This window comes from Azolla caroliniana, unplaced genomic scaffold, assembly GCF_043228905.1.
Source record: "Azolla caroliniana isolate FFs.n. ecotype wild unplaced genomic scaffold, voAzoCaro1.0.p SCAF_6, whole genome shotgun sequence".
Lineage (NCBI taxonomy): Eukaryota > Viridiplantae > Streptophyta > Polypodiopsida > Salviniales > Salviniaceae > Azolla > Azolla caroliniana.
The window spans coordinates 3,227,370-3,371,548 of NW_028230441.1; the positions used below are offsets into that span (position 1 = coordinate 3,227,370).

The window sequence follows — 144,179 nt, forward strand, 5'->3', positions numbered from 1 at the left end:
AGCACGTTCATGGGATTCGTGAATCAGCTTGCGGCGATCAAGTTCCCGTTGGAGGATGCAATGCAAGCCATCATCCTGATGTGTACATTGCCGGAAAGCTGGGAGAACTTGGTGGTGACTCTCAGCACCTCCTGCACCGAAGATAACTTGTCCTTACAAACGGTAAAGACAAGTATTTTGAACGAAGAAGCGCGTCGGAGAGATAAAGAACCGGCCTCCGACCCGAAGGCGCTGCTTACCGAATCGGATCGGGGAAGACAATGGAACCGGAGTCCGCAAAGACGGGAGAAGTCGGGGACCCGGTCGCAGTCAAGAGGAAGGCCCACATGCTTCCACTGTGGGAAACCGGGGCACTTCCGAAAGAATTGTCGGCATTACCGAAAAGACAACGGAGCCGACGACACCGATTCGAAGAAGTCACCGGAGAGAAACGGTGCATACCGGGGAGCCACGGACCGGAGAGGTTCGGATCGGCGAGGGCAGGACCGGAAAGGAACGACGGCACTCGCGGCAAGTGAAGAAGAAATCATGCTCATCACCGAAGAAGGTGAACTAAACGTTGCCGGCGATGAGACGACCTGGGTGGTCGATTCCGGAGCATCGTTCCACCTGACCCCGGAGAGAAGATACTTCTCATCCTACACAGCCGGTGAGCATGGCTGTGTTCGGATGGGAAATGAAGGTACGTGCCGGATTGCCGGCATAGGAGACGTGTGGTTGACAACCCCGACCGGATGCAAAATGCTGCTGAAGGATGTCCGACACGTTCCGGAGGTTCGATTGAACCTGATTTCGGCCGGGAGGCTAGACGATGAAGGCTACACAGGTAGCATCCGGAACGGCGTGATGAAGTTCAGCAAGGGGAGCCTGATAGTGGCTCGGGCCCGGAAAGACAACACACTGTACCTGATGAATGCCCGGTTATGTCCGGAAGAGCTGAATGTGGCAGCCGACACTGCCGGTGAGCTGTGGCACAAGAGACTGTGCCACATGAGTGAGAAGGGGATGAAGAGGCTTGTAGAAGACAACCTCATTCCAGTGAAGCATGTGCACCTGGAGAAGTGCACCGATTGCCTGGCCGGTAAGCAGAACCGAGCCTCCTTCCACTCAAGGCCACCGACGAGACGTAGCGCACCATTGGAGTTGGTGCACACTGATGTGTGTCAGGTAGAAACGAAGTCACATGGCGGAGCCCAGTACTTCGTAACATTCATTGATGATTACAGTCGGAAGTTGTGGACGGCACCGTTGAAGACAAAGGACCAAGTGTTGTGCGTCTTCAAAGAACTTCACGCGAGAGTGGAAAGGGAATCCGGCAAGAAGCTGAAGGCGATACGAGCGGATAACGGAGGGGAATACCGGGGGCAGTTCCAGGAGTACTGTCGCTCGAAGGGAATCCGGCTCGAGTTTACTGTGCCGAAGTCGCCGGAACTGAACGGGCTGGCCGAGAGGATGAACCGGACCATAATGGAGAGGGTCCGGAGTATGCTGGCGCATGCGAAATTACCCAAGGGGTTTTGGGCTGAGGCAATGTCGACGGCGACATATGTGATAAATAGATCACCCTCAGTACCTTTGGACGGAGACACGCCGCAGAAAGTGTGGACCGGTAGGGAAGTATCCTACCGGCATCTGAAGGTGTTCGGGTGTCTCGCATACGTGCATGTGGCAAAGGACCGGAGAGGAAAGCTAGATCCAAAGACCCGGCCATGCATATTCCTCGGTTACGGCGACGACGAGTTCGGCTACCGAGTATGGGACCCGGTCGACAAGAAGATATTCAGGAGTCGAGATATCATCTTCATGGAGAACAAGACACTCGCCGACTGGGAGTCGGAGAAGAAGATGAAGAGCTCCAAGTCGACCGGTGAGGATCAACTCTACGAGGAGCAGTCCCGACCGGCAAGGGACCGGTTAGCACTCGAGGATCCGGCCGAAGACGGTGAAGAAACAGAACCGGCCGAAGAAGATGAAAATGATACCGGAACCGGCCCCGATCCCGAAATGGATTCGGATGAAGAAGAAGAATCGGAAGAACCAGTTACCGAAGCTCCCGAACGGAGATATCCTCTAAGAGAGAGGAGGGCCCCCCGGAGATTTCCGGATCCAGAGCACGTGCTGCTAACCGACGAGGGGGAGCCGGAGAGCTTTGAAGAAGCAAAGCACGACACCCAGAGCCGCAGGTGGTTGAGTGCCATGCAGGACGAGATGGATTCCCTGCATGAGAACCACACATATGAACTTGTGGAGTTGCCGAAAGGAAAGCGGGCACTTCGAAACAAGTGGGTGTTCAAGCTGAAACCGGGAGATGCCGGAAACCCCCCGAGATACAAAGCCAGGATCGTGGTGAAGGGGTTTCAGCAGAAGAAGGGCGTCGACTTCGACGAGATATTTGCCCCGGTAGTGAAGATGACCTCCATCCGGACGGTGCTGAGCATAGCGGCAAGCATGGACCTCGAGGTAGAACAGATGGACGTGAAGACGGCATTCCTTCACGGTGACCTCGATGAAGAGATCTACATGCAGCAACCGGAAGGATTCGAGAAGAAAGGGAAGGAGCACCTGGTATGCCGGTTGAAGAAGAGCCTTTACGGACTGAAGCAGGCTCCCCGGCAATGGTACCGGAAGTTCGACTCCTTCATGACCGACGAAGGGTATCTCAAAACGCAGTCCGACCACTGTGTGTTTGTGAAGAAGTTCGAAGGAGGAGACTTTCTAATACTCCTCCTGTACGTGGACGACATGTTGATCGTCGGACGGGACCAGGTCAAGATACGGATGCTGAAGAAGGCTCTTCACCGAACCTTCTCAATGAAGGACTTGGGTCCGGCGAGACAAATACTAGGGATGCACATCATCCGGGACCGGAGCAAGAAGCAGTTGTGGCTGTCACAGGAGAAGTACGTGACAAAGGTGCTTAAACGGTTCAACATGTCGGAAGCAAGACCGGTCGGATCGACCCTCCCGGCAAACTGCAAGCTGTCCAGCAAGCAAAGTCCCAAGACAAAGGCTGAAAAGGAGGATATGATGAAAGTGCCGTATGCCTCAGCCGTCGGGAGCTTGATGTACGCCATGGTGTGTACGAGACCGGACATCGGATATGCAGTCGGAGTGGTGAGCCGGTACATGAGCAATCCCGGCAAAGAGCATTGGAACGCGGCCAAGTGGATACTCCGATACCTGAAGGGCACGGCAAACGTGTGCCTCCGATTCGGCTCCGGTAAGCCCGAACTCGACGGCTTCACCGATTCGGATATGTCGGCTGATGCAGATACCAGCCGGTCCACATCAGGGTATGTGATGACGTATGCAGGGGGAGCTGTTTCATGGCAGTCGAGGCTGCAGAAGACGGTTGCGTTGTCAACCACGGAGGCGGAGTACATGGCGGCTGTTGAAGCCGGCAAGGAAATGATATGGATGAAGGACTTCATTAGAGAGCTCGGTATCCGACAGGAGGAGTACCGACTCTACTGTGACAGTCAGAGCGCAATCCACCTTGCGAAGAACGCGGCCTATCACTCCCGGACGAAGCACATCCAGCGAAGATATCACTGGATCCGGGAAAGGATAGAAGACAAGGAGTTCATGCTGACGAAGATCCACACGGACGAGAACGGGTCGGATATGCTGACCAAGGTGCTCACACCCGACAAGCTGGAAGCATGCCGGAAGAGGATAGGATTGGAGAGACATCCCATACCGAAGTGAAGGGGGAGTTTGTTGGGATTATGGTCCCTTTCGGATGGGATGGTCGGATGTCCGAAGATGAATACCGACAAGCCCGGTTTCGGTTTCGGAACCGGATGATGAAGACCCCGGTTTCGGAACCGGATGACGAATGTACCCGGAGAGAGATCCGGATGCGGGGACATATCTGCGAATATGTTTGCCAAGGGCCCTTGAGGCTATAGTTGTAAATAGCCCTAAAGTCATATGTGTATAAATATGACTTAGGGCAAACAGTTTTTGTCGTTGATATTCATCTTTCTGTTTTTCCACTCTAGAGGAGTGAAGAGAGAGCAGCCGTGAGAGAGAGATAGATCGCGAGAGAGAGAGGAAGAGGTCGACGCCTCTGTGTATTTCCGCCGCCTGTGGCGAGGACAGCGAGCTCAAGGTCGTCGCCTTGCAGCTCGCCATTGTATACTTCTCTGTATAGTGTTGGTTTGGAGTCTTGTACTCCCGTGGTTTTTCCCGTCTAGGGTTTTCCACGTTAATCCCTGTGTGTCCGCGTTTTGTTTCTCTTTGTGGTTCCTATTTTCTGCTCCATTGATTCGCGCTTGCTCGTTTGTGGCCGAGCGAAGAAGGTGAATCGAAGCATTGATTCCCAACAGTAACCACGTCATTGGAATGGCTACAAACATCGTCCAATTGCCCTCGTAGGTAGCTGATAAGCGCAAACCATATGTCCATGATCACTTCCTCAAGGGACTGCACCAGATCCTGAAAGACCTTTAGGCAACGCGCTTTCCATACATACCAGATACTACATTAGTATTAAGAAATGCCCTAATGCTATACATGAAATATATACATTTTGAGTCCCTTTCTATGTTCTAATAGCTATTTTATGATATTTTTTAATGTTGGGAATTTTTAAGGGAAACTATACAATATTACATGTTTGTAACGTAATTGTGTATGAATACTTTTCATATTAAATTTGATCAAAAGACTTTATGTCAATTGGATAAACTCTCAAAAGATCCAAGAGGAGGAATGTTTGATGGGCTAAATATCTATCTTCAATATTTTGATTTTCATATGGATGTTATTGTCAAGGAGAATAAAAACAATTGCCTTTGCCTTGAGCAAGGCCCTTATGGCTCGTCCATTCTAGGTTCAAAAAGTGACTTTGTAGTTTTGTTGGATTCTCTAGGTATAAACACGAACCACATTACCAACTCATAACTTTAAATTAGTTTCCCCCTCAAATGTGTTGTCAACTTGTAACTTGCGATGGTTGTCTTTGAGAGTATAGATCAACTTTAGTTTAGAATGACATCAAAGATTTAGGAATATTGTATGGTTTGGACACACATACTCGTATTCAATAGTAGTGTTGGCCGGTCAGAGAAGGCAAATGGGAAAGCAAGGTCGGATCGGATAAATATAGAAATAGGAATAGAATTATTAGGAGGGACGGATCCGGTAGTTGTAACCGATCCGGATCCGAACCGATTCGGTTTCGGTTAACGGTTGCCTATCGAGCACCGATTGTAATCTGGCCGGATGCCTATAAAAGGATCCGATGTTTTGTAATGAAGGGACGAAGAATTAATATAGTTTTGCTTATGCTTATTGATCTTGTCTTCGTCTGTGCTTAAGTGTAATTATCATACACGTGTATTAACATCCTATCCCTACCACCCCTTTGGAGAAGTGTCGGATAGACACCTGTGTTGCGGCTAGTCCAGCCATACATACAACACTATTTTGGCGACCACGATTCCTGCAGAGTGCAGAGGACAACCGGGGGATGGATGTCTAGACAAAATAACGACCACATCACCGAATGAGGGAGACGCCACGCCGAACGGCAGCGACGACGGGAAGCCCTGCAGCAAGCCGTCGACGAGATCCGGCGCGATCGGTCATTCTCCAAAACGCTTCGGCAAATCGCAGAAGAAGCACTGCAGTTCCAGGTTCTACAAGCTTCCGACGAAGGCAGTAGCATAACCAGCCTCCAAGAAGCGGAGGCACTACTACAGACTCTCGCCGGCGGCGACGGGGACGCAGCGGCATTTGCAACATTAGAGGCGGATTCGGATAGCGGGGAAAGCGTGGGATCCCGTTATAAAAGCACCCACGAGAACAACCCCTTTGAGTCGGATTACTCAGCAACATCGGAGCCAGAGGAGGAAATAACTCTGGAGTTCGGTGACCGGCAATCACCGAGGAGGGAGGAGCGGATATCAACACCACCCGCGGAGGAACCGCAGGAGCGGATACCAACACCACCCGCGGAGGAACCGCAGGAGCGGTTATCAACACCACCCGCGGAGGAACCGCAGGAGCGGATACCAACACCACCTGCGGAGGAACCGCAGGAGCGGATACCGACTTCGGAGGAATCAGCGCAGGAGAATCAGTGGGACGACACGATGCCGTATCCGTACCCAAAGTATCGGGATGAGCCCGACGGAGAGGCACATGTGTATGCATTCCTGCGAACATGGGAAGCCAACCACGTGTCCCAGAGATTGACGGAGCCCGAGGCCGACCGATCCAAAGTCGCCGAATTTGGCATGACATTAGAAGGACCGGCGGCCCGGTGGCACGCAAAGCACTTACCAGGCAGCTTCACCATGTTGTCGTGAAGAAAACCGCCCGCAAGAGGAATCGGAGAAGCAAGGCGTGGGAAACGGCTCTACACACACACGCGCGCCAAGAAGTACCTAAGGACGAAGTAGGTACATACGAGGATCCTGGGTGGGTAGATTCGGTTGGTATGCAGTTAATGCCAAACGGTCTCTTGAGGGGCTACAAAAAGGAAGAGGAAGAACGGAAAGAGATATCTCGCGCGGAGAGGACGAAGTGCTGCGGAACCGATTTGGAAGCTCCTCTCTCACTCCTGCTTTCTCTGTCTTCTGCTCCATCGCGTACCTGTGCAGGTTTCGAGGAGGCTCGCGCTGTTCCGAGGAACGCCCCGAGTGCGTCCTGCAGCACCTCCGACCTGTTTTCCCCTTTCCGTGCGTCGCGACATACAGGGGTCGGCATCTGTTCGCCGCCTTGTTCGTTTTCGTTAGTATCTATTTCGTGCCCCGCCGTGGGTTGTAACACTTTAGCCTGTTATTTTCTTGCATTCATAAGTAAAGATCTTTCGTGGTTGCGTCCATCTGTGTCGGCGTTCATTTGTGATCTCTGTTTGTTGGGCCGTGTCCCTGTGCAAACTTCGGTTCTGTGTAATCGGGTCTCCCTCTCCTTCTCCTCTCTCTCTCTTGCTCTTCGGTCCAAGACCCCCGTGGTCCCTCCTCCTTTCTGCACGCAGGGGCGTAGTAACCCCGACATCTTGGTGAACCCGACGTGAAAGAGGCGGCAGAAGAGCAGGAAATGAGGGGGTCGGATCTCGCAGAGGCCATGGCTTCGGCCGTGGATCGGATTGTAAACGCGCGCGAGAGCACCGGTGCCCTCGACAGAGCTATTGAGGCGGTCGTCGGCACGATCGGCAGGTTCGATGGGAAGGATGCCACGAAGTATTTGGCGTCCTACGGTGCAGAGATGCTGATGCGGGACATTCCGGAAGAAAGGCGTCTTGCCGGATTTCCCCGAGTGGCGATGCCGAGCATCCATGCGGAGGTGCTCGAGGTGCGGACGGAGAGCCGTACCTGGGAGGAGTTCGAAGGTCGGCTCCTAGAGAAATACGGGCTGGACGACGCGCTCCGGCTTTCGAAGCGAAGGTTCATGGAATGGGTGGAGTCCCCGGGGAAGGGAAGAAACGCGTCGGCGCTCCTCCGGGAGTTCGAGGAAAACTTTGCGCGCCTTTCGGCGCTTGACCGAACCATCCTGGACACGAGCCGGGTCTTGCTGTTTGTCAAGTCGGTCGACGAGCGGGATCGGGAGCAAGTGGGCTTCTTGCTGGAAACCGAAGACGGGCTCACTACCGACTGGGCGGCTGTCAGGAAGGTCTGTGGCCGTTTCGACAAACGGCGAGAATGGGCGGATAACGGGGCGACCGGGTCGGGCTCGGTCGCAGCAAGGAAGCTCGAACCAGCGCCACAGGTGCGCAAAGAAGAGACCCGGGAGTGGTTGGAAACCGGTTCGGCTTCGACCGGCGTAGTCAGAGGCTCAACCGGAGGAGCGGCGCTGGAGGAATTGACGAAGGCGATAAAGGACCTCCAAATCGCGCAGGCCCGAAGGGAAGGAGGCGAACCGGCTCGTGACCGACGGCCGGCGGCAGGAAACAGGTGCATGTGGTGCGATGAAGTCGGCCACATTCGGAAGGACTGCGGCGACTTCGCGGAGGCGCTGAGGAACAGGGTGGTGTACCTGTGGGAAGGACGGGTGCATGCCAGCGACACCCGAAGGGCCCTGAGCCGAAACGACGGAAAAGGCGGTATGAAAGGGGTGATGGAAGAGGCGGCGGCCCGACACGCGGAAACCGTCCACTACTCGGCGTCGGCCGGCATTCGAGTCGGGGGCGGCGAGGCCCGGAGGGAAAGCAAAGCCGGATTCTGGCCGACGGTGCTGGAAGGCCTTGCCAATACGAGGATGAAGAGGGAGGAATCAGACAGTGCGGAGAAACGGGTACGGGAGATGACCGGGTGGAGCGACCCGGTCGAGGAAAGGACGGGCTTCGTGGAAGCTGCTTGCCAGAACTACGAGGCTCTGGTAGAAGAGAAGCGGGTGGGGAGACCCGGGACGACCGGGCCCTCACAACGATACGAGACCCGGTCCGGGCCACGACGGGACGAAGCCGGCGGGGCCGGCACGCAAGATAAACCCCAGAAGGGCGGGTACCGTCTAGGGACGGAGATAGAAAGGACCACGGACTTACGAAAGGTCCTGGAGGAACGGATCCTCGACAGCAAGGTGGAGCTGTCGTTACGAGAGGTGCTGGGAATCGCCAAGAAGGAGTTCCATGACTCCATCGTGGACTTGGTGAAACGGAAGAGGCTGTCGACGGAGACAGAACCGGAAAGACCGGTAGAAGTGCGGACGACGCACCTAGACGACATGGCGCTGGGAGACGAGTGGGCGGAAAGCCACTATTCGAGACCACACTGGGCCCGAGCGACCACGGAAACCCCGGTGAAGATCGGCGATGTCCAGGAACCGGTGATAGCTTTGGTGGACCACGGATCGGAGATCAATTTGATGTCCATGGACTTCTATAAGAAGGGCAAATGGCCGATCAACACCAAGCACGGGTGGAAAATAAGGGCAGCAACGCGCGCCACCGAGGAACTGCACGGGGCCTGTCCGAATGTGCGGGTCAAGATTGGCGACGTCGAGATTGACCAACACTTCTTCGTGCAGGAGACGTCTTCGCACCCGGTCATTCTGGGAGAACCGTACATTACGGCGGCGCGGATGGAGACCAAAGTGCTGGACAATGGTTCGGCCTACGCGAGGGTCAAAAGCCAAGACGGGCGCCATTCGGTCCAGTTTCTGACGGTAAGGCCGAACCACGAACGTAACCGTGATTCCCTCGGTTCCGACAGCCGAGAGGATTTTTAGAGAGGGCTGCCAAGGCGTGGGGCCGCGACAGTCCGGACACCCCGGGAAAACCCCACACCTGTACGATAAAGCCGAAGAAACCTTGTACCATAGGTAGGGAATTTTTGTTCTCCGACAGCGGAGCGTGCACGACAGTCGACATCGGAGGCCGAGAGAAGAAGAAGGCGGAGGGGAGACTTCGAGCGTGCGGAGTTCTCGGCCCTGACGAGGAAATCAACGAAGCCGTGGAGGCGGTCTCATTCGACGACACCTTGGGAATGCTGGGAAAGGTAGTCGAAAAAGGCCTTAGCGAAGACCGGACGATACCGGTGTGTTCCGAGGAGATGTACGAAGTCATCGCGGACTTCGGTCGAGGGCTCGAGTCAGTTCGGACGGCCCACGTAAGCACCAAGTACAAGACTGTGGACCGGAAGGTAAGGCCAGTCGCGGCACCCTTACCGGAGGACAGCGCGTCGAGAATCAAAGGGGTTGCATCGGACCCTAGTCTACGAGATCCGGCCTGCATAGGACACACCTTCACCGACGAGACGCTCCGAGAGCTCAAAATCGGTGGGGGCGGGTTCCTACTGCCGGCGGAGGAAGACCGGTTTCGGAGAATGCTCGGAAGGCACGGGAAAGCCTTCGCATTCTCGCCGGAGGAAATCGGGTGCGTTGACCCGACGATCGTGGAGCCGATGGTGATATTCACGGTACCGCATGTACCATGGAATCTCAAGCCAATCCCGGTTCCGAGAGCTCACATCCCGAAGTTGATGGAGCTGCTGAGGCAGAAAGTTGATATGGGAATTCTCGAGCCGTCGAGCGCCCCATATTCGAATCGATGGTTTACCGTACCGAAGAAAAACGGTTCGTTGCGCTTCATCCAGGACCTGTAGCCGGTCAATCGAGTGACGATTCGGAACGCAGGGATCGGACCGACCATAGACGAGTTCGCGGAGGCCTTCGCCGGAAGGTCAATTTACTCGGTCGGGGATCTATACTCAGGGTACGACCAGTTCCAGCTAGCCGTGGAGAGCAGAGACATTACGACGATGCGAACTCCCCTTGGCCTAGTTCGGATGTGTACACTGCCGCAAGGAGGGACCAACTCGGTGGCCCACATGGTGAATGCGATGAACAAGGTTCTGAGGGACTGTATCCCGGACATCACCATGCCGTTTCTGGACGACATTCCGATCAAGGGATGCCCGGTGGAAGAAAAGGACGAGACGATCGGGCCGGACGGATGCCGGCGATTCGTGGTAACGCACATCGACGACTGCGAGAAGGTGCTACAAAGGCTAGAGGATGCAAGACTCACCTTCTCCGGGGAGAAGTCGGCCTTCGGGCAGTCAGAAATCATGGTGGTCGGACACCTGTGCGGACCATATGGCCGGAAACCGTCTCCGGCAAAGGTAGAAGCCATCTCCGCGATGAAGCCCGACTGCAGCTCTGTCACGGAAGTACGGAGATTCCTGGGGGCATGCGCGTTCTACCACATATGGATCCCGCATTACGCACACGTCGCTGAGCCACTGTACGGGTTGCTGAAAAAAGGGCGAAGGTTCGAATGGCTAGACGAGCACGCGGAATCGGTCCGGAAGCTGAAAGAGGCTCTTGCAGCGGCACCGGCACTTCGGAAGGCGGTATACGGGAAGGGCGCCCCGGTATTCATAACGGTGGATACCAGTCCGACCGGGATCGGATGGGTCGTGAACCAGGAAGACGAGGACGGCAGTCGGTTTCCGATCCGATTCGGCGCGAAAGTCCTCAGTGAACGGCAGCGAGGATACGCCCAGGTTAAACGCGAACTCTGGGGTATCGTTTCGGCGGTTAAGGCCGACAAAGACTACCTGATAGGGACAGAAGTGATCATCGAGACGGATTGCCTGCCGATTCTCGGTATGGTTTCCGGATGCGCGATTCCGGACCTGGTGATGCTCAGGTGGATAGCGTACATCAAGTCCCTGGACCCGGAAATACGACACATTTCCGGGAAAGACAACGCCATGGCCGACATGCTTTCAAGAGCGAGGTTCGACGACGAGGGCGGCATGGTTTCGGAAGACGAAGAAGTCGGCGTGGATTTCTTCGAGGCGGCATACATGACGACCGACGGGATGAGCACTCCGGCGCTTAACGAGTTCGACGCGAGCAAGTACGACGGGGAGTGGCTGCAGATCGGCGGGTTTTTGAAGACAATGACGCCCGATGCGTCATGGACGAAGGACCAGGCCGACCGGATCCGGAAGAAAGCATATCGATTCTTTCTCCGAGATGGGCATTTGTGGAAGCACCCGAAGAAGAGGAACGGCGTCCCGCTCCGGGTGGTGGCGATGAAGGAAGAACAGGAGGAGCTACTGGCGGCCTACCACGACAGCCCTTGGGCTGGACACCGTGGAACGTGGGCGACATTTGAGAAGCTGAAGGGGAAGTACTGGTGGCCGGGATTGTACCGGGACGTGCATCGGTTCGTGTCAACTTGCGAGAGTTGTCAGATGCACTCGATAGTCCGACACCGGGACGGGCTTCGCCCTACGTACCCTCCGACTATCCACTTCAAATGGATGGTAGATCTAGTTACGATGCCGATGGGGGTAGGACAGATGCGGTATCTGGTCCTAGCGCGGGAGGACCTGACGAACCAGGTGGAAGGCCGAGCCCTTCAGAATAAGACGACCGCGGCCGTATGTCGGTTCCTGATCGAGGACGTGATATGCCGGTACGGGTGCGTCGGGAAGATCGTGGCTGACCGAGGGGAGTTGGACACCGAGGAAGCCACGGAGCTGTTTGATCGGCTGGGAGTCAAGCTCTCGCTCACCACTGCGTACAACCCGGAGGCGAATGGAAAGGTGGAGCGCGGACACGGGCCGATCGTTAAAGCGCTGGTTCGGGCGTGCGGGGGCCAAATCGGTAACTGGCCGCGACTTCTACCTTATGCTTTGTGGGCCGACCGGACTACGCACAGTTCGGTAACCGGGTACATGCCGACAGAGCTCATGTTCGGCCAGAAGCCGATCATGCCGATGGAACGAACAATCTCCTCATGGGCAACGGTCGACTGGAGGGACGAGATGAGCCGGGAGGACTTGTTGGCAGCGCGTATACGACAACTCGAACGGAGACCGGAGGACGTGGAGACGGCTGCAGAAAGGATCCGAGTGGCGAGGATAAAGAACAAGGCCAGGTTCGACCGAACGCACCGACTCCGACCGACGAAGATCGAACAAGGTGACTGGGTGCTCGTCTACGACAGCAGCCTCGACAACCAGCACCGAGCAACGCGGAAGTTCGCGCGGAGATGGTTCGGGCCGTACACGGTACAGAGCGCCAACGACAACGGGACGTATCATCTGGCGGAACTCGACGGTACGAGAATAGCGATACCCGTGGCCGGGAAGAGGATCAAAGCTTTCAAGAAGCGGCACGACGACGAACCCGACCCGATTCTCCTGGACAGCAGCGACGACCGGTCCGAGGCCGAGGAAGGGCCGGCAGGCGAAGAGTAAAGGCGGGCCGGTTTTCTCCGTGCCAACTTAATTGGCGCATGCCGGTGGATGCGCGGTTAGGTGGGGGCGGATGTCGTGAAGAAAACCGCCCGCAAGAGGAATCGGAGAAGCAAGGCGTGGGAAACGGCTCTACACACACACGCGCGCCAAGAAGTACCTAAGGACGAAGTAGGTACATACGAGGATCCTGGGTGGGTAGATTCGGTTGGTATGCAGTTAATGCCAAACGGTCTCTTGAGGGGCTACAAAAAGGAAGAGGAAGAACGGAAAGAGATATCTCGCGCGGAGAGGACGAAGTGCTGCGGAACCGATTTGGAAGCTCCTCTCTCACTCCTGCTTTCTCTGTCTTCTGCTCCATCGCGTACCTGTGCAGGTTTCGAGGAGGCTCGCGCTGTTCCGAGGAACGCCCCGAGTGCGTCCTGCAGCACCTCCGACCTGTTTTCCCCTTTCCGTGCGTCGCGACATACAGGGGTCGGCATCTGTTCGCCGCCTTGTTCGTTTTCGTTAGTATCTATTTCGTGCCCCGCCGTGGGTTGTAACACTTTAGCCTGTTATTTTCTTGCATTCATAAGTAAAGATCTTTCGTGGTTGCGTCCATCTGTGTCGGCGTTCATTTGTGATCTCTGTTTGTTGGGCCGTGTCCCTGTGCAAACTTCGGTTCTGTGTAATCGGGTCTCCCTCTCCTTCTCCTCTCTCTCTCTTGCTCTTCGGTCCAAGACCCCCGTGGTCCCTCCTCCTTTCTGCACGCAGGGGCGTAGTAACCCCGACAACGTTCGAGGCATTGAAAACCCAGTTTTTACGCCTGTTTCATAGACGAGTGGAACAAAGGGAATTGGTCGGACAATTCTACACCACCCGGCAGGGAGAAAACGAGACGGTCCCACAATTTATCATTCGTTTCCAGACCTTGCACAGTCAATTAGCAAGAGCACCACCCGAAGAGGAGGCCAAAGCAGTCTTTTTGGCTGCGTTGAAAGAGCCACTTCGAGCGATGTGTGGAATCCTCGATTTCAGCACCAGCACAATGGACCAAGTCATTGATCGGGTCCTGGAAATGGACAAGACGAGCCCCTTCTTGCCGATGGGGGCGTTACACCAGGCGCTTCCGAAGGAGGAGGACCTCCGGTTCCGACAAGCCCTACAATGCACAACATGCCTAAATTCGGGGCACTCGACCGTCGACTGCACCCTGCGTGCACAGTGCATGATATGCAATTCTCGCGCCCACACAACGAACCGATGCGAGTATAACCTGTTAACTCGACAAGCGGCACCAGTCCGACACATAGAACCGCGCAATCGGGACCCGGAAGAGGATCGATTCCGGAGGGACGACCGCTACCGACGAGAACGCAGCGACAGATACCCCGATAGAAGACGCGACAGCTATGACCGAGAGGAGAACCGCAGGGATAGCTACCCCCGGGACCGGTACGACCGAGACGAATCCCCGGAATACGAGCGACGCAGAGAAGAAAGGCGGCCAGGGAACCGGAATTTCCGACGGAACCAAAGGCGTGGATTCTTCCGTAGAGAGGAGCGTCGGGAGGCAGCAAGGAATGACAAACCAGTAGCGGCACCGGAGAACCGACAAACCGAGGACAACCGCCGAGGATTGCCCCTTCCCCAAACAGGGGAAAAAGGAGAATCCAGCAACACGCACAGGGTGTACTGTTATTACTGCCGAAAAGAGGGGCATTACAGTAATCAATGCCCAAGCAAAACAACCGACAAGCAGCCGGCAGTCAACATGGTGACAGCCGAAGTACAGCAGGTTACCACGCGGTCGAAGGGGAAGGCCGCCGAATGGGAAGCCCAGGAAGCAATCAGAAAACAAGCGGCACAATGGATCAAAGAAGCCAACGAACAAGGTGCGGCGGAAGTAAGAGACCAGAATATGCCAAAGGATGAGGACATCGTACAGCCAGGAGAAAACCCGACATGGCAAGCATTACAAGATTGTCAGATCGTGCTGCCGTTGGCACGGTTACTGCAGTTGGTGCCGCGGTTTACAGCAGACTTACAAGCCGCCGTGAGCAAACCGACGCCGACGCCAGCACCGGCATTTTTCTCCAACCCGGAGGAAGGCCCAGCGGTGGTCGATACCAGTAGCCCAGCAATCACGACAATCGTCAAAGGAAAGGAGATTCCAGGAACAATTATTGACGGAGGCTCCGGGGTGAACGTCATCAGTCGACAGACATGCGACGACCTAGGCATCCAGGAGTGGGAACCATGCCCCTTCTGGTTACGCATGGCGGATACAAGCTCAGTCCGACCAACCGGTCTTATCCGGGACTTGGAAGTAACGATAGGAGGCCACGTATTCCGGATATCGGCCGTGGTACTAGAGCTGAATGTACAAGGCGCATATCCCCTACTGTTAGGACGACCATGGCTGCGAACGGCGCATATCAAGCAAAACTGGCAAAAGAATATGATCACGTTCCGACGAGGGAAAACAAAGGTACGGGTAGCCACGCAACCACGGGTGCTCACTAGCAAGGAGGCAACCCCTTTATATGCCGAAAGCATCAACATGTTGGAGGGCTTACCGGATGAGGAAGTTGATCGTTACCTCGAGGAACACCCACAGATCGTCCCACTTTTTGAGGTGGATATTACGGCAGCAGTAGAGCCGTACATCACAATGCCGGACGAGCCGGACAAAGCGGCGATCCGGGAACTACGCCAAGCACAGGAAGCCCTAGAAAGAGAAATGACGATATCCCAAAGGGTGAAAGCATCCCAGCTGGAAGAGGTGGACCTCGGCACAACCGAACAACCCCGACCGGTAAAAGTCGCGAAGGAATTGCCGAAGGAGGAAAAACAGGCAATGGTAGCACTGTTAACGGATTTCAAGGACGTGTTCGCATGGTCATACGAAGACATGCAAGGGCTGGACCCCCAGCTCTACCAGCACCAAATTCATCTAAGTACTGACGCGAAACCCATCGCTCAACGCCGGTACCGGATGAATCCAAACTATGCGGCAAAGGTGAAGGAGGAAATTGACAAGCTTCTCCGGGTCGGATTTATCCGACCAGTCAAGCAGGCAACCTGGCTGAGCCCGATAGTGGTGGTCCCGAAAAAGAACGGCAAAATCCGGGTATGTGTGGACTACAGGAAACTAAATGCCGCGACAGTGACCGACGCTTTTCCACTACCATTCACGGACGGAGTGCTAGATGCGGTGGCCGGCCACGAAGTTTACAGCTTCCTGGATGGATTCAGCGGCTACAACCAAATCCGAATGAACCCGGCCGACCAAGAGAAAACAACGTTCGTGACGGAATGGGGAGTGTTCGTCGCGGTCGTGATGATGTTCGGATTAAAGACAACCCCTGCAACATTTCAAAGGATAATTATGGAAATCTTCGGGGATTTTATTCCCGGTTTTATGCAGGTCTTCCTAGACGATTTCGCCGTCTACAGCCGACATGGAGAGCATCTCGATCACCTACGACTATGCTTAGAAAAGTGTCGCGAGTACCGATTAAGTCTGAACCCGGCTAAGTGCGTCTTTGGAGTCGCAAGCGGCAACTTGTTAGGGCACGTGGTGAGTCGGGAAGGAATCGCGGTAGATCCGGATAAAGTAAAAGCAATTCTCGACGCACCGGCACCGAATAACGCAAAGGCTTTAAGCCGATTCCTTGGTCAAATAAGGTGGCATAGTCGGATGATACGGCACCTTGCCGACTTTGCTACACCATTGCACGCTGCTGTACATAGAGTACCTTTCCAATGGACAGAAACGGAGGAGAAAGCCTACCAAGCGTTGAAGGTCATGCTGTCACAAGCTCCGGTGGTGCAGCCGCCGGACTGGAGTAAAAGCTTTCACGTCTTCGTCGACGCGTCGGACGTAGCAATCGGCAGCGTTTTGATGCAACTCACGGAACCGAAATGGTATCGGCCGGTGTACTACGCAAGCAGGAAACTCTCGAAAGCCGAACGGAACTACTCTACAACGGAACGAGAGGCATTAGGAATGGTGTACAGTGTCACAAAGTACAGGCACTATCTGCTCGGACGAAAGTTCTCCTTCCACGTTGACCACTCGGCACTACTCTACCTGGTCTCAAAGGCAGCCCTGACAGGAAAACTCGCACGATGGACGTTGCTATTACAGGAATTCGAATTCGACATTTTCCACCGACCCGGGGTGCAGCATGCGGTAGCAGACTACCTGAGCAGACTAGAATCCGGAGAATCAGGGGACGGCGTACAGGACGAATTTCCCGACGCCGAGCTGTTTAGGGTCACGACGGCACCGGCAACGGAGGCCACAGTAGTGGACGAAGACAAATGGTTAACCGAAATGCATCAGTTCCTAAGCACCGGAGTTCCCCCGGAAAACCTGGACCGAGACGAACGGAAAAGGATGGCAGTACGGAGCAGACATTTCTGCTTGGTAGGAGACACCCTCTATCACAAGGGAGCAGATGGCGTATGGAGGCGAGCAGTGCGGAGCGATGAAAAGGATCTGATCCTGAGGGAAGCCCACTGTGGAATTGCAGGCGGGCATTATGCCGGCGAAACAACAGCCCGGAAGATATGGCAGAGCGGACTATGGTGGCCGACTACCATGAGAGATGCCGTTAAGTATAGCAGGGAATGCGACCTGTGTCAACGACTGGGCCAACCCACGGAGCAGGCCCGGATGCCACATCACCCGGTCTTGCCATTAGAACCATTCCAAAAGTGGGGCTTGGACTTTGTCGGTCCATTCAAGCCACCGGCAATGCGGACCGGAAATCGGTATATAATAGTGGCTACCGACTACTGCACGAAATGGGTAGAAGCAAAGGCATTACGGGACAACACGGCGGCGTCCACGGCCAAATTTTTATACGAATGCATATGGTGTCGGTACGGATGCCCGATTGAGCTGATCAGTGACCAGGGAGGACATTTCCTCGGGCAGGTGGTGGAAAGTTTGACATCATTCTATGCGGTAGTACACAAACAAAGCACTCCCTACTACCCTCAAGCCAACGGATTAGCGGAATCAACGAATAAAACGCTACAGAACATCCTTAGAAAAATCGTCAATGAGAACCGGACCGACTGGGACACGAAGTTGCAGAGCGTGCTGTGGGCGTACCGAACGGCGTATAAGACTAGCATCCGGACGACCCCGTTCCGACTGGCATTCGGCTTGGAAGCAGTCATGCCAGTAGAATTCCAAATTCCTAGCTTAAGAATACAGGTTAAGGAGCGGTTAAGCGAGAAGGAATCCGAACGAATTCGGCTGGCGATGCTGTTGGAACTGGAAGAAAATCGAATAGCCAGCCTGCTACAGCTAGAACTAGAGCAAAGGAGGAGGAAAGCCTTTGTAGACCGACACCGGCGCGGTAACGAAAAGGAATTCGAAGTCGGGAAACCAGTATTGCTGTTCCAGACACGGATGGGGAACATGCCGGGGAAATTGCGATTTCGATGGACCGGACCATTCTGGATCACAAAGGAGTACAATGGGTCTTACCAGCTCGGGACGTTGTCAGGAGAAGTTGTGGGCAAATGGGCAAATGGGTTTCGCCTAAAACCGTATAAGGGGCACATGCCAGCTAACCCCTTCAAGCAAGACCCGGACATCCTGAATGGCGAGGAACCGACACAGATCCGGAGGACCGAGGAGCCGACACCGAGGCGGAACAACGAGGAACCGACAACAGTACGCACCGACCCGAACACATCGGGGGGAACCGAACAATGATGCGGCACATGGTGAAAGAAAGAAGAAAAAAAAAAAAAAAAAAAAAGAAAGAAAGAATGATGACGTGGTGCTACGGTTAGCAATTCAAGACAAGAAGAGATCAAGAAAAAAAAAAAAAAAAAAAAGAAGAAGAAAAAAAAAAAAAAAAAAAAAATCAAGGTAATGATGAAGGAAGTAGTTACAACCGTCACACGGGTGCACGAGCTATTTAAAGCACAGAACGTGGGGGGCCGATGTACAAGATTTAACACGCGCGGCAATCAAGGAGTCATAATGACAGACACGTAGGAGATTCGACACACGCGGCAGAGAAGCGCAAGCATGCGCAGGCGCCAAAAATAGGACATGCTATTCATGACAGAGCATGCGCAGGCGCCAAAAATAGGACATGCTATTCGAGGCAGAGGACGTGCAGACGCCAAAATTAAAGAGTGACATGCTAATTATGGCAGAAGATACGCACGCGCGAAAAACAGGAAAAGGCGGCTCAAGGGAAACGCCACTATATAAAGGAAGAACCGGAGAAGGGTTCACTTTTTACGAATTTTCCCACAAGCAAACGCCGGCTCAAGACAGCGAGATCCGACGCGCAGAACACCCACACCCCGACCTCAGACCACAGGCAGCAGCAGAGGAAGAAGAAGCGATGGCACTGTCGGAAGGAGCGCGCCAATGGCTGATGGAGAACGGATTAGGAGGGCTGCTGCGGGTCGCCGACGCTCCGCCACACAAGGAACTAGAGCAGGCGGCAACAACAGTGGACCTGGCAGAAGTCACCGAAGGAGCGGTACAAGCGCTCACCGGGATTGCGGAGGGCGGACTTCAGACAATAGAGCTACCCTCGAGCCAAATATTCTTCGAGTATTTCGGCGAATATTCCCTCAGCAGCAAGGCGTATCGCACACAGGGCGGAGAGAACCTGCTGTTCGGAGAGGTGGCCCGCGCCCTAATGGAGTATGGGTTCGTGAACCCTCGTCCGCCAGCCATAGCCAAATACCGAGCAACGATCGTCATCGCGACATACGAAGGCCTGCAGGTGGACTGGCTCCACTTCATTACCGAAGGACTGAAAGAGGCGATCAAGCACTTGGTGGAAGGGAAGAAGCCATGGGCTGGAATATCCCAATGTTTAACCGTGTTGGTCCCACCGGCGTCCCCCATCAAGCACAAGAAAAGAAGTCGGCAGGAGACTACGCCGAAGCCAACCATGAAGCGCCGACGAATCCTAGAGAAACACACTCCAGGATGGACACAGGAAGAAGAAGCGCCACGGGAAGAAGGACCATCCCGACAACCGCGGGAAGAAGGATCATCCCGACAGCCGCGGGAAGAAGGATCATCTCGACAACCGCGGGAAGAAGACTCCTCCCGACAGCAACGGGAGGAAGGCCCATCACGGCAGCCAAAGAAACAGCAACAGCAGACGGCCACGAAGAAGAAAGAGGCGGAAAAAGGCAAGGAGAAGCTGGCGAAGAAGACCAGCAAGAGGCAAACCGACACCGAACCAGTAACGCTCGAATCGGAACCGGTACCAGTAAAGGAACCGATAGTCGCACCGACGGAGGACGCTGAAACAGAGGAAGACTCATCCGAACCGATGTTAATACTACCACCCAGGCAAGGAAAGGAGAAACGGGCGACAAGACCGACCCCAACAGCGGACAGAACTCAGCAACGGGCGGAAGAACCAGTAACCGGAACAGAAGCGACACAGGATGAAGGTCCGTCTGCACCAAAGACGGCAGTACCGGAACCGACGGCGGCGGAGTTCGAAGAACAAAGAAAGGAACAAGCGCCGAAGCAAGAGAAGAGGCCGGAGAAACAGCCGGAAAAACAGCCGGAGCTAGGTACGCCTGCTCACACCGACGAAGGCAGAACAAAGGCACAATGGCTAAGGTGGTTGTCAGGGCAGTTGTCGGGAGTGGCAGACCAGATGGAGAAAGAGGAGGAGCAAAGGGAACAAGTGACTAGGACGACGACTAAGGATATGGTCTGTCATAACTAGACTCGAACCCATAACCTTTTGTTACACGGGTCGAGACTTTACCATTAGGTTATGAATTGTAATTTGAAGGATATTATTTTCATTTAGGTTTTATTGGGAAATTGATGTATATTCCAGATTTCTCTGGAACATTCTAGAAACTTCAGGAGTATTCCTGAAGACACTATAAAAGGAGGCGCAAGGCATTAGTTCGAACCAAATCGGTTCAACGCCAGTCTTAAGCCTTCTAACCACTGTTGTATATCTTCCTTCATATAATACATATATCTTTCGCATCATCATTCTCTCTCTCTCTCTCTCTCTCTCTCTCTCTATCTCTCTCTCACTCACTCATTCCTTCTCTCAAAGTTCGACACCTCTCATAGTACTAATCCTTCTCTGTCTTAGTACTATTCCCCGACAATAGTACTAATCCTTCTTTTAGTACTAATTCCTTCTCTGCCTTAATAGAGTTCCTGACAGTTTGAACCGATTTCTCGGTGCCTGTCTGGTCTTTTCTCTCCCTCTTCCTTCTGTCTCCCTCCTTTCCTATTAGTCTCTTATTTCCCTTTTCCTTCATCCCATGGCCACCGTTAGCGCTGAAGAGTATCAATCCGTTTTCTCGGAATTTCAATGCTTGAAAGAGAAGTTTCATGCTTTGGAACAAGAAAATCAACGCTTGTTGGGGGATCTTCAGCAAATTTCCTTAGAAAAGCAGCAAACGCAACAACAGCATGGGGAACTTGCGTTACGCGTGCAACAACTCGAAGCAACCATCGTAGCAATGCAACAACAAGGGCACGGAGCACAAGGGATTCATAAAGAACCCAAGATTGGCCTTCCCACGAAGTTCGATGGAACGCGATCACAGTTTAGAGGGTTTCTTAACCAGGTACGGTTAGTTATTCAAATGCATCCGTCCCGATATCCCACCGATGCATCACGAGTGGGTTTAGTAGGCACGTTGTTAAATGGCTCAGCATTAGCATGGTTCGCTCCGCTACTAGAAAAGGAATCTCCAGTACTAAATAATTTTGAAGAATTCATAAGTGAGTTTAAAGCATGTTTTGGAGATACTGACAGCATAAGGACTGCAATCAACAAAATCCGGCGATTACGCCAAGGTGACCGTCCAGCCTCCGCATATGCTGCAGATTTCCGCCTACTCGCCGCCGATATCCCCTGGGATGATCAAGCATTGATGGAGCAGTTCCGCTATGGTCTACGCAACGATGTCAAGGATTTACTCTTGACTTTCCCTGAAGAGCCAAAATCATTAACAGAAGCAATCAGTCGAGCGGTCAGATGTGACAACCGCCTCTTCGAGCGACGTTCGGAACGACAATTTCAGATGCCGAGGGCAAGATCCGAGCCTACCTATGCCTCAGTGGTAGCGAAACCTTTTCAAAGGGAGTCACATAATGCGCCTCCAGTAAGTACTCCAACTCCAATGGAAATTGACACTACACGTCGTCGTGGGCCGCTATCGGAGGAGGAAAAGCAACGACGCCGAACAAACCGATTATGCCTTTATTGCGGTGGACCAGGGCATATCGCGATAAACTGTCCCCATAGACCAAGAAGGCAGGTAAACCAAGTCGTTGTTAGTTCTGACTATACTAAACCCGAGTCTATTTCAGTAGGAATCTCTGATAGTCCTCATAGTCATAATAGTCCTAATAGTACTAATAGTCCGAATCTCGCAAACAAATTTGATGTCCTTAGCCAATTAGAAGAAGAGTTAAACGACTAAGTCCAGCCAAAATAGGAGCCGTTTGGTTGGACAGCCCTAGATCTGTGCAGCCCATTAGTGGTTCCATTCCCTCTAAGCAAGTTAGTGATGTGTTCGTAGCCCAAGTAGCAGTTAGTACTAAAAGTACCCCTCCAGTACATACCTTAGCCCTTCTAGATTCCGGAGCTAATTCTTGCTTCATGGATAGGAATTTTGCCCGAGCTCATCAGATATCTCTCAGAAAGCTCCCATGTCCAGCCTCAGTAGTAGTCATTGATGGTCGTCCCATTGCTTCTGGTAATATCATAGAAGAGTCGGAACCCGTTAATATTGTCCTAGATAACTTAACATGTGTAGTATCATTTAATATTATTAGTATTCCAGAACATCCCATAGTTTTAGGATTACCATGGTTCGAGTTACATAACCCAGACATAGATTGGAGGACAAGGGAAATCCGGTTGCGACAAACCCAAGGATCTACCCAGAAGGTTGCAACCATTTCGCTACGTCAGTTGCGTGAGGAAGGGCGCAAGGAGGAAATGTTTCTCTTCGCAATATCAGTACAACCCTCCAGCACCACCAAAGAGGAGTCCACCGTTCAACTTCCCGAGAAGTATCATCAGTATGCTGATGTGTTCGATAAAGTACAAGCCAACACACTTCCTCATCATCGGCCGTACGATTGCGCCATCGACTTACAACCGGGAAAAGAGCCGCCATGGGGGCCGATCTACAATTTGTCACCAACCGAGCTAGAAGTCCTTCGAGCCTATATAGAGGAGAATTTGGAGAACGGTTTCATTCGGCATTCGAAATCTCCAGCCGGCGCACCCATTTTCTTCGTCAAGAAAAAAGATGGCTCGCTTCGACTCGTTGTAGATTACCGTGGCTTGAATAAGGTCACAGTAAGAAATAGGTATGCTCTTCCCCTTATCTCAAGTCTTTTAGAACGGATCAACGGTGCCAGGTTCTTCACGAAGATCGACTTACGAGGAGCCTATAACCTCGTACGGATCCGACCAGGAGATGAATGGAAGACCGCGTTTCGCACCAGATATGGGCACTTCGAGTATACGGTCATGCCGTTCGGACTCACTAATGCGCCGGCAGTCTTCCAGCACATGGCGAATGATATATTTCGAGATCTCTTGGATGATTTTTTGATCATCTATTTGGATGATCTACTGGTTTATTCAAAGACCCAAGAAGAACATGATTCTCATGTACTATTAGTACTAAAACGACTTCGAGAACATGGTCTGTATGCAAAGTTAGAGAAATGTAGTTTCGGGTGCAACCAAGTGGAGTTTCTCGGCTATGTCATCTCCTCAGAAGGCATATCTATGGACCCAACCAAGGTCAAAACGGTGATAGAATGGCACACTCCGCGTTCGGTGCGGGATGTGCAATGCTTCCTAGGCTTTGCAAATTTTTACCGGAAGTTCATACAAAATTACTCAAAAATTGTGCTGCCTCTCACACAACTCACCAGGAAGGGACAATCATTCATTTGGTCTAAAGAGACGGACATGGCTTTCGAGAGTCTTAAGAAGGCGTTTACATCAGCTCCAATTTTAGGTCATGTGGATCCGGAAAAACCATTCATTATCGAAGCTGACGCATCGGATTTCGCATTGGGGAGCATTCTGTCACAACAAGGTAACGACGAGAAGCTACATCCTGTGGCTTTCCACTCCCGTAAGTTTGACGCCGCCGAAATCAACTACGAAATTCATGATAAAGAGCTATTAGCAATAGTTGATTCTTTTATGCAATGGAGGCATTTCCTGGAGGGATCTCCTCATCAGGTCACTGTATTCAGTGACCACAAGAACCTTGCCTACTTTCAAGATGCTCGTGTACTGAATCGACGTCAAGCTCGGTGGGCCCACTTCCTCACACGCTTCGACTTCAAAATTACATATCGTCCGGGGAAGCACCAAGGGAAGGCAGATGCATTATCACGGCGTTCGTATCTAACACCACGTCCCGGTGAGCCAGCTTTCGATAACCAGAAGCAAGTAATCTTGGGTCCAGCACGACTGCAAGCAGCACAGGTCTTTGACATGCCCGTGGATTCCGACATTACCAATACTATACGTGAGGACTTGAAGACTGACGCTTTCGCCCAAGCTATACTAGCACAAATTGACCCCTCTCGAGCGTCATGTTCACAATCACAATCACCAGGTACGGATTATCGGCAATTCAAATACTGTGATGGATTACTCTTCTTTAAAGAACTTTTGTATGTTCCTAATGGTTCTTGCCGCCTTCGAGTAGTACAAAACTGCCATGACACATATACAGCAGGACATTTTGGTAGTACTAAAACATTAGATTTAGTACAACGATCATTCTGGTGGCCCCGTATGCGACAATTTGTCGAAGATTTTGTTCGGACTTGCGATACATGCTGCAGAGCGAAAATGCCAAGACATCATCCATATGGTTTATTAGAACCATTACCAATTCCAAGCAAGCCATGGCAATCCATTGCTCTTGACTTCATTACAGATCTTCCAGTCTCTAAGGGATTCAGTGCGATTCTCACAGTGGTGGATCGATATACGAAGATGGCTCATTTCTTACCATGTACTAAAGAAATATCTAGTGAAGACACCGCCGAAATTGTCATGCGGGAAGTATGTCGGCATCATGGACTCCCTGATAATATCATCAGCGATCGTGGACCCCAGTTTGTGTCAAAATTCTGGAAGCACCTTTTTAAAATGCTGAAGGTCACTTGTAACCTCTCCTCCGGCTACCACCCACAAACCGACGGTCAAGCCGAACGAACAAATCAAACACTGGAGCAGTATCTGCGGTGCTTTCTCAACTATCATCAGAATGACTGGGCAGATATTCTTCAGTTCGCCGAATTTGCCTATAATAACGCTATCCACGCATCGACTAAAGTCACGCCATTCTACGCTTATACAGGATATCATCCCCGGTGGTGTGTCCTTGAAACCCCAGAAGTGTCCACAAATCCTTGCGCGGAGGATCGTTTGGAGCGGTTACGCAAGATACAAGCGGATTTATCTACTCAACTCCAGCAAGCTCAACAATCACACAAGGACTACGCAGATCGTCATCGACTTCCATCCAGTTTTAACATTGGAGATCGGGTGTGGCTGCTACGACGACACATCAAGACTACTCGCCCATGTGAGAAGTTGGATTATCGGCGATTAGGTCCTTTCCGTATTATCGGGAAGATTAATGATGTTGCTTTTCGTCTCGAGCTACCTCCGCAACTTCGGATACATCCGGTGTTTCATAGTTCTCTCCTCGAACCCTATCACGAGAGCACTATCCCAGGACGTACTATACAACCACCACCTCCTATCGAGCTCGAAGATGGACCTGAGTATGAGGTCGCTGCCATCCTCGATTCCAAGATTGTTCGCAACAAGCTCTACTATCTAGTCGATTGGCTAGGATATAGTCCCAGCGAGCGTACTTGGGAACCGATCGAGAATGTGACCAATGCTCGTGCTCTTCTAGAAGACTTCCATCGACGATATCCCGAGAAACCGGGTCCTCAATCCAAAACGACTCGTGGAACTCGTCGTTTTAAAGGGGGGATAGTGTCATAACTAGACTCGAACCCATAACCTTTTGTTACACGGGTCGAGACTTTACCATTAGGTTATGAATTGTAATTTGAAGGATATTATTTTCATTTAGGTTTTATTGGGAAATTGATGTATATTCCAGATTTCTCTGGAACATTCTAGAAACTTCAGGAGTATTCCTGAAGACACTATAAAAGGAGGCGCAAGGCATTAGTTCGAACCAAATCGGTTCAACGCCAGTCTTAAGCCTTCTAACCACTGTTGTATATCTTCCTTCATATAATACATATATCTTTCGCATCATCATTCTCTCTCTCTCTCTCTCTCTCTCTCTCTCTCTCTCTATCTCTCTCTCTCACTCACTCATTCCTTCTCTCAAAGTTCGACACCTCTCATAGTACTAATCCTTCTCTGTCTTAGTACTATTCCCCGACAATAGTACTAATCCTTCTTTTAGTACTAATTCCTTCTCTGCCTTAATAGAGTTCCTGACATGGTCATGCTCCGGGCACAATTACATGAGCTGCAAGAAGAGCTAGCACAGGCAAAAGAAGGCAACCGACAAGCGCAAGATGGCACCGAGCCGGTCGGGACATCAGAAAAGCAAGCCGAACCAGAAACGGAGAAAGCCTTGCAAACCGGCCCTGAGACCGAGAAGTTAATAGCAACTTTAAAAGAAGAATTACAGGCTCAGGAGGCATTGAGAGATAACGAAAGGGAGCAGCGGAAGTTGGTAGAAGACGACAGACGGCGAATGGAGGAAGGCCTTCGCCGAAGCAAAGCCACCAATGACCGACTACAAGAAGAAAACGGGAAGCTGCAAAAGGAAAAAGATAGGCTGCGGCGACGAATGGAGCAGGAAATCGAGCGGTTGCGAGAGGAACTCCGACAACAAAAGGACCGGGATGATCGGTTGCGAGATCAGGCGAACCGACGCCTAAAACAGAAGACGGAGGAATTCGACCGACTATGTAAGGATTATAAACAGGCCACGTCGGACATCAAGAATCAGGCAGCAACGTACGACCGACAGATAGAGAAGCTGAAAGAGCAGCTCAAGGAAAACCGCTTGGAATTGTCCAAAGCAAGGGAGGAAGTATCGGCGGAGAAGACCTTGACGTCGGAACAAAGAAAGGAGATGGAAGTACTTCGGCAGAAAGTAGGGGAGCTGACAAAGAGCAGGAACGAGGAAAAAGTGAAGTCGACTTTCGAAATCAACAAATGGCGGAGTACCTGTGACAAGCAAAAAGTCGACTCTGAAGCTCAAGCTCAGTTAATGGCCGACATCATCAAACGGATAAGGAAGGAAAAACAAGCAGCTTCGGAACAGGCTAAAGCAGGGGTTGGCCGAATTAAGTTCATCATGTCAAGTTGGAGTACCCGAGCTCAGGCCAGCATAAATGAAAGCACGGAGAAGCTCTGGAGGGAATGGGCACAACAGGCAGCTGAACTGCAGATACTCCGAGCTGATGCAGAAAATCGGAAGAAAACCGGAGATGGGTTCTATAAAATGGACGAAGAAAGTATCGTCAACATCCGGGAAGAACTGTCGGAGGATTTCTATGCTCTAGCAGAAGAGCATCTCAAGGAAATCCGAGGGTTAGTAGAGAGGTTGGATGACGGACAGCTCGAAACCCAACTAGAATTGGAAGGGTACGAGAAGGACCGACTGCGACAGGAAGCCGAGGGACACACAACGCCGATCTCCATCAGTGAGGGCGAGCGACCGGCTGAAGAGGACCCAACCGACAACGCACCCCGACAAGAATTACCCGAGGAAGAACTTCCGGAGCAAGAACAGGTTGATGCCGGGGATGATGCAGAGTGGAGACAGAGAAGTACTGAATCCGGGGAGGAAAGGACACAACCAGTGGAAACCGGAGAGAGCGATACCGGGAACGGAACGGAGGTAGAGCAGGACAGACCCGGACAGGATACAGAAGAAACACCGGTACCACCGGTACAAGCAGAGTCGGAGCAGCAAGATGCGAAAAGGCAGCCAATCCAATCGGAAGTCGGAGAGGGCACAGGCAAGACAACACTTGAAACCTCTGAGCGGAGTTTGCTGGATAATTTGGAGGAGGACTGAAGCCGGCTGTGGGTTCGAAGTGCAATGCACTTTCCCACGGGCGTGCCATGTGTTGGCCGGTCAGAGAAGGCAAATGGGAAAGCAAGGTCGGATCGGATAAATATAGAAATAGGAATAGAATTATTAGGAGGGACGGATCCGGTAGTTGTAACCGATCCGGATCCGAACCGATTCGGTTTCGGTTAACGGTTGCCTATCGAGCACCGATTGTAATCTGGCCGGATGCCTATAAAAGGATCCGATGTTTTGTAATGAAGGGACGAAGAATTAATATAGTTTTGCTTATGCTTATTGATCTTGTCTTCGTCTGTGCTTAAGTGTAATTATCATACGCGTGTATTAACATCCTATCCCTACCACCCCTTTGGAGAAGTGTCGGATAGACACCTGTGTTGCGGCTAGTCCAGCCATACATGCAACAAGTAGTAGTGTTGGGAGGGTAATAAGGAAGGAATAAACACCAACAAAACTTAAGTAATGGAACTCTTAATAAATTAAATGGAAGAGAATGATATTGTGAAATGCACATAAGGAGACTCCAAACCAACTTGCGTAGCTTCTTACTTCTTGCTCAATTTATAGTCGGTACATGTTCCTTTGGGCCACCCTTTCAACACACCCTTTTTAGGACGTTGTATCGACTATAAATTGAGCAAGAAGTAAGAAGCTAAGCAAGCTGGTTTGGAGTCTCTTTATGTGCATTTCACAATATCCTTATGAGTAGGAGTGAGCCTCATCCATGGGTAGAAATATACTAGTTTCCTCACAATTCCTGTACATACGACAACAAATTGACTCAAGTTTCCTCCTCTTCTCACGAGCTTATTCTTCGGCCCCCACACCATCATCACTTATCCTTATCAAAAACATAAAAACTGCTTCGTTAAGTCCACATCAACCATCTTGTTGATTACCACCAAATTCCTACACATAAATAATAAAACGCGTCTAAATTCCTTATCTCCTCATGAGAATATGCTTTAGCCTCCACACCATCATTACTCATCCTTTAAATCCAAAACATAAATTCTACTTCATTAAGTCCACATCAACCATCTCGCCGAATACCACTAAAATCTTGCACATACAACTATATCATGAGTCTTGTTTCTTCATCTCCTCATGAGAGTATGCTTTGCCCCCCACATCCTCATCACTCATCATTATCCAAAAACATACAATCCACTATATCATAAGCCTTCTCAAAATCTAAAAATAGAATAGCTAAATTGTATAAACAAAAAAATGCTATAAAAAAAACTTCTTTCTTGAATAAAACCCGTTTGTGAATTATGAATTAGTTGAGGTAAAAAAGGCTGCAATCTCCTTGCTATTGTTTTAGCTAAAATCTTGTGAATCATGAATTAAGTAATGTTATAGGCCTCCATTTTCGAATATCATGCAAAGGGCCTTCCCCCTTTGGAATCAAATATATTAGGCTCTTTGTCCATTCCTGAGACATATAACCCTGGTCATGAATTTGTTGGTATACAGAAGTCAAATCGTTATCAATAATATCCCAATACTCTATATACCATGAAACCCCCATCCCATCAATACTTGGACAAACATCCTTACCTAACGCCTTAGTTGCTAACAGAACTTCCAAAGGTTACAATCAAATGTGTGCTCTATTTTATTGAGAGCATAGGAACAAGCGATAGTAGAGCGTCGAGCGGCACCTGAGTCAATAGAGGGAGTTCCGGCATAACTTCCCTTGACCCACCTATCATCTCTCCTCATATTTTAGGTAAGGCCATCTCTCTCTCTCTCTCTCTCTCTCTCTCTCTCTCTCATTGTCAGATAATGCAAAAACCCTAATGTTGACAGAAGTACAACGACTGGAGGCGGTCTCGTTGGTGGTGCATATGGAAGGATTAAGGCCAAATAAGCTTGAGTTGCGTCATATCTTGTATGTGAATTTTCCGGAAGAAATAAATAATGTGGTAGACATACAAGTTATTGGCAAATGATGTTATCATTTGGAGTTTTCCGATCATTCATCTGTTGCCCGTTTCTTGGAGATCAAGCATACATCATTACAAGGTACGTAGATATCTTTTTACAAGTGGAATCATAATGTGATTGTAGACGAAATTATGTAGAACAAAGAGGCCAATATGATCTTTATTGCCATTTTTCCAGGATTGAAGAAAGAATGGCGTCAAGTGTTAACCCAAATAGGCTCTCTTCTAGGCACAATAATAGCTATTAAAAATGAGGCTTCACAAGATGAAGATCATATACGAGGAGCACCTTCAGTGAGGATTTGGCACCTAGGAATAGTGTATTACCATCTTCTGTTTTAGTGCCGAATCTCCAGGAACATAAGGAATCATTATCCAAAAGGATTATGTATCAAGGGCTTCCATATCAATGTTTTATATGCAGGCATTTTGGGCATTTAGGGAAGGATTTCCACGTAGATGCTATCGATCAGAGGAGGTCTTAAAATCGACATCTAAGGTGGGTAGATCCTACTGGACACCGGTTACAACTAAGCATTCTTTTACACAATCTAGATCTCCGGTAAATTTATGTTTTTGTTGGATTGCAATCTATATAATCTTTTGCATAGTGGGGAAGGTAGTGATAGTTCATTGCAGAATAATTTAAGGTGGTGAATAAAGTGATTGAAGTACAGATTCCAACATCCTCGAAACAAGATCAAGAAGTCTTGTCGATAAAAGAATTTAATCATACGGTCTCCCCTACAAGCCATCATAAGTTGGAGGTTATGTCTATTGGGCAGGTCAAATGTAATCAATTAGGGGATAAAGGAAAGCATATCATTCATTCCTTGCCCCACCCGATCTCTTAGGAGAAAGGGTGAAAGATTAATTGTTCCGGCGTCGAGAAGGATTGTGAAAACCAATTATCTTTAGTAATATATGAGGAAGATACATCAAAACAAAAATGTAGCAATATCCTTTTGGAAAAGAAAAGTCCTCAGAGTACTAATGATTTCTCCTTTTCAGCAATATCTTTGGTTACAGGGGATAATCCTACACTAGAAACGGCGATCCCAGTCCGTTCACACAAATATTCAGGTAACGATATGATGACAACTAGAAGACAATTACGTGTTGCTGATGAAGGAAAACATAGAGGTCTTGTTTTGGTGGAGAAAAGGATATTTTCATAATGCCTAGTTTATTTATGGATGTTATGAATATACTCTCATGGAATGTACAAGGATTAGGAGGTAGTCGGTTTCGACGAATGAGAGGGGCTTTTAGACAAGAATTGAAGAAACCCTACGTAGGCACAATAGATGTGCTCATGATTCAAGAGCATCATTTAGGGGAACAACATCTCTTAAGATATGGAAATCTTCTCCCTGGGAGGTGGCAACAGTTCTAGTTGTCGGCCTTTGTTCCAAACGATATTTAGGGGGGTTTATGTATTGTGGTTTCACATATTTGGGCCTCATGTGTAATTATGTCAGGATCGTTATATAATCTAATAAAAGAGCATAATACATTGTTTTTCAAATAGAAGAGATAAAGTGGGGTTTGCTTAATCTCTATGCCCCAAATTTGGAGGCAGCAAGGTCTCATTTTTGGAGTGGAATTTTATTAGACATACCCCAACAGATTGATCATTGGGCATTAGTTAGGGACTTTAATATGATAGAGGATGTGCAGGATAGGCAAGGCAGTAGTTTACGTACTATCTCGGGATCAGGACTTAGGGCGTGGGAAAGATTATGTATTGTCACTTCGGTTGGTTGATCTTTGGTCAGATCATTCCTTTAATAGATTACCAGAATCCTTATCTTTTTCAAGATCTGATAGACACTTGGCAAGGGTCAACCTTTATCGTTTGGATAGGTTTTATGGGGATGATTTTATGTGGACTAAAAACGGTCAATTAGGAATTATGCCTAGTTTTTATTTTTTTGATCACTCTCCTCTAAAATTAAAATTCTTTTTATCCTCGGAAAGAAGGACTCGTAGATTTGGAATTCCTAACTCCGTTTTTCTTAGAGAAGATTGTAAATATTGTGTTCAACCTATTTGGTCTCAACATCTTTATGATAAGGATGTTGTCTTAACTAATTTGGTACATGTCTTAAAGGAAATTCAGGAAGTATTCCAGCATAAGGAGAAATCGTTGTACCTTGATTATGATTCCAATATTGGAAGATATAAGCGAGTGTTGACAATGTTACAACATTTGTGGCAAAAGTGGCCGCAATCTGTAGATTTAGCCATGAGAGTTATTGATGTCCGGAAAGCGATTGCCGATTTACAATTGCAAAGGTCGGAGTTTTGGTATCATAAATCCTTTGCAAGATGGATTAGACATGCTGATATGGTTTGTAAACAATTTTTTCAACCTCATCGCATTAAATCTCATAAGCCTCAGCTGACGTTTTGATGGATCTTTTACATCGGATTTTGTAGAGATGAGGGAAATATACTATCTTTTTAAGTGCTAAACCTAAGGCTTATATGGGCTAGAGAGCTCCCCCCCGTAGTTGTAACCATTGCTTGCCTACCTTCCAAGCAATTATTTGTATCTAGTACATTGTCATATGGCTCATAAATGGGTTTTACATTCAAGAAAGAATCATCTAAGAGTAAAAACTCTAGTTCAACGTGACTAATTTTTCTTTATTCTAGACATGCCCTTATCTTATATCCATCACAATGTCCTATCGTATATTACATTCCCCCCTCATTGGACAACCTATAAAATGATGATTACTTCCTCTATAAACGATGCATGTGTGTTCCTCCTTAATTTGAGTTACATATTACCATCATTATAGAATGTTGTAATTTGTAAGTGGCATATGTTAGGGTATACATGGAGTATGTGGTGTAATCATGATTTCTTTATGAGGTGAGTATTTTCAAGGATATTCGTAATTATGTCCTAGTGCCAAATTGCCAAAGTGGAATGCTTTAAAGTTGGCGGGCGATTGATATCACTAGAAATTCTAACTATAAAGCTAGAAATCATATCCATGGGTTTTAACTTGATTGATGGCCCATTGAGGGGATGTAATAACAGATATGACATATGATGTTAAGTAGAGGAAATTAGAATAAGGGCATATTTAGAATGATGATAACTTGTCACTTTTAACTAGTGGTGTTTACCCTCGAGTGGTGTTTTTCCGAGTGTGAAACTCAATCATGGGCCACATGGAAGTATACTAGGAAGATGTAATTACTTTAAAGGTTGACAAGAAATGATTATAAGAGGTTTATGTCTCTAACCTATATAAGTCTTAAGTTTAGCTCTAGGTAGTGCTTGTGCTAGAGGTAACAAGAAGCGTCGTGTCCGTATCAATCTACTCATGGAATCATTGTAATCATTTCAGCAATTAATCATTTAATTGCTATCCAAACGTTCATTTAGGTCACCGTATCTTTATATAATTATGTGTAGGTTTAGTATATTTGCTTACTATTAAAACAATGTGAATGTTGTGATCTCTCCACGCTTGGGCTGATTTATGTGTTAAAGCCCCACCTATGTGTGTTTTGCTTTCATTGTTAGTTAGCTTCAGTGAATTGACTTTCTAGAGACCACATGACAACCAACATAATACATACCTAGACTTGACTCATTTTGGGTTGTTGTGAATCGCTTGATTAATGTGAACAAATTTATTCCTACAATAGCAACTATTCAACTTATGGAGATAACTAAGTTGTTCTCAACTTTATCCACATTGTGGATTTCCATCAATGCGTTGTGTTGGAAAACTCAAGACTAATATGTTTTAGCACAAGTGATAGTACCCAAACATTTGGATAAATTGAAAGAGCTGATAAAAAACTTGAGGTTTGCTTCATGCATAAGTTAAATAAAAGCAAAATAATTGGAATCTTATTGTTCTTTGTTGGAGTTTCCCCATAACTTATAAGAGTGTCAAACAAACACGATGTTATAACTTATAGTATACATAATAGAGCATTAAATCATTTTGTGACTATATGTATGGTTTTTGGTCATGCCCACATGAGACTACAGGAAAAAATGCAAAAACTCAAAAGTTCCTTTTCAAGACTTTTATGACATGCCAAAAGTACCCTATGTATTGTGAAGAGGGCACAACTTTGTGATAAGACATTTGTAGACAATAAACATGTCAGGGCAATTAAAAGTACATACGTTCTTGACCAAGGATGGTGACTCCTCACAAGAAATAGGCAAGCATAGATGAAATCTCGATTGTTGTGGTCCATTAGAAATGCCACAAATATTCTTGATGAGGAAGTTTTGGGTGATCTCATAGAATCTCCATGACACAATATGAGCTCCAAGCTATGTTGACTTTTGTAGATAAAAAGACATCTTTAGCTATTTTTCATCAAGCTTTGTTAGAATCACATATATTGTATGTAAGATGGTCATTCCCATGGGAGTATCTTACCTAGTTGCAGATATACTTTCTCTCCTTTGTGAAGGAAAAATGCGAATTTGAGGCATTAATGTTACAACACTTACATCACAATGTAGAAAACTAGCCTTACCCAACATGGAATTCAAGGGGATCATGGATATAATCACAATTACATCATGGTAAACATCAAATTTAAAGCAAATAGAGCAATGAGCCTAACATGCTATAGAATAGAAATTCATGGCTAGGAGGTAAATAACAAGTCATAAATATTTTCCCGTTGATCTCTAACATGCAGTATGATTGGGTTCCTAGGGATTCATTTGGAAATGAACTATGTTCTAGATTTTCTAAAATTATTTTTCATGGGTGTGTAATGAGTTTTTTTCATTGAAGTGAGGGGCCTTCAATCTACATTTGGTGGCTTGCAATTTCTTACCATTGACATATTTATACTTGTAGACTAATTTGTCCCATACAAAGTGCAATGTAGCACCACTATTTGTAAAAGCATCTACTCCTAAACAAGTATGAACAACTAAAATTTCACTATTGATGTTAGGCTACTCATAAGGTTAGTAGATACAATTAACCTTTTCCTCAAACCAATGTAGTCACATGGCTCATTTCCAAATTTTGATGATGACGTCTTTCTTTGAATTCCATGTCTTCCATTGTTTGGGAACACTCATCAAAACATCACAACTTACACATATAGCTTGTTAATGTGTTGATGTTGGTTTTTGTAGGCGGTCAAAACCAAGTCACATCTATCTCCACAAGTTCTTCAACTCATTCTTGGTTTCCTTGAGGCTCAATATTATGATTTCATGACAACATACTTATTAGGAAAGACTCAAGTTTTTTCTCTTATCATCTTTCAAATATACAATGATGATATTGCATTGCTCATTTGGAGTGTTTATCTTTGGTGTGGTTAATATTAGATCATTTACATAATCTCATAGACTCAATCAAGATTTATTAACAAAATGCTCATGGTGGTTAGGTTAAGACACTAAGGAGTATGTTGAAGGACAAAGAGAACCTTGACATAAATTTAGTTTCTTGTCAACTACCCTAAATGTAACATCTATGAGGCTCAAGATTATGATTTCATGCAATCACACTAGTTATTGGGAAGGTCTGAATTGCTTCTCTTATCATCTTTCAAATAGACAATATGACATTGTATTCATCACAAGGTAAGCTCATTTGGAGTATTTGCCCTTGACATTATTAGCATTAGATAATTTTCATCATTCCATATACATGATCAAGACTTACAAATAAAGTGCCCATGTTGGTTAGGTTAAGACAATAAGGAGTATGTTGAAGGACAAAGAGAATATTGACATAAAACTTGAGGCTTCTTTTCAACTACCCTAAATGTAACATCAATTTTTCTAACAAAGACCTTGACATTGAATAGCATTGGGGAATGTCTTTCTAGTAAAGCTGCAAACCAAGAACGAGTCATACTTGAGGTAAAACATTGAATAGGTTGACTTGCGAATCAACATCTAGGTAAAGATCCAACTTTTACGTCAACTTTTTGTATGAGCATCTTTAATTTGAGTTTGGTGATCTATTGTTAGATTATTATAAGCACCAAAAATGCTCGATTTACAAGACTAACACAAAGGACAAGAATTATTAGGGTAATGGCTTGATTGTGTGTGTGTGTGTGTGTGTGGGCACAAACTCACAAAGAGACAAATAATAAGGAAAGGCTATCATGTATTTGGGAGTTATCTATTATAACAAAATGTATAGGTACTTATATATAATATGTGACTGTGTGCATAAGAGCTAGACATGTTTATTTATTTTAGGGCAAAACTACCAAATACCTAAACTTTTTGCTTATTTCCTAAATGCCTAAGAAATTTAATTCATTCTCAAAACATTGTTGATCAATGCCCAAAGAAGTGAAGAGGGGATGAATTCACCCTCTAAATATGTTTGATCTCATAATCTATGACTAGTTTTAGATTTTAGGTTGTGAATAATCACTTCAAAAGAATGGGAGATTTACCATGAAATAAACACTTCAAGGACATATGCAATCGCCCATGCATTCTAGAGCCCATCCTCTTTCTTTCAATCACATCTTTGTTTCCATACAACTTAGCTCACATTCTCTTTGATGTGAGATGAGCAATTGGGACATCAACAAGGAGACTCATCAAGCATTCATGTTTTGTGCCATAAAAGTTTGTGAGACTAAGCATCATATTACAATATTGATCCATGTCTCCCGATCACATTTGAGCTTGTGTTCCCCATATTTTGAACTCTGACCTATCCCTACACACATTCCTCTCTCGTGCACAAAGTGCACTCTCAATTTCAACATTCAATACAAATATGTGGTGCGTGGTATGTCAATTATCAACACATACACTTTGGTCACATAGATCAGAACAATTTTCATCCACTGTTTCTTCACTACTTTTCTAGTACTATGGACATCAAACTTTTCTTATTGTTTTTTTAACACTCTTTATCATTTCTTGGGATATTCTCTTATGTATTAATTATCAATCCTACTTTTTATCCTCAAATTTAATAATATTTCAGTCTATTTTATTGTCGACAAAGTGCCAACTTTTCACATGAATTGCACTATGGTTGATTTCATGTGTGCCAATATAAGCTTCACAATTGCTCACAAAGTCTTGTCAATGCCTCCCTTTTCTGACCTACAGAGCGAGCACAAAAAGCTTTCTCACTTTTGCCAAGAGATTTTTTCTTATACAAATACGTCCAATAGTCTATCAATAAAATAATTTATGCATATGCTTGCTCAATGTTGATGGCATAACACACTTTATACCTAAAAAACCTAGGAATAGGTCATAATATGACATTTCTAATGGCTCTCTAATCAAAAGTGAGCACAGATTTAACTAGGAGAATCAAAAACTTAGTTTACCAAATAGACAACTAATTAGAAAGTGGGTACACTAATGAAGAGAAATTTGAAGCTTAATCAACTAGTTATGTTTCTAATAAAACAATGAACTTTTTCAAGTATTCATCTTGATAAAAAAAATTACAACTAATAAATTGTCAATAATAATGACAAACTATATTATCTAACAGTTTCTTTGATTTAGCATATGTATGACAATATTTATATAATGTCCCCTTGAGAATCATTTAATTAAGACCTTAAAAACACATCATTAACAGAGGCACTAGTATCAAAAACTTAACAAATAGACTTAAATTTCTGTTTAATCACCAGGAAGCTCATGCACACAATAAAAGCCGAGCTTAAACATGATAAAGCCAGTCACTCATTTAAAACCTCTGAAGATGATAAGAAAACTAGTGAAGTTTTTTTTATAAGCTGTGTGCATATATGGAGAAAGTACTTGAACCATATCCAATACTACTCAGAGGACTTCAAAAACCATGTTTTTGAATTCCCAATAGACACGAGCTTTTATATAATACAAAGAGGATCAAGTTTTACACCTCAAAAAGTTGTCATCAGATCACACCTTATCTTCCAAATAAAACACCCAGGACAGCTCGAAAACAAGCGAAGTTTTCTCAAAACTCCTTTGCATGCCATGCGGTGAAACCTTCCAATCTCAATCATGAAGACCACAAAAGGAGTAAAACAAGATGAATGAAAGACGCTCATTAGCTGGCGTTATTCAACTGAAGCCTCCATGTGATGGGTTTTCATATGGGACCATTCTTAGATAGCACACACATACTCCCCACTACTCTCAACATCCAGGTCATTGTCAAAATCTGTATCATCTATATCGAAGCTTTCATCAGCAAAATAATGTCCAATCCCAAGACTTGGGGCCGGAATCCTTGCTTCTGCAAGGATGCGATCAATCTCCTCCACACTTTGCGATGACTCAGTATTATATTCAGCACCAAGATGTGCACCATCGGCAAGATCCGCTGGCAAATTCTTTAAGAACCATTTATGTGCCTTTATTCCACCCATGTTTATCCTCTGTAAAAAGAGGATCGACTCAAAAATCAGAACAATTTGTGCTTATTTTTTGCAGTGTGGCATAATCAAACCTTAACCAACAAAGGAAGTAAAAAAAGAGGTTTTCAACAAAAACGTTGGGTGTCAAAAGAGCGTTGGACTAGTGGTTTGGACAAGTCATTCAACTCCTACACTTATGCCCATGCATGCCATGAATGACAATTGATCCTCCACAAAACAAAGGTTTTGCAAAATATAAATGTTTGGGAATCAGTCTTGTGTACCTCTGAAGGATTTTTGACGAAAATTTGGGAAATCAAATCCTTGCATTCAGGTGAAATAGAAATATGTTCAGGAATCGAATAATCCACAGTGAGGATCCTCTGAAAAAACCCAGCATTCAAGACCATGGTGAAAAACATGTTTCAGGTTCTTCAGGTTACGATTACTAAATACATTACCCCTATGGTCTTGTGGAAGTTCCGAGGATCATCCGGGTCTCCAAATGGGTAGGCTCCAACAAGCATAACATATAGGGTTACACCACATGACCATACATCCGCAATCTGGAGATTTGAACTTGAGGTATATTAACGAAAGCTGCTAGACCCCCATTAAGAGAAAAACAATTATATGTGTATCTGTATTTATATTTAATATGCATATGCATACACCAAGGTACATTTAAATATATAGGCTGGGAAAAGTTACATGCATATCTATACATAATATGTGTATGAAATGTTACAATTACATGTATATGCATAGGAAACATTACATGTACATGTATATGTGTATATGAAATGTTATATCTACATCCAAATGCATACGAAATGGTATTTGTACATGTTTATAAAATGTATATATGCGTGCATATGAAAGTTACATGCCCATGTATCCAAATGCAATATGCATGTAAAGAATTCATGTATGTGTATGTATGGGATACCTTGCCATCATACTCTTTCTTTGACAACACTTCTGGAGCAATATATGCAGGAGTCCCGACAGTGGATTTTGGTTGGGAATGCAATACTGATGACTGTATGGAAAGAAATGGGATGCCAGCTGTATGAGTCAGAGTCCTTTAATTACTTTTTCATGCCAGATCACAGGATAAAGGAATCACCTTCGAGTATCCAAAATCACAGATTTTCAGACGTGGCGTTGGGCTTCCATCCAGCAAAGTGTTTTCTAGCTTCAGATCTCGATGACAAACTTCCTAAGGCATAACAATTTTGAGCATGGTATTTTTTGAGATTACATTACTTAGCACTAGTGTCCCTTTGATAAGGGAAAACACCAAAATAACCCTAATGTGTTGGGTATTTACCAGAATACCTCTAAGTACAAAAATACTCTGTACAACGGATCAAGTTCACTATTAAATAGGAGTATTTTGGTAGTTTTTCAAACTTAGGATCATTCTGGTAAAGATCTGAAAGGTTGGAGTATTTTGGTGTGTTGCCTTTTTATTATCTTCTTAGGATGGAGAACGGTGTTCACAGGCACATACCATGTTGTGGCAATAACTGACACCGGAGATGAGCTGCTGGAAGAAAAAACGAGCCTGAATGCATAAACATATAAGGGTATGACACTTCCAGAATCCATTAGAAAGAATACTGATAGAAAAATACTAGGTAGCCAAGTTGCTAAAGTTAACCTCATCTTCACTGAATCTCCCAGCTTTGCAGATGCGCTCAAACAGCTCGCCACCAGCTGCATATTCCATCACTATTGCCAAATGGGTAGGGGTGATGAAAACCTACAAATTAAAAGACTAGCCTGATTATGCAATTACAAGCACAAGAATAATATGTATGTATGTACATATTTACTCATGCATATATTGTTGTAAAATTATATTCATATGATGTCGTTCAAGGTTATAAATTCTGAAAACTCTTGGTCCTGCATGACCAATTTTGGCAAACCTCACTTTTATATTATGATTTTGTAGGACATAAAACCATTTTTATACAGTCATATGTTTACGCTAGGTATAGTAGCTTCAATATATGCACATTTAGCAAAAATCATGTTTTCTTCACACCTCTTTGAATCGTATTATGTTTGGATGTCGCAGTGACCGGTGATTCACAATCTCCCTTTTCACATTCTCATCAATCTGCAAGAGGGTCATGTATATGAGGCAATTACCTTGGAAATACAACATATATGCCTCTGTAAATCCTAAAACCCATTAGCGCTGAAAGCTATGTAAAAACTAATTAACTTGAATAGGTATATCAATCTCAAACAATCATGAGTATTCCTTTGGAAGAATCTTGATTATGAGTGACTAAGGGAAACCCTACATGATCGTGAACGAATTTGGAAAAAGCCCAGCATCTTTACATATATGATGTATGCATGCAAAGATCTATGAAAGAATAGCAATAAAAAAATGCTAATGAATTCCTATGGAAACCTCAGTGATTGGCAATGGTTATGGAAATTCAACATGATTGTGCATGGGAGTCGAAAACCCCACATGATCATAAATGGCCATGATTTGTGCATGGGAGTAAAAAACCCAACATGATCATCGATGACTATGCAAAACCTGATCACCAGTGGCTTCAGAAAACCAAACTGGCAATATTTGAACAGCCATGGAAAACCTCACACAATAATCTCAAATTGCTTTGTAAAACTCAGGATAGTGATAAAACTATGTATACCCAGCATTATCCTCTTGAATGGGTGTTAAAACATCAACATCATCATGAATGGCTATGAAAATCCCAATATGAGCATCGATAGCCATGGAAACCCCAACAAATACAGCCCAATATGACAATGTTGAACGACCTTGAAACCCAACATAACCATCTTGAATGGCCATGGAAAATCTGATATGATTATGCTAAGCAGCCATGGCAAAACCCAACTTGATCACGATGAATGGGCTATGAAAACCTCAGTGTTTGAGAGTGTTCTCGATGGAGAACAGTGAAAACACAAGAGATCCAACATAGGCAACAAAAATAAGTTCATTGAATGACAAATGTGAGCCAAGAAAGCCCAAGATTAGAACCCTCCAAAAACAAACACGGAAGAAGAAATGGGTTCATTGTTTATGTTTTGCATACCTTCTCGCCGCGTTCTATGTATTTTACAGCAACGAGTTCTTTTGAAACCTTATCGCGCATGAGCCGAGCTACTCCAAAATTGCCCGAACCAATCGCTTTTACGTGTTCATATCGATCATTGTCGTGCAAGATAGGAATGTCAAAAGAGCTCCCAATCCCAGCATTATTAGTAGGAGGATTATCCATGAACCTACAGAGAAAGCAATAGAGAGAGAGAGAGAGAGAGAGGGACAGAAGGAGTGGGTAAAAGACTCCTGGGAAGGAGGAGGAGGAGGAGGAGATTAGAAATCTGGGTTAGGGTTATGATATGGGATTTAGGATTTAGGTTAAGATCAAGGTTAAGGTTTGTTCTGTATGAGATTGATGATGATGGTGGTGGTGGTGGTGATGGTGATGGTGATTTTGGGGGGGGGGGGGGGGGGGGGGGATTAGGGGAGTGACTATTTACTTTGTTCCATCCATGGCTGCTGCAAGCACAGGAAAACGATGGGTGAAAGGAAAGCAAAAAAGCAAATCAAGGTTCATGGGCGAGAATTTGGGTATATAAATTATTGCATTTTTACACTTCTTCGTGAACATCCCATCCATCCATCCATCCATCATCGTGCTCATCATCATCATCAGTTAGCGAATACAATGGGAATCAACAGACTCTACACTGTGCGTTTGTGTATGTCTGTCTCTCTCTCCCCCAACATGTTCCTTACACCCACCCACCCACCCAGACACACACACAAACCTTTGGTTGGGCCCCGGAGGGGGGGGGGGGGGGTGCGGGGGGCCAGGGCCAGTACCGAGTCTCCCGTTCCCGCCCAACACTAACCCATAACTAAAACAGGCGGACATTACTTCAAATCACGAGCCCCGTTTCAAGTCCATGACATGCTCCGAATAACTAACCCATGCCAAACAGCTCCTTGTGTTGGATGCACTCACTACATTGGTTAGTCTTGCCCCCGCGTCCCCATTCAAAATGTGAGTAATATCAAATTGGATTAGCTACATCTTTCGTTGGTCCTCGTTCGATCTGCCCTCCGCCCTCGAGAACTTCGTACTTTTTGCGCATCGTTGATTGGTTGACAATCTGAGGCCTGATCCAAATGACTTTCGAACCTCACACCATCGATGTGAACTCGGAGGCTGAATTTCAGGTGAACAAAACTCGTGAACCAATTCATCGATGAATTGTACGGCCGAACATTCCACGGTTTCTTATTGACCCAAATATGTGGAACATTCTTTGATGCCATCTAGTCATGGAATACTCTACGATCGGTCTCCAAACATTTGTTATTGTAGCCACACATAAAAAAGGAACATTGCCACAAGTGTCCCCACCTTGAAAAGGTGACATATTGGCAATCTACCTAGTATGAGAAAACATTAGGTGCACAACCTCAAAAGTTGTCCCTACCAACGATCCTACTAAAGTGATTCCAAAAATTAGGGCGAGATTTGTGCAACAAGAGTACAATTATATGGTCAAGAGTTAGGGCCAAGAGAGACTAGTCTTCTGTTATTGGAGAGAACCCATATGAATATGAGTGACAATATCTCTTCTTTGCCAAAGTGAACAATGTGTTCCTTACCACTATCACCATTGCATTTGACATGGCCCCCAGCTCACAATTGGCTAATTGTTTGATCCAACCAACTCGCCACATCATGGCCACCACTACCGTTATCACAACAATTGGAATGACCCCCAACTCTATGTTGTAACTATTATCCTCACATTTGTTGCCACCTCACTCCTTACTTTCGTACCCATTTCCACTCTACACCAACCATATCCCATTTACCAACTTACTCCATCCCATCTATGAACACACTTCTTTAGTTCTCTACTAGAAAAATGTCCCCTTCTCACATTGTCAACAAGCCATAAATTGAGCTTCCTTGAAGTGGCCAACGAATCATACGTTGGAATGTTGCACTTCCAAAGCTCACTATTGACATTGTAAAAACTATGTAATAAGTGCAAAAAAATGCAAAGGTTATGGAAACATGGTAGAAAACAAAGAGCACAAAGAACACAGAGGAAGGGATCAATAAATATCTTTTGACGTCCATAAAAGATTGATTGCCATCTATATGATGGGACACAACCCATTGCGAGGATCAAGCTTGGGTTCTCTCAACTTTATTATCTTCTTTTGGATAGGGTTAGTATTAAGAATCAAAATATTAATGATAAGCAAGGGATATTAAGAGTAAGAAAATAATGGTTTAAGAATGCTCAACCACAATTGCACAACGATAGAAAATGAAGAGGACAAGAACACAAAGGGAGAGATCAATAAATATCTTTTCACGTCCATCAGAGACTGATTGCGATCTATAGAATGGAACACAACCCATGGTGAGGATCAAACTTTTGTTCCCTCAACTTTATTATCTTCTTCTAGACAGAGCTAGTATTAAGGATCAAAATACTAATGGTATACAAGGGATATTAAGAGTAAGAAAATATTAGTTTAAGGATTCTCAACCACACCAATCATCCCCACACGAAGGACAATAAACGAGTTCATGAAATGCCATAAGTGTCTAACACTACCGAACATTACCTTATGTCATACATTGGAAGTCAAGATGTACGGATCCAAAAGAAGCGAACTTTGCCTCATCAATAAAGCTTTGAGAGTATCTCGAGATGTCATAATGGAGAGGGCAACTAGTCACATTTATATAGCCTCCTTCTTGTTGTGATTGATGACAAATCTTGTCCATGGGCTTGTACATTGATTGTTGCTCAAGGTAGCATTTGTTGCTACAATTAGTTGTTATGACTCAAAACATAAAGAATGCTTGTCATGTGGAGGACCTATAATAGTACATCAATTGGGGAATGGTCATCCCATAACAAAAACATGATTAATCCCGACCTCATTGAATATCACTAGTCGATAAGGGATCAATGGTATATAACTATGTAAACATAGAGGTGGTAGAATAAATGTTAATTGAACTTCAATTAATTAGTTAGAAAAAATGTATAATAAGTGAGCATTTAAAAACATAGTATACAGAATTAGAAATTAGTAGATGGTCATTGTGTTTGGATTAAAGATAGTCTAGTTACAACAAAGTTTTATATGGTGTATGCCCACAGTATTGTTTGCCAAAACATGAATGCCAAAAGATCACCAAAATATGGCACAAAGAATGTCCATTAGCTATTGGGCAATCATTTGATATTCTTGGTTTGGCAATATGTGGTGTATGTCCAACCACGATTACATGAATAAAACATTTATTGAAATGAATTTAAACCTCTTCAATATAATTTCATGTAACAAAACAATTTCTCTTAACTACAATAGGATGCTTCCAATTGATCTCAAGTTGTATAGATTCATGATTACATAACTCGAATATTCATTGAGTAGATATTTAAACCTCTTCCACACCATTGATAGCAATTTTATTAACATGCAAATGCAAACTCTTCCACACCATTGATGAAAACCATTTACTCTCACAAAAGAGTCTTAAATTCTAAACAAAACCCTTAAGAACTCCATTTTCTTTGAGTTATAAAATTTAAATCTCGATCTTATCATACATGCATCAATCAATGGAAGACCCCACAAAGATATTGTAAAAGAAAGGGATAGGATAGGAGCACACAAGACATCCAAAATGTAGGTTCAATTAGATGTTGAAGGAGGGAAATATGACCTCTTAGGTAAATTGATTACACAAGAGATCAATCGCATGAGAGATGTCATATGAAGAGCTTTAAAACCGAAAATGCAAAAGGAGATAGAGAAATAGAAAACAAAGTTGTATAACTCTCTCAAGATGGAGATATTATAAGTCATACGAAAAGATATCACAAGTCTTGTAAAGAAATTGAACTTACAGCTCAAGGATGAAATGGTGTAGTACCTAGAGGATGAACTATTCTCAAGTAAAGTCACATTAGTAGTCATTAAATTCAATTTACAAAAAGGACAAAAACACTGTGGAAAAATGAATTTGCACAATTAAAGTCAAATGTAAATAAGGAAATGCACACATGGGTAGAGATGGCCAAATATGTTTTTTTTTTCCCAAAAAAATACTGCTTCGCATTAGTTAGCAAACAAAATTACATCATAGAACTCTCAAAATTCCTCTCAACAGCCCTCACTCTGGCCTTCCCATCAAAGCGAACATAGTCCCCACCTCATTTTCAACAAACGTATCCAAACAACTCCAATAACCTAGTTATTTGTACCATAGCTTTACAAATTTACAACACCTAGGCGTTGTTGGAAACTATTGGGGGAAACAACCATCGGGGTGCTTGGTAGTGCCATTGAGGCCCTGATGATGATTTGCCGACCATAGGAGAATTACCCCATTTCAGCAAGAACTTTGATCGAGATCTTTCAACTGCATCAGATTCCCCCTTAATCGAGTTGTATCGTCCCCGCAGCCAAGGGACCAACTCAAACTAGATATTTATTAATACCTCACCACTAGGGATCTTTTGTTGTTGAAAAACAAACTTACAGCGGTTGGTCCAAATGTGTCAAGACCGATAAACAAGCCACCATCCTCCATATCTCTTCAAAAAGTTCTGAGTTAGTGCCAGGTCGAACTCCAGCCCGTTGAAACACCTTGCCACCTTGCACTATAAATCCATGTCCGTGAGGGTTTAACTGTTCAACCCAACCTTCCCCTGTTAACTTCAGCCCCTGTACGGACCCCCATACAACTCTCCCATTCACGCCGCATGCTGCCACTATCCGGAGACTTCTACCCCAAATGTTAATAGCCTCGTTACAATTCCAAAAACAATGAGGAATTGATTCCAAAGGGTGACCACAAATTTTGCATCTAGCCTCACCACCACGACACTTAAGCCACTCCCCCACTGGTACAGCTTTGTGACTAAGAAGCCACAACCAAAGCTTTATTTTTTCTGGCATATCGAACGCCCATAGCCTCCTCCAAAACGACTTCAACCAGCCATCAGAAATGCCTTTATCCTTCCAGCTATTGCGAGTTAGGGCAACACCCATCGATTTAGATCCAATGATTTGCCTTCCTAGCTTGGTAGTGTACTCGAAAAACCGTTCAAGTTTGTCCGTTCCCGGTTTCTGCCACCACACCTCTAGTGGATCCCAATCCAGATCACATATGGGCTTGTTGTCAACTATCCAAAGCTTACAATCAGATTGCAGCTTCCCTGGGTCCGAGTTTACTTGCCACTTCTTACCTTCTAGCATTGCCACTCGTACTGCCAACCACTGGCCATTGTCTGCCAAAGCACTTAGGTTGCCCCACCACCAATACTCATTAGATGGGCACTTGCCTCGGATAACTTGTGCATCGTCCTCACCCACAAACCACCCAAACCAGACCCCCTCTTCTTCATTCATCCTAGCTAGACCATCAACAACCTTATCTATCAAATGGGTAATCTTTTCCAGCCTGCCAGTAAATCTAGGGCTACCAACCAGTCCCTCCCTTCCTCTCCTTTTGAACTTCTCCCATTCTCTTACTGAACTAACATTGTACTCTACCATTTTTCCCCATGGCAAGTATTTTTTCTAACCAAGCATCATACCGTCATCACTTCGAATCCTGGGGTTCCAAAATAGAGGTTGACAGAGTTGTTCCTCCATTGTTTTTGGCTGCATTAAGACAAGCCCCTCTCTTAAACTTGACCATGCCCTCATTATGGAGCGGGCCACCCTATCCTCCATGCTAGTAGGTTCTTTTAACGTTAGGCCTGGACTAAACAGCCACCACGTCTTTGCCGTCCAAGGGCCGCCATTCCTCAGACACCAGAGTTTAGCTCTGTCTCTAAGAAGCAAATTCCACAATTCTGGTCCAGGTTGGAGACTTCGCACCAAGAGCTTACCAAGTAAAGCCTTACTTTGGTGAACCGGATCCACCAGCCCAAGTCCACCTTGACTTTTTTCCTTGATCAAACAACTCCAGGCCACTTTAGCTGACGTTGTCTCATGGTCTCTACCCGACCAAAGGAACCCTCTCACCATTGCCTTAATATTTTTGATGCAGTCTTTATCTAACATCCAACATGCCAACGAGTGCCACATGGTGGCCAACAAAATGTGGTTTACCACAACCACTCTACCTGCAAGGGAAAACTTTACTGATGTCCATAACCGAAGCTTTTTTCTAATTTTGTCTTTCACTTGCTCAAGCTGCTGATTTTTCTGAATCTCTACTCCCACCAAAAAGCCCAAATACTTAACCGCCCTTCCATTAGGAACCCATTGAAAATCAGCATTAGGTTGCCAATGCGGCCTGGAGTTTGGACTTACCCAAAACCCTCTACTTTTGTTCCAATTAATTTTCCCCCCTGATGCTTCACAAAACAACTCAATCCGTTTTTCAGCCTGCTGTAAATTAGCATCATTGCCTTGCAAATAGAGCATAGTGTCATCTGCATACATGGAGTCCAACAAGTCCTTGCAAGCATGTGGGACGACCAAACCCCGAATTCCTGCATCCGGTCTATTTAGAAAGAAAGAGAATGCCTCTGAAATAAATAAATAAAGATAGGGGGCCAATGGGCACCCCTGCCGGACAGACTTGCATAATGGCATTGATGGGCCCCGTTGCCCTAATACCAACACCCTACTCAAGCTTCCTTTGTAAAGGGCCAACGCAGCTGCTCTCCATTTTGAGGGTAGTCCCAACCGCTCCATGACTTTGTCTAAAAAAGGCCACTGTACTCTGTCATATGCCTTCTCAAAGTCAAGCATGAGGCATGCAATATGTCAAATAAGTTAAAGCTCAATTTGAGCATAGTTCTAAAAGAAATTAAAGTAAACACTCATTGGATAGAGGTAGTGAAGAAACAAAAATGATCATTTGTGAATAAGATGGAAACGATGAACACTACATTAGAGAAAGACGCCAAATGAAAGGTTGTGCATTACGTGTATTTTTTATTAATTGGATTGAAACCTGAAAAGGGAAGCCCACAAGAAGATGCCAAGAATTTCATAACTCAAATATTCCAATTGCTTTAGCATGGACAGTGAAAAGACATGAGTCTAGAGCAAAAGCCTTGATCGCCGACTTTCATGGACATAGAAAACAAAAAAACTTTTCTATCCAAGAGGAGGGCAATCAAAGGTGACAAAACATATTCAAATGAATGATCTCGCTCAAGCTTGAGTAGGACATCACAAAAGAAACATGTCACGAGTCCTTGACGCAATAACTACAAAGACATCCAAATGCCTCGAAAGTATTTTGTATGGACAAAGAAGTCAGTTGGTAAACCTAGATAAAATTAAGGTGATGGTGTTTAACACCACTCAAGCATGGGTAACAAGATCAAGATCAAAATTCTTAGTGAGAAGAAAAGACGACATAAATATGATCCTTCATGTACATAGGAGTGACATTCGCAAGGCCGTGGTCCTCCTTCTGGGAGGCTACTTGTGCTTGACTTCGTCGTGGATATGGAGTCCTTTGTGCTCTTGAAAAGTACGCACATTTCCAATTCCAAGAACCACAAACTAGATATTGTTTATTTGATACACCTGCCACACCAACTCTTCTCTATGGAGTAGAAACCTTAGGACCAAGTCTTAACAAGACGAATGTTTATAAAGATTTAGAGATATCTTTAGTCTCAATGACTACTTGCATGATAAGAAGCAATCCACCAGTACCCCATTATATAATCCAAGCACTGATAATAATCCTTGAGGCATTATTTCGATCACGAATCAATATCCAACATCTTTAAGACCTCCCAAAATGAATGCACTAAAGGTTGGTGCTTATGTCATCAAAACAAAATGTTGAACATGGAGATATTCATTGTTGATATGTTGAAAGGCAACGATGGCTCAAGTTACATGACGTAAGCATAAATGCATTGCCCTTGCTCCAATATAGCTTTATTTTGTCCATCTAAACCTAACCAAAGTATTAAAAAATAGAGTGATCCAAACTGATATTATCAACTTGGAAAACACAAAAACATGGATTAGGCCCACAACATCTCTTGCTAGGAAGATGGTCCACTATAAGACACGTTTTATACATGTGGGAGGACATGTGGGAGGATGGATTCATCATCATGGGTTATTATATGGACATACGTCTATCCTATCTGCTACACAATGCGATAGGGTAGTTGTGAACTTCTTCACATTAGTTAGAGATTGAGATATCGTCAAATATGCACAATTACTTGTAGAAGAAAGATTTTGCAAATTGTGTCATAAAATAGTGGAATATGAAGAACACTATTTATCATTGTATCGTTTTATATGGAATAAGAGGGAGATACCATTGTCTTTTTTACCAAGGCTTTGGCCCACTACACACAGTAATGGAATATGAGGACCAACCATGCTTGGGGTAGTTTCTTGCTAAAACTCAAGAGACACAAGGAGAAGTAGTTGAAGCACATCAATACAACCACACAACATCATCAATAATGAATAGTCACAACTTTCTTTCATCCCATTACTCCTACTCATGCGACAAATCAATCAACAATTGCATAAATGAGCTTCTAAACATGACATCGCAAAAGGTTTACAATAGATAAGGTAACAACAATTTTTCCAGCATGTCGGCCTCGGTCTTGCGAACCACTATTTCACCACCTTGTCATCGAGAAATAAAGGCCATTATCTTCCCCCCCCCCCCCATTCCCTCACTTGGAGACCTCTCCATTCTGGATCAACTTAGGATAGAGATATTTCAGAGAAAAAAATTAAAATATATATTACTTGAGATGTTGACATGTATAGATGACAAGATTATTTAGTCATGTCTTATTCCGTTCCTATTTACATTTTTACTTAGTTATGTTTATTTTACTTCCTCATAGTACCCGAGTGTTTCATGTGATTAAACACAAGTTAAGTCTTTTACATGAAGTTGGTGTCCCTTGATTTAAATGTGACTGAAGAGTGGTTAGATAAAGGTTGACTTCAGGTAGTTAATATTAAACACCAATAGGCTTAGGGACAATTTGACATGTGTCTTTACACATGTTGCCAACATTGGAGTGGACACTAGTAAGGACTCTGTCAATGAAGGAATGTGCTTCGGAGGAACCCCTAAGAGAATTTCACAATGAACCATCCATGATAGATAGCCTATCAAGAGTTTCTTCAAAGTCAATCTTCATTGTACATTTCCATCCTTATTAAGTTAATAATTATTAACAACAATTATAGTTCCACCTTCATATAAAAGAAGTAAAAATTACATAATGGAACTCTTCATTGAACATTTTGACATTTGAATTGTATTAGCACATATTGAAGCATCTATCGACTTTCATGTCATTACAATTCATCTACTTAACATTATTCACAATGGGAATGAACATAAATGCATAGTTAATTGCACTAATTATGATTTTAAATCATTATTGGCCATCTATTTTCTCTCCTAAAATTAGGACATATTGTAGTCTGTAATTTCGAGTTATCGTATCCACTTTTTGGTTTATAATTAACCCACAATTAAATATTATTCATTCCTACCAATTAAATGAAAAATAATTAAAATACTTTAGTTGGAGTTGGCATTTCATGGTTGGAGACAACTATTTATTTTTCTAATAAAAAAATGTATAGTGTTAGTCCTTGCATTTAGTGTTGGATGCAAAACAAACTCTATCTTATGGTCCATGTGAGTGATGATTCAATCTGGTTTCCATGCTGTTTTATATTTTTGTTTTCATGAGCAAGTTTTGGTTATTTTATGATTTGTGATTTTGTCTCTTTAAGATTTTACGGTTTTATGAATGTTGTATAAGTGCATGGATAGGTGGAAACGAGGAAACATTTGAAGCAAGAGAAACTATAGCAATAAAGGATCTTTTTTCAAAGAGATATGTTTGCAAGACATGATCACGATGTCGAGGGCAAATTTGATGCGCAAATGGTATTGCTAGATATACAAGTTTAAACCATTGTGAAAAAGGTGTAAAGCCTCTTTTAAGCTTATAATATATAATTTTAGGCTTGAAGGAGTTACCACACAACATAAAGAAAGCATCGCCTCATAGTCACGCTACATTTGATGGCCACATTAGCAACAACTCAACATAGCCACGTCATATGTCAATCATCTAAAAAGTAGAGTTGGAATTGGCCACTGAACGAAAATGAAAAAAGTAAGAAACAATTAGCTCAATAATAGAAATCTTCAAATTGTTTATATTAAGAGTGGTCCAGAGTGCCCAAAAAATGAGGTGATGGGATCTAGAGAATTTTTTCAAGTGTTTGGAAGAGCTAGCAATATGATAACTAATTTTCTTGAGAGCAAGAAGGGCATTTTCGGAAACAAGTAGGTAATCACATGGCACTTAGCATCAACATTTAGCAACAACTTACAAGTAAGTCATAGATACAAGTTGGAGAAAGATAATTTCAACAGAATATCGACACTATTAATTTAGACACATAGACTTTAGAGCTTTATGTTTTTCGATGATTTATTTGTAGGTGTTTCTTTTTGTTCTTTTCATCACGTCAAACCTCTCCAACACTCTTAAAAAGGGCCTTTTTCTTGTTGCTTTCTCGAACACATAAAAGCTGTGTGTGCGGATACACAATTACAACAAGATTTAAATGTGGAGCACCCACGTGTTTACAAGATGGAAGCAAATAAACAATATCTTACCACATTCACACGTGGACATTACCACTTTCCTCCCTCCGTGCGGACAGTGTGAAACGATACCTGATGCTTTGTTTTAAGAAGAGTGTCGGTTTTATAGCAATCGATATGCGGGGGCATCGGCGTAGGGAGCTAACGTTCGACGAGAGATGTATGCATTTAGGGTTCAGGGCATTTGTTACTAGCGTTTAGGGTTTTGATGATGTAAGCTTATGGGTAAGTAGGCCAATGTATTCTTGCTATGGCCACGGGGTCTGATTCGAATGGTCGGGCATGGGCTCCGATTGTGTCAGGTCTTGTGTTTTTTCTTACACCACAAAGTAGCCGATTAGTGTCCGATTCGAAGGGATGTAGGGACCTAACGTTCGATGAGAGATGTATGTAGCTTTTAGGGTTTCAATGAGCTAAGCTTATAGTAAGCCAAAGTAGTCTTGCCATGGCCATGGGGTCCGATTTGAAGGGATGAGCCTAGGAGTGAGTCCATGGGGGCAGGGGAGCAGGCAGGGGCAGAACAAATTAGAGATATGGCAAGCTTACTTTTGTAAATATATAACCTGAGACAGAAAGGGAATCATCCTCCCCTGTCATCATCATTACTTTCCCTTTTAAGAACCTAAAAGAGATATATCTCCAGATGATGGTGCCACGGTAACTCCCTGATTATGGTCAACTCTAATCGGATGATAGATCCTTTGTTATTTTTTCTCTTTCTTCCCTCTGCCATCATCAAATCCTTAAAACCCAAGTAACCGAATTTCCATCCATCTCCCTGACGCACCATTAACCCTCACCTTAAAGCTAAAACTTAAATCTTAACCCTAACCCCGCATCCTCTCCCTCTCACTGTGGGATCATGGATAATCCACCTCTTCATAATGCTAGTATTGGGAGCTCTTTGGATATCCCTATCTTGCATGATAACGATAGATATGAACATGTAAAAGTGATCGGCTCGGGTAACTTCGGTGTCGCTCGGCTCATGCGCCACAAGGAATCGCAGGATCTCTTCGCAGTGAAATACATCGAGCGAGGCGAGAAGGTATGCAAAAGAATATTTTTCCTATGCCCCTTTATTTATTTATTACACACACACACACACACACTTTAAGGTTTACATTTACCATTTCCCTGGGCATTCTTCTATATGGTCATGTTGAGGTTTCTGTGGCCATTCAATATAGCCATATCGGCGATTCCGTACCCTTGCATTCGATGTGATCATTTTTGGGTTTCCATGGCCATTCTTCAATATAGTCATTTCGGGGTTTTGATGGCCATACAATATAATATGGGTATCAAGCTGATCTTAGACAGAGTTTCCACGGGGTTGTGTTGGATTTTTAATGATAGCCATTCACCATCATGTTGAGTTTTGACATAGCACAGCCATTCATCATCAGGTTGGGTTTTTACATCACCATAGAGCCAGGTTCCACAGCCATTGAATGTTCATGTTTCATTTTATCAACAGGCACCCATGATCATGATTCATAGTTGGGTGTGTTTATGACCATTAATTGTGATAATCTGGGATTTTCCATAGACACACAAACATCAGGTCCAAATGCCATTCGTTCATTGATATTTTTAGCAGCACAGATGATGTTCATGGCTCTCTTGCAGATTGATGAGAATGTCACAAGAGAAATTATTAACCACAGGTCTCTGCGGCATCCAAACATAGTACGATTCAAAGAGGTACTGACAAAGCAACATCATTTTGCTTCATATATTGCATGCATTAAAAAACTAGTCTATATTGCAAAACCATGTTTTTCTTGTGGGAAAATCATGAAAAATAAGTCGGAGGTTTACTGAAATTAAAAAAGTCTCTCTCATGTCCCAAGCAGATTGTAGGAAACAATTTGCGATCCCATTAAGCTTATCTTTTGGAATTACAAAAGAGATAAAGGACACTATCAGTATCGATTTTTCTTAGTTTACCAAAACTACCAACTGACCTAAATATACTGTGGAAACTGATTTTTTGTCAACACATATAATTTTGGACACCATGCACTTATAAAAGTTCAATTGCAATGTTAAATAGTACGTTTGCGGAAGATTCAAAATCAAGACAATCCTTTGAAAAGAAACTGATTGCTTCCATATGATTGTTTTTTCAATCAATAGTTGAGAAATGAAAGGAATATGGATTTGTTAGCAAATATTGGTTATGTTCTTTAACATTAAATCAAAATTTGAATTCCTAGAATCTCAAAAAGCTGCAAGATGATTCGAATTTAGTTAATCATCAAGCAAAATATTGAACAAATTGATTTTTTGGATGATAAGGAAAACACTTCAAGCGTCCTTAAAAAAACTATTTCCTCGTCATTCCATTGCAACTGAGCCCAAATTTATAATTTTGGAACTTACTGTCCAGATTTATTTTTCTTTTGAAAAATCCTAAGGAAAGAATTTTACTAAGACTTATGATGCTCGTATTACAAAATATACTATATAATATAATCATGCTGCAATATATACATCTTTCCTTTTTGAATGATCAAGATTGTCATTTCATTTGTGTTTGCAGGTTTTCATTACACCTACCCATTTGGCTATAGTGATGGAATATGCAGCTGGTGGTGAGTTGTTTGAGCGCATTTCAAAGGCTGGGAGATTCAGCGAAGATGAGGTTAATCTTAAAAACAACCCAACCAAATATTCAGTTATCGGTGTTACTCTGGTGGTCTTTCTCTATGGAAAAATACCATACTAACTTGATGATGGTTTCATGCATTCAGGCACGTTTCTTCTTCCAACAACTCATCTCTGGTGTCAGCTATTGCCATAGCATGGTATGTCCATCTATACTATGCAAAATTATTTCAATCAATTGAATGAGGCCTTTTCTTTGTGGTAGATGCAATGTTTTTTTCTCGTTTGTCATGTCTTCTGTGAAACCTAGTTTTTAAAAATTCCCTAAATACTGTAAATCATAACATATTAACGAGAAAAAAACGTGAAGTAAAACAAAAGATCTTGGGTATATTGATCTATTCGAGGAATGCAGAAATATACTTACTGGATTGAAATTCATTGAAATATGGCTTGTTTTTCTCCTTCTTATAGGCTGGATCATCATTTGATTAGCAACCGTGCTTGCGAAGTATTATGCCCTATTTTGAATTATTGTTATTATTTTCTCCTCAAGGAAGTGTGTCATCGAGACCTGAAGCTAGAGAACACATTACTGGATGGAAGCCCCGCACCACGTCTAAAAATCTGTGATTTTGGCTACTCAAAGGTTTAATTGTGATTCTTTTGTCTGGGTTGAGTCACGCCAACATAATGGTAGATAGATAGATTTTTGATGACCCTGTTTCTGTTCACACAGTCATCTGTATTGCATTCACAACCAAAATCTACTGTTGGCACCCCTGCGTATATTGCTCCAGAAGTTCTGTCAAAGAAAGAGTACGATGGAAAGGTATTGCACATGTTATTTTTCAAATTATGTAGGCATACACCTATTCATACTCAATATGCACGTACATGTACATATACTAAAGAAATGAATTCACATATGCAGTACATATGCATACCTATATGGTTATCCATATATATCTACATCTACATAACATACATATACATCTGAATGTATACAATATGCATTTACAAGTTTCCCTTAAATTTCTTGACTTCACTTATTCAGATTGCAGACGTGTGGTCATGTGGTGTGACCTTATATGTGATGCTTGTTGGAGCCTATCCATTTGAAGACCCTAAGGATCCTCGAAACTTCCGCAAAACCATTGGGGTAATGTTTATACATATTACTTAATCTGAGGACCTTGTAGGAAGGAAAGACGAGCATTGGGATTTTTGTACCTTTTTAAAACTATCTAGGAGTGGAACAAAATGTGTTTCAAGTTTTATCTGAATTGGGTTAATTTTCTTCTTCTTCTTCTCTTCTCCAGAGGATCCTCAGTGTCCAATATGGAATTCCTGAGCATATTTCTCTCTCACCTGAGTGTCGGGACCTCCTTTCTCGAATTTTTTCCGGAAATCCTTCTGAAGTATGTGAGATCTAATCCTGAACCATGTTTTCTATTTTACCAAATATCCAAATCTAGATTATCAAAGATATTTAATTGGGAAATCCTTAAACACAAAGAGATTGAGAGAGAAAGTAAATATATAAATAAATGAGTAATATTATTACTCTGTTGGCCTTCAAAGAGAAGAAAAAAAGATAAGTTATCCTTTCTGAAAGGCCCTGACATTGATATAAATCCTTTGCATGTCTAGGTTTAAAGAAGGAGAAGAAGAAAAACTGATATCTAAAAACATTATTTCTAACATATATTAAAATTAGGGAAGTATCCTATGACTCTAGGTGTATATAAACTAAGTAATAAATTGAGTGATTTCGTAGGATATGAAAATTTTGAGTCTAAGAAAATGTTGGGCTAGTGCCTCAACTTCGTAATATTTATTAAAATCTCAAATGTCAGCTAGTAAAACTAGTAATATTCTTAAAACTTGTTTGGATGTAGATTTGGATGGATCATTTCATTTTTGTTGTGGTTTTATGATGGAGTTTTGATTTTGATTTTGGACAGAGGATAAGCATGGGCGGAATAATGGCACATCCATGGTTTCTAAAGAATTTGCCTGCTGACCTCATAGATAGTGCCAACCTCGGGTCAGAATATAGCACTGAAGCATCACAGAGTGTTGAAGAGATAAATCGCATCGTTGCAGAAGCAAGGGTTCCTGGACCTGGTTTGGGCATTGGCCATTATTTTGCCGATGAAAGCTTTGATGTTGATGACATGGACTTTGACAATGACCTCGATATCGAAAGTAGTGGGGAGTATGTATGTGCTATATAATAATAACTCCCTTCACGTATTCACATGGAAAAGCTTCATCAAAAGCTCCTCGCCATTACAAGCATCCAATATCTTTATGTCTTATTGTGAGTCTTCATTAATCAAGTTTTGATGTGTTGCTTGGGTCAAAGTATGCAAAATGTATTTGTGATTCTCCATTGTATGTGATAAATCGAGTCTGTTGGATCATGTCAAAGCATCACTTGCTTTCAAGGTAGTGGCCATAGTGTTTTCTTAAGTTTGATTAGCAGGGAGCACTTACTGAAAAATTGATATTTTAGCAGGAAGCCTTACCATTTATATGATTATTTAAATTCGACATTTATGTGTGTGAACATTAATATTGACTTTGGTTGTTTACAAGCTTTTGTTAACACTGGCCTTGTTCAAGTACGAAAGTCATTCCTTATTCACTAGGAATATCAATATGTCGCAATTTAGTTTTCCTGTTCTTATAGTACTGTGTGCCAAAAGCATCTAGAACAAAGTTTTCACATCTTTATGTTCTTTATGCTAGTTTTTTACATGACTAGTTGGACTAATAACACTAGATATGTAATTAAACTTGGTAAAAAGTAGCCTATTGTTAATTTGATGATAATGTGTGTTGTGAATATGGTGATTTGCTTGCAGTATATTGATATTTTCAGATGCAACAAACGTTTGTGGGGAAAGTACTCAAAAGATAAGATATCTTTGGAAAAAGATACAAGTCCATCGTATAATATTAATGGATTCTTATTCTAATATTCTCTGTGTGGCATAGAATTATACAGTTGAGATATGAGTTCACGTGATGAGATAGTGCCATTCGAATTATCGAGTTCAGAGGAGATAGTGATGACTAGTAATGACTTGTTTGCCTTGCAGTGGACTAGATATAAACATTTTAGAGAATGAAGATGATGTACATGAAATTCTTAAAAGTACCGTCTGTAGCATGACAAATAATTTTGGCATGAATTCCAAAAAGTGTGTTATATAAATAAAGGCAAGGTAAAGACTTTTAATTATATCAATGTTGTGTAACAAAAGATATTGCCAAGTAAAGAGGAAATTTGCAGGTGTCTCAAAATCTATGCTACTAAGAGCTTAGGATGTTAGGCCTCCTACCATAAATGATGCAGTTAGTTGATGAAGAGCCATATGATTATGGTTGTTGGATATAAATGTAAATCCTAAATGTTATAAAGGGAACTTTAGCTACCAAAAACGAGACTCACTTTATGTTGCAACTACTTGAAAGGCATTTCTCTGCAAGATCTTCAAACTGCAAGAAAGATATTTTGAAATCTTGATCAGAAATGTTTTCGTTGCAGTGATGATGCTAACTTATTGCATATGAAGGTGACAAAGGGTAAATGCCAATGGCTAGCTACCCTCTAATGTGTCTACATCAGTGTGAGAAGCCAAGAGGAAGTCCAATCAATGGAGGCATGTGCAACACGAGCTTCCATTGTCATTACTAGAATTTATAACAGACAAACGTTGTTCATTTTTCCTTTGATTCAAACAATCAGAGGTGCCATGGCCTGGCTTCTTGCAATAATTACGAATGCTTTTCTCACCACATTTGAGTTGGGTGGGTTTTGGGTCGTGGCAATGCCATCACTACTCAAATGCAAAACACTAGTCCTTAAATCTTTCATTCCATCAGCGGAATTATGTCTTTTCTTACGACATGTTCATCTTGCGTGCAACTCTTGTAGTAATAATATACATCATTGATTCATACTTCTAACATTATGAATTGCATTTCTAAAGTGCTCTTTCCTTCGAGAATAGCAAGAAACACAATAATGCCAAGCACCAAATTTAGGTGTCAGATATAATAATAAACTTCATTTTAACAATGCATTGAATGCAAGTACTGAGCTCATCGTAAGAGGTAAGCCGAGACAATCCGAAATTGTCTCAAGATATCTTCAAATGTCTATATAATAAGTTACATGCTCCTCCTAAGCAAATCCATAAAAGCCATATATATATATATATATATAATTAAGATGATTAAAAGAATAATCAAAACAACTTATAAAACATTGTCCCCCTATATATACAACAACAATTCGATCACACAATCAACCTATCATTAGAATTGATTATTGGATTTCTGCATACCTTGGATCATCATCATCATTGTTGTACAAGGCCACAAAAGAAAGAAAACAAATATTTTTGTCATGCTTTTTGTTTTTGCTCTTTTTACCTCCCTTGAGGATTCACAATGTGAGAGAAGAGAGCACTAGCTGAAGTCTCAGTCGAATTCTCACTAAACAAAGCTGAATTGCTACTTTGACTCACGGCCTTTGCACCCATTCCCTCGTACTCGTCCTCAATGACCTTCCCTTCACTAGCTATGTCCGTTTCATACTCAGGCGATGCCTCGTGTAACTGCAACGCATACTCCAAGTTCCACAACACATCACCCATACTCGGCCTATCCAACCCTGACTCTGCTATACATTTCTCTGCCGTCTCGGCAAACTTCTTCAAAGATTCGCTGCCAACTCTACCCTTGAGATATGGATCCATGATTTGATCTAACATGCCTTTCTTGTTATGAAACATCGCCCACTCCGCTAGGTTGACTTGGTCCCTCGGGAGGTTAGGGTTGATCGGTGGCCTTGCACACAGTACCTCTAACAAAACCACCCCAAACGAATAAACATCGGACTTCTCCGTCAGTTGCTGCCGTCGGTAATACTCGGGATCCAGGTACCCAAAACTACCCTTCACAGCTGTGCTCACGTGGGTTTGGTCGATCGTTATCCCCGTCTTCGAGAGCCCGAAATCCGAAACCTTTGCAACCATTTCCTCATCGAGCAAAATGTTGGTCGTCTTCACATCACGATGGATGATACCTTGGGCTGCCCCAGTGTGTAGGTAATGAAGACCTCGGGCCGAACCAATGCAAATCTCGAGTCGCTGTTTCCATGAGAGAGCCGGGTTCGACGAGCCATAGAGGTGGCTCCTCAAGGGGCCACCACCCATGTATTCATAGACGAGAATCATCTCAGAATGATCCTCACAAAAGCCGATAAGCGAGACTAAGTGACGATGGCGGATCTTGGAGAGGAGATCTATTTCAGTGTTGAATTCTGCCACACCTTGCTCCGAGGTGGGATTACTTCGTTTCACGGCAACGGTAATAATATTGGCTTTATCGGTAGTGGTGGTCATCGTGGTTCCGTTGTCAATCAAACCTTTGTAAACCTTACCGAAACCCCCCACTCCGATGACCCAAGACTCGTCGAAGTTGTTGGTCATTTGAAGGATCTCAGAGATTCCGAAATAACGACAATCATTGGAAGGGGCAGTCGATGCATAGCTTCCCACCCCGCTTTTTCGGGACGTGCCTGATGACATCTTGCTTTGAGTGCTCTTCGAGTGGGTGGGCAAGTGGAGCCACGAAGGAGATGGGTGGGATGTGTTGCTATTGATCTTCTGCGATCTTCTCCTCCTCACACATACGAAGACAAGGCCGATGGCTGCAAGAGCTGCAAGAGATCCAACTACTCCGGCTATTATAGAAACTTTCTTGCTAGAACTAGATGAAGACGAAGAAGTGGCCGCTTCCGAATTAGCGAAAGATGCTACATACGGGGGAGGGAGAGGACCTTGAAGGGATCCAGTCGATGAGTTTACTTTAAATACTTCGAGCCCATTGAGAATGGCATTGAAGTATTCGGGTGTGGTGGCGTTGGTGGGTTGGAGTTGGACTTCGATCAATGAAGTATTGGAGATGTAGTAGTCTTTCGCGGTCGCCACGAACGGACCTTTGGTCACATCTATGACATCGAACTGCTGATCGGCAGTCTTATTATTGACGAAGATATTGAAGACCCGCTGATTGGGAATGGAGTACAGGAGCTCACAGAAGTGAAGGCGGATGTAGTAGGAGAAGCCGGGGTCGACGGAGAGGTTCCACGAGAGGTAGGACGCGAGGTTTACCGGGTTGCTATTGGTCATGGTGCGGGCCGTGGTGTAGACGGCGGCGGGGGCGGTGAGATTGTCGAGAGTGGCGGGAGTGCCGGTGGCGACGGCGTAGGGTCCGAAGGTGATGTTGTGGTCCTGATTATCCGTGGTGCCCGTGGCCGCGCCGACCATGTAGATGATGTCAATGTCCCAGCGGCGCCCGAGCTGATCTTCGCTCTCTTTGATGGCTTGCCCGCCCACGTTGAGGCGGAACATGGTCTCGAAGGCATAGGATTGGATGGGTCTGGTGACCGGAATATCCACGACGAGGTCCTTGGTTAGATCCTGGAGGAGGTCGTCGGGGGCGGACTGGAGCTCGATGCCATTGATCATGGCGAAGGCTTTGGAGGAGGAGGTGCCGGCGGGGAGGAAGGTGAGCTTGAGGGTGGAGCGGGAGATGTTGAGGGAGTATTCCTTGAAGACGTAGGCGAGGCTCATGTCGGCGAGGAGATCGGAGAGGGAGAGGTTGGTGATGAGGTTGTAGGTGTCGGTCATGACGGAGAGGACGGCGTCGGAGGAGTTGCGGGGCTGGTTGTCGGAGGGGGTGAGGAGGGAAGGGTAGAAGAAGAGGCGTAGGAAGTGGCGGCCGGGGGCCGAGACGGGGATGGTGTAGGCGGCGGGGGCGCTGAAGATCCGAGCGTTCGTGAAGGGTGGGGAATTGGGGACGTTGGTGTTAGGGTTTGTGGGAGCCACCACATCGCTGGACGTCAGGAGGCTGAGGTACGCGTTGGCGTCGCCGCTGATGGTGTCGCTCATCCATACCCTGCCTTGATCGTCGCTGGAATTGCCGCCTCCGTTCGCCCCACAAGCCACCCGGATCAGCGTCGCCGCCGCCATGGACATGGACATGGAGGTGCAGATCAAGAGCAGCAGCAGCAGGAGGAGGAAATGCCAGGATCTGTGTTCCTGAGGAAGGAGCAGCACCACCGCCGCCATTCTCTTCGCTCCCTCTGTCTCTCTTCTTTCTTCTGTCTCCTTTCTTCTTCTTCTTCTTCTTCGTTTTTAAGTCAGTGCTGCTGCTTGGGCTGTGACTGTCCAGCCACTGTGATTGATCCCTCTCTCTCTCTCTCTCTCTCTCTCTCTCTCTCTCTCTCTCTGCTCTGTGTCAATCTCTGTGTGTCGGCATGAGAGGAAGGATGGGGGGTGTGGTTCACAAGGTTTCAGCCATGGCGATTCTCAGAGACAGACAGACAGACAGACAGACAGACAGAGATAGAGGAGGCGCAAACAGAGAGCTACTCTTGCTTCTCTTTTCTTCTTCTTCTTCTTCTTCTTCTTCTTCTTCTAGATAAACTGCGTGCGTTAGAGAGAGAGAGAGAGAGTGACGATGCGAAACGAAGAGAGAGGAAATTCGAGAGAAGAAATATATATGTATGGTTTTCAATGCCGCGAAAAGTAACTATTTACATGTTATTTAGGTTCTTTTTTATTATTAATGAGCGTCGACAAAAAAAAAAGGAAGAGAGAGGAAATTCGAGAGCAGAAATATACGCGTTAAATGCCGCTAAAAGTAACTATTCACATGTTATTTAGGTTTTTGTTTTGTTTATTAATGAGCGTCGACAAAAAGGTAGAGAGAGGAAATTCGAGAGAAGAAATATATGCTTTAAATGCCGCTAAAAGTAACTATTTACATGTTATTTAGGTTTCTTTTTTTATGATCCTCGAGAAAAAAAGGAAGAGAGAAAGAAATATGGTTTAAAAGCCGCTAAAACTAACTATTTACATTATATTTAGGTTTTTTTTTATTCATGATCGTCGAGAAAAAGGAAGAAAGAGGAAATTCGTCCCCGACATTTATTTGACGCATTCGTTGCCTCTCTCTCTCTCTCTTTCATTTATTGCTATATAATGGGATTCACTTTTTATTTAGTTTCTTTTATTTATTTATTTATTTATTTATTTATTTATTGAATAGGTAGGAGAGAGGAAATTGGAAATACTGAAGAAACTCGGTTTGGAGGGGAGGAATTGTTCGTCGACAGCATTTTGTACGATCCCTTTTTCTTCTCCGCTCAATTTGTTTTTGGCAGGTTTTATTTTCTTTTTTATTTGTTTTTTTGTTTGGGGTTTTGGGCGAAATCTGGGCGAAGATGAAAGAGCTCTGTACGAGCAAATTAAGGGATTGTATTCAGAGAGAGAGAGAGAGAAGAAGAAGAAATTGGCAGAGGATAGAGAGAGGAAATTAAGGGACCGGATAAGTAAGAGAGAGGAAATTAAGGGCTGTATAAAGCGAGTGAGTGTGTGTGATTTCAGGTGGCCATAAAGGGAAGAAGGGAAAGATAAATGCAATGGAATGGAACTGCACTTTTATGTGTATATTTTTTGCTAGAAGCCCTTTCTGGTATCCAAATAGACCTCGATTCATACATACATATATAATCCTTCCTATACCAAAAGAAAGGATCGAGGCCGAGGTTTCTTCATCAAGGCCGAAATAGAACTCGATTCCCACACATGATCGATCGATTGTTTTTTTATCATATGATATATATATAATCCTCTCGCATCACTCGTGCAAAAATTCTTTATCAAAAGCCACCATTTCCCGGATGAATCATGCCGGAGAACAAGGCCCAACCATCCTATTGCCGACGTACCAATGAAGACCCCTCACGAGTCACGACTCCCCTGCCAAGTATGTGAGCGGACAACCCATCTATCTATGTATCTATCTCTATTCATTCTAAGAGAGGACCTACGAAAGACCCAACCCACACAACATCCCACGCAAGTGCAATCAGTGAGATAGATTTTTCTTTTTATTATCTAATTCGAAGCCAAGAGAACAAAATGGGTACCAACATAGAAAAAGGAATGCCTTTTTCTTTCACATTCCTTGTTTTTTTTTGTTCAATAATTGAATGGATCTCTCTCTCTCTCTCTCTCTCTCTCTCTCTCTCTCTCTCTCTAAGGATTGCACATGTTGCTCGGAGCTCCTCCTCCCCATCATCATTAAAGAGGTTTGTTGGGTAGGTTTCCAAACCATGATTATTGCTTGCCTATTCTTTTGGCTTTATTTGGAATAAAGATCAAGTGAAGCAAGTCCACATTGCGACTACTTGGTGGGTTATTTGCTTCAATTTTTCCGAAGTAGAAGAGAATGAATGCCCTACATTCCACACTCCACTATCCAACCTTATATATTCTTTCTTCGACCTTTTTACGCACTCTCTCCCCTCCCCTTTCACATCAATATCAATGCAACAAGAAACCAAACCTTGTCTACCCACTCGGTTTTCTTGCGGGTTGTCTAGCTTGCAAGAATGATCGAGACTCGAAACTATACAAAATACATCATAAGCAAAGTTGTACTAGCAAAAGCCAGCCTGCTATACACATGGAGGGTTGATGATGTTGTGAGTGACCAAGCATTAAGTATTTTTTATGATGTTGACGGACAGACATTCTCATGTATTCCTATAACTCCATATTTCTATCTTGTAATACTAAAAAGGATTAGTTTTTAGAAGTATCGTGGGAAGGTTAGCAATCCAACAACGTGGTTCACAAATCCAAAATCAATCTAGAAAGGTTATGAAAAACTAATAGACCCATCAAGGGTAATTAGGGGCAATGAAAATGTCCCAAGCCAATGTTTGAACTCTAGGTGCCATAGTTACCCACCACACCACACTCCCATGAAAATCTTAGAGCGACCTTTGACAAGTGGAGGTGCCCCTTGTCCCAATTTAGTGCTTATGGGTATTGTGACAAAACCATCAAAAAATCTAGCCCTTGCATCATTTCTTCTCATCGTGATCAACTATAATAGCTGACCATGGGTTTGTGTGCGTTTTAGGTGTTTTTTAAATGAACCCAAGAACTTAGTCTATGAAAGGATACCTTTGAAAGTGGATTATGCAATTGATATATGAAATATAATTGTAGCATTTCTCATAAAAATGGACATTTTCCAATGTTAATGCTATCCTCCCTTGTCATAGAGAATTCCTGACACCCAAAAAACGAGACTAATACCACGTAGGCCATAGTAGATGGTAGTGTCACATGTATGGAGACCATCTTACTAATCAGGCTATAGATATATGGTTGTACCAATGGTGTGGGGAGTACACAAGTTTATTACTTTGATACACTCATATGGTATGCCATTTAGGAGAGGTGATAAATGGTATATTCAAGAGGTTCAAAAGAATTGAGCTTTGAACCAATGACCTTAAATTCAAAAAATGTTTCAATAGAAAAGGAGAGAATCCATGTCCATGAAGTAGTAAAGAAGCATGAGGTGATATACGTGTGTTATTGTCAAATTGTCCTTGTAAGATTTAAGATGGCCATGTATGTGCGTGCTTGTCTCATGACATTTATGTTTTGGGCAAAATGGCGTTTACTAGAAGAGGAGATGCTTCAATTTCTTAAAACTATTCTCAGCCATCATGGACATCCTCATGTAATTAAGTGGTTTGGCTTTCTTTACGAATTACGCATGTTTTTACAACATTGCATTAGGTGTAGAAACATGTTTATCTCTCCTCATGTCATGTATTAGATTATCGATAACTCTATTTAAATAAGTATACATAAATGCAATGAAAATTTTATATTAGATTATAAGTCATTGCTTATACAAAGTGGGTGATAGCGGACTAGATTATATATATATATATATATTATATACACAATGGGCAAACACTTTAGAATTGACTTTACTTTCTCAAACATTTCTAGCTCTCGTCTAACGAAGACTCATTCCCCCTTTACATTCAAGCACCTACTACATCCACATCCACCAATATGAATATATAAGCTGGTAGGCACTCGACAAACATCGTAATATTTTATTTGCATATGCACCTTACATTTCAACATACCACTGATGACATGATGGCCTACAAACAGTGAAAATGTTTATATATACTCCAAAACTTACATATTTCAAATAAGACACACTAAGTTGCATACAAGATAATACATCCCAACATGTAGACCCGTGAATACCAACCTTAGCCATGGAAATCATTGAATTTACCATTTCATTATCTTAATAAGCTGGAAAATTCTCGCACACCCTTTGATACATGTACATCACAAGCAATGTTTATACTTGTTACTTGTAAATTAAGAAGATTCCAAAATAAGATGAATGGAAAGTGATTCTTTGATCGATCTATGAATGCTTACTATTTCTCAAACACAGTTTTGCATGACTTGACTAACCAATGCACGAAAAATAAGTTTGTGGTAATGTTGTATATGCATACTATTTGAACCACCATTGCACTTTTGAATCTGACATTGTCATTATTGTACGATCATTTATATTAATGAAGTATTAAAAAATCATGAAGACTACTACTACGAAACCAAAAGAATTCTAATGCTTGTTTTCTATCACAAACAAAGATACATAACATGCACTTTTTAGCAATGTTATTAGAATACAACATACATCATCGATCTACGGAAGGGCATGGTCAATGATACACACAAGATGAAAGAACAACAGTCAAGTTCCATTTGGACATGTGTTTGGATGTATATAATATATACATTTATCGTTTTAAGGCATGTATTAATTTGGTTAGTAAGAGTCCAAAGAACACCTCAATGAACCCGTCTTCAGTGAAGTGTTACACGAAGATCCCACTTGTCCATCATGTTCTAACATTGGTGGATAGTGGATTATAAAACGAGTCGAAGGAATGCCAAGTTGCTTTTTATGTGAATAAGCCAACTCATGTTTTGACTAAGCCAACAAAAGTTTTGAGGGGACAATCCTCATAAGGATTTGAGGAGTGTATTTCTTTTCGGGAAATGAAATTCAAACTATTTTCGCCTGTCGTGTTCCTATGTGCACATCAACATTTAATTGACTTTATCAACCTTGAGAATACTTTAAAAAGTTTCATATGTTATAACTAATGGAAGGAGTTTTTTGGGGGGGAAAAGAAAGAAAGAAAAGTTGCATATGAATTCAAGCATTATAGATACCCTTGTACCTATCTTATATGCTTGCAAATAGACTAAGAATCAATCGAGATTTCTCCTACACTATGAAAATGGTATTCAGCAACCATGGTAAGATCATTATAATATCTGCCATCCCAATCCCAATTTGTTCTTATACTTGCTCTTGCCCCCACCCCCCTTAACAACCAATCAAAAGTAAGGAACCATGTTTTCCCCCCATCACTAGTCCCACAATTTGTATAAAACGAAAGAAAATTTCTAATTTTCTCTTTGGTTTGTAATTTCTATAGAAGTTCCTTTGTTTTATGGTTATTTTATGACAATTATCATTGTAGTTAAAGAGAATTCGAATAATACAAATGAAATCAAATGGTCATCTAACATTGAAATAATTGATACGGTCAAAACTCAATAAAGTTATTCACCCCAATATAATCAATTCTATTATTTATAAAGTCATTCTCTCAAACAATTATATGAGGCTATTAGAACTACAATGGATAAACTTGATGTTAAATCTCCATTGGGGGAGGGGGGGAAAGCAACTCCTAGTGTTCGTTCTTGAAAATCACTAACAAAAAAAACATTTTTTTTGAATGGGAAGAGTTTTTTATGATCTAAGCTTGCTATTGATGAGCTTGTCAAATGAATAAATATAGCATAATGACTATCCCTATAAAAAAACAAGGTGTTGCTATGTCAATGAGATGAGCTCCATTTGTTATATGCTATTGTTTCAAGAAGTCTAGTTTGAATACTTTTGGGAACAATAACAAGGATAGAAAGAATGATTCACAATGTGAGCCTCGTATGTAGGACACATTCCATTTCTCACTTGGGAGATCAGTATGAATATTCCAAATCACCAAGCACATTTTACACTTTTTAGAAAGGAGGCATTTTTGTGTCTATGGACACTCATTAGAGTGGGTTTTATAACTGAGGTACTATGGTCACAAACATGATTATAATCATGAACGTGGCATTCCAATTAATTAAGTTAGAATAGCCATCATGCTTTCTTCTTGTGAACATTTAGAGTCAGAAACAATATATGTGCAAGTGCACAACTTACAAGCACATAGTTGAGAAGTAGGCTACACTCATCATTGTATATACAGCCACATTCAAGCTAAGACAACAAACACAAAGATACAAGGAACTTGGACCTTACCAATATAGCCATGCTAGATCTATCCATAATGAATGTACTTCAACATTCACTTGGCCCATTTTACCAATCAACATAAAATATCATGTCCCCACACCATCACCCATTCCACACTTCTTGCTTGTAACACCATCTCAAAAATCATTTTTACCAATCAACATAAAATATCATGTCCCCACACCATCACCCATTCCACACTTCTTGCTTGTAACACCATCTCAAAAATCATTACCAAATCTAAAGCCACATCATGCATTAAAATCGTTATCAGTATGACATAGATGTCAATAAGGTCGTTCTTGGCTCCATCCCCCACCCATGTGGCACGCATGGTGGGACCCTCTCTTTTCCTCTCCCCCATCTCCCTCTACCTTTGTGATTCAACATATCTATTCACACTCTTGTAGTGATGAAAGATTGCATTTGATCTCATGAAAACTCATATATAAAACACTCACATATTTATACATTTGTAGACTTCAGTCAGGATAATCATTAACAATTGCTTGGAGATTTCCAATATTTACATGAACATAACTTGGCACTATTGCAAAGACAGCATTCCATCGTTATGAATTGAGATGTATAAAAACAAATTACATGAATTTTGTTTAGGTCATGTGTGATCACAAGCTAATCAATGAATGAAAAATATTAAAAATTTGTCATTCTGTTTCTTTGAAACCCACACAAAAGTGCTAAAAGCTATTGTGACCCAATTCTTTGTTTTGCAAATCATAACCTAGGCCAGTTTGTTTGTTTAGATCAAAAAAGAGAAAATCCTACAAATGAATGCTTAAAGCGCCTTATTTGACATGAATGAGCCCTGATTTAAAGCTTTGTATTTCCTAGATATCTACAGCCAAGCTAACAACCATACTTCAAATCTAATCTTCCATGTGAAAAGCTGCCAACAGATAAATCAATGAAGTACTTGCCAAAAATAACATGTAAAGAGTTCTACCAAATTCAAATTTATTGAAAGATTAGACCAAAAATCCATAAGAGAACATCAAATAGATTGGCCTTTCTAATTCCCACATGAAATTTATACTGATCTCATTTTGATAACTTCATTCAGAAATATTTCTTCTTTGATTTGTCGTATGTATTCCCTTCCCACAAGAAATCTGGAGATACATAAAATTTCCCAACATATTTTCTCATACTTTCCCATTATATTTCATGCATAAAAAAGTAAACTTGATTTGTTGTATGTATTTTCTCGTACATATGACTGTAGAGAAGTACAAAAGGAGCATTATTGGGTTATATTAAATTTCTTGTCTGATAAAAGCAATCATCCTACTGCTTTTCCAAAAACATTTTCTATCACCTATCGATAGCATCAGAAAATAATGTGCTAAACCATATGGTTACCTTCGCATTTTCTTTTTTCTCTATTTCACATTCAGTCTTCCTCCATGCAAAGCAGAAAGTAGAGATGCTCCCACACCTTTCTTCCTCTTCAGCTGTGAAGAGATAATAATATTAGTAATAAAAGATACCAGATTTAGTAAATAATGAGGGTAAAAAATGAAAAGTTCTATTATTTTGTAAGCCCTGTTACAACATTTAGTTTGTTTGAATCACCTGCTCTGCATTGAATAGATCTTCCGCAAGTGCTTCTGTTCGTCGGCGCTGCTTCTCTTGTTGCATGTGCTCTTGAACCTCCTTGTTATATTCAGACTCTCTACCCATAAAAACCATAGCTTTTTACCAATAGATTAACAATCAATTGTATCTTTTTTCAAACTAGAGTTGAAACTTGATAAGAATGTTTTGCTTTTACTAAAAGTTATAACTTCACTAGAACAAAATCTTCATCTTTTTGTCTTAGAAGCTCCTATTATTTTCTTGAGTATATGTACAGACACTTATTGCTTCGAGTATTACATCTAGAAACAAAGAATTCCGTTCACTTGCAAAAAGACATTCTCGTCAACAATTAGTAACTTCTCTCTGTTATTTCAACTGGTATAAAAAGTACCTATAAGGATCTTTTCCAAATGGCACCAACGTGGTAAAGCTATTCCCGGATGTGTGATGTTTCTGCAAGAAAAGAGACGGCTTATTTAATACAAACATACATCACAAATTAGCTTTGGCTCTTCACCATGAAATAATTCTCATTAAATTTGCAACCACCAGAACCTTTCTGAATTTCTTGAAATTTATTAGTGATAAATCTGGAACAGAGGCACCCATTGACTCCATATATCCCCGAACAATTAGATCTTTATCATACTCTATATCTGCCTTTGAATCACCCACATCTTCCAACTTAATGTCTGAACAGTTAGAAACCAAAATAGAAGATTTCTGAACTTCTTTAAACTTTTCCAGAGACACAGGAAGTGGCTTAATAGACAATGCTGCCCCATTATTGTGCTTCACAGCATATCTTGCAATGTTGTTGCATGAAGTAAGATCGTTCTGAATTATCCCTGACATCTTTGCTTGTGGAGGACTTACATTAACGTTCCCAATGCCTTTGTTTGATACCAAAGATGATCTGAGATTTTCAACTGTATTGGGTGTAACGCCTTTGGATGTGAAGGATATCTACATTGAAGTTCTATGTCAATATCCCAACTTTAAATAACAAATAACAAATTAACAAATACCAAAAATAGATATCAAAGAATCAAATCAGCCATGACAATACCAGCCCAGTTGTTTGAATAGATGAGTTAACCTCATCGTCATGGTCATCTGATGGAGAAGCTTCCAATGTTTCATCAGATGATGCAGAAACCAAAGAATCTGAAAATGCCAGCTTGTGGGTAAATCATTTTTGCTCTTTTGGATCAACATCATTAGCACCATCATACAAAATCTGTCACTACAACCTTACTTGCTGCCACTTCATAATATTCTTCCTTGAAGTTTCCAGACAACACTGCTGCAATGAAGTTTTCTTCACTTGTCCTCTTTATATGAGATATGGATCTCAATTCCTCTTGGTTCATCCATCTCTGAAGCTGTGGCTCCATAGCTGGAAGAATAAGCAATTGGTTGGCCTCATGTTGACTAGTTTGTGAGACCTGGGGTTACAGTATACGCACCAAATAATATACCCGTTTCTTTCTTTACATGATTCATATGTATGAGAATTAACATCTCCCTAACCTTTTGATTGAATTTCTGTAAGAACCTTTTTTATTTGAAAGTATAGTCTTGAGTATTATAATTTCAAATGGTATTATGCATATACAACATTGAAAGGTGTTCAAGTGTTCATTGAGAAGGATAACTAGAATATGGATGCCTAGACTTGTTTGGAGAAAGCGGCTGCATATGCAAACATGAGTGAAGTATCGTGCCATCTAGAAAACTTATTAATCAGCTATGGGATATAGAGTGACTTAAAATGTTTTAAATTTAAGCACAAGTGGTGTGCTTTCTCATTCCATCGTGTAATTTCTTATCAAATAGGAAAATTTCTTACCCTAGATCTTGACACACTGGTGACGGATGTGTATGTTCCCCCAGAAACATCAATAAGGAGTTTTAGGACATCCTTGCAATTATACTACAAGTAAACAAAGGTTAGCATTTTCTATTACAGATAATGTAAGAATGGAAATAATAACAAAATAAGACCAAGTGTCTTGTGCCTTTGAGATATGATGAGCACTGATTACCAGATACATGGATCCAACATATAATGTAAACCCTTTGAAAACTAGTCCACGAGCATCTGTTTCGATTATCTTCAAGGACTTGGCATCTCCATCAATTTTCCACAATAAATTTGGAGTAAACCTGCAAATATTTATACAAACAAGGGGCATGGTCTTAAATCACGGGCTATTACTTTTAAACCAGTTATTCATAAGCTATGTACCTATTAAGCATGGGTGTGCTTGTTTATACTAGTAAATTCAATAACCTACCCTGTGTAATCGGGAAATTCAGATACAGTGTTTCTTGCAGCAATGGCCTAGTCAAACAAAGACAACAAATGCACGATAGAAATTGAGGCAACAGTATTGACATTCTAAGGCCATCAATTAACACGAGAACATTGACATTCTCAAGATTAGTACCTCAATCCAGGCAGTTCCAACTACTGGTTTCTTTTCTGCCACCGCTTGTATGACAACATCAGTGACAGATGCACCATCTTCAACGATCAAATGTGTACAGTCTGCACACCATTTGTCAAGTATACAACCACCTGCACATTCCTAAGTTTTATTTTGCTGAGCATGATACAACAGATTGAATTCAAATACACAACCACTTAGAAAAAACAAACAAACATAAGAAGTGTATTTATTGTAATCTTTCATATCAGCAAGGAGCATTATCTGTCAAGGGACAATTGCTAAGAAAGACTTTCTCGAAGAGCAGTTCAAAATGTATACAGGTGAGACCATTTTCAAACAATAGTATACTCAAATACATCACAGACATAGACCTCTATATTGCCTGTCACATATGGCACACATACAGTTCAAACCCTGCAAACTTACTGATACTCGTATGGCACCCAAAATCAGGAGATTTATGCTTATAACATTAAGAAGTATTAGACTTAGCATCACAAAGGTCCAAACATGAAAGTAGAAGATCCTCCACTACTGTTTAACTGATGAACTTAACAAATCAGATTGAAATGCAATGTTTAACCAATCAGATTAAACCACAAACCTTAGACCTCATCAACATGATCCCAACCGTGCCACCTCAAAGAAGTACATATAACGGGTCTGAAGCTTTGAAGGAAATGGTAACAAAACATGGAGAAGGATTGTGGTACTCTTAACAACAATAAACTCAACATCAAGAACTTCCCACCTTCTGATACCTTACCCCTCTCCAAACGAAGGAATAAAACAATGCACTGTCAACTCAATTACCCAAAAAACTTGGATCACACCAAAGGAGCCTCTCCCACTTGGATCAGAGGTATATGGACATCCACATGCCCCTCAAAATTTAGATAATCACTGTTATGTTGAAATGCTAGAATGGTTCTAATCGCATGGCATAATTCTAAATGCATTGCACTATCCCCATGCCAATATAGTTGGATTGTCCAAACCTGGGCGTAACTTGATATCATTAAATTCAATAAACAACAAAACATGGCTCAGCCCCTCAACATCTCTTTTTACACGAGTCACAGGAAGAATTTATCATCAAGCCTTCTTGAATGGATACACATCTACCTCACATGCCACATAGTATGATAGGCCAACTCAGGACCTCTTTACGTTATATAGAGATTGAGATAGGCAAATAAGTAAACGACCCTAAGGAAGAACAGATGTTTACGGAGAATCTCACATGTTTACGGAAGAACAGATGTTTACGAAGATGACCCAAAGACAAAAGTTACAATACGTCTAACTTGAGAATCTCACATGTGCCAAAAACCTGTTTCCCTCATCTCTTTTTATCATATTTACTTACGGAATAATATTTATTTTATTTTGATTTGTTCTTCTCAAAGACGAAAGAACACTTAAGATGTAATCTCTTGTTTGGTCTTATAGGCCATTTTGGCCTCTTAAAAGACATTAATACCAAATAGAAATACCAAATAATATGCCCAATTTTGTAGTTGGATGCCACATTCCTCGTCAAGATTCTAATTTCTATACTTGTTTGGATAAAGACCAAATCTTTGCCAATCTAAAAGATGATATAACTAATTTCAAAGCCAAGGGGAAGTTATTGTCTTTGGTGACATAAATGCTCATACAAGAAGTTTTCAAATTGATGCACAACAATCTTTCATGGCACACATCTCAAGGATGCAATGGGATATACATGGTATAACCGCTCTTCTATTGATGAAAAAGATCTCGATCAATTCAGAAAATTACTACTACAAATGTGCAATAGTACCAGAATGTTTATTGCAAATGGTGTATCTTTATGGCCCAACAGTAATGATTTTACATGTAGAAAACACAACAGAAATAGTGTGATTGACTATGCTAATTTCAGAAGGTATCTTGGATCACATACAAAAACAAGAATGTTAGAATTTATTTGAAACAAGAACTAAAAACTTGTAACTATTTCTAAAGTCACAAGGAATACCATGCCATTTAAGTTCTTCACAAGCATCAACTATATATGGTTGTGTAATTTCCTCTAAGTGAATTGACCCTATCTTAATATTTGGTTTTGGCTCAATCCTACTACCTGCTATCCTAGATTGTAACCATAACTACTTCGGAGAAGTCGTTGATTTGGCAAAATTACTTGTTCAAAAAAGAAAGTAGCTAAGAAAATGAACAGTTGTAACCATCAATAATGGATTCATACCTATCGATGTGATGGCATTGACAATAGAATCCTTCTTAGTTTTGTCAGCTATGGGAGTTATATATAGATGAATTGAAAAGTACTCTAACCTGGAAACAACCAATATAATGTATTAGCAATATTCAATTGAAAATGCTGGTCCTTTTCATTGTGCTTTCATACTGTACCTGAATGAGCTGCTATCTGTTCCAAAGGTAAGAATATCTCCTTCCTTCAAACTTATTTCTTTATTAGGGAGAGAAAATACAGGTTTCGAGTCAACGGATCGATTAACAAAAGAGCCAAACTTTGAGAGGTCTTTCAAAGTGATTTTTTCTCTGGGAAAATCTGTACAATCCCCAGACCTGACTGCAAGGTCAAGTTTGATCTCCGCATGCAACCGAGAAACCGTCCGATCAGTCTGGATAATGATAGTACAATCTACAGAGACGATGAGTCATGGCCAAATTTAGCAACCAGAACTTTAACTCCTGTTGATCAACTGAAATTCAATATTCAGACAACTATTACCTTTCCGACCAACACTATAAGCTCCTGGGGCTGTGAAATGGTACTTCGAGGGCCCTGAAAAAAAATTTATCATATGAACCCTTGAGTGATTAATTGAGCCATTAACATATCATTCGAATACAATTTCACAATAATTGGGGATTTTTGTTTGGATATAACTAGTCAATGTCTTATGATAGAGCATCATTTGTTATAACGATTTCAGCACACAACAAAGACAAAATCCATTAGAACAATAAACCCTCCTGTTTTCTTTTCTGAATAAAATTAATTACCAGATATATAATCCTAAATGCAAGTTGGAGACATAACCAGAATCATGGTTTTACCATATTTTGAGCGTATCCCCTGATTTTTCTCATACCAATACCCAATTTCTGAATTTTCTTTTCTCCCATCCTTCTACAGGTACGTATGGTGTGGTCTGGACTCACATCATATATTTGTGTATGTTTTAGATTCTGAATTTCAACCAGGACATTGCTCTCTACCCAGGAGTTCCAGAAATGGTTAAATGGAGTACTACGTCTGTCAAGAAATTAAATTATGTATGTAACCAAAAAATAGTAGCATTCCACTCAAGTGGGTTAGAGGCATGCTCATATAACTAAAAAACACATAAAGCTCAAACATGAGAAAACTCCATCGATATCCAGTTTGCAAATGCCAAAAGATCTAAATAAATACGAGCTTACAAAGTTGATTTCTCATGAAAAGCTGCTATTGATTAATTCGTTGAATATGGGTTGAAAGAGAGCAGTCATATGCAACATCCTTTGTGCATTTTTGGGGAACATTAAAACTAATCTTTCTTTATACTTCTTTCTTCTTCTTCTTCTCGTCCTCCTCCGCCTCTTGTTTCTTTTTGCCTCTTCTCGTATCCACCACTAAAATCCCACGCCAGATTTCAACAAGAGGAATCTTATACAGAAACTATTTCTCGATACTCCCTATGATCAAAAAACTCAGTAACATCCGAGGATTAAACAACCTACCATATAAGCTATGAAAAACAAACATATGTTTTTGAACATGATGAAGAATAAAGTGGACAATGAATTGGACAAGAAAAGAAACTATTACTTGATACTCCCTATGATCAAAAAACTCAGTAACATCCGAGGATTAAACAACCTACCATATAAGCTATGAAAAAACAACATATGTTTTTGAACATGATGAAGAATAAAGTGAACAATGAATTGGACAAGAAAATGACTCACCAAGAGAAGGATGCTGCGGAACCAGAAGCCATACCATGTCTCTCTATGTCACACTTGGCTTCCTTCACCTCACCATCATGCAAAAGAACACAATACATACTTGTTAGATTTTGAATCACTCTGAGTTTTTCTTTATTTCCCAAAGAATGCCCCTCAGATTTCCTGGATATACCCCCCCCCCTCCAAGTTTGCCCACCCATGTTTACGCGGACACGGACACGCATTGGCCTTGCAAGTAGCCTGGATGGATCCCATGGATCAATAGCTCTAATGAGAGAGAGAGAGCACTAATGTTAAGTGCTTTACTCTTAGCCTCATTCTAATCGCTAATTTAATTAACAGTCGTGTGGCTTGTGTCTCGTCATGTGCTTTCTTCCCACTTCAATGTTTTGATATGTCCTTACGTAGACTGAGTTTGTCTCATGTGAATGATCATTCTTAGAGGGGTTAATGGAGCTCGACTCGCTTATTAACACGATCTTCGATAGCTTAGAAAAGATTGATGACAATTTTTACCCATATCACTAACAATAGGGTAAATGATGGTCCTATCCTATGCATGATTTCGATGAGCTACCATATTACTCTAGCCGAGATTAAGATGTACACTCAATATTATTCATCTTGAGCCACCACACTTTACAATGTGTTCTTGGTTTATGAACAAACTTGAGTGGTCCAACATGTTGACTATTTTCGAGGGTAATTGACTTAGCAATTTCAGGTTATCGTTTATGTGGGTTATCAAATTCCGTCCCTATGATGAGATGTCCTGTTTGAGATTGAGAGGAAACCTCTTGTTTGGAACACTTTGTAAGAAATTCACAAGGGCGTCATTTTTGTGTGCTCATATTGATTGGTATTGTTGATTCTTTTACTAAAGGCAATTTTTATTGCAATGGTGTACCACATATTCCCTCGATAGTTTATATTAGCAAGCATTGTGGTGTGCGAGGCATGTCCACTTCGCTACAACATATTACATTCACAATTCCCAAGAGCACGAACAAAGTTGATGCTAGAAATGCCCCCACAAATGGATTCCTCTATACGATAGGGTTTATATTATGGAACCACATTGTAGTTGTCTTTGTGCTACCACTAACATGAAATTGGAAAAACACACCTCACATACATTTTTCCAATTTTTATAAAGACTTGCACCATTTATGCTTTATTTTGGACATCTTGATGTTTTATTGGAGGTGTATTATTTATTTTTCTCGGCAAAATTATCATGGTATATTGGCTTCATCAAAGGCTTAGTTGTCTAATGGGTTGTGATTGTGTTAAAGACATATACAATGACTTCAGGTTATTGGTTGAAGTTGTTTTGAGATCAAAAGAACAAGAAGATGTAACTTTGTTTTGCTTTCGTGTATTTTTCAATCACAACTTGCTTTATATGATCCAATCCAAGAGACTATTGGACAAGTCTCGAGGTATATTGAAGCGCAACAACCTTATTTGGTTGTGATGGATTGCATGTTTTCATTTTTGTGGTATGCTATAAACCTTGGCCTTAGGAACTATGGTGGTCGTCGTGTCAAAGACAACTTCAAGCCTTTTGTCAGTGTTTCAAGCATAGCGGTTCTTTAATGTTAGGTTGTCCAGAGAAGACGGGAGGAGCGGGTTCGGAGAAGGATCCTAGAGTGCCTCCTAAGGCGGAACCGGCACTTGGTGAATGCCAAGTAGAAAACGGGAAGGAGCCTATGCATTTGTCATGCCCGGAGTTCGAAACAGAATAACGAAAAGGCAAGTTGTACGATTCTCTGTGCCTTTAGAGCACCATGCACTCTAACAATTGTATTGAACTCTTCCATTAACCAAGAGTTTTAATTATTTGTGTGTTCACCCCAAACTTCTTATCGTTGATTAATTACTTCATTAATGTTATCATGATACCAATGTTCAGAGGGCCTCAACTTTTTTACATCAACTATAAAATATAGGTTTTGATGTGCTTGTGTTAGTTTTTAATCCACGAGAATGAGCACAACAGCAAGCATTTCCATGCACGTTTGGGATGAAGATTATGGTAAATGTGGGGCTTGACTAGTTGATGATCATCAAAGGAACCCAAAACTCACATCTATCCTAATATGAGAGAGATCTCATCGACAAAGACAATAAATTCAAATGATAAAACATACAATTTAATTGCTTATTTGGTTTCTATCCAAATGATAAAACGTAGGAGTGAGATGGTAATCTAAAGCCATTCACTATAGCTATTTTTGTAATAAACACAAGGCATCACACGCTCTATCACACAATGTGAAACCATTGTCTTATGTATCCATGAAATCAAATGTTTAAACACAACTATGTGGTTGTGGTAATATGAGTCGAGACGTTGGTCTAAAGTGAAATTATTATGAAAATCAAATTAGCTTTATTTCGGTTAGATCATGACTCATTATGCTAACAACTTGATTGTGTTAGTAGAGGATGGTTGCCTAAAATTTTGCCTTATAAGCTCTAGATTCATTTCCACGGTTCAAGGGCTGAAATGCTAGAATTGCCTTAAAAGCAAGTGTGGATAGACTAATCACATCCTCTAAGCAATATGCTATTTAAAAAACTCGTGCTCTTTTTATCGATTGGGAAAAAGTGATTCTTAGACCAATGCATTGTAATCATAATTTGGGGTTGATATGAGAAGTTAGTGATTATTTAATTCATTGTATTTTATGGTGCTCAAATGCATACATTGCTTTAAATTTAAGAAGAAAATAAAGCACAAAGCCAATTTTCTTTCCAATAAAAGCAATCTCTAACTCGGTCACTCAATAACATGATATACATATAAGTTTATAACCATTCTCTAACTCAAAACATATGGTGTATGTCATATGATAAAATTTAAATGTTCTTTTTTATAGGTAAAGAGAATCTATGTTTGTTTTTGTTTTTTTTTCCAAAAAATATCTTCTTCCATTAGTTAAGAAAAAGTGCATAGGATAATATACAACTCATACGTTACAACCCACTTTGCAATGGCTACAAGAGAATCGTATGTTTGTTTACTCAATTCTAGATTTCTACATATGATCTCTCTTTTCCACACTATATTGTATCGGCCAATACATAGTACATTCATTATACTTATACATTCACGATTAATTGACACCATCACTTTGTTTTATTACTGAAATGTCACATGATAAGACATACATTTCACACATTTTGTGTTTCTATCCCAAGCAAATACACATTGCATCCTTAGGGATAAAGCATCTTTGTGTCATACACTTTCTATGATCCATTGAATTGTGTATAAAACATGCACGATCATGTGTACTCTAGCAAAATTATTGACATTTTCTAAGAAAAACAAGGTTTTTCCCAACCACTATCGTGGAAGAAGTGGATATACTCGCTTAAGCTAGTTAATAAAATCTCCAAGAGAAATCTCATGGAGGTTCCTAAGTTAGATCATGTTTACATTGAACGGCCATGGGATAATACACTTGGAGTGAGATCATAAAAGGTGCAACACTTAACATAGATTTTTACTCTCCCATTTGTAAACACCATCTTCAAGTGCACGAGTATAAATTATAATCTCCATTAAAGAATATACAATGAAGATTGCATATAGTTTTAAACAAGGGCATAAGGTGATTTGTTGGTCCTTTCCTATAGTTTGAATTGTATATCAAACAATAGATGCATTAAGCTACAATATTGTCTATCGATTCTTTATATAAATGTGCAATAACCTCAAATGGTTTTAAAGAGGCACAACATTTCCATGCCAAGTGCATAGTTTTAGAGATATTAAATACGAGGAAACATGAAGTCAGGTACATAATTGTGCATGAGCATGATGTGACATTCTCAGTGATTTGATATAGAAACGTAAACACATAAATACTTAGCTTGTACATGTTTTTTATAAATAAAAAATGTGTCATGCCAAGTGTGTGGTTCTAAAAAGAGGAAAACTATATGGTATCCAAATAATGTCGAGACCAAAAGCTAGACATATCCTTTTCAGTATGTGTGAGAGAGATAAACAACTTTTTCACGAGAGACCGATTGCGATGTATAAGAGAATGCCTAGCCCATGACGAGGATCAAACACGGGGGATCTCTCAAACTTATGAATTTGATGCTATGATATAAACAACCAACCCAACACCTAGAGAAAGAATGTCACCATGGAATAGGAAGATAGGAAAACAAAGACATGTTAAAATAATGTGATCAACATTGATCAAACATGTGAATGAAACATTCGATGGGTTCATAACTTTCATATGCAAAAGATTAATGTTTTTCCAAATCCTCGATTATGAAATTATGTGAAGAACATTCCTTTATATTGTAAATCCATTAATAAAAACATCCTTCAGCTCATTATTGTCCATCATCATATGAGGAGGCGATTAGTCCTTCCGTTTAACCATAGTTTTTTGTTATGGAAATCATAAACATAAAATGATTTCGGGTTTGGAAATAAATATCGATTGATCTTGTACATTATTCACATGTGTTACTTTCATTGATGTTGCAATGTTGGTGCCATGCAATGATTAAGAAATGGATTCTTCTAATAAACCATCCTAGTTATATTGATATTTTTATAGTAATCGATGACGTAAAGTGCCGACATACTATTTGTTTCTTTATTGGGCGAAGGAAACTAGATGTCAACACTTGTCACCTCAACATCGTGATTCATTTGGCTTTTTCATTATGATCTATTATTTGGAAGTTCAACAAGTTCTCCAATAAATCTCTTTTCCTTGAGCATAAGATTTTTCCATTTCTCAGTTGTTTGCTTATACTTGAGAGAAAAGATTAAACGAGTGCACCAACATTGCTAGTCATCTAACATTGTCATCAATGAAACCAACTTCAACGTCATTACCTTTGATACCAGTACCATAGGCCATATGTCGTTGGAGATTAAGCCTCTACTAGACAAGATTTTTCCACATTAACATATAATCAACAAAAATGGCTATCACTTGTTGATACATTAACGAGGAAAATTCCAAATTATTATACTTTCTATCACGTGAGAAAAACAAATACTTGGTAGGGGTTGATTTAACTACCCCACTCCTTCCATAAGACATTCAAAATTTGCTTCCACCATCAATTTTATTTAGGAATGGGTCAAAATACATGTCTTTGGTTCCTTGTTTACAACTTGGTGGAACATGGAGTGACACCCAAATGCAACAAGTTAGATTGTAAAGTATATCGAGGAGTCTATATTAGAGGGCATGGTAAGATTTCAATCAGCGATGAGTTGTATTGTTGTGGAGATTTGATAAGAAGGTGTAAAAGTACAAGCAGTGATGATGACTTTGCTCTAACAAACAGAACATGTATAGTTTTCTCCTTTTGAAGAAATTGATGCAAAGGGAGTGTATCCCTTTTACAAATTCATCATGAAACCAACATCCTAGGTATCGCCAAAGATGATTTGTGGCCCAAGGGAAGATGGTGTGATTGTGGCCAAGGACCCTTTCGGAGCACCCAATTTATGTCCATACCACGAGAAAGTTGGTTATTTGGAAGAATTTGGACTCTAAAAAACTATCCTATTGAAGTAAAATAGAAGGGTTTTCATTTGACATGCATATAAAAGACTAACTAACAACAAAAAGAAAAAATTGTCAACGACCTCTTCAAAACTAAGAGAAAGACATATTTGTGGTAAATTTTGGAGAACCTAAATGGAGAGCATATTGAGAGTTATGTTAGTTGAATTTGTGTGAATGCATTTTAAGGACATGTATTGGCAATCCAAGGTGAGAAAGGTGATGTGTTATGGTTCTCTTTAATATACATTGTTTTCCTTTTTTACAATCGATGATGTATGCGAAGGGCATGAGAGTTTGGCCACTCATAAGGCATGAGATCTTCTAGGAATCAAGTTTCAAACCTTAATGAAACGAGACAATAAGCATGTTGTTGGATAATTGATGTGTTTAATTGTGCAACAATACATAGTGCATCTCACAATTGGAGTATTTCTATGAAGAAACATTACATGAAGAAGTAACTATAAATAATGTAAACACATGAAACAATTATGATTGTCTCTCTTATGGCAAAGTTATTTGGATGTGTAATTGAATCCGTCAAAAAGAATGGAAAGAGGACATACGATAAACATGTTTATTGTAAAACATCACAATGCCATTAGTCACATTGTCAATCTTTGGGTTTTAATAAAATAAATTATTTCAAAACGTTGGGAGTCACGACTCTATTATTGTTTTATAGACATTGATAAAGCATTTGGTATTGTGTCATGTGAACATCATCGGAGACACGTGGATGACAACCAAGTTAATATATGCAAGTAAATTCTCCCATCTATGCACCAATGGTGGGATGTCATGTGCATATGAGACAATAACTTTTTGAAAATTTCAATGGTAATAACGGTGTTAAGCAAGAGTGCCAACTCTCACCCACTCTCACTAGACAATGTATTGATGAATCACAATTATAATGTTTGATGCATTTACACAAGTCACAACAATAAGATTTTGAAAACGTTATACATTGAAGGTGTGGTGCTTTTGACAAAATACTTTTGAACGTGCAATTAAAGCTCATGAGCGGCTTTCGATACCTTTGCAGGCATAGTACATCAAGTTTCAATAATAGCTACCAAATGAAGCATTTGTTTGCGACGTCTCTTAGGAAAGATAAAACATACATGTATTTGAAAATAATTATAATGGAGCATGTGTTTGCCAACTATCAATGGGCAATGTATTGATGAATCACAATTATAAGGTTTGATATAATGTTTGATGCATTACATTTGCACAACAATAAGATCTTGGAAACTCAAATTTAAGATTGTAACTTTGAGAAGTATAATTTCACCTCACTCATATACTTTCGCTTTGAAGTTTAACCATCTATAACAACATACATGATTGGGGTGCTCATTTGTTAATATTTGTAAAATTATGGTCATGAGTGTGTCATGTTTGAATGTTTTTATAGATATTTGAACACGATTGAAATTTATGATTGTCTTATGATATGAGTTCCTCTAGTAGGGTTTGCTACATCCATTGGTCGACTAACATGTTTCCACGTCAACATGCATCAAAATGTTTATAAGATTGTTGAGGTGGCAATCATCAAAGGCAATTTGATCAATCAAATACATAGAATTATTGAGTTAGCATGGATAAGTCTTGACCAATTTGCTGTCTTCTTTTGCAAAGCAACGTAGATTTCAATTGACACTCCACCGAAGAAAAGTCTAAAGTCAAAGGCACAACAAGATCTTTTGCGATGTTTTTAGTATTTGCCCATTTGATAGGCAATCATTATTCTTGAAAGTCTAAATTTGCAGAAGTAATAATTAAAACCTTAAAACTAGGCAACTCTTGTGGCAACATTTCATTCCCTTACTGAAGGCGAACACTCAGTTACGAACATTCTATTACGGACATCATACAATATTAGTTACTTTCGAGATTGTATAGTTTAATCCTAAATTTCTCTCCTTCATTCTTGTTCAAATTGTTTTTGAAATGTTTAATTTATCATTTTGTTTGCTAATAAGGAGTAATGCATCATACATTGCTTTACACCTAATGTATTGTTTTAACTTTCTCTCAAAGTTTAAAAAAAAAAAAAACTCATTAATAAGTAGTAAATTTTATTGGCGAGGACACTAAAAAGAGTCTAGCCATATACTTTTTCACATGATGAGCATGTATAGATAAAGGCGCACCGAAACCTAAAGGTAGGATACGGGAACAACCATTGCAAATAGTTAGCAGCAATTCAAAGGCATTGCCCTAATGATCGTAATAAGCGCAACAATTACGGGAATGTAGATTAAGGAGCAAAGAACCGAGAAGAAGGTTGTATCCACAAGGGTAGCAATCCACAAACTTTGCCCCAAACAGTCATGACTCAAACTCTAGGGAATGAGCTATGTCCGTCAAGCTCCAGCCGCCCGCCCAAACGGGGGTCGGGGTGCCCTACTAATCCGACCCGACATCAATCCCTCAAGAAGAAAGAAAGAAATATTAAAGTCTTTTAAGAGGCCAAAATGGGGGATAAGACCAAACAAGAGATTACTTACATATATCTAAAGTGTTGGCATGTAAGACCAAGGAAAACATTAATGAGAAATTAGGGAAGAACAGGAAAAAGGTATCCTAATGTATGAACATATACATACAACATACATATGTATGATGGTTGGTTTGTATATACATATTACATATTTAGTTTTGGCATTAAAATTTCCTTTTTCTGATATTCAATTCTTTTACTATCATCTCGGAAAGAAGATAAAAATAAAAAGCTCTTCAAACCGGAGCAGGGGAAGGAAGGGGGAAAAAGGAAGAGGAAAGAAAAAGCAGTAGAAGGAGGAGAAAACGAAAACGAAAACGAAAACGACGAACCTCTGTTTATCGCCATAGCCATTTCTTCTCTGAGCTCTGTTGTTGTGCTTCGATTCTTCTGAAGTCACACACAGACATAGAGACATATATTGTACATATACACACAAACATATATTACACACACACACCCACACACACACATCCAGGTAAATCATTATCTTTATTCTTCTTCTTTTTTCTAGGTTTCCAGAGCATGTTTGAAACAGAGATCTTAGGATTTCTTTCTCGGGGAATCTTTGATGAAGAAACAGAGACAGGATTTGGGGGTTTGAAAAATATCCATTTTTGTCTTTGAACGCACTCTTTAGTTGATGATGCGTTTTAGAATCACTTTGCTCTCGATTGTTTATTTATTTATTTTCCTTCTCTACGAGAGGTGACTTTTATTTGGAGCTCAAGAAAGACTGAATTCTTTTCATGTTGAATTAGTTTGCAATATTTATTTGATTTCCAGAATCCTTTATATTAGGGCCCATCGCTTGATAATCAGCAGTTGAAGCCCAATGAAAAACAGAATGATTAATCAACACTAATCAATCGATTAAGCCTAGTTAGAAACATGATGAATTATCACAAAATCAACATGATGATGAATCAAGCCTCGTGTCCCATCTTAACTCCCACTTGCCATGTGTAATAGTAGCTAGTCTTTTTTTTCATGGGAAGTAATCCAGACAGATGACCACGAAACTACCCAGTTATACATGTGCTCATAGAACCTTGTGCTTTGAGTGTTCTATTTTTTATATTTTGTTTCCTTGTTTCCTTGCTCATTAAGATCTTGTTGTTTCCGTGGGATTTAATCCTGGTAAATGGTCACCTAGATTTTTAATCATAGCATGGTTGAGTGTGAATCCAAAGAAATAATTAAATACATGCTTCTTGTTTCCTTTCTTGTTGATGCATATAGATACCAGTTGTGTGTAATCAAACATTCATGAATGTGAATGAGCATATAACACCTTAGCTCTTTAGATGTGAACAATGTAAATAAAAATTACTACACCAAGTTTTGTTTTTATTAGTTTCCATTGAAATACAGATAATATTACTTGAAAATTATAATGAATGGATGAATTAAAATGTTTATATACCAGGTTTTTAACTCCGTTCAGTAATGGTGGGTGTGAAGAGGAAGGTGGGCAAACCAGACAAATCCAGCCACCCATTGCATTTTAACAGTGATGGTGATGATGCGATCCAAAATTTTCCTCACTCTCCTCGAAGCCCCCGGGAGTTGTGGGAAAAGGTGAAGCAAAAGTATCATTTAATAGAATTTCATGCCCTTCCGGATTACCTCCGTGACAATGAATTCATACTAGCTGGTTATAGAGCCAATTGGCCTCTCAAGCAAACGCTCTGGAGTATTTTCACACTCCATAATGAGACTCTCAACATATGGACGTAAGTCATTGCTTTTTCCCTTTTATCCTGTCCTAAATGTGTGTTTTTTTGGTAAATCTAGATATCTTATATGCATTTTTTAAAAGGTTGTCTTATGGTTCTCTTTTGTAAAAATGTGTTATTGTTTGTTTCACCATAATTTAAAACTTGGCTTCTTTTGTTCTCTTTAGTGAACACATTTATATGGCTCTGTCAACATAATTTAAAGATATTGCTTCTCTCTTTTGTAAAAATGCATATGTATATTAATGTACCTTTGTTCCCTCTGGCAGAAATGTCTGTGTTCTCAATGTAAATATTTTAAAGATGTTGTTTCTTCTCAATAGGCATCTCATTGGGTTCATTATTTTTCTCGGGTTGACAATTTACACTGCGATGAAGCTTCCTGCAGTTGTACACATGCCAAACTTGTCGGCTCTTCCTCACATGTCTGATTTACAAAAGATTCCTAAAGACTTCTTAACGGCATTATCGACATCTATTCATCATCTTCATGTACCTGAAGTTATTTCCAATGCTTTCCCAGAGGGCTTGAATTTGCATTTATTGGAGACATTATCCAATTGTGTGCCTGAGTCGCTACTTTCCATGAACCGGACAGATCAATGTATTATTGTAAGATATCTTTTCATTCTGATTGAGATCTATAAATATTTTGATATTTTCATTGGTTGATTTGTGCCTTTGCTGCATGAACGTTTTGCTCTGGGAGTTGAAATTGAGTTTTTTTAGGTTTGAAAATATGAACAAAGAGATTATAAAGCACAGTTGGTTATATTTCAAACAAAGCACTGAAATAACTTTCAGAAAGCAATTGGATAAAGAAGAATTAGTATTAAACAGACGAAAACAGTAAGCAATAAGCCATAATTTTGGTAAAATGAATCATAATTAGAATGATGTGTCACTTTGTGATAGCATCTCCCCCCCTAGTGTTAAGGCTTCCCAAATTACGTTCCAATCCTGAGATTTTCAAAAAGAATAGGTTCTCTTAGAGAACCATTGCTAATAAGTGCTTTGAGAGAATCATACACATATTTAAACATTTTTTAAAGTAAAGTCAAGCATATCATTAACCACATTCATAAAGTTAAAACAATAAATATTTTTCATGAGCCCAAATTGATTGCATCTATATGCTCTCTAACAACATCTGGAAACCATAATGATTTTTTACTATGCTGTATGCTCTCTCACATAATGGATTCATTTCCTTTTTGCAGGCTAGTGTGAAGAATGACATTGCAAATCTGCTTGCCCCGTTTTTACACAAACCCATCACTCGGTGGCCATTCTTCATCTTTCTGGGTGGTGCCATGTTTTGTCTCTTTTCCAGCAGTTGTTGCCATCTCCTGTCCTGCCATTCAGAACGTGTTGCTTATATCATGCTTCGTATCGACTATGCAGGCATTGCAGCACTAATTGCAACCTCGTTTTACCCCCCAGTTTACTATTCCTTCATGTGTAGCCCTGTGTTCCGGAACCTATACTTAAGTTTTATCACTATTGTTGGGATTGGGACAGTGCTCGTTTCATTACTTCCCATGTTTCAGTCACCTGAGTATCGCACGTTCCGAGCTACCCTATTCCTTGTAATGGGTCTTTCTGGAATCGCTCCCATTATTCACAAACTTATACTTCATTACCATGAACCAGAGGCTTTATATACTACTTTCTATGAGGTTGTGATGGGCATATTTTATATCCTTGGAGCTTTGATATATGCAACTAGGATACCTGAACGATGGATACCTGGAAGGTTTGATATAGCCGGACATAGTCACCAATTGTTCCATGTGTTGGTTGTAGCTGGAGCATACACTCATTATCATGCTGGTTTATTGTACCTTCAATGGCGTGATGTGAAAGGATGTATTTCTCGATGACACAAACACACACAAACACAAACACACGCCCCTTCCTACACTATGTTCATATTTTTGTTCATTTTAGCACAACTTTTTTATGGCTATATCTTTGTAATGTATATATTAGCTAGCTTCTTAAAGTACGTGAGAAACAAAGTGTCGTTCATGGTTCTGCTGCAATTGAATGCTGCATGGACTTTGCACATTACCAATAAATGTGCTGTAAAATATCAATAAGAATTTTAGTATTGGCAAATGGCTTCCCTCTTTCTTCCGTCTTCAGTCTCTGTTAATTTATATGACGAGGTTTATTGCTTCGATGCCAAAGTTGAGATCCAAAAATTGAAATTTTGTAGTAAAAGAAAACTAAAAATTTTAAGTGGGATTTGATGCTAGGTGAATGGGTTATTAGAAACACTAGGTGCAAGCTGCTCTAAAAGGAGGGGGAAATGAATACCAAAATCAGACTGAGATAAATAAAATGTAAGAAAACGACTGAAAAGAAGGGTGCATGCGTAAAAAACGAGAGGTGAAAGAGACCATGTGTTTCATGATCCACAAGACAACAAATAGAACCGGTAGCATTCTTTGCTTCATATATGGCAGTATATTTGTAACTTGAGGGTGATATTTGAACAATGAAGACATGATGGTGAGCAATGATGATGTTTGCAACATCCTCCGGAAGCTGGAACCATAACCTTATGGAAGCCAAACAGAGTATTACAAGACAATCTCCTTTGCTATTGGAACTATTGTGGGGGATGTATTCACGTGGATTGTGTTCTTTTCTTAAGGTCACTTGTATATTTAAATAGAGAGCACACAAGCTGATCCATCTCACAAACTGATGGTCAGAAGCATTATTGGATGATTGTGAGTGCTTCATAGTGTAGTGTCGTAGACAAGTTCACCTCAATCATGCTAATCATTTGGTGCTGTAGTGTCTTGGTGGTTCTGCATTGGCAACAATTTTACATACATCCAACAAAATTCCTCTCAAATAATTATCTTTACTTATATGATACATCTACATAGCAATAAGAAGAGACACTTGACTTCATCAATTAAAGAATATCCATCAATAAATAAATAAAATATGTAGATGCTCCTGAAGAGAACTTTTCCTACATAAATAACAGTTAAAATATAAGGCACGTAAGCATTTATAATACTAGTTCCTTCTAATTTGAAGATTCAGGTCATTCCTTGCTCAAAGTGTTATTGCAAGATGTTTCCTTTATGGTCTATATCGTGTTAATGAGTTTCAGACTGAGTAGTACACAATTACAATTAAAAAAATGTAAATAGTCAAAATCATGAGTACCAAGACACAAAATCTATGATAAAAAAACGTATCACAATTAAGGTGTGGTGAACGCATTTACTAATTTTGTAGTAAGAGACTCTTTCTCCTCTCAACATCACGTACATATTTTCTCTTCTTCACTTATTTTTATTTTGCATTGTAATGACAGTGTTAAACTGTAACTGTGTACGTAAGACAAGCTGTCAGTGGGCTGTGGCTGCTGTTGCATTTAATTTTATTTTGCATCGTAATGACAGTGTTAAACTGTAAGTGTGTACGTAAGACAAACTGCCAGTGGGATGTGGCTGCTGTTGCATTCAATTGTGATAAAAGAATAACGGAGTATTGAAAATGCTAATTAGCTTGTAAAAGGACATGTAAAATGTGATCATACTTCGATCAATATCAGATTGAAAAAGGGCCTAGGAAAATGTTTGAAACCTGTCAAGGTAAAGCAAAATTAGCTAAAGCAAGTGTGAGATATACCCAAAAAGTATATGGAAACTTGACACCAAAGCAATGACTAGGTGTCAAGGAAACGAATCACTAAATCAATGAAGTGTGGAAACAGGATTTAATTTAAATTAAGAAACAGTCTACAATAAAGTGTTGTATGTCCAAGGTGGTAAATAAAAAAATGCAGGCATATTATGCGTTCAGTCAATGGACGACATGGTTAAATCCATGATGATACAGTTATAATATTGCAAAGATGGTAATACAATTCATTGCATACAATTGGTACATATATACTTGTGCTGAGTTCCAAACTAAATATACAAATATCAGTTGCAATCATATGTAACTGTTCTTGTGTACATCCCTCATCTTTTAATTCTCATCAATAGAACCATGATATGTGCTCTACATTTTGGTTTCTTTACCAAATTTAAAACAAAAGATGGCGACACCAATCGAGTCCTTTGAGTAACTCCTTCAGTGGTCCTGGTATTGGGAGGCCATCAATTGTGCTCTGTTTTGGTAAGACAACGAGCACCTGACAAATAGGTAAAACAATATTTTAAATAGATATCTTCACACAGAGCAGGCAACTCAAATATTCAAAACCCAACGTTTGATAAAGACATCAGAACGTTTTCATGTGCATAGAATTCTTGTTAACGAAAAATATGGCCAATCTTGGAAAATGGTTAGTTACTCAAGCTCTCACCCCAGTCATCGATTGCCACATATGGCAGTTGAAGCCCCCCCCCCCCTTAAGGGGAAAAGAAAAAGGTTTCTGATCTAGGAAACTAGCTTGAAAATTTACAGGCTTTTCATTAAAGCCTCTTCTCTATTGTAAATTTAATTTTTGTCTTGAAACATCAACTATATCAACAAAAACACCTGAAGGTCAGGTAACTCTAAATGACTATTTAGTGCCATGGCAATACTTACTGTAAGCTTTCTGCGACCCCAAATGAGAGCATCTCTATGTGATTTGTGGTATAGATCAATTCGATTTGGCCCCTTTATTGCACTACCCCTATCTTCAACCTGCAAATGTCAAAACATTATTTGTACATATGATGCATGGTATCCTATTATTCCCAGCAAATAGAATAGGACATGTTACATCATTATGGAGCAAAAGGGTGCACATATTTCCAAGCAATTAGTTTTTGTGCACATATTTCCAAGCATCATCACGCAAATATTTTTATCAAGAGACTCTTGACCAATCCCTATAGGGCCTTGAAACTGCTATATGATGATATTAGAGAGAGAGAATACCTGACCCCAACCATATCCAGGAATAAACATTTTTGTCCCAAATGGGTAATAGTCTGTATCTGCAGCAATTGTACCATGCCTAGGTAACAGCTTCCATGGAAACAATACACGTCCTAATAGCTTATGGTACTGCATCAAACTTAGTTCTGAAAAAATTGGTGGTCGAGCCTACATAAGAAACAAAGATCATTCAAATTTTGATAGAAACGAAAGATAGGTCAGTTTTTGCATCTCATTGTCAAAACCATTTTGCATTCAGTGAAGTTTCCTAGCTTTAAAGAGAATTCAAGTAATTTATAGGTCAGGAGGATTATCATGCCTGATTACACACTGAAATTGTCATAAAAAATTTGCAGGTCCAACAATATCCTTCTGAGCATATTTTGCTGCTTCTTTAACTTTTAGTTCAAAGAAATATAATGATGTCTGTCCATTATTTACCAGAGTATTCATAAACAGCCTCCATATATGAATGTAATACCTTTATTTTCAAAAATCAAACAATCTTGTTCTATTTTATACTTTTTATATTCTAAAACTAGAAAGAAAGTGTTCACTAAAATAGGTATTTCCATGTCTACATAAATAATTGAATATCTGTGCCTAAATATTTCAGGAAACATAGTGTAAGGCTTGCCATGAACCCATGCAGTAACTGCATTAATTTTGTGACATTAGAAATGGGTAAGAAGCTGCAGAGTACAAGGTTGTGAATAATTCTTTCCTAGACCAGCATAATTAGCCATTTGACCAAGAAATAGGTACCACCAATCCCTCCATAATATTAAAATATCAAAGAAGAATGAAAAAGGTGATTTCAAACTCCCTTCAGGTAGGTTATGAGTCAGTTTACATACTAATGAGCTCAACGAGTTTTTATGCATGGATGAGATATCATGTAATGTTATGATTGAAACTTGAATCTCATAGGTCACTATTGCCTCTATAGAGATGATAGTATAGTCTCATTTTTCTTAATTGAAGATATAAACGTCCATACAAACACACTTGAGCATACTTGTGCAGGATAACGTCCATTTGAAGTGAAACCATAATAAGGAGATCCCTCCAAAGTAGTGCCAATCCAATACCTACAAATATACAAGATATGATAAGAAAATATCTAAAAAGAAGTGTGCAATATGAGCTAACAAATATACCAAATATAGAGAGAGGAAGAAAGATGAAATTTGAAAGAAAGAAACCACATATAAAACTGCAAATGACAAAATGAATCATGTAAGAATGCAACATCATAGAGAGAGGAAGAAAGATGAAATTTGAAAGAAAGAAACCACATATAAAACTGCAAATGACAAAATGAATCATGTAAGAATGCAACATCGGTTAAGAAATTTATATAACATAGAGAATGAATCCGAAAACATAGATGAATTAGAAATACTTTGCAAAAAATGGAGTTCTCTTCCTTTCAATGTATCCTTTTCTTCGAGCACGAATCTTGAATGGCATCCATGATGAAGAAAACCCGAGATACAATGAAGACGGTAACAGCAAGCCCCACTCCCACTTACAACATTGTCCACAGCTGTAGGGTAAAATACCACAAATCCATGAATTAGAATGATACAAAAATAGGGAAAATCGCCAAAATCACCAAATGTTCCCCTTTATTTCCCTAGATGCCCCTAGGTTTTCATTATTTCCTGAAATTCCCTAGGTAAACCCCTGAAAGAGCATTGACCATATAGTTGCTCTTCACGGATCGAGCTAGGGAATTACAGGAAAACACAAAAACCTAGAGGCATCTGGTGAAATAAAGGAATGTTTGGGATGTTGCAGGGATTTTCTATAAAGATCAGTAAAGAGTAGAGATCGATGATTGAGGATACAAAAACACAAATTTCCTTTGGATTCATAGTGTATTCAGCAAGATAAACTATTGAGAGCATAACTCTTTGGATTTGGTATATCTTGAACCCTATAATTTGGTTTACACAAAATCCATGAATTTGGTTAATGCCAGTTAATGAGGAAATAAAAGCAACATAATTTCATTGGATCATTTTGATGTATATTCAGCCAAGACCAGTGAATGAGCAAATAACTCTATACTTCACGGCGAAGATCAATACCATTAACACAAAAAGCGCACAACTCTTTGGGTTCAGTGTAATATATATTTTGAGTTTGTTTCTATGGATTCACTTGTGTATGATGAAAAATAATGAATTAACTTATACAAAAATAATGGTGGTGAGCATATACACTCACATAATTAGTTGAGTTTGTTTTGTATTCAACAAATACCAACTATTGAGCACAAAAAAATGCGCAACCCCTTGGATTCATTGTGTATTCATTAACTACCATTAAGTAATAAAAAAATACATAATTTCTTTCATTTAATGTGTAACTTGAACCTAGTGTTTCATTGCATTTTGCACATTATTCTTTCAATTGCCTCTATATGTTGAAGCTTCTTCTTTGGACTCACAGTGTATATCTTGTTCCTTGAATCACTGTGATTCTGCTCCTTATCCTTAGTATTTTCATATTTTGTTGAACCTTAGTCTCCTTGGTCTTTGTATTTTGAAACTTGGTCTACACATTTTCAACCTAATTCCATGTGCTTTAAACTATCATTATTTGTATCTGAACGTATGTCTTAACTTGCTGAACCGTATCATAGTATTTTGATTGTTTTGTATGTGGAACCTATTTCTTTGTATTTTTAGCATGGCTCTGGATTCAGAGTAGTATATGTTATGTGTGTGTCTTTTGAAACTTCTTCTTTAAACTCACTATATATGTGTGTGTTAAACCTTACTCCTTGGATTCATTGTGTATATAATTGAGCCTTATTCTTCGCATTCACTGTATATATACTATTGAGCCTTATTTTCGGGGGATTTCACTTTTATTTGATATGAATTTCTATTGTTTGGTTCACTGTGTTTCCTGGACCTGTAAAAATAGATCTGATGTATATGTGTATACGCGCACGCGCACATGTATAGAACATTGAATTCCTGCGAAGGATGAATTCAATGGAAGGTATGATGCAGGAAGAAACATACCTGCAGTAAGCCGTGCATTCGATCTCTGTCTTGAAAGGAGGCATAGCGAGACGCTCGACGGATCGCACTGTTAGAGCTCCATGTTTTATCGATCGAGGAAGAAAGAAGAAACTAGAGATGTCTCTATGTGTTTTCTGGCTATTTCCCGAAATGCCCTTCTAATTTTTGGCCATTTCCGGGAATGCCCTTGGCCAATGGGAATGGGATCATGGCACCTGCCCCACATGGAGTGAGTAGCTCGCACATCTCATTGACGCTGCACAAGGGGGCTATTTCCCGAAATGCCCCTCTAATATTTTGCCATTCCCGGGAGTGCCCCTGGCCAATGGGAATGGGATCATGGCACCTACCCAAATGGAGTGAGTAGTTCACATCTCATTAAGGCTGCACAAGGGGTTATTTCCCGAAATGCCCCTGGCCAATGGGAATGGGATCACGACATCTACCCGGATGGAGTGAATAGCTCACATCTCATTGAGGCTGCAGAAGGGACACAATGACCCCATCCCCATCTCATTGAGTGCCCGCTTGCTTCTTCCAAGTGTTGACCGTGAGCACTTTGAGACAGTAGCATTGGAAAGTATGGGGCCATTCTTAGACTGAGAAAAAAGAAAAGAAGAAAAAAGTTACGGGCCTGAGTGCTTTAGAGTTCATTTTGCATGTGACCGTGATCATTTATTGCTTTTTTTCTTTTCTCCTTCTTTTGTTAAAATGTTACCCTTTTATTTTACCATGCGGTGGTTCTTTCGAAGAAGCGAAAGAAAGAAAAGGCATGCTTTTTCCTTCCTATCACTAGCTTTGTTCTCCTCACACATTTGTAGAATGCGATACATACATTGTGGTATTTAAGATTGATGCCAGTGTCTATTCCATAAGGGGCTTGGACCATTGCATTGTCGCGAATACATGAAGAGCGAGTGTGTTTGGGTCTCTCATTGTCGTGAAGTATTGGAGAATGGTGAAGCCATGTAGAGTGAAATGGCATTACCACACCCATGGGAAGAAAGCAAGGCCACCTGACATCAGCCACAACTTGCTCCATCCATATCCCCCCTCTCCCGAATCCCCTCAAAAAAAGAAAGAGTGCAGGAGAAGCAAACGAGCTCATGTAAAGGGATTACTTGCCATATCAAACTAACTAAGAAGCATCACAAGCTCAAGTTGAGACTCGATCACAATAGTGAAATCAAGTTTAGGCATGTAATTGGGTTGGAGACGAGCCAACATGTGTAATTTTACCTCTTTGATTTTTATCTTTATCTAGTGCTTGTACATTTTCATTTCTTGAATACATAGCGAGAACAAACTATAAAATGGATATCCTTCCATTGCTTTTTTGGGAGTCTAAAATATACTTATTTTTTCTCACCCACTCATTTTCTCTCCTTGAATAGTCTACAAAATTACATAACAAAATTAAACCATATAGAATGTGGTTTGTATTTCAAGAGTATTTCTCAAATGACTCTACTTATAACATGTTTTCCGTACACGTGACACTAGTGTAGATTTATGGATACCAATGAAGGTAGAAACATAATTGGTAAACACAATTTTTTTGATGTGCCTTATGGCATCCTTTTGAATCATTATACAAAACAAAACAAAGGAAGGTATCAATGACAACTTGCCCACCGTTAATCACCGAAGAAACTCTTTTATACAAAATTGATTTAAGATTATCATCCTATGTCTAAAACTCAATGCCATCTTGCACATCGTCTAACATATTTGCCATGTAACCAATAACTTCACAGCCACCTGGACTAATTAACAACATTTAAACCATTGGGTAGTATTAACATAGTTGCATTGTGGTTGTACAAACCTTTTCTATGAAATAACCAATCATTTCACCGAGTGTTGAGTTCCTAGAAGATACCTTATCCCAAGGTTTTTTAATCAAATGTATTGTATCTCTTTAAGAATGATTGACTTTAATATTTAGGAGTTCCACGTAATGAAATAAATTATGTCTCAAATATTTATTCAAGTAAAGGTTCCCATTTGGTCACCTCATTGTTTTTAATATTTGTCCTCGTTTATATTCATGATTTATTGCTTTTTCATAGAAAGGGACTACTGGGCAGTGTGCATGGCAACAAAATGCATCACATTGTGAAGAACACATAACAAAGTAGCCACCAAATGGAACTTCTTATTGTTTGTTTAATTTATTTTGCTCATTCTTATGTGAATTCATTGTCATATTATAACAATAATTGATGTGTAACCTCGGATAATCATACAAGGATTATAATAGAACGTCATGTATTCTTGATCAATCATGCACGGATGGTCCAATTACCCAAATGCAAGTTCATGTATATCATACAAGGATTATAATGGAAGGTCGTGTATTTTTGGGTCAATTGCACAAAAATTGTCCAAGTACCCAATGCAAGTTCATGTAGCCCATTACTAATCACATAGAGATGGTCTAAATGCTCAATGCAATGTCGCATTGCATTATACATATATACAAAGTCTATATCATTGCAATGTAGTGGAAACTATTCGCCTTTGTGTGCATTACGTTTTGATTTGAATATAAAGGTCCACATAACTTAGAACACGCTACAATCACTCAATAAATGGCAATAAAACACTAAGGAATATTGGATGTCACCTAAAAGATTATGCCACAGGCAAAAGATATGGTTTTTGTCCAAGAGTAGATACAATGTTGGATGAACATGTTTAAAAAAATGTATAGGCACTATTGGTAGTGATGATTGCAATCCCTTTTTTTGACTTTTTAAGGGTATGGACTTCTCTTTTGAATGTTCAATATAACCAATCTTTAGACAAGAGGGAAAACTTAATGTTGCCATGGACTCACTCTTTTAATATTGATGACAATTACGGACTTTAGTCTCATTACTAGGAACAATTATTTTGCTGTAATTCACGAATGTAGAATATGGTACGAGTCACAAAAACAGCATGCATGGAAAATTCTCGTGGTGAAAATTATATATTCAGTGTAAAGGAAACACTAAATAATATGTTTCTCCTTTCGTATGTAGATAATTTGTCATAGAAAAGAATGTACGTACAAATGACTTATTCCTTTTATTTACTGTGAAAATTGGCGTTTTCTTATCCATTTCAATGAAACAAATGAAAAGGGGATAAAAAAGCAAATAGCATCGTAACAACGTTCGACAATTTGACATACAAATCTATAAGTATGTACACAAGCATAAAAAATAAATAATGATAATGTTAAGTCGAGCATATGAATAGTCACCCTCTCACAATGATTGGTTCACGTAAAGCGAAAAGGAAGGGGCCATGGAAAAGGGCAGGGGCTTCTTAGATTGCGAGAGAGGAAAAAGTGAAGGGATTGCAATCTACAATTTCTCGTCTAACGAAACTCTTTTGTTGTTATGTGTGTAAGATTCTCGGGATGAGATTCAACCTCAAATCGTCTCATGCACTTTTGTTAATGGATCATAGTGCTGCGTGCAATTATTTTGCAAACCTTTGTGGATGGAAAGGACTTGAAAAAAAACAAAGAGTATATACACCTTTATACCCTAAAATTTCATTATCCCGAGCGAATGAATCGAGTCTATCTTATTTGAGGCAGTCGAGAGAAAGATACTCAATACTCATGGAGTATGTATGTGAGGCAAAACATGCCACGCACCAATTTCTGATCATTCGAGGGATTAAGCTCGGAGGATCCTTTTCGAGATAATAAAAAAATAGAGAACATATAATATGGAATAGGTTCACATGAAATATGTCTCAAATGGTAGATTCTTTTGTATCGATTGATGATAAGTATTGGCAGGTATTACATATGTACATACTCGATTGATAGTTGTCTAAGAAATGCGGACAACTGACAACCATTGGACTGATACATAATCCCATGCAAGCAAACATACATCGATAGAGCATCTGAATTTTCTCGAGCAGAGATTGCCCGCTGGGCTTAGGAGGCTGGACGAGTATTTATACATATACATGTACGTATATGTCTACCGTATACGTATACATATACGCATATATGTATATGTACTTAGAACAAAAATAGAAAGGGGCAGGGCAGAGCAGAGTAGGCGCTACTTCTACAAATTTTCTGGTTTTTAGAAGAAGAAGATTTTCCATCTCCATCTCCATCTCCATTTCTTCCGTGTCTTCTTGTCTCTGTCTCTGCAGTCAATCTGATCCCCTTCGCCCATACCTAGTCTCTCTCTCTCTCTCCCTCTCTTTCTCCACGACCATGGCTATGGCGGCCGCCGTAGCTTCTTCCCTATCCTCTATTACAGTCAGAGAGGTCCCTGGGCCAGCCTCATCCTTAGCATCAGCGTCGTTTTCCACCACCACCTCCTCCTCCTCCTCCTCCTCCTCCTCCTCCTCCTCCTTGCTCCGCCATAGCTCCACTATCTCAAGCTTGAGCTCGATTCTCTTCCAGACCCAGCACCACTCCTTTCACAAAAACGGCCCATACTATCCCCGCGCTTCTCCGACCCTGCCTTGTACACCTTGGGTCGCCACCGCCTCCAGGTCAGCATCCTCTGCCGCCGTTTCCGGGTCCACCGCCACCGCCCCGAAAGACCGGCTCTTGGCCCTTGTCTCTGACCTTAAATCGATCCGGGATCCCCGGGAGCGCACCTCCACCCTCCTCCAATACGCGGCTTCTCTGCCCCCTCTCCCGGCCTCTCTCCACACGGCCGAGAACCGTGTCATGGGTTGCACTGCCCGCGTTTGGCTCGCCGCCCAATTGGGCCCCGATGGCCTCATGCACTTCTGGGCAGACTCCGACTCGGAGATCACTAAAGGCTTCTGTGCTGTCCTCATCCACGCCCTTGACATGTGTCGCCCCGAAGACATTATGGCAGCGACACTCGATGGAACAACTATCACAGGTCTAGGGTTGGGATTGTTCACACCTTCGAGGTCCAATACTTGGTACAATGTGCTTCTCGCGATGCAGAAACGCACCCGGGTTGAGGTTGCACGGTCTCAAGGGAAGAAAGATGTGGAGCTCTTCCCTTCTTTATTGATTTCAGCTGATGATATAGTCGCACAAGGTAGCTTTGCACTGGCTCAGGTTAGTGTTTGTTGTTCCTCATTCAATTCTTTTTGACATGTTTGTGGGTGTATTTCTCTATGTGGTGATATGAGGTGTGTGTTTGAAAATCGGTAGTTTCTCTATTAGACAGATAAAAAGGCTACTAGCGTCCATAGGAAGGCCCAAATAGGCTCTACGTGGGCCAAATAATGTGTGTTTTCTTAGAAAAAGCTATGGGCTGTGTGTTTGTCTGCCCAATATAGAGGTTAACTAGGATGGAAGGGCCCTCAAGAGTGAATTATACAGGTCCCTGACATGAAGTTATGTGGTGTTTCTATAAAGTTTTTCTCTGCCCCATAATGTATTCAGAGGATCATAACTTCTACACGAGGGAAGTGGAAGTGTTATTGAATTGCATGCAAGGAGTGAGTTTTAAGGGTTTTCTAGAGGAAGATATGGGATATGTCTATTCAAGGTATTTCTCTACCTCATGTAGAAGATCCTCATTTCTTTCCCCCAGTGAATAGGGTATTAGTACGAAACATGTTACTTGTTGGTGCACCACTTTCGTGGAGAAAAGAGTTTGTGTTGATCGATTGCTAGCATGTATAGGAAAGCAAACAAATAGGATACTAAAGGTTTGGGGTTCCAGTGCTGACATAGGGCAAGAAAAATTAATCAGGAAGATTAATGTTGGGAACATCAATTGATTTATGAAGTTCATATTAGGGTCAAGCATGAGGGTTGTAACAAGAGAAGTTCTGTTATAAATAAGTAGTTGTAGATTTTACTCCAAATCCAGGAAGCTCTTCTGGTGTATATAATCTCTGAGCTTTAGAAGGCTCATATGTTCATAAGATAGATTTGAGCCAGTTGTAATAGGTTGCTGTACAACTTCCAGTCTATCTTTTATAAGCCAGCTGAATTTATATCCAATGTCCATTGTCATCCTTGTTGGATGGAAAGGTTGAGTTTTATAGTGACGTAAGTCACCGTTTATGTTAATAATAGCTGATGCTCCAAATTTTATTCAATGGATCAAAATTTCTCTTGCATTCCCATGTTTTGAAGGCTCTAGAGGATAATGTGCCATCCTAGTCTATCATTGAGCTTATCAAAATCATCTGATAAAATGAGTATATTTCCCCCAGTTGTTAGCCAGATCCTTTGATGAACCCGTTTTGATGATGACCTGGTCCTGTGCGTCATCTTCAATTGGCTGTGATGCGCCATTACAAAGGCTGAGAGGAGATTATTTCTGCTCTATATTTTTTATGTTTTCAAGAAGAAAAACCATGTCTGAGATGTCCCACCATTATTTGGGGATCGTTTGGCTTGGATACTTAAGTTCTGAATCCAGATGGATGTGAGTCGTGTGGGTGAGAGAAACTAGATCTGAATGTTCCCCATGTGCCTACCTTGGATTCAGAAATGATGCCTTCCAATACCTTGCATCTATTGGCTTGAATGCATAATCCACTTCTCTCAGCTCACAACCCATGGTTGTGATCCTATTGTGCTTTGAAGAGAATAGTCATTCTTCTTGTCATTTTTATGTTCTTGTTAATATCAGCATCTATATATGTTCAATTTAAGTTGGGTTAGGAATATTTTGAATTAATTTCATCTTGATATGCTTTATATTTATCTCAGCTACCTCAGGAGTATACTCTAGTATGTGTATATCTAGGAATATACCTAGGAAAAAAGCATTCTGTACGGTTTCCTGCTGTACCTGCAAATTTGGCCCTTTCCTTGAAAGCACTTATATTAGAATTTCCCTTAGCATGCCTTGGTGTGTATTCACTAGGTAATGATTCTTTGTCCTTAAAAAAGAGAGAGCCAATATTAAGATCAGTAAACGTTGTGATAGTGAAGAGGCAATAATTGAGGACTGCTAAAGGCATCTCCTTTGCATGGTAGAAGGATGGTGGGCCCTTTCTTCGAGAGGAATTATGCATAAATTTGAGCCCTTCTTTATTTGGTGGAAATTTTAATTGTGCCAATGTAAATCTGTTCTAACATTTGGTATCATCTCTTGTTTTGTTTTTTCCAGGTAAAATATCTGCGTCCAGATCAGCTGAAGGTAAATGAATTAGTCGACGTGTTGCAGCAGAAGCAGATTGGTGTTGTGGCACACTTCTACATGGATCCTGAAGTGCAGGGCGTCCTTGCTGCAGCTAAGGACTCATGGCCACATATTCATATTTCTGACTCTTTAGTTATGGCAGACCGAGCTGTAAAGATGGCTGATGCTGGCTGTAAGCATATTGCCGTTCTAGGTGTGGACTTCATGTCGGAGAATGTGCGTGCCATATTAGACAAGGCTGGTCATGAGAAGGTAAGGGCCATCTCATCCATCCTACATTCACGGTTACGATTTACTATTGTATAGGTGCTAGATCGTGGAAAGTGTAACTGTAAAGCCATTTTTTGGAGCAAGCTGTTAGTGAGCATGATCTCTAGTTAAAAATATGAAGATATTTTCTAATGAACCAATATCAGACTCATAGCTTGATTTGAACCCATAACCTTAAGGTTGCAAACCTGAGCGTGGCTTCTAAAACCATCATCTAAATAAATAATTTTTATAAATAAATATGTAAAGTTTTAATGACGTAAACTTGTGAATCTATATGCAAATATTGGTTAGACCAAGAACAAAATGTCTTTTTTGATGTATAAAGCAATGCTTGCATATTTTGATTGGGCATATACTGCTGGTTTTTTCGGTTTCTTTAGGTTGATGTGTATCGAATGTCTAGTGAACGCATAGGCTGCTCTTTGGCTGAAGCTGCCGAGGACATCAAATATCTGAAGTTTCTGGAAGAGGCGTCTGAGAATGTTCCTGCCCTTCATGTTATTTATATTAACACTTCATTGGAGACAAAAGCAAAAGCAAATGCGATTGTACCTACTATTACTTGCACTTCTTCTAATGTTGTGCCAACCGTTTTGCAGGTAGCTAGGAACAACGAACTTAAAAAATGTGTTTTAAGTTCGGAAGTAATTTGATCTTATCTAACATAGGTCCTTGTGATTGTCAGGCTTTTGCTCAGGTTCCCAATGTTAGTGTGTGGTATGGTCCGGATTCCTATATGGGTGCAAATCTAGCTGCAATGTTTCGTCAGATGTCAGATATGCTGGATGATGAAATTGCTGCTGTGCATCCTTTGCACAATAAGGAATCAATTCGTTCTCTTCTACCAAGGTTACACTACTATCGTGTAAGTAATAATTCGCCCTTTCGGTTACATTACCATCAGAGAAATGAGAGCACTGTATACCTCAATATATATCCACTTGATTACGCACTAGCATTCTCAATATCTAAAGTTGAACTTGGAACATTGGGATTTACCACTGGTCACCATTGATCATGTACTCATCATGAAAGTTTCTAAATTTTCGAGGGCAATTCAAGGTGTCCATTCATCAATTAAGATGTATTGTTCCTTGCATAAACTTATAAAAGTTTAATCGCTTGCTGTGGCCATGTTTCTAATGTATGGGCAAGTTAATAGGTTTTCATGGTTGAGGGGTTCACCATATCTCTGATAAGTTGTTAAATTTCACATGGGCTGTGCCATTGCTGCATTTGGATGTTCACCACCATTTCCTTAGTTAATCATTTTTAGTGTAAAAATGAGGGTATTGTATAGAGTTTTAACAATTTCATTCTATTATGTGCAGGCTGGTGCCTGCATCGTGCACGATTTGTTTGGGCATGAAGTAGTGTCCCGTGTTCGGAATGCTTATTCCGATGCTTTCTTGACAGCACACTTTGAGGTACCTGGAGAAATGTTTTCTCTTGCCATGGAAGCTAAGCAAAGAGGAATGGGAGTTGTTGGATCCACACAGAATATTCTTGACTTCATAACCTACCATGTGAAGGAAGCCATGGCCCAGAATTTTGATGAAAAGCTTCAATTCATCCTAGGCACGGAGTCAGGAATGGTTACTGCAATTGTTGGGGCTGTTCAAAAACTTCTTGAAAAAGGGAAACTGGAAGGAAAAGAAAGCAAAATCAATGTGGAAATCGTCTTTCCTGTCTCGTCGGAAGCTATAGCGGAAGTCCCTTCATCTTCATCTTCATCTCAGGATGAAAGTAGTCTTGTTAAGTTATCAATTGTTCCTGGAGTTTCCTCTGGGGAAGGTTGTTCTATCAGTGGTGGATGTGCTTCATGCCCCTATATGAAGGTGAAGCACGAAATTTTAAGATCCTTTTTCTACTGTAATAGTGTAAGTGTATAATTCTTTAGACTAATCATCCCCCATCTTGTTATAGATGAACACCCTCGATGCTTTGTTAAGAGTTTGCCACCTTATAGCTACACCAATGGAGCATGCACTGGATTCCCAACATGCGTGCCGATTCAACACAAATAGTGTTGCAGGAGCATCTGTTGCAGACCTTGGGTGTGAACCCATCCTTAGCATGCGCTATTTTCAGGTGTGCACCTATTTTGTGAAACAATGATAATAGATTACACCATTAAGTACAACGACTTTTGTCTTATCTTTACTCAAGTCGATGGAGACAAAGATTAACTTCTGCTTTCTTCTTCTGCTGGTTCAGTCACATGGTAGTTTGCCGCAAGAATTGGTTGATCAAATATTGAGAAAAAAGAGAAGATGATTGCATCATGGAAGATATTCCATTGTATTATAATACGATGAAGACAGGCGGTCTTTTAACCTTCGATTTTTTGGTTTGAGTGGGTGTTTAGAAGAATGGTAAAACAGAATCAGTTTGATCCCAACTAAAAGGTATCACCTATCTTTGATTTTTCTTTTTTTTGAGTTTACAGAAATCAATTGTAATAAAATCTGATGTATGGAGAGATCTGGTTTTGCTTTGCAGCACAAATATACCATTGTATTTTATCTGGAGTTTGTGATACCAAGTAATAAGATAAAGAGGCATGTGGGTTAATATTGTATTTTCTTACAAAGTTTAATTTAAAGAATTGTCTGAATGTATTTTCTCTTTTAATGTAAAATGATGTATAGGTCTCCTCCTATTTCTCTTCTTGGTCATTTTTTGTTCACAATATTTATGTACTAACACATCATCTGAAGACTAGTTATAAATTTCTTAAGTAATTTCAAAACTCTGTTATTATTTTTTGTAGTGAATTCTATTGATAAATGAATCTGATCAAGGAGTCACTGTCACAGTAGAGAGCCATCAAGACTGCAAAGCACATATCCCATGATTGGATCAACTTGACCACTTAAGTCTCTTATTTATAATAGCTCTTGTTACAAACACATATTTTAGACTGAAACAGCATTTTGGAAGAGGCAAAGAACTTCATCTGCAAGCATGCGATCCTAGTTGGCCTGAAGAATTCACGTAACCTTGCCAAAATGGAAGTCACACATCAGAGATATTGCATGCCTTCAGTCGACCGAGCATTGAAAGAACAAAAGAAGCTACTTATTGTGATGTTTGAGTCATCTTTGATGGCAAGCCCATTGCGTAGAAACTCTTGATTCATGGATATAATTCGGGGAGATTTAACATTGTAATTAATCGTTTTGCCAGTGGATCTTTAGACACAAGTGATGAATTGAGATATTGTGATGACGAGTCATTGAGATATTGAGACACAAGAGTTTGAGGGGTGTCTCTAAGCATATGGTTGTTAGTAGGAGACTCAGGTGTGTGCACCTCAAAATTTTTATGAGAAGGAACTACAAGCGACAAGCTCAGAAATCATTTAGAGAGTTAGACAACATATGGAACTCACACTTTACAATGGAAGGGTTGAGACAACTGAACATGATACCTCCCTAGTGGTATTGTATTAAGGGGGCACTTATATGGCTTTTTTATGTAGCGAAGACCATTATAATACCTCCACCACTCATTTGTCCCAAATGCGTACGTGAGTATATGCACCTTAAACCATTTTATGAGAAGGAACTACAAAGTACTAGCTATGAGCTCGGAAATAATTTATAGAGACTACATAAACAAACTAGACATATGGGTCTCCAACATTACCATGGTAGGGTAGAGCCTAGATGCATATGAACCTCCCTATTGTATTGTATGGGACCACTTATATGGCTTTTTAAATCCATTATATACCTCCACCATTTATTTGTCCCAAACGTGTATGGGAATCTGTATATAACATCTATTGTAATTCTTTAACTTCACTTGTCAAATTACAATGCAAGTAAAATTCTCTGACATCAACTTCACAAAGCTATACGCACCAAACATTTCACTTTGGTTTCAAAGGTCATATTTCATCTTTTTGATGAAATAAAATCTTTCTTTTTTTAGTGAAAAACAAAGAGTTATACTAAATGGAGCTCTCCACCTTTAGTTCCAAATCTACTCTCTACAAGTGTTTCGGAAAGGAAACAACAAAAAAAGAAGGGACTTGGCTTTGAAAACCTAATGACGACGTGCTTGAATCAACTCTACACCCAGCTAGATGCTTATGGCAAGAGGTTAAAGCACTACAATCTGCAGTACCTCCTCTCAATCCTAGGTCCTTCGGGTTAACCATCTCCTACTACCTATAGGTGGCATAGTCTTCACAACTCTATAAACGAAAATTTCAGGAGTGTTGTTATGACTCATCACCACACAGGTAGTGGGACATGCTATATTCTCAATCTACTAAGGAAAGCATTTCGAGTTGCTCCAACAAACAAGGTTCCCACAACAAATACAAAAGCATCAAATACTCTCTCTCTACATTGCTTTCTTGTAGGTATAAATGGATAGCATTTGCAATTCAGTTTGAATAATTCTCTCAAAATGGTTTGCTACAAACTAGAATGTCTTACACATACAATCATTATTGGAAAACGGTGCTCTATCACAAATAAGATTATACATACTCATCTTGTTACCTGTTGGGATTTTAGGTTGCACATAGGCACGTATATAATAGAGATTGAATGGAAGATAATTGTCCGTTTTAGTGACAATATATTGTTGTACTCACTAACACTAATCAAAGTCTTCTTTTTTGCGAAAAAACACTAATCAAACTCTAATGAATGATCAAACTTCTACAAGAAAAATGTATTTTGACGTATATATGCAAAGAGACAACACTACAGCAGGAGACATAAAGAAGGTAGTTTGACATTTACAGTAACAAACATACTTTGCCTCCGACTGATTAATGGCTCAAGACAAATAGTCCAGTTGATACGTATAAACATGAATTCTATGTAAGGAGCACATTATTGAGAAATAGAGTCAAAACAAGATCAATGATCTAAGATAGGTCCTGATTATATGTCCGATGAATGCGTTGCTCGGAGATTATAAACATAAAAGAGACAAAGGAATGGAGCAAATGGGTAATGTGCTTAATACAAAGAACATTTGGTATTTTATTCTATGAGATACCTTGTAAGGAGAGAACCTTTTATCATCCTTTTCATGTTAAAGAGAAGAGACATCATATGATGCATTTACACAGACTAGAAACATCAATTCCAAATCTTAGTGGGCATTAGTTTGTATTCAGAGGCTTCTTTTTGTAAAAATCTACTCCCACTTGGCTTTAAATACGATAGATTTGAGTGTTGTAATTCTTCATGATGATACTATGAAGAAATGGCAGTGACATTCTCATTCTCAAATGTCTGCTGATACCATAATTGCGCGTATCGACCATTTTTTGATAGAAGTACGTCATGTGGTCCTTGTTCCATGACGACCCCATTTTCAAGAACAATTATCTGTGAAGAATAAGACAAATAAGAACCTCAAGCATTTATTCATAACAACAACCCTAGTCTAAATGCTTTATCTACAGTAAGAAAGACCAGTAAATCAATTGTTTTGAATTCTTATTTAGAAAACATGCAATTTTGCAACTTGGAAGTACTTAAATAAGAACCCAATATGATTTAACATTATATTACAATACATATTTTTGCATTAACCAACCTCATCACATTGCAATGCTGTCGTCAACCGATGTGCAATGAAGATGGCAGTTCGTTGCTGCGTTACAGACCTTAACGTGGAGAGTATCTCTGCCTCCGTGGTGCTGTCTAGAGCACTTGTAGCCTCATCACAAACCCTAATAACATATACAAGCAACGATCATTACAGTAATTCAGGACACAAAAAAATGACTATGCATTGAGCAGTTCACAATCCTTATGCAAAGAAATTACACAAGCAAGTTAAATTAATCGAAAAATTGCTTTTGTGGTACTATCCAGCAACAATGATTGGATTATCCGACAAACATACACAGGTTTTGAAGACTAAGATATATCCATTTCAAAAACAGTGAAACCATGTTTCTCTACAATAAGATATGTCCTACCCATATAATAGAAGAAAATGACATTATACTCATTGAAAAATGAGGATTATGCTAGGAAGAACTAGTTTATCCATAAAAAGATTGTGTAAGAACACAAATCCAGTATACTGATGGGTTTGAACACGTGTTGTTGCATCATTGAACACAAAGGTAGTTAAACCTGCTAGCAACTGAATTGGGCATAATGGTCTTACCAAAGATTGTGTTGTTGCATCACCAGATTCAGTTACATCATCAATCAGGTAGTCACATAGGTTGGCAACTTGATAACAAAGAGCAGTTTGGTCATTATTTCCATGATTAGAAACCATGGAAGAAGTAATCTCTCATTTAATCTCACTTTATGGACTCTAAGGACTATTTTTACATTTCCACCTTTCATTATTGGGAAACCCAGTGATGCATATCCCTACACTAGCACTATATGTTCCAATAACCTTACACCTAGGAAATGGGCTGGATTCACGGGGAATGTTGTATTTTCATTGTTGATAGAATTGGTAAGACTACATATACTCAAATATATTGAGCCCAGAAATGGATATGGACCCATTCAGGTAGTCCTAACATATATGTTTTTTCATGTGTGTATAAACATGGATTTTGCTTTCTTTCAAGAAATTCGGATATGCCTGTAACAAGTAACTAGGCTTTCTTTCTAAATGCATCAGAAAGAATCAAAGAGAGGGTCATTGGAGAAAGAGTTCAAACTAAAAGGATTAATAAAGGGTTTCCTTCCATAAAGGATAGATGGCTGAAATTCATCAGAGAAAATAATCGTGAAATTCATCAGAGAATGGCTGAAATGAAAGAGTGAATAAAACATGATTGCACAATTGACTTAACCCTACTATCAATCAATACATGCAAGTACAAATACATACCAGGAATTCCATGAATAAAACATGTGCATCTGTCGATGACAAACGACAACAAAAAGGGAATTCTTTATAAGAAGAATAAAATGACAATAAAAAAGAAAAGGTGTTGTGTACATTATTGGTGAGCCCTTCAAAAATGCCCTAGCCAATGCCACACGCTGCTTTTCTCCACCACTGAGCTGTGAGTACACAACAAAAATTAATTTTGTATTATCAGTTCATGGTGAAAAATCCCTTTTCTAAATTTCCTAAGATATGAAATACTTGGACTGGGCAAGCAGCAACAGATACCTTCAGGCCCCGTTCCCCTACTTGAGTATCATAGCCCTTAGGGAACGATAAAATCACATTATGAATAGCTGCCATTTTCGCTGCTTCATAAACCTATAAAGAAGAATATATAAATTAAACTTCAGAAACATAAAGAGAGCATTCATAACATTAAATCGACATGTGATCTGCATGGTCTGAATGCAAAAAATACCTCTTCTTCAGTGGCCGATAATCTCCCATATCGTATATTGTAAAATATAGTGTCGTTGAAGAGCACCTACATAAAATGTAACGAAGTTGAAAAAAAGGCGTGTAAATCATGTCACACTGATGCACTTAATAATTCTTCTTTTCAAGATATTCAATGAATTACTGTATCCTGAGGAACAACTGCAATGGAGCGTCTTAAACTTTCCAAAGTCACTTCGTTAATGTCTTGATTGTCTAATTTTATCTGCAAGGTCATGTGGTTGCGATTAAGGGAAGATAGAAAAAGGTAGCAGATGCGACAAAAAACGGTATGCACAGAAGGACTTACAGTTCCAGATTGGCAATCATACAACCGATATAGAAGCCTCAAAATTGTAGATTTCCCTGAAGATGTATGACACATGGAAATAAGGATAAGTTATAATATATGCTTCCTACCTCAGATCCAAAAGTGAATATTTTAAGGGATTTGAATCTTGCATAATACATACATTTGGGATTCTAAACACTTGAGATTTCTGAAGCTTCTAGTATTATAACAGACAATCACTGCATCAATATGGTTTTAGGATTTGTTGGCAGCATGGAACTTGGCAAGGCAATATGCAATGACTTAGCAAAGATAATCAATTGCGATTTTGTGAGACAAAAAGATAGGAATCTAATTACTCTCAAGATCTAGGCAGGTTAGATTATCTGTGTTTCAGATTTTGAGAACTTGTCTGCTTGCAGGGATAGTGCCAAGTGCTAGAAGGAACCAATTTTCCCTGGCCTACCAATTCATTATTACCATGAGAACATAGAGTAAATTCCTTCTTTCTAACCTAGCAATTAATTTATTACCATGAGAAAATGTGAACGCTTTGCTTCGATGTACATGTCTATCCAGGTCCTCCAAAATATTTCATTGACGTAAGAGGCAGTTTAAGCTTATACATTCCTACTTTATTCTAAAATTTCAGCAAGAAATCTATGTTTATAGTTATCCCTACTATGAATTGATTGATGTTAGTTGGGTGATTACCACTACCACTGGTTCCAACAACAGCTAGACTTTTACCACCAGGTATCTCAAAAGTTGTCCCATTCAAGATCGGTCTCCCCTTAATGTACCTAGTTTTCACAGTAAATACTGCATGCATCAAATGATGGTTTGAATTCAATCAGAGTTCATAAGAAAAATGATGGTAAAACGTAAAACCAACCACATGGTGGAGCCCATTTTTATAATCTAACATATTATTAAATTGTTTTCGAATATTTTACACTTTCATCTCTATTATATACTCCATCTATCCTATGCACAATTACAATAACCATCAGCTAACATCAAAACCTTTAAAGGTATGGGAATTAACTAGCACAACAATAAGCTCTACCAAAATCACAATGTTTGAATTTGAATGATAAGACAAAACAGGTCAAAAGAATAGGTACCCAAACTGCACATTCTCAAATTTGATAGACCCAGCATGCAACTCCAGAGGCTTAGCATTGATATTATCCACCACCTTTGGTTTGAACTATAAACGCAGAAAATATTAGAGAATAAATTGTGATTAAATTTCATGGATATTTGAACATTGTGTTCTAGAATAAAACGGTGCATACCTCAAGCAATGAGAATAATGCCTGCATATCAATCAGGCTTTGTTTGGTTTCTCTGTATACTGTCCCCAGAAAGTTGAGAGGCAAAGAAAGTTGAAATAGAAGTCCATTAACCATCACCTAATAGAAAAGGCACATACTCTATGAAACAAAATGCTAGATCTCCCAGAAAGTATTTTGTTGTAAAATATGCTACCGAATTCAAATTTCAATCATAAAACCTCAAAAGGCTAAAACAAACTCAGTAGCAATGCCAACAAACTCTACACTCTTGCAATGAGAAATATTTCATCCACAGTGGATTAGAGGAGAGATATTACCTTAAAACGTAGTAGATTTATCATTTTGAATACCATTTCAAGATAATTTTCTGCTGTTCTTCACCACCATTTACATGCTCCACAATCAATACGTGAAACTACTAATTCTCAGTGTCATAAAGGTGCATTACGTCATACACTACATTATATTTTCTCTAACCTAAAAAGAGAAATCAGCAAAAGTTTTCTTTGTCAAATATGTAAGATGCCAGGTTTGCCACTGGAGTTACAGATGATAACAGCCATTTAGGATATGCTATAGTCATAAAGAGACATATCTGTGTCATTCTATTTTAAATGCATTGCTTGGTTGAATATCAAGTCAATCACATGTGGACCCTGAAATATGAATGATTAGCGATGGGCACGGTTCGGTTTTGGTTCGGTTCAGTTTCAAGGCAAGAAACCGAACCGTTTATATAAAACAAAAATCAAACCAAACCGTTTATGAACTCTCAAGTATTGAAACCAAACCATTTAAGGAAAAGTAAACCAAACCATTTAAACCGAAACCGTTTAGGGAAAAGTTGAAACCAAACTGAACCATTTAATAAAATATTTAAACCTAACTATTTAAGTCAAACTAATTAAACATTTAAATAAACAAAAATACATAAAATTAAATAAGCATTTAAGTTAAATTTATTAAATCAATAAAAGAAACTTTAATTGAATCATTAAATTAAATAAACATTTAAGTTTAATTAATTAATCAATAAAAAATCATTAATTAAACCATTAAATTAATAAACTATTAAGGTTAAAAAAAAGTTAACCAAAAACCTATAAACCTATAAATCCAAGTTTTAGAACCGAACCATTTATCAAAAATACAAACCAAACCATTATTTTTTTTTGGAACCAATAAACCGTTAAACCATGGCTTAACGGTTCAGTTCGGTTTGAGCCGAAACCGTGCCCATTGCTATGAATGATATAAAAATCTTGAAATGTGCTTTGCCCTACACCAGACTTACCAAATCACCAATTGTCATTGAACCATCCATGATGCCCTTTGCACACATTACCATTGCTGCAGACAAAGCTGCACTAAAAATACAGTTCTGACCAAAGTTCAAAAATGATAGGCTGCTTTGAGTTTTCAATGCAGCACCTTCATACTCTGTCACAATACAAAAAGAGCAGCATGAAAAACATAATTACCAAATTAATTATACCAGCTATATGGCGTCCCTTTGTCATTGATCTTAAACATTAGCTTTATCATGATTGTATACCAAACGCAACCTCCTTAGCAGTAAATCGACCATTCGAAAGAAAGAACAACTTACTCTTCAAAAATGAATCATATTTCTCTGCCTCATGGGCTTCATTGTTAAAGAACTTTACAGTCTGCAATTAAAGAATGCATGACATTACCCACGTCAAAATTAAGTACTTCAAGAAATTATCCTTAAATAGTGTTAAGGTGAGTATACGTTACCTCATAATTGATCAGAGAATCAATTGCCAAGGAACTAGCAGCATTTTCAGCCTTGTTCATTGTCTGTCTGAATTTTGTTCGCCACTGCAATTTACAGTTCCAATTTTACAACGAAAGAAGGCCAGCACATATTAATAGTACAGTTTCTATCACGATTCAAAAAAGCACTCAAATAAGGAAAGGTATAATATATTATGTGTGTGTGTGGAAGCAAAACCGGTTTAAAACTTAATTATCTTCATGACTCCATCAGGACTTCAGGAAAGACCACTGTCAAACACATCTTGACGGGAATGATAAGTAGATTATCCAACCTATTTTCATTATAACAGGAAGCAGCCATTTCTTTAATTGATTCTTGATTATGGACAAAGTTCAAATTCCTAGAGTTGGTACCCATATGCCCAAAGCTATAACTGTAGTCTTCAACTATCTGACCACTCTCTTTATTGGATAATACACCAGAAGATGGTCGAGGTTCAAAGATGATCCATAAATTGTGTTCGTCCAGACAAAAATGTCAATGACAAAGCACAAAACTAAATAACAAGAATACTAAGCAGCAAAGGTGAGCATGCAGGCAGCCATAATTTAGTTTTGCCACCATGAAGATCTGGTGAAAAGTCCATTGATATGAACACCCAAACGGGATACATTGTTCTTCTTGCTTTTTTCAAATGCCACTAGCAACTAACGTTAAAATCATTACCATTAATATAATTTCTTCCCAGTGCAATTTAAGTAACCTAATTGTTTCTTACTATTACTAGGATTAAAAAAAACAAAGTACCTGTTTGTCATGTCTTAAGCTTGCAATTGCAATCTCTTACTTGCATACAGAAGTAAAAATTAATGTGCTACACCATACGTCTGTGTGTCAAAGGTACTCACTTGTGTTATACTGAAAGTGAATACTGTATAAGCTCCAACAGTCAAAGTTGTAACCCAAGCAAATGGTGCTCCAAATTTATAGGCCAGTATGCCTGCTACCATAGAAATCTGGAAGCTAAAAGTTCAGTTGAATCCTAGTACGTCTTTATTTTCCAAACAATACATAATAATCAATCTACCTCCAAGAGAGTGGGAAATATGTTGAAGACCATTGAAGTTAATATGAAATTAATTCCACGTGTTCCTCGGTCAATAGTTCGATGCAGGGCACCTGTTTGCCGGCTGTGGCATACTTCATTTATGGTTATTATGAGACAACACCATGCAGAATAAAGTTCCAAATGGTTACATGTTGCTTACAGTTTACCTCAAATGAAATGTCAGATCCAAGTTGTGCAAATGCAAAAATACCTGTGGAAATCACACATGTGTCAGAATTAATATTCGTTTAGTGTGACCCTTATTATGCCTTTACTCTTTACAATCAAGCAAGATTATACGTTTGCATTCCCCAACACATTCAAGAAATTTTTCAGCCTTTTTCTGTTGAGATAATGATCTACAAACATGCATACATCCTGCAGATAGCATGCTGTGGAACCTTAATACATCGCAAATCTTCCTGCAGATGACATACTGGTCCCATATAACTCCAATCTAGGTTTTTATGCAAGCTTTCCAGCAGGACATTATTGCACAGCTCTTCTGAGTCACAATTAGGACAACTACAAGACAATGATGATGCCATGAAAAACAATTTTAAAGGCGGGGCAAAGAATGTAGGAGACCATATTAGCAACAATTTTCAAGCCAATTCCCAAGGTAACATAATTTGCTGTGATATGTACCCAGCTTTTCACATCACTTGATTTTGTAGGCTGAAACAATATACTACATATAAATCTATACAAAAAATTAAGTGGCACCATTGTACCTTCCTGAAGATTGGATATTGACTCCATAGAAGTCAAGAAATTATAAGGCTATTATTGTTGATGCAGTGTGATAAGAGTACATTTATGTAATTATCTAAAGAATGAGCTCAATAACTTTAACCAAGACTCCAAGTGGATGGGTGTCAAAAACAACAGGAAATCGTTCGGTAAGGTAGGAGTTGAGGAGGCTGCTGCTTGGTTGATTTCACGAGCCTTGCATTATAACAAAAGCCAAACTTATATAACCATAAGAGTAAAAGTGTCCAGAGGATAAAATGGTTTATATGGGGCTTTTCAAATCACCCAAGATTAGTCAACATTTGTTCTCTACATTAATGAGCTGGGTTGCACTGCATAAGGTGGAGATGACAACAGCCACACTAGGAAATACATGGATTTCCATCCAACTAGGATACCCACCATACAAGGAGGTTGCCACTCAGCAAGGTGATGAATAACTCTAAACACACAGTACCTAGGAGGTTTCCTCATAACACTATGCTAACATACATGGTTTGTTACAGTACAGACTATAACAGAACCCACAAGTTCCATAGATCCCCCAAATAACAGAACCCACAAATTATCAAAGTCATTAAGAGGCAATGACACACTAGACGTTACCAAAGCAAGACTGGAAAGACCATAGGGAACTAAAGACCAAAATACTACAGAGCAGATATTCCTACTATTGAGTTGCTGGTGTAGTCTTTCTGTTCGATATTCATTTTTAGTCTACCCTCTGAGTCCAAACGTGTGTACAGATCGCCATTTTGATGCAATGGTGTTAGATATTTTAATATTAGAAAAAAAAAAATGCGAAGTGTCACTCGAGGCTTGCCATAATGGGGTTTTCCATGAGAACAGGGAAAAGAACAATCTCAACATTTCCTCACAGGCTTTTATTTTAAGAGTGAGCTTCACCTTCCAGAAATATGGACTTCGGACAAAAACTTCTTGAGGGGATATTATTAGTAAAAACCCAGCACATCTAGTATAAGGTATTTTATTTGTAAGCTAAACCCTAAACCTTAAATGATTTTTTCAAGCTTTTTGATTTGGTTAAAGTAATGTGAAAGTCTTTTCGAATGTATATATAAAAGAGAAAAAAAAAGGAAGTAATAATTTCCTGATAATACCACATCCACAAGATGACATGTTTAATTTTCACAGTAAATATTCTCATATCAAGATTATAATAAAAGAACATGATTAATCTTACCTTCCTTGCAATGATCCGGATGGTATCCTGCGATATTTTTGCGAATACAGAATTTCGAAGCTCTATTAAAACAAAGGGAGAACTTGATAAATCAATTTCCATGATACTATATTTGAAGGTGTACTAGTAAAAGTATTCAAGGAAATCAAGTATAAAATGCTCACTGAAAACATAAAAAATCACCAGAAAATGTAGAAAAAATAATGTAAGTTACAAGCTGTCAAAATTTACCATTACAGGCTGCGGCACCAGCTCGAGTTAGGCCATATGCTAAAAGCAAAACCACGGGAGTTCCCAAGCCAACAATAGCCATGGAGTTCGTTGCCACCATTTCAGGAGTCATGCTGAGAGCATCGACCGCGTACTTGAACAAAAACGGTACTTGCACATTCAACACCTAAAGTGAAAAGTCATGCTGGAATTTATGAAGTTGTTCCTCTAAATGAGAAATTATATATATATACATTTCTAGTTGTTATTATCACAATTTGCTTTTTATTTCTGTAAAACTATGTCTCACTAACATATAAATGGTTCATACTTTTACTGGATTTGTTCAATCCAAATCCTAGATATCTTAAAATTTGGATGTTTGCGAAATTTTCAAATAAGCTATTTAAGATAAACCAAACGTCAAATATATTCCTTTTCCCAGTAGAAACAGATATTTATATTTTAACATGCTTTTGTAGAGTTTTCGATATTGTTTCTTCTGGATGCTCTTAGTTCACAGAAAGTATTTAATTTTGACGGAGAGAAGCTTTTGTAATTATTAGTATTCTATACCTTTGAACCAATTAGAAGACCAAGCGAAGCAAACAATCGCAATCTAAACTCTGTATTATCTCTGGGCCATAAGTAAGCACCCAAATTTTGTAGTATTCGCAGATCTGCCACCGAGCTTTCTTGAGTATCATGGGGCTTGCCAATCTCTCCTCCTTTTGAGGAATGGCTTGCAGGAGTTGCACCTCCAATAGCCTTGCTCTCCACCGACAAAAACCTAACCTTCCGAACCCTATCTATGTTAGACTCCTGTAAAATGACAGATTGCAACTTATTGTATTGAAAGTACACTATGCGCAGTGATAACGGGGGGAAATTACGAATCAAATAAAATTGAATCCTCACAGCATTAACCATATTTTACTCTCAATTTGCTACTTCATCAAGATGGAATCGAACTTATGAAAACGGTTTACATTTCCAATTTGATTTATGATGTAGTAAGAATGACACCAAAGTTAATGGCACAAGTATGTACAACATTGTCTATATATGACCTAATTGTAACTGTGTGCATTCAATGCTATACTATGCAACAAATAAGTCAAATTTCCAAGTGAAGAGATCAGAATAGAGACCGTGCCAAGTAATGAAGCTAATCCAGAGGAATTCTGGTTGCTAAATGATAGTCTTCTTCTTCCATCGAGGATATTTTGCTGACCAGGAGTCACAGGGTTAACTTCTCTTGGGATCCATGATAAATGCTTACAAGAAGAGTGATAATTTCTCAACAATGGTAATCGACAATCCAACTCAAATTCTTTCGAAGATCTAGATGAAACCAAAAACGTGGATTTTTTCAACAGAACTTTTCTGATATGTCTGGATTGTAGGAAAGCCCTGTGTATACCGCCCATTGTAGAATACACAATCACTCTAAAGGCATCATCGACTCATCGAAAACACTGATATGATCTTAGGGTTCAATGTATTATATATGTATACTATATACATATGAGATGAAATATCTCATACTGAGAATTGAGAGTTTTTTCTTCCAGTTAAATACAGCACTATCTCCCCTGTTTCTTCATTCGTTGCACTAGAGAGAAGCATTAATTTTCCACTCTTACTTCTTCGTAAGATCTTCTTTCGACAGAGTGAAATGAAATTAATGTCGGCAGATGTGACCAAGAAGAACTACTTGTTAAGATTCATTGCTTTCTAACAGAGCGTGAGGATTTTGTTGGAGGAAAAACTGATCTAGACCTGCAATAACTCGTTTCAAAAATGTCGGAAACGAAGCACTCACTGTCTTGATTCATAGTAAGAAAAAGGGAGACCCACGAAGAGAGATCGTGTGGTGGGGTCTGCGTCTCTGTCTCTGTCTCCGTCTCTGTTTCTCTCCCTCTCTCTCTCTCTCTCTGGAAAAGGAGGCTTTTTATGTATGTCATCACAACATTCATTGAATGTCGACACATATTTAAAACCCTAACAAAAATCTTCATCTCAATTTTGACCCTCGCATATGTGAGTCTCAAAGAGAGAGAGAGATTTAAGAAATATGTTTGAAGTACATACCAGAGAAGTGAGAAATTTGAGTTTTGAACCCAAGACTTAGTTTAGTGCTTATAGTGTAGCACCTTAAGTGATATGTACATATTTTTGAAGTACCAAAGAAGCGAGAAAATTAAGTTTTGAACCCAAGACTTAGTGCTTATAGTGTAGCACCTTAAGAGATATGTTTGAAGTAATAAAGACGTGAGAAAATTGAGTTTTGAACCCAAGACTAGCACCTTAAGAGATATGGTTGAAGTAATAGAGAACTGAGAAAATTGAGTGGTAGTGCTAATAGTGTAGCAACTTACCACCGGGGTACACTAATTGCAAACAAAGAAATGGAGAGACAAATATACACAAACTGACATAAACATAAAACTGGATATGTCACTTGCACATCGTTGCAAGCAGAAGTTCCTTGCCAAAAAATGAGTCCCCCGTATACCTTCCACAAGATAACTAAACGGCTTGAACCTCCATGATCACATAAGCAAGTGTCATTTATGGCAGTTTCGTGCCTGAACTCCACTTTGCTTTTTGGAGGTATCGACTATGAGAAGGTCCGAGTCTAATGTCACTAGGACATCGTTGCAAGCAAAAGTTCCTCGCTAGAAAAAGAGTCCCCCCTATGCCTTCTACAAGGCTTGAACCTCCATGATCACATAAGCAAGTCTCATTTATCGCAATTTTGGTGCTTGAAATCCACTATGCTTTTTGGAGGTATCGACTATGAGAAGGTCCGAGACTAATGTCACTAGGACATCGTTGCAAGCAAAAGTTCCTCACTAGAAAAAGAGTCCCCCCTATGCCTTCTACAAGGCTTGAACCTCCATGATCACATAAGTAAGTTTCATTTATCGCAATTTTGGTGCTTGAAATCCACTATGCTTTTTGGAGGTATCGATTATGAGAAGATCTGAGTCTATGGAAAGTCTAGAGGAACTTGGAAGGCATCTATTTTGTTGTATGCTCATGATTCTCGCATAAATATGTGTATTGTGTCGCTGAAGTTTCAAGTCTAAGACCAAGTAGAAGTTGAGCTTCGAGTCCAAGATGATATGTTTGGGTCTATTGCAACTCTTTCTAAACACAAAGATATTTATCACTTGCAACAAATATGTCCCCTTACTTCTGATAGCGGTTAGGGTGGAAGATTAGAAACATGTATCCATGTCGATGCCTGTCAACCTGAAACTAATAAAGACTTTGACCCAATGACTCGAGAGAGTGAACAAATTTTGAACTCTTGACAAAAATCTCTCATATATGTGTGACACATAAGCCTATTAGTGATATAGGAGAAGTTCATTTTGAGTTTTGATAAGAACCATTTGCAAGTTTGGACACATACCCTAGGGTACCTAAAGGATGCAATCATATTTGGCATCAAATCTATCGAAGGGACAATGTTGGTCAAATCTTGTGTTTTTGAATGAGTTATAGATTTGGAAAATGTAAGGTCTATTGTTGGATTTTGCCCTCCCTCAACAATGTCCAAAGTATTTCCTTTCACTAGTAAAAAACAAACGCGTGTCGTTATCCTTGGTTGAAGGGGAGCAATAGGTGACATGTTGTGTGGGGCATGCAAAGTGGTGTGTTAGAGAAACATCCCAAAGTAAATCAATATGTTGATTAAGGGGGAGCCTACATAGATAGTATGCAACAACTCGAATTTTGAGTTTTGATAAGAACCATTTGCAAGTTTGGACACATACCCTAGGGTACCTAAAGGATGCAATCATATTTGGCATCAAATCTATCGAAGGGACAATGTTGGTCAACTCTTGTGTTTTTGAATGAGCTATAGATTTGGAAAATGTAAGGTCTATTGTTGGATTTTGCCCCCCCTCAACAATGTCCAAAGTATTTCCTTTCACTAGTAAAAAACAAACGCGTGTCGTTATCCTTGGTTGAAGGGGAGCAATAGGTGACATGTTGTGTGGGGCATGCAAAGTGGTGTGTTAGATAAACATCCCAAAGTAAATCAATATGTTGATTAAGGGGGGAGCCTACATAGATAGTATGCAACAACTAGAATTTTGAGTTTTGATAAGAACCATTTGCAAGTTTGGACACATACCCTAGGGTACCTAAAGGATGCAATCATATTTGGCATCGAATATATCGAAGGGACAACGTTGGTCAAATCTCGTGTTTTTGAATGAGCTATAGATTTGGAAAATGTAAGGTCTATTGTTGGATTTTGCTCCCCCTCAACAATGTCCGAAGTATTTCCTTTCACTAGTAAAAAGCAAATGCATGTCGTTATCCTTGGTTGAAGGGGAGCAATAGGTGACATGTTGTGTGGGGCATGCAAAGTGGTGTGTTAGAGAAACATCCCAAAGTAAATCAATATGTTGATTAAGGGGGAGCCTACATAGATAGTATGCAACAACTAGAATTGCATTGCTATCACAAAGAACAATGTTCCATAGGTGGACCAAACATAACAAGATCTAATGTCATCTCATGTAACAATTACCCATTTCTAATGAAAAAGTGAAGTTTTGATTGTTTTTCTCAATGATAGACCTCACTATCATGCAATGAATTAGAATTGTATCTTCTCATTTAGGAGCACATGAATTAGAACTACCGTTGTAGTATTGCGAATCAAGCTTTAACACATTGTTAAATATAATTGTTTTCTTGTACATTGTCTAGTTTTTTTTTTAACTACCACTCGATAGTTATATCACTTGATATGATTGAGTAAAACAAGGAATTGTGTTTTCTCGTCCTTTCCTTTTCGTAATGCACTTCCAAAAATTCTTCAATGTGTTGCCTTACAATCCATTATCTGATTCCTTGGACCTAGTTTGCTTTTATGGAATTTTTTTATAGATATTCAATTTCACATTTGTCATTAGGGAGGTGACTCAATGATGTTTTCCTAACTTTCGTGCTTGTAACTCTTTGAAGGGCTTAAAACTCTTTCAATTTCAAGAAGCATTACAAAATACAAGGTTGTGACCTTAACCCCTAGAGAAAAACATAATGTTTTATTTGGTATTTTATCTATTTCAACCCATGAGCTCAACTCCTAAAAAATATTCACCACTAAAGCATCAAATATTACAAACTCCTAACCTTTCGGATCTCTTGGATATGCTTAAGTGGCACATTTTCTCAAGTCCATAGCTTTGGATTGTGCCAACGTTTTTATTAGCTTGACACTTGTTCTAAGCATGTTGGTGTGGCACCATAGCTCTAGGGTGTTTAAAACATTGAACTACCACCTCATGAATTTCTTCCCATTATTAATAAAATGATTGGCTACAACCTAGATTTTAAAAATTGGTTGTGCTTACCATCGATACTTTGGTCATAGCCACATTTTTATGGGGTCTATTTTAGAGAATTCACTCATGTAAAATGCCTTAAGTGAGAAATATACAATTTCAACCTATGTAATGTCTCCAATGATTGTCATTTTCCCATCATTTTCAAATTTACCAATGTAAGACATGGGAGAAGTGCAAAGATTGATCATGAGCTATTTGTGGGTTGGCAATGAAGGCAATGAATGAAGTTGTCCAAGGGCTTTCATGGGCCACAATTGCTAAGTTGTTGCGTCAAGGACAATTAGGAAATATTGATCCTTGACAACAACCAAAAGCTTTGTGTTGTGAGATTGGTGATTAGGGGACTGTTACACGGGACTAGAACCATGGAAACAAATGTTGATGTACATATTGCAAAGGTTTTGCCAAAAAACTGGTGGAGATTGGAACTTGGAAGCCCAATATTCAATGGCGTTTTGTGGCAGACAACATTTATATTTTTACAAAATGGCAAAACAATAGACAACCATTCATATGGAAATCGATATTCAATGACCATAGGGGACATATGATTGGAAAGTGTATATGATGCACATGGACAAAATTAGATGGGGTGACCAACACAACCCATTTATGTCCTCAACGTCAAATCAAAGCACCTTGGTGCTCAAAACTAAAGGGGTGAATCTACACAAATTGTCCTTTTTGTATGTATCTAGTGGACACTGTTAAGCATTGTTTGTAAAGTTGTAATTTTGCGGTGGAAATATGGAAAAGAATCTTAAAACTTTTCTTTTTCGGAAAATTTATGCTTCATTAGTAGAAATACTGCACACATGACGAAATGATTAGGCTAAAAACATTACAATGGATCTAGCCATGATGACCTATGAAAACCACACATTATTCTTTTAAATAACAAAACTCACTAAGACGAGAAAGAATGACATGAGACACCATATATCTATTGAACGTATAACGTAATGGGTCATAATGGTTAGTCCACACCACTTCCTATTGTGCCGTCATCCGGTCGAATGTGGTCATGTCCTCCTGCTCCATAATGATAACAATTATCATTCTTTTCTTTCACCTATTTTCCCACTTGCAACTCCTATAATGCCATATGAGATATGATGAACCACGTTGACATAAAGCTATTGATGGACGATATACTCAAGCAATATATACATGGGGTCGGTATTATGGACAATTGTAGAAGGTTAAGCGATATTATACAAACATGAGGATGTTGCATATGGATGCTCCTTCTATGAGACGTGGACTAAGGCAAATAACAATTATACTTCTAGATCCACAAATAGAGTTTGGTAAACCTGAAATATGGCAATTAATAAATAACATTACCTTTTGATATATTTGGACGCCGATATATTTAAAGGTATTCCAAAATGTGACTAAAAGACTTGCATAGATCATTATTGGAATTCGAATAGAGATTGTGCATAATCTCATAGGTTCTCTATATAACATAAAAGGTAACACCCAAAGGGCAGAGTTACAAATATTGGAATTTCATGCTATATGGGACAAAGAATATTTTATAGGTGGATATTTGACAAACTGAAGTGATTTTACTCTACAACGTAGTATATTTTCCTAGGGAAAAAACAATGTAAGATATTGAAGTCTAAAGGAATCAAGTTTCAACCTTGTTTGAGTGAAAAACATAATACCATGATGATTCTGCGTGTGGAATGCAACAACCCATTATATATATTGGTACATTTGCATGAACCTTTTAAGCATCTTGTTATTCATGCCTCTTTTAGAAAAAGTGATTACAACTTGTCGTTCTTTTTGTATATGATGATACTCCTCATCCATCACTCGATTACATGGTTGACAATTTGACATCCACATAGACTAGTTTACATAACCTTAATGGATGGGAAACCACGTGCTGTAAAGAGAAAAAGAGTGTAGAGAAATAAAACATAGCGTGAGGGAGACATTTCCTAAGTCATTGCTCCGCGAAGAATAAGAATGTCAATTTGTGGATGCCTCATGTAACCCTTCTATTTTTTTCACAAAAAACCTCCAAAGTTCTAACATCTGTCTCATAAAGGTTTGGTTCCTCAAGTTGATATGCTCGGGGTTTCTCTTCCGTGGCTCACAAAGCTTGATGCAAGCTTATTGCAAAGGGAGCTCTATCATAAGTGAAGGACTTTGGTGTCGTAAAGGTAGACACAAATGTTGCTACTTAGTATCGTGTGGAGAGAGAGAGAGAGAGTACTAATGTGACAATTTTCATCATTGGAGCAAGTGGAAATTATTTCCTCAATGGAGTGTTCATCTTGCCTATTGGCAATTCAACATGTTCCACTACCCATGTAGTGTAGTTAGTGGGTGACCATACTCCATTGTGACACCCATTGTAAGTAGTGTTTTTCATACGCTTTTATTAATATAATTGTGTGTTTTCAGATAGAGACAGATAGACAGACAGAGCATGTAGCTCAGTTGGTAAGATTTCCAATGAAGACTAGAAGGCCACATCAACCCTTGCATTCCAACATGTAGCTTAGTTGGTAATGTTTCCATCAAGACGAGAAGGTCATAAAACCAACCCTTTACATTCCACAATGGCTAGTAGTGTAACGTTTTACCCTAGTGCTTATTAAGACGAGGGAGAGTGAGAGTAAGGGAGTACCTCTAAGCTAAGATGATATTCGACGATCATTTGTAGCTTTTCTTATGCCTACAAACCATTTTCCAAAAGTGGCAACAATCTTCGCAAGATTGGCTATTGGATAGCAAAAAGTAGATACTCTCATGGTGTGCACACAAACGATGTTTATGACGAGTTGATCGAAGACAAAACACGATTGTCGGAGAAGCTCGCACACGTAAATGGCATTTATCGAGTGTCATATGCATGGTGGCGATCTTATCTTCCATTCCCTGCGAAAGTGTTTCGCAAATGGAACATGCACCCCGACCCCCTTGTGTATAGTGATTGTTCGGCGAGGATTCTTCACATGCACATGTATGTATGCATGCATTGATACACCTCCTCCTCAATTAGGTCTCCTATTTCTCCATTTCTCAGGTACATAGCATTCACACACACAGTTTCTCTCACATACATACATACATATATACATACATGATACATACATACATACAAACATACATACATACATACATACATACATACATACATACATACATACATACACGCACTAAATACACACCTAAAATACATACATATATGCACTAAATACATACATACATACATACATACATACATACATACATACATACATACATGCACTAAATACATACCTAAAATACATACATACATACATACATACATACATACATACACTAAATACATACATACATACATACCTAAAATACATACATACATGCATGCATGCACAACATACGCACACACGCACGCATGAAGCTTTCCATGGCTACCTACTAAGATTCTCTGCATATCGATGGAGACTGCTTCGTCAAGAGGAAGTCTCATTCTCAAGGTCTCCTCATCGTCCCATTCATCCTCATCGTTAGCCTTGTCATGGTCCTCGTCCTCATCATCACCCGTAGATAGATCCCTTCTGATATCTCTCTGATCATCAAGTCCGTCTCATGATCATGCCTTCTCATCGCTTCAAACAGCTCCAACACGAAGATGGAAATGAGGTCGATCTAGATGAAGGAGATGGCGTCTCTTCCCCATTGTCTGAACAGAAACATTTGCTGATTGCAGAAAATGAAAGAGCTGCATCCGAGATGGTTTCTCCACTAGAAATCTCTGCAAGAAACAGGAGGAATGAAGAATTAATGGAAAGACCGAGAAGAAGAAGACGAAGACGAAGAAGAAGGTTAAAGAAGAAGACAATGAAGACGACGTCTTCTATAAGTAGCAGTGTTAGAACTTTACGGCTAAAGAAAGATTCTTCTTCTTTGTTAATTGGAAAGGTGAATTTTAGAGGTACTATATCTACTCCTATGCCTTCTTGGAAGCTCTTCAGATATGGCAGATCTTCAGAAGGTTTATTACTTGACAGGGATGAGGATGTGACATCGATGATGAATCAAAAGAAGAATAAGAACAAGAAGAGGAACGAGTCACCACAAATTCCTTATGATGATGTCCTTCATCATGATTCTGAGCTCCCAGACATGGCTCATGTCTCTGCTCGCAGACTTGCTTCTGCTCTTTGGCAGGCTCAACCTGCTCCTTTCTTCAGAGAAGAAAACAAACTTAAACTAACGAGGAAAAGAGAACCTTTTTATCATCCACAGATCCATCCGTCTGATCAACATCAAAATCAAGCATTGCAGCATAGGATTAATTCCAAGGTTTGTTGCTTATTTTCGCTTGGTCAAAAGCTTATTGATTAGATAATGTTAAGGGATTATGGAATATGAATATATGAAAATGCCTGATTTTTGGAACATGGATTAATGTGAAAGCTTCATTGAATTAGTGGAGTAAGGGCAGTCATCTGAAAACCAGGGAAGAATGTAAAAGCCCATCTAGAGACCATCGATGAACAGAAAAGGTTCACCTACAGACTATGGACGAATGAAAAAGCTTCTCCCAGAGATCATATATGAATGCAAAAGCTTCATCTAGAGATTACTGATGAATGAAAAAGCCTCATTTAGAGGTTATTGATGAACGGAAAAGCAAGGGCTGGATTGAAATGCCTCATATAGCTGAGTTGAGACCGTGAATGGAAAAACCTAACCTATTTCAGTTGAGACATAGGATGACTGTCAAAGAAAATACCTCATCTTAGTTGATTGGAGACCATAGATAAATCATGAAATGACATACAGTCCTGAGAAGAAAAGCCTCATCTAGTTGAGATTAGGTCTTAGAAAAATAAAAAGAGATCCCTAATCTAGTTGAGTTTGAGAAGTCTATTGATGAATGGAAACGTATGACCGAATGAAAAAGCCTCATTTAGCTGGCTTGAGACCAATAGATAAGTTGATAGGTCTCATCTACCTGAGTTGAGACTAGATGAACGCAAAAAAATACCTGAATGTAAAAGTCTCATCTAGTTGAGTTGTCATCGTAGATGAATGAACAGAAGAACCAAATGGAAAAGCCTGATCTAGCCCATGGATGAATGGAAAGAAAAGGTCTCATACACACCCATATTAAAAAGATGAAAATGGAAAGGAAAACCTCATATGTATCCTTGTTGGGATGATATCAATGGAAATGATGCAATATTGAAAACAAATAAATTATTCTGTTGCCATCATGCATGCATGAGGTTTGAAGTAGATCAGTGACTATATATTGATTGCCATAGCTAAATAATTGCAGATAGAAGCTTCCAGAAGGAATGCTCCTTCAGCAAATGAACCTGAATCTTCCAATGAACTACTCATGATGCTCCATCATATCTGGAGTCTTGAGGAGCAACATAAATCTAATTTATTGTCAATGTCTGGTCTTCGCAGCGAATTGGATCAGTGTCGAAAACAGTTGCAAAAGCTATTGCAGAGCGAGAAAAACCATCAGATAGAGATGGAGAACCTTGCGCGGAAATTAATGGAGGAACGGTCCATGTGGATGGACCAACAAGAAGAAAGTATCCATCTTGCCCTTCTATCTGTCAAGGAGGAACTTCATTACGAAAGGAAAGCAAAAAACAGACTTGAACACCTTCATAAACGTACGGAGAGAGACTTGTATAATGTCAAGAAAGCACTTGGAAAGGCTCTCTATGATCTTGAGAGGGAGAGGAAAGCACGAGAATTGGTGGAAGATGTGTGTGATGAACTGGCACGGGAAGTCAGGGAGGGTAAAGTGAGAGAAGAGGAACTGAGAAGAGAATCAGCCGAGGTTAGGGAAGAAGTAGAAGAAGAGAGGAAAATGCTTCAGATGGCTGAGGTGTGGAGGGAGGAAAGGGTGCAAATGAAGCTAATGGAAGCCAAGTTGGAGATTGAGCGAAAGAATGAGGTGCTCGATAAGTTAAGGGTGGAACTCGACACCTTTCTCAAGGCCAAATGGGCAGTTAGCGTAAAAGATGATGTAAATCATGTTAATGTGGATACTACACAAGCAGTGTACAGCAACCAACGGAGGGATGACTTTACAGGTGAGAATTCTGTTGCTTCGCTACATAGTTGTGTTCAAACTCCCAAGCTTCATGAACTCGAGGATCCTAATGCTGATGATTCCTCTGGTGAGGAAGCTGACCGATGTTCTATTCAGACAAGCGATAATGGGGATAACCAACAAACTAATGACACATTGTCTTATTGTAAAGTTGGAGGAAACTGGAAGAAATTGTCCACAAATTGTAAAGCCTCAAACAAGGAGAAATTGGAACACTGGCCAAACTATAAACTGAGAGGACTAGATCAAACCAGAAATAGGAAACAGCAGGAAGGCCAACGGCGGAGAGGTTTTCATGATGGCATGGAGGGGTTCAATTGGAGGGTCAATGCTGACATAGGTGAAGTAAGGAGGGAGTCCCAAAGGTTCACGTCATTAAGTCCAAAAGAAGGGGGAAATGGTGAGCAAGATGAAGAGAGTGGCCAGTTAGAATCATCTGATATGAATGCTGTCTGGCTAAGGCAAATGGTGGAAAGCTCAAGAGGTTTGCCCACTACATTGGCTCCTGGACAAATGCATCATCAAAGACTTTATGGTAAATCTAGTCCAACTCATAATTGGAAAGATTTTTGGTCATCCCTACAACCCGGAAGCCCAGTAGAGAGTATGGCGAAAGGCTTGAATGAGATCTCAAATACACCCAGGGATAGTATGCACACAAAGCTCTTGGAAGCCAAATTGGAGGGTTACCGACATGAAGGATCGAGAGCAAGCAAGGGTTAACGGAATCATTTGACCACATGAGGTTTTTGTGCTAGATTTCATTAATTGTGCCAAGCTGTTTCCATTGCTTTCCATTGATATTCTATAGATCTAGAGGCCTTCGATAGATCTCAGTTTTGGTACCATGAGACGAAAACTTATTCATGTAATTAAATTGTGTTATTCTTTTAACTTCTGGACACTTGACACCATCCAATTAGCTTGGGAGTATTCTATTCCCGAAAATTCCACGACCACATTAACAACTTGCATCAACAAAGATGTAGCATTTTTTGCTTTTCATCCTTCATTTTTTCTGTGCTTAACATGTGGTTATAGACACAAACACACATCATATGTTACACAAATTGGAAATCTTGATCTTGATATTCATATATGCTTTAAGATGACAAAATATATAGTGTGACTCACAAAATTGTAGCTATTCAGTTTGGCATTAAGTAATGATGATGAACTATTATGCATTTTGCTTAGACATGTCTTTAAGTGAAGGCCCAGTCCAGTTGAAATTGAAATTATAAATTTACTTTGGAATGTCTTTCAAATGAATGCTGATGTAAAGTAGTTGGGATAAGGAGATCAAGCTGGAAAACTAATTTTGAAAAGAGATGGAAGGTTATATATTGGCAAGCACAAAGAATCCCAATGGCATTCTAATTAGGGATGTGCTCCTAGATGTTATATCAATTTATCTCTTTACATATATTACATTTTAATTGGTTTGTTGTCCTATTTGAAGCTTAGGTTTGATGAGACATTAGACCATTGGAAAAAGAAAATTTGGGACATAACTATCTGTTTGCCCAAGAGGGCTCAAAAACTATAGAATATCAATTGAAAGGAATGGAAGGAGGCACAACCACTGGGTTTGAACTCAAGAGGGTGAATGATATTCTTTGATTTCCAACTTTTTGACTTTTAGTTTGTTACCATGTATGTGAACACTTTGTAGTTTCTCACCTGACCAACACAACAATTTGAAGTTGGCAAACAATTATGCCAAAGATTCATCCCATCTTTTTGTATGCACTCAAAACATTTAAGAAATCCACGACAACATTCACTGCACACTTGTGTTTTTACATTTAGACATATGTATTCATATTCATTATTCAATTATGCCTTTCTTGGTCATCACAAAATTTTCCAAGCTTCTTTAAAGGCAAAAATACTACATGTGTTATTGAATGAAACTTTATGTGATTGAAAAATAACCTCTCGATGAGTTTGTGAAAGAAAATTGTGACAATGTGAATGAAATTTGAACTTAACAAATTTCTACATAATCACGTTTTCAAAAAAATAAATGCACTTATGTAGGTATATGATTGTAAATAATCAATTGGACCACCTTCACTACAGGTGTTGTGTACACCAATTTAAAGAATGTTTGTTAAATTTCTCTAGCCATACTCAAGTTTGAGGCCTAGAACTTGTTAAATAAACTTACTAAACTTGTTAAACTTAAATAAATGAACAACAAATGTTTGTAAGCTAAAAGTTGTGGGTTCAAGTCTTACACAATGAATGTGATTTTTAATGGATCTTTTGTGCCTCAAGTGGATGTAAAATCTTTTAAGATATAAGTTAGTATTTGGTGAAAAGTGAAATTATTTCTAGAGTTTAAGATCATGATTGCGAGTTTAGAAGAGGGGAAGAAGATGTGGTTGGGTCCATCAACCACTTCCTTGAAGGTGCCCTAACTGATGAACGGGTGTTCGGATGGATGCGCGGGAATATGAGGACCTGCGAGTAGATGTGTACAACAGACGGCATAGATATGCAACAAAGAAGAAAATAGTGGATTGACACACAGATGGAGCTTCAATGGATTTTTTCTCATTATTCTGTAACTCTCTCTCTACAAGACTCAAGAAGGATATCATTACAATGTTAGGGTTGAACTTATATACTCAAGCCCTAACTTCAAGACTTGTTCACACTAGGATACAAAGTGGAAGGAGTCGGCCTTTTATGCCAACAAACTCCCCGGTAAAAGGACTACTCTTTCTACATACATATAATGATAAGGGGTCATCTCCCCCCTAAACCTAGATTACGATTTTAATCTAAAGTTATAATTACAAGTTAGTCGACATATAACCAAGTCGACAGAGGTAAAGTCGGTGTCTAACATGATCTCGCTAGTCATCAGGGCTGGTTTGTCTGAATCGGATAGATCTTCGACTTACCTTCTGCTCGTTGCTCGACGCTTTTCGGTTCGATCGCTTGTCGTAGTCCCATCCTTGTCCTTAGTGCTCGGAAGCGTTATTCTAGGAGTGACTTTGTCAGGCAATCGACGATGTTCACCTCGGTGTCAATCTTCCGGACTTCAAGCTTCTTCTTGGTTACAAGCTCCCGGATATGATGATACCGCACCTCAATGTGTTTCATATGTGCGTGGAAGACTGGGTTCAGAATTATGTGTATTGCGCTCTGTGAGTCGTAATAGACCGTCAACGTTGGGTGGTTGATTTGCCTTGCTGCTGAGAAATCGACTGACAATCGATGCAACCAGATTCCTTCCTTAGCTGCTTCTGATGTTGCTATGTACTCGGCCTTTATGGTAGATAGGGCTGTGCACTCTTACAGTTTTGACCTCCATGATATGGCGCCACCACCATAGGTGAAGATGTAGGTTGATGTCGACTTCTGATTATCTGAATTTTCGGCATAGTCGGAGTCGATGTAGCCTTCGACTTCGGTCGAGTTTGTTGTTCTAAAAGTCAGTTGTGCATCTTCGGTCCCTCTTAGGTACCTGAAGATGTGCTTGACAACATCCCAATGCTTCTGTCTTGGGTTTGACATGTACCGGCTAACCACTCCTACGGCATAGGCAAGATTGGATTGGGTCGCCACCATCGTGTACATGATACTTCCTACGGGCGATACGTAGGGTATCTTTCCATTTAGCTCTCTCTCCTTTTCCGTTGAAGTACAGTCTCAGTCTGATCGTTGGATCGACGTCAGAAGCGGTGTTGGTGCTAGCTTTGCGTTTTGCATGTTGAAACGCTTCAACACTTTGTGAATGTAGTCAGATTGGGAGAGTCGGAGAGTCTTTGTCTAAGTTCCATTTTGCTTGATCCTCATGCCCAATATGTGTCGAGCTTGTCTGAGTTCCTTCATAATTGTAAATTTGTTGTGAAGACTCCGCTTTAGCTTTCCACTTTCGGCTTGATTGCTCACTGCAATCAACATGTCGTCGACATATAGGATCAGATAGATCCGAGACTTGTCGACCAATTGTCGATTATACATACATGGCTCGGAGTCGGACTGGTTGTTGCCGAGTTGTCAGATGTTGGAGTCGAACTTCTGGTACCACATCTTCGACGCTTGTTTTAAGCCATATAGGTTTTTCTTCAATCGACATACGAGGTTACTTTCCTCCCCCGTCACCGAGAAGCCTGCCGGTTGGGACATGCAAATGTCCTCTACCAAGTCTTTGTGTAGGAAAGTTGTCTTGACGTCTAGTTGCTCAAGCTCTAGGTCTTCTATTGCCACGACCCCAAGTAAGAGCCTAAGGTTGGTCATCTTGACTACTGTTGAGAATATCTCGTCGTAGTCCACCCCAAGTAGGAGCGGAGCTTTGTATTTCGGCTTTCCTAAGTCGGATACATATTTGTATTTGACAACCTATTTGCAGGGCAACGACTTTCTTCCGGCTGGTAGTTCGACCAGTTCCCATGTATTGTTTTGATGGATCGAGTCCATCTTAGGTCTCACGACGTGCAACCATGTATCGACATCCAGTGCAGCTATAGGTTCTTCGTATGTGCTTGGTTCGCCTGCATCCGTGTAGTTGACGTAGTCGAGGCCGGTTGAGAAAACTTTGTAGGCCTTCTGACTCGTTCAGATCTCTTGGGTGCCGATATTGTTGATTAAAACTCTTCAGTCGGCTCAATCGGTATTACATGAACCATCTTCAGGAGTCCTGTTGGATGACTTGCCCTAGTGATAGGATTTCAACGATGTCACCTCGTCCTCCCCGATTTCGGGATTGAATGACTTGGAGATGGGAGACTTAGCCAATTTGTGTTGGTTTTTCCCCTTAGTCTTTGTGGGTGTTTCAGTCGAATCGAATTTGTCATTTTCGACTCTACTTTGGTTGACAAATATTGATCTTGTCAATCTTTTAGTCGAATCATTTTCGGCTAGTGGTCCTCTTGCCGATTTGGAGTCGACATATGTGTTGTCGTTTGGATTGTGTTCGACTGTTTGTCAAATCTCTGATTCGGCCCGGTGGGTCAATCTTTCTACGATATTGTTGTCGATATCGAAGGAGACCTTTTTACCAACTATTTCCTGTTGGTTCCTCTAAGAGAGAATAGAGTCTTCATTGAAGACTACATCACTACTCTGGATCAATTTCCGGTTCTCTGGGTCCCATAGCCTATAGCTGAATTCCCCATCGGTTTCATAACCGAGAAATATGCATTTCGTTGCATGGGGTGCCAACTTGGTCCTTTTCTCCCTGGGGATGAAGGCATAGGCTTCACATCCGAATATACGGAGCCTGTCATAGGTTGGTTGTTTGCCTGACCATAGTGCCTGTGGCATTTCGAGCTTGACTTCATTCGACGGCGATAGATTTATTAGGTAGACTGTCGTCTGCAATGCTTCAACCCAGAACTCCAGGTTTAGTTCGGCTTGCTAGAGTATTGTCGTCACCCTCTCCTGGATCGTTTGGTTGATCCGTTCTGCCACTCCATTTTGCATTGGGTGTGTATGGAATGGTCTTTTGATGTGGATCCATTTGTTGGACAGGTATTGTTTGAAGGCTTGGGAGGTGTATTCTCCTTTGCTATCAGATCGGAGTGTCTTCACTCTGTATCCTGACCGATGTTGTGAAGAAAACCGTCCCTAGGTGGAAACTGAGTTTAGCATGTGTAAACCGGCCCTTACACGCAAGCACACTTTTTGTTGTATAGTAAGTAGGTAGGTACAAGTCGGGTGAGGTGAAATCCTAGGTAGCGCGAATTTAATAGGGAGAGAATCGAGTTGTATCTCTGTCCGAAAGGACAAAGAATTAATATGATGTAACGGATGATAATGGCCTCCCTCCTTGGGCTATAAAGGAGAGGGAGATGAATGAAGTAAAGGGGGGAGGAAAGATAACGTGTTAGAGAGGACGAAGTGCTGCCGGACTGGGACTGAGCCCTTCTCCTCTGCCACTCTCCATAGCCATTTTGTGTAGGTCTTTGGGAGGCTGACTCTGCTCCGTGGAACGCCCGTGTGCTTCCGGCAGAATCTCCATCTCGCTCTTCTGTGTGCAAGTGAACATGCGTCGGTGTTCGCCTTGTCGGCATGTTAGTTGTAACCGTCTTGATATATATATATATTTATATTCATACGTGTTCATATACTCGGTCTTCTAGTCGTCTCGTTTTGTTGTGTTGTTGGACTGTGATTCCTGTGTGCTCCCGTGTCTACGCGTGTGCAAGTGCGTCCGTCGCCTTTCTGTTCTCCTCCTTCTCAGCTATTTCTCGGTCCAACACCTTGGTGGTCCCGCCTCATTCTCCACGCACGCGCTGTCGTGAAGATTTTCGTCCTCGAGCGGAAACTCGAGCAACGAGAGCCAAAGAGCGATGTGCAACGTTGCACACGTACATAATGTATTTGTAGTAATAATAGGGGAAAAGGGTATGGTGCTAGAAATGCCCCATAAGATCCCTAAGGTATAAAGGCGATGTGGTCTTATGCGCACATCCACGCGAGAGAGAGAGAGAGGTACTATGCGGTGTCGAGATATTACACAAGTGCGTGTGAAAACGAGGCGGGACCGCGGGGGTCTCGAACCAAAGAGCAAGCGAGGGAGGAGAAAGAGAGAGAACCGGCTACGCAGGACCGGGGATACGCAGGGACACGGCCCTCAATACGGAGAACGCGACAGACACCGGCACAGACAGATGCGAATGACTAAATACGTATATTAACAAAATGGCTAGCACGACTACAACCCTCGACGGGGCGCAGGTTGGTTACAACCGAACAGGCCGGCGAACAGATGCCGATGCCTGTTCGCTTCGACGCACAAAGGGGAAGCAGGTCGGAGGTGCTGCCGGAAGCACTCGGGCGTTCCTCGAAACAGCGCGAGCCTCCTCGGAACCCTGCACAGAAAGCTATGGAGCTCAAGAAGGAGGGAAAGCAGAGAGAGAAGCGTCCAGAAACGGTCCGACAGCACTTCGTCCTCTCCGCGCGAGATCCCTGCAACAGCTCTTTCCTGCTCCTTATATAGGCCGACGAGCAGGCCGTCATGTCAGCTTTATTCCTTGTCCCTTTTGGACAGGGATCCGCTCCGTTCTTCACGCATCCGCGTAGTTACGCCGCCGACTCGTACAGTTCGCGCGCGTGACCGAAAAGACTGTTCGCGCGGTCTTTGTCTCCACTCGTGTTAGGGCCCGTTCCTGCCGATTATCCTCTTAATTCGACTCTATGTACAACTTGGAGCGTGCGCGTGTGAAGAACCGGTTCCCACGCCTCGGTGTGCTGATTCCGCTTAGGGACGGTTTTCTTCACGACATCCGCCCCCACCTAACCGCGCATCCTCCGGTATGCGCCAGGAGAGTTGGGACGGAGAAAACCGGCCCGTCTTCATTCCTCGCCCGTCGGTTCCTCCTCGTTTTCGGATCGTTCGTCCCTGCCGACCAGGAGAGCCGGGTCGGGCTCGTCGTCGTGTCGCTTCTTGAACGCTTTGATCCGTTTCCCTGCAACCGGTATCGCTATTCTCGTGCCGTCGAGTTCCGCCAGGTGATATGTCCCGTTGCCGTTGGCGCTCCGTACCGCGTAAGGCCCAAACCACCTTCGTGCGAACTTCCGTGTAGCTCGGTGCTGGTTGTCGAGGCTGCTGTCGTAGACGAGCACCCAATCACCTTCTTCGATCTTCTTCGGTCGGAGCCGGTGCGTTCGGTCGAACCTGGCTTTGTTCTTTGCCCTCGCCACCCGGAGCCTCTCCGCAGCCAGTTCCACGTCCTCCGGTCTCCGCTCGAGCTGTCGTATACGCGCGGCCAACAACTCCTCCCGGTTCATCTCGTCCCTCCAGTCGACCGTTGCCCACGAGGAGATCGTCCGTTCCATCGGCATGATCGGCTTCTGGCCGAACATGAGCTCCGTCGGCATGTACCCGGTTACCGAACTGTGCGTGGTCCGGTCTGCCCACAAGGCATAAGGTAGCAGCCGCGGCCAGTTACCGACTTGGCCTCCGCATGCCCGAACCAACGCCTTGACGATCGGCCCGTGTCCGCGCTCCACCTTCCCATTCGCCTCCGGATTGTACGCAGTGGTGAGCGAGAGCTTGACTCCCAGCCGGTCGAACAGCTCCGCGGCTTCTTCGGCGTCCAACTCCCCTCGGTCAGCCACGATCTTCCCGACGCACCCGTACCGGCATATCACGTCTTCGATTAGGAACCGGCATACGGCCGCGGTCGTTTTGTTCGGAAGGGCCCGACCTTCCACCTGGTTCGTCAGATCCTCCCGCGCTAGGACCAGGTACCGCATCTGTCCTACTCCCATTGGCATCGTTACCAGATCTACCATCCATTTGAAGTGGATGGTCGGAGGGTACGTGGGGTGAAGCTCGTCCCGATGTCGGACTATGGAGTGCATCTGACAGCTCTCGCAAGTTGTCACGAACCGATGCACGTCCTGGTACTGCCCCGGCCACCAATACTTCCCCTTTAGTTTCTCAAACGTAGCCCATGTTCCACGGTGTCCAGCCCAAGGGCTGTCGTGGTAGGCCGTCAGCAGCTCCTCCTGTTCTTCCTTCATCGCCACCACCCGGAGCGGAGCGCCGTCCCTCTTCTTCGGGTGCTTCCATAGGTAGCCATCCCGGAGAAAGAACCGGTACGCTTTCCTCCGGATCCGGTTGGCCTCGTCCTTCGTCCATGACGCATCGGGCGTCATTGTCTTCAAAAACCCACCGATCTACAGCCACTCCCCGTCGTACTTGCTCGCGTCGAAGTCGTTAAGCGCCGGAGTGCTTGTCCCGCCGGTTGTTACATACGCAGTCTCGAAGAAGTCCACGCCGACCTCTTCGTCCTCCGAGACCATGCCGCCCTCGTCCTCGAATCTCGCCCTTGAAAGCATGTCGGCCATGGCGTTGTCTTTCCCGGAAATGTGTCGTATTACCGGGTCTAGGGACTTGATGTACGCTATCCACCTGAGCATTGCCAGGTCCGGCGTCGCGCATCCGGAAACCATGCCGAGAATCGGCATGCAATCCGTCTCTATGATTACCTCCGTCCCGATCAGATAGTCCTTGTCGGCCTTCACCGCCGAAACGATACCCCAGAGTTCGCGTTTAACCTGGGCATATCCCCGTTGCCGCTCACTGAGGACCTTCGCGCCGAATCGGATTGGAAACCGATTGCCGTCCCCGTCTTCTTGGTTGACGACCCACCCGATTCCGGTCGGACTCGTGTCAACCGTTATGTACACAGGGGTGCCCTTCCCGTAGACAGCCTTTCGGAGGGCCGGTGCTGCCGAAAGAGCCTCCTTCAGCTTCCGGACCGACTCAGCGTGCTTGTCTAGCCATTCGAATCTTCGCCCTTTCTTCAATAATCCGTACAGCGGCTCCGCGACGTGCGCGTAATGCGGGATCCATATGTGGTAGAAGGCGCATGCTCCCAAGAATCTTCGTACTTCCGTGACCGAGCTGCAGTCAGGCTTCATCGCGGAGATGGCCTCTACCTTTGCCGGAGACGGTTTCCGGCCATATGGCCCGCACAAATGTCCGACCACCATGATTTCCGACTGCCCGAAGGCAAACTTCTCCCCCGAGAAGGTGAGCCTCGCATCCTCTAGCCTTTGCAGCACCTTCTCGCAGTCGTCGATGTGCATTACCACGAATCGCCGGCATCCGTCCGGCCCGATCGTCTCGTCCCTCTCTTCCACCGGGCATCCCTTGATCGGGATGTCGTCTAGAAACGGCATGGTGATGTCCGGGATGCAGTCCCTCAGCACCTTGTTCATTGCATTCACCATGTGGGCCACCGAGTTGGTCCCTCCTTGCGGCAGCGTACACATCCGCACGAGGCCGAGGGGAGTTCGCATCGTCGTGATGTCTCTGCTCTCCACGGCTAGCTGGAACTGGTCGTACCCTGAGTATAGATCACCAACCGAGTAAATCGACCTTCCGGCGAAGGCCTCCGCGAACTCGTCTATGGTCGGTCCGATCCCTGCGTTCCGAATGGTCACCCTATTGACCGGTTGCAGGTCCTGAATGAAGCGCAATGATCCGTTTTTCTTTGGTACGGTAAACCACCGGTTTGAATACGGGGCGCTCGACGGCTCGAGAATGCCCATATCAACTTTCTGCTTCAACAGCTCCATCAACTTCGGGATGTGAGCTCTCGGAACCGAAATTGGCTTGAGATTCCACGGTACATGCGGTACCGTGAATATCACCATTGGCTCTACGATCGTCGGGTCTACGCACCCGATTTCCTCCGGTGAGAATGCGAAGGCTTTCCCGTGCCTTCCGAGCATTCTCCGAAACCGGTCTTCCTCCATCGGCAGTAGGAACCCGCCCCCACCGATCTTCAGCTCGCGGAGCGTCTCGTTGGTGAAGGTGTGTCCTATGCAGGCCGGATCTCGTAAGCTGGGGTCCGATGCAACCCCTTTGATTCGGGATTCGCTGCCCTCCGGTAAGGGCGCCGCAACTGGCCTCACCTTCCGGTCCACCGTCTTGTACTTGGTGCTCACTCGGGCCGTCCGTTCCGACTCGAGCCCTCGACCGAAGTCCGCGATGACTTCGTACATTTCTTCGGAACATACCGGTATCGTCCGGTCTTCGTTAAGGTCTTCTTCGACTACCTTCCCCAGCATCCCCAAGGTGTCGTCGAAGGAGACTGCCTCCACGGCTCCGTTGATTCCTTCGTCAGGGCCGAGAACTCCGCACGCCCGAAGTCTCCCCTCCGTCTTTGTTTTCTCTCGGCCGGTGATGCCGACCATCGTACATGCTCCGCTGTCGGAGAAGCAAAATTTCCTACCTATTGTACACGGTTTTATCGTACAGATGTGGGGGTTTCCCGGAGCATCCGGACTGTCGCGGCCCCACGCCTTGGCAGTCCTCTCTAAAAATCCTCTCGGTTTTCGGAACCGAGGGAATCGCGGTTACGTTCGTGGTTCGGCCGTACCGTCAGAAACTGGACCGAATGGCGCCCGTCTTGGCTTTTGACCCTTGCGTAGGCCGAACCATTGTCCAGCACTTTGGTCTCCATTCGCGCCGCCGTGATGTACGGCTCTCCCAGAATGACCGGATGCGAAGACGTCTCCTGCACGAAGAAGTGCTGGTCAATCTCGACGTCGCCGATCTTGACTCGCACATTCGGACAGGCCCCGTGCAGTTCCTCGGTGGCGCGCGTTGCTGCCCTTATTTTCCACCCGTGCTTGGTGTTGATCGGCCATTTGCCCTTCTTATAGAAGTCCATGGACATCAAATTGATCTCCGATCCGTGGTCCACCAAAGCTATCACCGGTTCCTGGACATCGCCGATCTTCACCGGGGTTTCCGTGGTCGCTCGGGCCCAGTGTGGTCTCGAATAGTGGCTTTCCGCCCACTCGACTCCCAGCGCCATGTCGTCTAGGTGCGTCGTCCGCACTTCCACCGGTCTTTCCGGTTCTGTCTCCGTCGACAGCCTCTTCCGTTTCACCAAGTCCACGATGGAGTCGTGGAACTCCTTCTTGGCGATTCCCAGCACCTCTCGTAACGACAGCTCCACCTTGCTGTCGAGGATCCGTTCCTCCAGGACCTTTCGTAAGTCTGTGGTCCTTTCTATCTCCGTCCCTAGACGGTACCCGCCCTTCTGGGGTTTATCTTGCGTACCGGCCCCGCCGGCTTCGTCCCGTCGTGGCCCGGACCGGGTCTCGTATCGTTGTGAGGGCCCGGTCGTCCCGGGTCTCCCCACCCGCTTCTCTTCTACCAGAGCCTCGTAGTTCTGGCAAGCGGCTTCCACGAAGCCCGTCCTTTCCTCGACCGGGTCGCTCCACCCGGTCATCTCCCGTACCCGTTTCTCCGCACGGTCCGATTCCTCCCCTTTTAGCCTTGCACCGGCAAGGCCTTCCAGCATCGTCGGCCAGAACCCGGCTTTGCTTTCCCTTCGGGCCTCGCCGCCCCCGACTCGAATGCCGGCCGACGCCGAGTAGTGGACGGTTTCCGCGTGTCGGGCCGCCGCCTCTTCCATCAACCTTTTCATACCACCCTTTCCGTCGTTTCGGCTCAGGGCCCTTCGGGTGTCGCTGGCATGCACCCGTCCTTCCCACAGGTACACCACCCTGTTCCTCAGCGCCTCCGCGAAGTCGCCGCAGTCCTTCCGAATGTGGCCGACTTCATCGCACCACATGCACCTGTTTCCTGCCGCCGGCCGTCGGTCACGAGCCGGTTCGCCTCCTTCCCTTCGGGCCTGCGCGATTTGGAGGTCCTTTATCGCCTTCGTCAATTCCTCCAGCGCCGCTCCTCCGGTTGAGCCTCTGACTACGCCGGTCGAAGCCGAACCGGTATCCAACCACTCTCGGGTCTCTTCCTTTCGCACCTGTGGCGCTGGTTCGAGCTTCCTTGCTGCGACCGAGCCCGACCCGGTTGCACCGTTATCCGCCCATTCTCGCCGTTTGTCGAAACGGCCACAGACCTTCCTGACAGCCGCCCAGTCGGTAGTGAGCCCGTCTTCGGTTTCCAGCAAGAGGCCCACGTGCTCCCGATCCCGTTCGTCGACCGACTTGACAAACAGCAAGACCCGGCTCGTGTCCAGGATGGTTCGGTCGAGCGCCGAAAGGCGCGCAAAGTTTTCCTCGAACTCCCGGAGGAGCGCCGACGCGTTTCTTCCCTTCCCCGGGGACTCCACCCATTCCATGAACCTTCGCTTCGAAAGCCGGAGCGCGTCGTCCAGCCCGTATTTCTCTAGGAGCCGACCTTCGAACTCCTCCCAGGTACGGCTCTCCGTCCGCACCTCGAGCACCTCCGCATGGATGCTCGGCATCGCCACTCGGGGAAATCCGGCAAGACGCCTTTCTTCCGGAATGTCCCGCATCAGCATCTCTGCACCGTAGGACGCCAAATACTTCGTGGCATCCTTCCCATCGAACCGGCCGATCGTGCCGACGACCGCCTCAATAACTCTGTCGAGGGCACCGGTGATCTCGCGCGCGTTTACAATCCGATCCACGGCTGAAGCCATGGCCTCTGCGAGATCCGACCCCCTCATCTTCTGCTCTTCTGCCGCCTCTTTCACGTCGGGTTCACCAAAGATGTCGAGATATTACGCAAGTGCGTGTGAAAACGAGGCGGGACCGCGGGGGTCTCGAACCAAAGAGCAAGCGAGGGAGGAGAAAGAGAGAGAACCGGCTACGCAGGACCGGGGATACGCAGGGACACGGCCCTCAATACGGAGAACGCGACAGACACCGGCACAGACAGATGCGAATGACTAAATACGTATATTAACAAAATGGCTAGCACGACTACAACCCTCGACGGGGCGCAGGTTGGTTACAACCGAACAGGCCGGCGAACAGATGCCGATGCCTGTTCGCTTCGACGCACAAAGGGGAAGCAGGTCGGAGGTGCTGCCGGAAGCACTCGGGCGTTCCTCGAAACAGCGCGAGCCTCCTCGGAACCCTGCACAGAAAGCTATGGAGCTCAAGAAGGAGGGAAAGCAGAGAGAGAAGCGTCCAGAAACGGTCCGACAGCACTTCGTCCTCTCCGCGCGAGATCCCTGCAACAGCTCTTTCCTGCTCCTTATATAGGCCGACGAGCAGGCCGTCATGTCAGCTTTATTCCTTGTCCCTTTTGGACAGGGATCCGCTCCGTTCTTCACGCATCCGCGTAGTTACGCCGCCGACTCGTACAGTTCGCGCGCGTGACCGAAAAGACTGTTCGCGCGGTCTTTGTCTCCACTCGTGTTAGGGCCCGTTCCTGCCGATTATCCTCTTAATTCGACTCTATGTACAACTTGGAGCGTGCGCGTGTGAAGAACCGGTTCCCACGCCTCGGTGTGCTGATTCCGCTTAGGGACGGTTTTCTTCACGACAGCGGTACATAGGTACCTAGTTATTTGTGAGGAGGTGGGAGTAAAGGGGCCATCAATCTCTCCCTCCCCAAATCAAGGCAAATATTCCCTTTGAATGAAAGGGGATATTTTAGTCTCGTTTTTGTAAACGGTCTTCCCTCCTTGTGCTATAAAAGGAGAGGGAAGGCACCATTGTGGGGGTTGCCTATTTTGAGTGTGCGAGGTATACCACATAGGTTGAGCGTTAGGGTTAGGGTTAGGGTTTCTTCATCTTCATCTTCATCTTCATCGGTTAGGGTTTTCGAGTAGTCGTTTGGTGCGGCCTACGCGGCCACCGTTTGTAATCGTTCATTTCGATTTAATACATCTTGTTGTTGATCTTGTCTCCATCTTCGTCTTGTTTGATCTAGTCTCTTGTTCATTCTTCCTCTTCTTGAGGAAAGCTTCCATTCCGTGTCCGATTCCTTCTCCTCTACTCCTTAGTCCAAGACCCCCGTGGTCCCGCCCTTCGCCACGCACGCGAGTAGCAACGCGACATCTTTGGTGAACCCGACGTGAAGGGGTGGCAAGGGAGGAAGGAGATGGAAGACGGAGACATCACGGAAGTAATTACGAGAATGGCAAGGGATTACGCAAGAAGGAGAGAAAGACGGGAAGAGGCGTACAAGTACGATCGACATGACTTCGATCTATGGGTGTCGTCGGCAAAGGCTCCTCGAAGCGCAATGAAAGCATTCCGGGAGTTCGATCTCCGGTTTTCCCAACTTTCGGTCCGGGATCAAGAATCGGTGGGGGCGGACAAGGTCGGTCAACGAATAGTTCCCAACCTAGAACGACGGGCGGTGGCGGCGGCAAGGCGGGCAACTGAGACAACGGTATGGAGACCGTGGAAGAGGAGGCGGCAAGCATAATTGATGCTTGCATATACGGAGGCGGGGTAGCCACGAATGACGATGTCCGAATGGAGGTGGCTACGGGCATAGCATCGACGAGCGGCGGCGTTGCTACCTTACACACACCGGTTCAAGAGACCCCGGCGTTCGGCCCGAGTGCTTGCGCGAGACCTAGGGTAACGAACGGTGGCGGCGCAAGGCAGGCGACCACAACGACGATGTGGGAGAGGGTGCGGAGCGAGCGACCCTCTCGACTTGTGGAAAGAGGACGACCATGGATGAGGCCGATATCTACGGAGCAATGGACGCCACTTCGAGAGTGGGCGAAAGTTTTGGGACGCGGTTGCCCGAAACGTTCTACGAGGATTTCGCGAGCATACTCGAGGCTTGTGAAATTGAGGAAGAAGAGGAGACGAGCGGCGGTGCCGCGACCTTCCACACACCGGTCCTAGAGACTCCGGCAACCGGCCCGAGAACCGGTGTGAGACCTAGAGAGACGGACGGTGGCGACGGCAAGGCAGGCAACCGAAATGACGAAGAGGAGGTTTGTAGCGGACGGAGGCGAGATCCCTCGACACCGGGGCCGGAGACTTCGGCGGTTGCGCCTGAGCGCGGACATAAGACCAGAGAGATGGGCGGTGGCCGTGAGGATGAGAGGCCCGGAGTGGGCACGTGCGAAAAGACTGAAGGAGAGGTCCGGAGCGTCATCGAGGAGCGTGTCGGGAACCGACCTGACCGAAAGATGAGCCGGTCGGTAATCCGACCCGACCGGGAGGCGGACCGGAAGAAGAGTGAAGCGGGGTCTGGTCAACCGGGCCCAAACCGAAGAAGAACCGGCAAGGCCGGATTTGCGCAGACAAACATGTACCGGCCGACCGGTTACGATTACGGAAGGGAGCCGACCAAACCGGAACTCGATCGTCTGAGACCGATCCGGGCGAAGGCTAAGTCGGCATGATTGGAGATTGGGGAGGACGGGTCACAACACGCGACGAGAGCCGGTGAGCGTATTGAGGAGGCCTATTGGGCACGGTGATCGCGGCTTGCTAGAAGACCGAGAGCGAGAGGGACCTTCCACACCCATTCTAGAGACTTCGGCGGTTGCGGATCAACGTGAGACCGGAGAGACGGCGGGTGGCGGCGAGGAGTCGGCGGCCGAAGCGGACAAAGTTATCGGAGCGGGTATCCGGTATGAGATGATGGACGAGCGGGTCCAAGATGGCGAGCCCGGGTTGGAACAGGCTACGGTGACAAAGGAAGAAGTGACTGACGCGGAGGTCGGGTCTACGGTGGATGAAGGGCGTAACACGCAGCATGCATTACGGTCGGTGAAGGGCCCAAGAACGAGCTTGCATCCGAGAGAGCGTCAACGAGTGACCGGAAACGGTGGACCGATTGAACCTTTGAGAGGCGAGGACTCGGTGGTGGACCGAGAGTGGGAGGAACCCTCCACACCTACCCGTGAGGAATCGGCGGTCGCGGATAGAAAGGAGAACGAAGAAATGGTGGGTGGTGGCGAGGAGTTGGAGACCGACGCGGAGGTCGGGTCTACGGCGGAAGCGCGACATGAGACGCATGCAATATGGCCGGTGGAGGGCCAAGACACAAGCATGCATACGGCGGATGGGCAACAACAATTGACCGACAATGACGGTCGGGTCAAGACTTCGAGAGGCAAGCGCGGGACGAAGGACGGCGCGGCGAAACACCAAGACCGACGACATGGACCGAGCACGATCGGCATGAGCAGAGAGTCGTGTCTTGAGAACCGAAGAAGGTGCGCGGAGAGCAACGGGCTACGCGCCGAGAACAGGAAGCGCGGCTTCCCGGAGGGCATGCAAGGCCAAGTGGGCCAAGAGGGCGCAAGTCGAGGCGAGGCGATAACGAGAGCCTCGAGGGACACCGACACGGTGGTCGGGATGACGGTATGCTCTACGTCGAGAGAGCACGACGGGCAAAGGAGAGGCAAGGAATGCGGAATGGGGCCGCCTAAGGGCCAAACCATGAGCACATATTCGAGGGACAACATCGACGCATGGGAAGAGCCTACGGAAGGCAAGCGCGGAGCGGGAAGAGTCGACACACCGAGGTGTTCGACATGCGGAGACGATATAACGAAAGGAGCGGCACGCAAAGGGCGGAAACCAGAGTGCGACCGGAGAGATGTACCTCGGGGCGAAGCGGCAACATCGGAGGTTGCGGAGGACACCGAAGACGAGAGCACCGACACGGATGTCGGGGACGCAACGTTATCATGAATAATTTCGGCCAGAGGTGGAAACCGGGAAACATTGGCTACGTCGGTGGGGTGTTGCGTGTGTAAGCACCCATGTACATTTAATGTGAATATCGAGGGTGCCTTTATGGCGCCGAAGAGTAGTTAAGTCGGGACAGACAATCCCATGTAAGTCGGGATTTGTCCCACATTGTAACGCATCCCTTTCCTTGTTCTATAAAAGGAAGGGAACGCCCTTTGTGAAAGGGTTGCCCATTTTGCATTAGAGGGTACACCGTTAGGTTTAGAGTTAAGTTTCTTCTCCTTCTTCTCCCCCTTCGTATTTTGCTTAGGGTTTGCTTTGGTTCGGCCTCCTGTGCAAGACCCCGCTCGGCGCGACGAGCTGAGAGCTCCCCGACGGCGGCTTGGCAGCAGACGACTACTGTAACTTACCTCAGTCCGGCTCGAAGCCGGGAATGTATTCTTCTTCTATATATATATATATACGTTTGCGTCTGTCTGTGTATATTGGCGTCTTTGTTGGTGTCGGGTGCCTCCCCTTTCCTGCGTTTCCTGTACATGAGGGCGTGAGCTGTGTGTGTGAGCTGTGTGTGTGTGCGTGCGTGCGTGCGTGCGCGTGAGTCGGTGTCAAGCGCGCGCTCCCTCTCTTTCTCTCTCTCCCTTCGGTTGCTTCCAGCGTGCTTCTGGGATGCCCCGGAACGGTGAAGTGCGACTTTCTACGCTCCGTCGCTCACTAGTCCAAGACCCCCGTGGTCCTGCCTTTCTCCACGCACGCGCGTAACAACGCGACAACGTACCTTTTCGAAAGGGTACGTAGAGCGGAGCGGAGTGCGAGACGTGCAATGTGGCCACGTAAGGCCCGAACGACAAGCACGAGGATGATCAGCGAGCATGGAAGGCTATGTCTTGAGAACCGGAGGAGGTGCGCGGAGAGCAATGGGCTACGGAAGCGCGGCGT

The 144,179-nt window shown here is 41.9% G+C and overlaps 8 protein-coding genes and 1 pseudogene across 14 annotated transcripts; 4 read left to right on the forward strand and 5 right to left on the reverse strand.

Moving 5' to 3' along the window:
• Positions 1-37,345: 37,345 nt before the first annotated feature.
• On the reverse strand, positions 37,346-41,560 carry LOC147862613 (serine/threonine-protein kinase SRK2A-like). The gene is made up of 9 exons (XM_087320936.1): positions 41,200-41,560; positions 40,158-40,232; positions 39,768-39,869; positions 39,618-39,671; positions 39,231-39,323; positions 39,051-39,143; positions 38,563-38,667; positions 38,386-38,484; positions 37,346-38,122 (listed from the first exon to the last, which is right to left on the reverse strand). Exons 1-9 carry the CDS (start codon positions 41,383-41,385, stop codon positions 37,850-37,852), a joined length of 1,080 nt encoding a protein of 359 aa, XP_087177062.1. The 5' UTR covers positions 41,386-41,560; the 3' UTR covers positions 37,346-37,849.
• An 11,082-nt stretch (positions 41,561-52,642) lies between these two features.
• Positions 52,643-56,968, forward strand: LOC147862614 (serine/threonine-protein kinase SRK2A-like). 4 transcript variants are annotated; one of them, XM_087320870.1, is made up of 9 exons: positions 52,643-52,870; positions 53,455-53,529; positions 54,371-54,472; positions 54,582-54,635; positions 54,992-55,084; positions 55,175-55,267; positions 55,493-55,597; positions 55,758-55,856; positions 56,403-56,968. In XM_087320870.1, exons 1-9 carry the CDS (start codon positions 52,685-52,687, stop codon positions 56,673-56,675), a joined length of 1,080 nt encoding a protein of 359 aa, XP_087176996.1. In that variant the 5' UTR covers positions 52,643-52,684; the 3' UTR covers positions 56,676-56,968. The 4 variants fall into 4 exon arrangements, with proteins under 4 accessions (XP_087176996.1, XP_087176997.1, XP_087176999.1 ...); XM_087320873.1 differs by having other exon boundaries at positions 52,731-52,870; positions 53,423-53,529; positions 56,403-56,926; XM_087320872.1 differs by having other exon boundaries at positions 52,732-52,870; positions 53,426-53,529; positions 56,403-56,926.
• A 1,701-nt stretch (positions 56,969-58,669) lies between these two features.
• On the reverse strand, positions 58,670-61,884 carry LOC147862615 (receptor-like protein kinase FERONIA pseudogene; annotated as a pseudogene).
• A 6,916-nt stretch (positions 61,885-68,800) lies between these two features.
• Positions 68,801-75,903, reverse strand: NBS1 (nijmegen breakage syndrome 1). Its single transcript, XM_087321522.1, has 14 exons — positions 75,780-75,903; positions 74,557-74,610; positions 74,214-74,466; positions 74,047-74,135; positions 71,811-71,941; positions 71,658-71,704; positions 71,406-71,526; positions 71,210-71,293; positions 70,616-70,805; positions 70,427-70,524; positions 69,913-70,323; positions 69,749-69,810; positions 69,352-69,451; positions 68,801-69,230 (listed from the first exon to the last, which is right to left on the reverse strand). The coding sequence occupies exons 1-14, from the start codon at positions 75,814-75,816 to the stop codon at positions 69,159-69,161; spliced, it is 1,749 nt and encodes a 582-aa protein (XP_087177648.1). The 5' UTR covers positions 75,817-75,903; the 3' UTR covers positions 68,801-69,158.
• Positions 75,904-84,128: 8,225 nt separating this feature from the next.
• LOC147862617 (heptahelical transmembrane protein 4-like) lies at positions 84,129-87,718 on the forward strand. 2 transcript variants are annotated; one of them, XM_087321311.1, is made up of 5 exons: positions 84,129-84,336; positions 85,288-85,594; positions 85,921-86,209; positions 86,818-86,902; positions 87,002-87,718. In XM_087321311.1, the coding sequence occupies exons 2-5, from the start codon at positions 85,308-85,310 to the stop codon at positions 87,478-87,480; spliced, it is 1,140 nt and encodes a 379-aa protein (XP_087177437.1). In that variant the 5' UTR covers positions 84,129-84,336; positions 85,288-85,307; the 3' UTR covers positions 87,481-87,718. The 2 variants fall into 2 exon arrangements, with proteins under 2 accessions (XP_087177437.1, XP_087177436.1); XM_087321310.1 differs by having other exon boundaries at positions 84,131-84,336; positions 86,818-87,718.
• A 1,729-nt stretch (positions 87,719-89,447) lies between these two features.
• Positions 89,448-93,668, reverse strand: LOC147862618 (uncharacterized). Its single transcript, XM_087321589.1, has 6 exons — positions 93,547-93,668; positions 91,911-92,054; positions 91,524-91,596; positions 90,506-90,673; positions 90,170-90,268; positions 89,448-89,768 (listed from the first exon to the last, which is right to left on the reverse strand). The coding sequence occupies exons 1-6, from the start codon at positions 93,588-93,590 to the stop codon at positions 89,661-89,663; spliced, it is 636 nt and encodes a 211-aa protein (XP_087177715.1). The 5' UTR covers positions 93,591-93,668; the 3' UTR covers positions 89,448-89,660.
• A 4,070-nt stretch (positions 93,669-97,738) lies between these two features.
• QS (quinolinate synthase) lies at positions 97,739-103,556 on the forward strand. 2 transcript variants are annotated; one of them, XR_015529971.1, is made up of 8 exons: positions 97,739-98,614; positions 100,632-100,916; positions 101,318-101,536; positions 101,623-101,802; positions 102,269-102,775; positions 102,864-103,028; positions 103,155-103,345; positions 103,440-103,556. XR_015529971.1 is itself a non-coding variant. In XM_087321599.1 (7 exons), the coding sequence occupies exons 1-7, from the start codon at positions 97,784-97,786 to the stop codon at positions 103,212-103,214; spliced, it is 2,247 nt and encodes a 748-aa protein (XP_087177725.1). In that variant the 5' UTR covers positions 97,739-97,783; the 3' UTR covers positions 103,215-103,556. The 2 variants fall into 2 exon arrangements, 1 of the variants encoding a protein (XP_087177725.1); XM_087321599.1 differs by having other exon boundaries at positions 103,155-103,556.
• Positions 103,557-105,807: 2,251 nt separating this feature from the next.
• On the reverse strand, positions 105,808-116,822 carry LOC147862620 (ABC transporter B family member 25, mitochondrial-like). Its single transcript, XM_087321600.1, has 20 exons — positions 116,042-116,822; positions 115,467-115,712; positions 114,912-115,077; positions 114,681-114,742; positions 112,891-112,934; positions 112,703-112,805; positions 112,524-112,631; positions 111,633-111,716; positions 111,481-111,541; positions 111,166-111,311; positions 109,872-109,988; positions 109,694-109,783; positions 109,285-109,369; positions 108,589-108,644; positions 108,424-108,504; positions 108,262-108,327; positions 108,069-108,161; positions 107,892-107,956; positions 106,509-106,644; positions 105,808-106,297 (listed from the first exon to the last, which is right to left on the reverse strand). The coding sequence occupies exons 1-20, from the start codon at positions 116,318-116,320 to the stop codon at positions 106,163-106,165; spliced, it is 2,223 nt and encodes a 740-aa protein (XP_087177726.1). The 5' UTR covers positions 116,321-116,822; the 3' UTR covers positions 105,808-106,162.
• A 6,974-nt stretch (positions 116,823-123,796) lies between these two features.
• On the forward strand, positions 123,797-127,358 carry LOC147862621 (uncharacterized). 2 transcript variants are annotated; one of them, XM_087321447.1, is made up of 3 exons: positions 124,117-124,214; positions 124,291-124,585; positions 125,568-127,358. In XM_087321447.1, exons 2-3 carry the CDS (start codon positions 124,310-124,312, stop codon positions 127,086-127,088), a joined length of 1,797 nt encoding a protein of 598 aa, XP_087177573.1. In that variant the 5' UTR covers positions 124,117-124,214; positions 124,291-124,309; the 3' UTR covers positions 127,089-127,358. The 2 variants fall into 2 exon arrangements, with proteins under 2 accessions (XP_087177572.1, XP_087177573.1); XM_087321446.1 differs by having other exon boundaries at positions 123,797-124,585.
• The last annotated feature ends 16,821 nt before the right edge of the window (positions 127,359-144,179 follow it).

Bases quoted from the DNA above. Each gene is read 5' to 3' on its own strand.
- LOC147862618 (XM_087321589.1), bottom strand. From the start codon at position 93,590: ATGCCTCCTTTCAAGACAGAGATCGAATGCACGGCTTACTGCAG. The intron at 90,269-90,505 runs GTATTCTCTCTC...TGACATTTGCAG, and splicing joins CTGGATATGGTTGGGGTCAG to GTTGAAGATAGGGGTAGTGC. The intron at 89,769-90,169 runs GTAAGTATTGCC...CCTATTTGTCAG, and splicing joins GGGGTCGCAGAAAGCTTACA to GTGCTCGTTGTCTTACCAAA.
- LOC147862613 (XM_087320936.1), bottom strand. From the start codon at position 41,385: ATGGATAATCCTCCTACTAATAATGCTGGGATTGGGAGCTCTTTTGAC. The intron at 40,233-41,199 runs GTATGCAAAACA...ACCCTCTTGCAG, and splicing joins ACATAGAACGCGGCGAGAAG to ATTGATGAGAATGTGAAAAG. The intron at 38,123-38,385 runs GTACACAAGACT...CTCTTTTTACAG, and splicing joins TCGTCAAAAATCCTTCAGAG to AGGATAAACATGGGTGGAAT.
- LOC147862614 (XM_087320870.1), top strand. From the start codon at position 52,685: ATGGATAATCCACCTCTTCATAATGCTAGTATTGGGAGCTCTTTGGAT. The intron at 52,871-53,454 runs GTATGCAAAAGA...GCTCTCTTGCAG, and splicing joins ACATCGAGCGAGGCGAGAAG to ATTGATGAGAATGTCACAAG. The intron at 55,598-55,757 runs GTAATGTTTATA...TCTCTTCTCCAG, and splicing joins ACTTCCGCAAAACCATTGGG to AGGATCCTCAGTGTCCAATA.
- NBS1 (XM_087321522.1), bottom strand. From the start codon at position 75,816: ATGGTATGGCTTCTGGTTCCGCAGCATCCTTCTCTTG. The intron at 70,525-70,615 runs GTAAGGTTGTAG...TGGCATTTTCAG, and splicing joins ATATTATGAAGTGGCAGCAA to ATTCTTTGGTTTCTGCATCA. The intron at 70,324-70,426 runs GTATTGTCATGG...ACTTCAATGTAG, and splicing joins CTATTCAAACAACTGGGCTG to ATATCCTTCACATCCAAAGG.
- LOC147862621 (XM_087321446.1), top strand. From the start codon at position 123,869: ATGATCATGCCTTCTCATCGCTTCAAACAGCTCCAACACGAAGATGGA. The intron at 124,586-125,567 runs GTTTGTTGCTTA...AAATAATTGCAG, and splicing joins AGCATAGGATTAATTCCAAG to ATAGAAGCTTCCAGAAGGAA.
- LOC147862617 (XM_087321310.1), top strand. From the start codon at position 85,308: ATGGTGGGTGTGAAGAGGAAGGTGGGCAAACCAGACAAATCCAGCCAC. The intron at 85,595-85,920 runs GTAAGTCATTGC...TCTTCTCAATAG, and splicing joins GAGACTCTCAACATATGGAC to GCATCTCATTGGGTTCATTA. The intron at 86,210-86,817 runs GTAAGATATCTT...TCCTTTTTGCAG, and splicing joins GGACAGATCAATGTATTATT to GCTAGTGTGAAGAATGACAT.
- QS (XM_087321599.1), top strand. From the start codon at position 97,784: ATGGCTATGGCGGCCGCCGTAGCTTCTTCCCTATCCTCTATTACAGTC. The intron at 101,537-101,622 runs GTAGCTAGGAAC...TGTGATTGTCAG, and splicing joins TTGTGCCAACCGTTTTGCAG to GCTTTTGCTCAGGTTCCCAA. The intron at 103,029-103,154 runs GTGTGCACCTAT...CTGCTGGTTCAG, and splicing joins TTAGCATGCGCTATTTTCAG to TCACATGGTAGTTTGCCGCA.
- LOC147862620 (XM_087321600.1), bottom strand. From the start codon at position 116,320: ATGGGCGGTATACACAGGGCTTTCCTACAATCCAGACATATCAGAAAA. The intron at 115,078-115,466 runs GTATAGAATACT...TTTTCACTTTAG, and splicing joins GTCTTCTAATTGGTTCAAAG to GTGTTGAATGTGCAAGTACC. The intron at 108,328-108,423 runs GTAATTCATTGA...CATTTTATGTAG, and splicing joins CAGTTGTTCCTCAGGATACA to GTGCTCTTCAACGACACTAT.